Below are 144,179 nucleotides of genomic sequence, written 5' to 3'. Positions count from 1 at the left end.
ACAAATTGTGGTACATGAATTTTGTGGAATATTATTGTTTTGTAAGAAATGACCAGCAGGATTATTTCAGAAAGGCCTGGAGAGACTTACATGAACTGATGTTAAGTGAAATGAGCAGAACCCGGAGATCATTATACACTTTAACAACAATAATATATGCTGATCAATTCTGATAAACGTGTCCCTCTTCAACAATGAGATGATTCAAACCAGGCCAATTGTTAAGTAATGAAGAGAATCAACTACATCCAGAAAGAGAACTAGGGGAAATGATTGTGGACCACAACATAGCATTTCTACTCTTTCTGTTGTTTGCGCGCATTTTTGTTTTCCCTCTCAGTTTTTTTTTTAAACTTTCTTTTTAGATGCATTTTTTCTTGTGCAGCAAGATAAATGTATAAATATGTATACATGTATTGTATTTAATATATACTTTAACATATTTAACATGTATTGGATTACCTGCCATCTAGTAAATGGGGTGGGGGAAAGGAGGGGAAAAGTTGGAACATAAGGTTTGAAAGGGTCAAAGTTGAAAAATTACCCATGCATATGTTTTATAAATAAAAAGCTATAATACATAACAATTAAAAAAAAAAAAGCCTGGTCCCCCACACAGAAAAAAAAAAGAGAGAGAAAAAACAAAAACAAAAAAAGAAAAAAACAATATGTAATATATGGCCACATTGGACTAATAAAACCCCAGGATGAAGAAGGAACCCAGAAAAAGTCCACACTAAGTATTAAGAAAAAATAAGAATAAAAGTCATACAACTCAAAAAAGTAATAGGAATAATTTAAAATAATCATATATTAATGATCATTCTCAGTAAAACAATGATCCAAGATAATTCTGAAAGACTTATAATAAAAATGTTACCTATCTTCAGAGAAAAAATTAATGGTGTTTGAGTACAGATTGAAACACATTTTTAAAACTTTATTTTCCTTGAAAGTTTTTGTTTTATGTTTTATCTCACAACATAATTATAGAAATATTTTGCATGACTACACAGGTATTACCTCTATCAAATTGCTTTCCTTCTATATGACATAAAGTGGGGAGGGAGAAAGGGACAGAATTTGGAAATTCTAAAGATGAATGTTAGAAATTGTTTTTACATGTAATAGTAAAATAAAATGCCAAATAAATTTTTTAAAGCTCAAAACATCATTAATGATCCCCAAAAGCTTTGCTTTATGTGAGCTATATGTAGTGATATTTACTGTAGTAGAAATTAAGATGTCATAGTTATGAAAATATTTTCATGTTAGGAAAATAGTTTTGATTTCATAGACTCTCTGAAACATTCTCAGAGACCCACAATGTTCTTTAGATTATACTTTGAGGATTGCTGCTCTATAAAATGACTATTGCTTTGTAGGAAGATAAACAAGTAGGAAAATAGAGAGGGAACATTCGATTCACAGCTATTCTTTGGATGTCTCCATTCTTGTGGCAATAGTCCCATCTCTTATTAGAGGAGGTGAATGTTTCCTGCTAGAAAATTCATGTCTCAAGTATTTTTCTTAATTGTAACAATGAAGAGTTCAGAAAACCAGTAATTGAAGGAGAATCTTGAAATATTTATAGAGCAAGTTCAAAGATGAAGACCAAAAACTGGTTAGCTGGTTGGGCCTGGGGAGGCTAAGTGGATCTGGTATATCTCTTGTCAGCATCTCACCAATAAATAAATGAGGTCCAGAATCAGAAACCTTTCAGAAGGGGGATATCTAGTTTGATGCTTTGAACATGAAATCTATTCTGAATGGAATCCCCAGGCCAGTAACAACTTGGAGGAGTTAGAAGTTCAATGAAAAGAAAAGATGGAATCTTAGAAAACAATGAGAAGATAGCGGTAGGGGGGACATAGAAAATTCTGAGAGATGCAGAGATCTTGGAGTGCTGGAGCCCAAAGCTTAGAGCACTTATATCACCTAAAACCTCTAGTTTTACTGAAGAAAAAATGGAGACCCATCAAGGCAAATTCACTTGCCCAGTTTTATACCAAAATAACAGCAGTCCACCTGCATTTTTTATTTCCTTCACGGGCTAACTGTACAATATTTCGGAATCTGATTCTTTTTGTACAGAAAAATAATGGTTTGGACATGTATACCTATTTTGTATTTAATTTATAGTCTAATATATTTAACATGTATTGTGATCCTGCCATCGAGGGGAGGAGGTAGGGGGAAGGAGGGGAAAAATTGGAACAAAAGACTTGGCAATTGTCAATGCTGTAAAATTACCCATGCATATAACTTGTAAATAAAAAGCTATTAAAATTAAAAAAAAGAAGAAGAAGAAATAATAGCAGAGAAGATGATAGTGAAAGTCTCTTGACTTCTAGGTTAGTATTCTTTCCATTAGACTACATCATTTGCATAGCATGCACAAATGCCAATTTAAGGCCATAAGGTGAAGAAATTCATCTCTCACATAAAAGTTGGGCTAAGTATAACAATCAGCTAGGATAGTGGTCTCTACATAGGGTATGGGCTATTCAGGTCATTGAAGCCTGACTTTAAGGTATCCTTGCCCCACCTTTAGTTAAAGATTATGTATTTGACTAATCAGAGAATAGAAAGATGAGTCATATACCAGCCTCTCTGTGAAAGTCAGCCATGTGGATTATTTACAAAAATCTCCCCTATCTACATCTTCTTTCTTCTCCAGATTTTTCTTTAAATTGTGCAAGCTCCTAATCTACTCCCTTTTGAGATGGGAATAAGATGCCTGGGATAATTATAACTGAACTATATGGGCCTGGCAATCAGTAGCTTTGGAGTGGGAGGTTACAAATGGCCCCCAAACAAGGATGGGATTGGCCAAGAACTTCATGAGTTCTGCTGGTCCAATCATGGGAAGGGAGATGAGATCCCAAGACTGATAAAGTAAGCCAAAAGTAGATGTGACATCACAGGAAGAGGCTGTGGAGAAAGAAGCAGGAAGTAGATTTACAGACAGAATTAGGATGTATGTTACAGAAGGCAGGAAACAAGGAAGGATTTGGTGTGTTTGATAATCCTCAAAAAAAAAAAAGTGGACCCCATTAAAGTGGAATAAATTTAAGGAATTGAAAGAGGCTGTTAGCACTTATAGGGTTGAATCTCCATATGTTAAGGAGCTGCTGGTTCTTCCAGCCTCCAATAGTATACTAACACCAAATAATTGGAAGATTATTGCTAATGTCTGCCTTATACCTGAAGAGTCTCTGAAATGGATGACTCTGTTTTCAGACTTAGCAAAAGAAACTTTGCAAAGAGGGCCTAGATGAATTTTTCCCTGATTTTGTGGCTCACCTACAGGTGACTGTTGAGAGATTAGTAGGTAAAAGAGAAGTAGCTGGTCTTATCTGGAAATTAGCTAGAGAGAAGACTAATGCCTGTTGCCAGAAAGCCATGTCCTTCTTAGATAAGGACACAAGCCTTGAGGAGATGATAAAAAGATGTGAGAATGTTGGCTTCAGTGTCTTTCAAACTTTAGCCGGCAAGCTCCTGTATCCAGGTGCTCTGTTGAAGAAGAACTACTGCTTGATGAGGCAGTGGCTGCAGATGTCCAAAGGTCTGGGTTTAGGTATCCTGGCAATAAGTAATCTCTGAGGGAGAGGTTCCAAGTAAGGATTGCCAGACCCTATAAGGGAAGGTTCAACAGCCTCATTGAGACAGAAAGGTAGGAATGCATAATGGATCAGGGTATAAGTTTGCCCATGATCATGCCTAGTGACACAGCTGTGCAAGCAGCTCAAATATGTAAGTTAGAGAGACAGACAGGTGGATGTAGATAATGTCTTACAGGACAGAAAACTAGATCCTATGAAAACAGGGCTTCAACCATCAGAGAACATTCAAAAGGTCCTTTGACAGAATGAGGAAGGACATTGGCAAGGGCCAATCTTAATACTCTGGAAAGGACCGGAATATTTATATCTTTTAGATCATTGGGGGAAGGCCATTGGATTTCAGAAGGATTCCAGAAATACCAACCACTTTGTCAACCTGAAATTACCTTACATCTGATCTTGACATTTGATACCAGATACTGCTGCTGCTGCCTACAAGTCACTCATCTCCCCTGTTCAGTCTAGATCCCATTGGGTAGGGGCTTTGTCCCTTTGCCACAGATGAATCTCCAACCTACTTCCCTTCTCATCCCCTTTATCACATCTTTGTACTTTTTTTCTAATAGACATATTTTTAATATCAAACCTGGCTTTATGAGTGTTCCCCAGAAAGGGGGATATGTTAGGGACTTTCCTTCTGAGAATTACCATGTATGCTATGTCAGCTGGTAGGGTGGACCCAGGAGGTAAAAAGGGGGCTTGGGCTCTGAGGCAGGAGGTTGTGTCTTGCAGTTGTTTTCTTGAGAAGGCGAAGGGTGTGTTCTCTTGTTAGATCTTTTCTTAGGATGTAGCACTAACTCCAGGTGTCTCCCTTTTGTGCATCCACATACCCAGGGCTGAGTGGGTTAGGCACAGGGTAATCCCAGAGGAGAATAAATATAAATGACCAGCTTTGAGTTGATAGGCAAAGAGAAGGATGTGGAGAGAAGTAGAAAGAGGGAGAGATGTAAAGAGATTCAGAGAAGCAGAGAGAGAGAAAGACACAGAGGCATACATATACTTACTTTTGCTTCCTACTAACCCTTGCTGAGACTACCAATAAAGAAAGGCTGTTTGGCACCTTAACATCGGCTCATCTTCATGTGTTTGCAGGGAAGATTGGTATGTATGGCTCTGGCAATCAGTAGCCTCGGTGGGAGGTTACACTGAACAATGGCTCAATTAACTGGATACCCAGAGTAGCTATAACATATTGAGGAAATGTCTCTCCTCCTTTCCCTATGAATGTCACCTTCAATCTTTTAGCAAAACAATCCTCTACTGCTGTGACAGCCTTTAGGGAAAAGAGGCCAGTGAATAAGAAACACCTCCCTACTTTCTCATTTTGGGTAGGATAGAATTAATCCCATAAGATAATCACGCATGGTTGTGACCTGCATTGTAGATCCCATTACATTATCTACCTCCTCTTTTCTTTCAAATGTTTTTATTATCATAGAGAATTGCACCATCCTTCTGCTCACCCAAGTTCACAACCTTGATGTCATTATTGACTTCTCATTCTTTCTCATAATTTGTTAAATTCTGTCATTTTTATCTTTAACATACTTTGTACATCTTTCCCCTTTTCTTTAGGTATACAGCTGCACTCTTTATTCAGGTCCTTATCACTCGTTGTTTGACTGTTGGTGGTGTAGAACATATCTGTAAGAAATGACCAACAGGGTGATTTCAGAAAGGCCTGGAGAGACTTACATGAACTGATGCTGAGTGAAATGAGCAGGATCAGGAGATCATTATATACTTGAACAACAATACTATATGATGAACAATTCTGATGGATGTGGCCCTCTTCAACAAAGAGATGAACCAAATCAACTCCAATAGGGCAGTAATGAACTGAACCAGCTATACCCAAGGAAAGAACTCTGGAAAATGACTATGAATCACTACATAGAATTCCCAATCCCTCTATTTTTGTCTGCTTTCATTTTTTATTTCCTTCACAAGCTAGTTGTACACTATTTCAAAGTCCGACTCTTTTTATACAGCAAAATGACTGTTTGGACATGTATACATATATTGTATTTAACTTATACTTTAACATATTTAACATGTACTGATCAACTTGCCATCTGGGGGAGGGAATGGGGGGAAGGAGGGAAGAAGTTGGAACAAAAGAATTTGCAACTGTCAATGCTGAAAAGTTACTTATGCATATATTTGAAAATAAAAAGCTATAATAAAAAATAAATAAAAAAATAAACAGGTTGGTATAGACCAAGAAGCCTGGACTCAGGAAGACCAGAATCCAAATCTGACCTCAGATACTTACTATGTATCATTTAATTGGGCAAGTCATTTAACTCTGCTTTAAGTTTCCTCATCTAGAAGATGAACTGAAGAAGGAAATAGCAAATCACTCTACAATCTTTGCCAAGAAAATCCCAAATAGGTCAGACATAACTAAATAACAATAAGAACCAATTGATCTCTCTACTTCTATGTGGATTGGTTTCCCTTTCTAATCCACCCACCTCTGACAGTGATATTTTTGGCCCAACTGTGTCACTTTCCTAACTCAATAAATTCTGATGACTCCTTATTGAATCCAAAATCAAATAATGTTTCATCTTTATTTCTCTTAAAAATTTTTGTGCTTATGATATACATAATTATTGGCACAACAGTACATGTATGTAATTAATAGATAAATATGCACACTTTTTTTCACTGTAGAAATGTAGGCTCAAAAATTTTGAAAGTCACTAATCTAGGAAACTCTTTCAAGGCATCCAGGTTGACAACCAAAGGAAATATTTCTATTATACCAGAATCCAGGGGGAAAGACTAAAAAGACCAGACCAAAGCCAGAAAGAAGAGAACAGTTCTTTTTCAAGGGCTGTAGAAGAGTTCAGGAAGCATATTCTAGAATTATTGAGATGTCTACAATTTTGTCAAAATGAATTCATTTGGTTTAAGGCAACAAAGTGAGATAACATTCAATGAACTGTCCAAACTGTTGGTCCAAACTGGACCAAAGCTAGAAGTTATAATTGAGCCAAGCTTTTGTTCTATATCTCCCAGTGACATATCCCACATCCTGGTCCTTATTTCTGACCTCTTTATATTGTTATGTGAGGTCTTAAGAATATTAGGTTTTGGTTCACAAAGGGGATCAGAAAAAATTTCATGGAGGAGGGAACCACTTGAATTGAGCTTGAATGTAAAGTATGTGTATGTGTTCAACAGATGAATAAAGGAGAGAGGACATTGAAAAGCCTAGTAAGTAAAGTCATGGAGAAAGAAAATCCTAATGAACATTGAGGGACCAGTTTTTCTGGAGCATGGAACATAAAAAGGGCAGTGGTCTGTTTGTAGAGGGTCATGAATATTATACATAAAAGAGTGAGCTTTTTTTGTAATAGTATTTTATTTTTCTAAATACATGCAAAGATAGTTTTCAGCATTCACCTTTGCAAAACTTTATGTTCCAATTTTTTCTCCTTCTCTTCCCCTTTCCCCCTTCCCCAAGACAGAAAGCAATCTGATATAGGTTAAAAATAGCATTTCTTCTAAATATATTTCCGTATTTGTCATGCTGCACAAAATAAACAAGTAATAAACAAACAAACAAATAAATAAAAAAGAACAAGAGGACAAAAAGATCAAAACAAAAAGCTAGCAAACAACAACAACAAAAGTGAAAATATTATGCTTTGATTCACATTAAGTTTCCATAGTTCTCTCTCTGGATGAGGATGCCTCTTCCCATCCCAACTCTATTAGAATTGTCTTGGATTATGAAAGAGTGAGTTTTCCTGTTAGACAATGAGAAGCCATGGAAGATCTGGTATCACCATACCTATGTCTAAGAGTAGTATGAAGGATGAATTCGAGGAAACAAATGATGAAGGTGAAAAGATTTTTTGTTGAAGGTCACTGTAATACAATTTTTGTTCTTGTTTTTTTTTTTTTTTTTTTTTTGTTTGTTTGTTTGTTTGTTTGTTTTTGCTGAGGCAATTGTGGTTGAGTGACTTGCCCAGGATCACACAGCTAGGAAGTGTTAAGTGTCTGAGGTCACATTTGAACTCAGGTCCTCCTGACTTTAGGACTGGTGCTCCATCCATTGTGCCACCTAGGTACCCAATACAATGTTTTATAGCAGGGAACCAAACTAGAGTGTGAAGCACAATTTTTGAGTTCTGGATTGATTCCTTTATGGGACATTGGAAAAATCTTTTCATACCTCTAGTCCTTGCTCTTTTCAATGAAATGAAGACATTGTGCTACATGATTTCTAAGGTCTCTTTCAGATCAAAAATATTAGAATATTATGCTGTCATAGTCTAGATGAGTAGCAATAAGAACCTTTGATTGTTGTTCTGTCATTTCAGTTGTATCTGACTCTTTGTGATCCTGATTGAGGTTTCTTGGCAGAGACACTAGAGTGATTTGTCATTTCCTTCTCCAGTTCATTTTCCAGATGAGGAAACTGAGATAAACAGGGTTAAGTGACTTGTCTAGGGCTCCACGTCTAGAAAGGGTTTGAGGCCAAATAAGTCAGAAAGATGATTAGCACCTGGCTGCCATACATTAGTTAAATTGAATTTTTAAATGTCCCCTATAGGTATTTGTGCTAGGGTCTAATAGTCTCTGAAAAAGATATGCTTAAGGGAATAGGGAAGAGGAAAAGCAATGAAATGTACACTTTGAAAAGTCAGGAAATATTTCAGATTTATCTTTTTATCTTCAGAATACAACACAGTATTTTTTTTATATAATATTGAGAGACAATGTGGAGAAAGTATTGGGCTTGGGCTCAAGAAGACTTGGTCCAGATCTTATCTGTTATTTTTAAATATTGTATTTTTCTCCTATTGTATATTACAATTTTTTAAAGCTTTTTTTTTTTAAGTTTTGGATTCCAAATTCTCTCTCTCTTTCCCTCTCACACTTACCTTCCCTGAGGTGGCAAGCAATGACCTCTGAACAAACTTTGTGACTTTGGAAAAGTCACTTAACTTGTTTCATCTATAAAAGGAGGGGACAGTGAGATGATATTTTTTATACTCTAAATCTATGGAGTATTAACATTGAAATGTCTGTGTATTTAAGATCTCCTTTTCTACCTTGCATTTGGTTGTCATCTTTTTGAACTTCAATTTTCATCAATTCTATTAATCTCCTACCTCCACTTCACATACTAATGTGATCACAGCTGAGACAAAATCATCTCTTTTTTTATTATAGCTTTTTATTGACAAAATATATGCATGGGTAATTTTTCAACATTGACCCTTGCAAAAACTTTTGTTCCAACTTTTCCCTTTCTTGCCCCCACTCCTTCCCCTAGAAGGCAGGTAGTCCCATACATGTTAAATATGTTAAAGTATATGTTAAATACAATATGTGTATACATATTTATACAGTTGTCTTGCTACACACAAAAAAAATGGATTTAGAAAGAAGGTAAAAATAACCTGGGAAGAAAAATAAAAATTCAAGCAAACAATAACAGAAAGAGTATAAATGCTATGTTGTGGTCCACACTCATTTCCCAGTGTTCTTTCGCTGGGTGTAGCTGGTTCTGTTCATTTCTGATCAATTGGAACTGATTTGGATCCTCTCATTGTTGAAGATAACCACTTCCATCAGAATTGAGACTCATCTAGTATTGTTGTTGAAGATTATAATGATCTCCCGGTTCTGCTCATTTCGCTTAGCATCAGTTCATGTAAATCTCTCCAAGCCTCTCTGTATTCATCCTGCTGGTCATTTCTTACAGAACAATAATATTCAATAACATTCATATACCACAATTTACCCAGCCATTCTCCAATTGATGGGTATCCATTCAATTTCGAGTTTCTAGCCACTATGAAAAGGGCTGCTACAAACATTGACAAAACCTTCTCTTGAATTTTTATATCTCCCAAAATCTGTAATTCTGAGATTCTGTCCACAATTTGCCATCCTTCCTTGTGCCTTATTCCATTCTTGCATGCATGCATGCATTTACATTTACTTCTGATTCCTTGAGCACTTACATTTTAGAAATCAGCAATCTCTACAAATTAGGGCTTGCTTGGTTGTTTTCTTGATTTTTTCTAGATCTTAAAAAGTGTAAATAGGACAAATCAAACTATTTGTACTTTCTTCTTTTCTTTTCCCTAAATGTTAAATTTATCAGCACATTGTAGTATTGTTCTATAAACATTGTTAGAATTTATCAAGAGTACTCAGTAAGAAATCTTAGTTAATGAAGTTGTCACTTCTGAAGGAGTGATGATTTTAGGTTGCTGTTGTGGCTGCTAACAACAATAATAGCAACAAAATCTGTACAAAATATGTGCTCTAAATTTTACAAAATGCTTTTCTTCCATTATCCCATTTCAGCCTCACAACACTTTATGTATTGCTCCATTCCATCTACTTCTCTTTCCCTGATCTCATTGGTCAGCCACTTTCATGTCCAATTAACAACTACTTTTAAATCCCTTGCTTCTTCTGGTATCCCCAGTCCATAACTCTTTACTCCAGAATAGTCCCCCATCATCTGACTTCTCTGTTATTGCCCCATGGTTGCTGAGAAGGGCTGCAAAGGATCTTGAAACTGAATTTATTTAATCTGCAATAACTTCATGACTTAGAACCGTAGCTGAGACTTATTGATCCTTTGACTCCCTCCTTATCAATTTACTGGTTATCCCACTTCTAGTTGAAAACATTTTATTTCTTTGTATCCACAACCCTAGCACAGCTGCTAATACCAACTAGACAATCCAGTCTTCTACTTGTCTTGGGGAATGTTAAGGTCACTTGACTTGGACATCATCAGGTCCTTTCCTCAGAAATTCTCAGCATTATTATTCACTATTCTTTATCGTATTTGCCTCTTAAGAAATTTGCTCCAGTAGATGCTTCTTCTCACAAATATCTTCAAATGTTCTCACTACTAGCTCTTTTGCATTTGTCTACAAATGTATTCAGGGTTTTTTTTTTAATACTAAAAATGTCTTCTCATGATCTTTCTTCCCTATCCTGCTTTCAGGTTACTTTCTTTCTCTGCCCTGTTAAATTTCTTAAAAAAAAAAAAACCTGTTAATACTAACAAATTAATATAGCATTTTAAATTTTGCAAATATTTCATATTCATTATCTCTTTAATCCTTATGACAACCTTGAGAGGGAGGTCCTATTATTGTTCCCATTTTACAGATGAGAGAACTCAGGCTGAGAGAATTTATGTGACTTTCCCAACATTACACAGTGAGCATCTTAGGAAGTGATTTTAATTTAAGTGTTCCTGATGCTAGGTGCAGTCTCTCTCCACTATCTACACTTTACTTTCATCAGTCCCTAAACAGAAACTCCTTTCTCAGAGATCACTAATGATATGCTAGCCATAAAGTCTCCAGGTTTTCTTTAATTCTCATATTTGACCTCCTTGAAACTTTTGACATTATTTACTTCCTCTTATATTCACTGTGTGGGACAGTGAACCTAAATTAAAATCAGAAACTCTCAGAGTAAAAAAAGCAAAAGGGAGGCTATTACAATCTTGCAAGAAAGAGCAACTGCCAATAGATAAGGTGTTGTTCAGTAAAGGAGTGCAAAGCACAAACTATAAAACATAAGATTATATTGATCAAAAGCCCCCACCTTGATCTTTTCTTCCATTGTTTGGGGGAATCCGGGCTTACATTATAAACTCAGAAATCCCAGAAACAAAAGAATAAATCACCTTTAAAAGAAATATTTAAATGCTAATTAAAAGGTGGTGGGAAACACAAGGGAAATATTCATTCAAGACAACTGAACACCTGCAGTTTTTTAGCTATAGCTCAACTTGTTATTGCAAAGTCTCAAGTCACAATTATGAGCCCTCTCAGCACTCCTTCTCACCTCAGGAATAATTACATGATTTCACTTCCACTCTACTCTCCTTCTCTTTATAGAAGTGATATCAATACTTCTAACAATGTTCCAATGATGATGAGACAGTGTATGAGAAGGAACATTCCAAAGCCATCACACCCCCGTAGTCCAAAAAGGCCTACATTACAGCATAATTCTTTTCATCACATCAGAAGGCTTCTTTTTTGTAGGCTTCTTCTGAGCTTTTTACCACTCAAGTTTTTCTCCAGCCTTAGAATTAGGAGACTGCTGATCTCCTGTAGGAATTCACCCCCTTTACCCATTAGAAGTGCCATTATTAAACATAGCTATTCTTCTCGCCTCAGGCATCTCTATCACATGAGCCCACCATAGTTTCATAGAAGGAAACCGCAAACAGACAATTCAAGCCTTAGCAACCACCATTGCCCTAGACCTATACTTCACAACCCTTCAAGCCACAGAATACTATGAAGCACCATTCATTATTTCTGACAGCATTATTCTTAATCGTATGCCTCTTTGGACAGTTCTTTTATCACTTTACATCCACCCATCACTTTGGCTTTGAAGCAGCTGCCTGATACTTAAACTTCTTAGATGTAGTATGACTATTCCTATATATATGTCTATTTACTGATGAGGCTCCTATTTTTCTAGTATAATTAGTACTACTGATTTCCAATCATTAAATTCTGGGTAAAACCAGAGAAAAATAATTAACCTAATCCTGACCCTCCTAATCAACTCTGCTTTAGCAACAGTCATCGTTCTCATCGCCTTCTGACTACCACAACTCTATCTATATGAGAAAAATCTAGCCCTTATGAATGTGGGTTTGACCCCTTAGGCTCTGCCCGTTTTCCATTCTCAATAAAATTCTTCCTAGTTGCCATTACATTCCTCCTGTCCGACCTAGAAATCACCCTCCTCCGACCACTACCCTGAGCCATCCAAATATCAACTACCAATACTATACTTGCCCTGGCATACTCCCACATCATCCTACTCACAGGCAGCCTAGCATATAAATGATTCCAAAAAGGCCTTGAATGAACCAAATAGGCTTTTAATCTAATTAAGATAATTGATTTATACTCAATAAATCATGGTTCTACCCTATGAATACCTTATGCTCTCTATTAACCTAAACTTGACCGTAGCTTTTCTCTTAGCACTTGCAGGAGTCTTAATCTATCGATCCCATCTAATATCTACCCTCTTTGTCTGGAGAGAATAATGTTGTCCCTATTCATCCTCATAATCCTCTTAATTACCCACTTCCACATATTCTCAATATCCATAACCCCCTTAATCCTGTTAGTCTTTTCAGCTTGTGAGACAGGAATTGGCCTCTCATTGCTAGTCAAAATCTCGGCCACTCATGGTAATGACTATGTTCAAAATCTTAACCTGCCACAATGCTAAAAATCCTTACATCAACTTTCATGCTCATCCCACTAACATGATACTCCAAAAAGCCCTCAGTATGAATCAACACCACTACACACAGTTTTCTAATTAGCATCTGAAGCCTAACACTTCTTTATCACAACTCTGACCTAGGCTACAACTGTAATAATTCCTTCTCACTAGACTCCCTATCAGGACCACTCCTAGTTTATCATGCTGACTTCTTTCACTAATAATTATTGCCAGCCAAAACCACCTAGCCCACGAACCCCTAACATAAAAAAAAAAAACTCTACCTAACTATACTTATTATCCTTCAACTGTTCCTAATTATAGCCTTTACCTCATCAGAACTTATTATATTCTACATTTTATTTGAAACTACTCTAATCCCTACTCTGATCATCATTAATAATGAGGAAGCCAAAATGAATGACTCAATGCAGGCCTATACTTCCTCTTCTACACTAACCGGATCCCTTCCCCTTCTAGTAGCACTACTACACCTACATAACAGCCTAGGCTCCCTCCACATACTAACCATATCACTAATCTCACCGACCTTAGACACCTCTATATCAACTTCCCTGCTCTGATATGCCTGATAACAGCATTCATAGTAAAAATACCACTATATGGCCTCCACCTCTGGGGGCTATGGTATCATGCGAATCACAGCTTTTACTGAAGCAGTGACAATAACTTTATGTTACCCATTCATAATTCTATCACTCTGAGGCATAATCATAACAAGCTCTATTTGCCTATAACAAACAGACCTTGAATCACTCATCATTTATTTCTCTGTCAGTCACATAGGTTTAGTAATTATCACCGCCTTCATACAATCCCCTCTTGGCTTTATAGGAGCTACAGTACTAATAATTGCCCACAAACTCACCTCTTCAATACATTTTCCCTAGCCAATACTAACTACAAATGGATCCACAGCCAAACCTTAATTCTGACTTGGGGTCTCTAAATAATTCTTCTACTTATATGCACCTGATGATTATTAGCAAGCCTTGTTAATCTAGCCCAATCCCCTTCCGTCAATCTTTTAGGAGAACTAATAGTAATCATAACTACATTCTCCTGATCTAATTTCTCATTCATCCTCCTAGGTATCAATACAGTAATTACCACCCTCTACTCACTCCATATACTAATCACCTCCCAACAAGTTAAATTTACCCACCATATGTACCCTATCAAACCAACATTCACCCGAGAACACATGCTAATAGCACCACACCTCTTACCCCTCCTCTTTTTGGCTTATTTTTATTAGATATAGGAAGTTACTTTATTGAGGAGGGTGACGGGCAGTGTGTACGCACCCTATTGCCTATTTCAATTAAGCTCTCTATTCTTAATTTACTACTAAATACTCCTTCATATCTTTGTTTCAATAGACATTTTGTTGTGTTCTAATATAGAAAATGTAGCCCATTGCTTCCCCCTCCATATCTACACCTTGACCTAATGTTTTTATGGTTTCATGGTTTTGCTCACTTTGGGACCCTATTGGGGTGAGCTGAGGATGGCGGTATATAGAATGATAAGCAAGAAGGGGTGAGGTGTATCGGGGTTTATCGATTATAGAACGGGCTCCTCTATGAGGGTCTAGGGCACCGCCAAATCCTTTGAGTTTTAAGCAGTGGCTAGTAGTTCTCTGGCAAGTAATTTTGTTATTTAATTACCTCAGTTTACAGCTAAGCATAGTGGGGTCTCTAATCCCAGTTTGTACCTTAGCTTTAGTGTCTTCAGCAGGGGTGTAGCTTAACCCAAAGCAAAGCACTGAAAATGTTTAGATGGACTTTAGTCAGTCTCATAAGCACAAAGGTTTGGTCCTGGCCTTACTGTTATTTTTATTAGACCTACACATGCAAGTTTCCACAACCCGGTGAGTATGCTCTTTTAGCTTATATTGAGTTTAAAGGAGCGGGTATCAGACACACTTCCCAAAGTAGCCCATGACACCTAGTTTAACCACACTTCCATGGGTTACAGCAGTGACTAACATTGAGCTATTAATGAAAGTTTGACTAAATCATAATAAAAAGGGTTGGTAAATCTTGTGCCAGCCACCACGGTCATCCAATTAACCCAAATTAACAGAAGAACAGCGTAAAGTGTTTTTAAGCATTCAACTCACTAAATAAAGTTAAAGCTCAACTGTGCTGTAATACCACCCTAGTTGACATTAAAATACGCAACTTACATGACTTTACCCCTCTCACCCTTCTCAATAAAGTAACTTCCTATACCTAGGCATAGGTCAAAGCCACATCCTTAGGAGAGGTCCTCACTAAGTTTATATTCTATGATCTTTGAAGACCAGTGCTTTTGTGGTCTGGTTGACAGTGGCCTGGAGTCTGATGAGCCTATTCAGACAAGTTGTGGTTCTGTACCCCCAACTCCCATCCAGGGACCATCTATCATCCCAATCACTTGTGTCCCTAGCAAATGGAATAGATAAAATTTCACAAATAAAAATGCTTGTTGTGAAAGTCACCATCAACAAAAATGCCAAAAGAAACAGAAAGATATATGCATCTAGCAACAGATAGATTCCTAGCTCAAAAACTCATTTATTTAGGATATAATAACCACATATTTTCAGATAGGAAACTGCAAGATCTTACATATTTGAATTGTGCTCAAAGTTTCTACTGAACATTTGCCCTAAATATAGAAATTTGATATGAGGAAAAAGCAAGGATGTGATTATAATAAAAAACAGATCCTTCAGACTCAGACTGAGAGCATATACCTGACAGGATAAAGTATCTTTAGTTAATTGTATATAATAGCAATTCCACTTTATAGCCAGACTCAGGAATAATTAGGTAGGTTTTTATTCAGAATACCACTGGGAAAGTGAGTCAGAAGAATCCTACCTTAAACCAAGGCCTAGGTTGTCCCTCAATTCTTGCCCAGATATTAACTGCCACCTGTAACAATTCAGAATCCTATTTCTCTGAGTAGCTTGTGGCATGGTAATCCATCAGAGAATCATACCTGATTCAAAACTCCAAGTATTATCAGCTACAGTCCCAAAACATTTTTATTTCAAATAGCAAGTTTGCTTTAATCAGAGCTTCAGATAAATTTCGTTCTCAAGGATCACATATCCTAAGTAAATATTGACTTTGCTACAATAATAGATTCATCCTTGAAAGTTCACAGCTTATCTTCATGTCTAAGTAGATGGGTTTTAAAATTCAACTCTATGCAAGTCATTTTACTTTAATATGCTCAATAATCAATCTATATCAAAACATGTTTAGGTACTAACATTGTTCAAAGGGACATAGACCACTGTAATCAGAATCTCCTTAAATAATGGGAACAGCTTTAAAACAACTTAATATAATCAATGAAAATTCATAGAATATATTGTCCTAATTTTACATGAAAGACCCCTATCAGAATTAACATTAATAATTTCTCCATTTAAAAAATATTAATTTAACTTCCTCCAATCGAGAAATTCCTATAAACATTTCTGGAAATATAACAGCTACAGTACAAACATTCCCCTCCCACCAAAATATTCCTAATTACAATTCAACTTTAGAGTTTATAAATTGTCTTCAACAGTTCATTCTTGGGACTTCCGGCCAAGATGGCGGAGAGGAAATACACTTCTTGTAACCTCCATGTTTTTCTCTCACTATTCATTTCATTTCATGCCTCTGAATTAATGCTCGACTGAAAAAAAAACCATACAATTACTTACCAAGAGAAACCATCCTTGAGACTCGTCAAGAAAGGTCTGTTTTTGCGCGAGGGCGGGGACGGTATTTGGAAGCAGTCTGCGGGCAGCAGCTGCAACCAGAGCACAGATAGCAGCTCAGAACCGGGTGGAGCGGAGAGGGGGTAGGACGCAATCGCAGCCGTCTCTGCGGGGAGAGCTTTGCTACAGGAGCAAGTCAGCAGCCCAGCAGAGAAGCTAAAAACACCGGGGGTGAAGAATACAACCCCAAACAGCTGGAGTCTCTCGGGACCTGGCCACCCCTCCCCCACAGTGTCTTAGCCCGCTCGGATCTCAGAGCGCTCGGATCTCAGCACGCAGGCGCCATAGCACAGTAGGACCCGTGCCTCACGAATACCCTGCCCCTCCCCCAAAGAAAGCAGCCTCCATTCAAGGGGTTTTTTCCCTTCTGTTTCTTTGATAGTTTGTCTTTGATAAATAGACAGAATGAGCAAGAAACTGAAAAAGAATTTAACCCTGGACAGCTTTTATACAGATAAAGAGCAGACTCCAAACCCTGAGGAGACTAAAAACAAACAGTCCCCAGGTGAATCCCCGAAGGAGGAGACCTCATGTCCCTCAGCACAGATGAATCTCATGGAGGAAATTAAAAAGGCTCTCACAAGGGAGCTAGAAGAAAAATGGGAAAAGGAGAGGGAGGCTCTGCAAAAGGGGAAGGAGGCTTGGCAAAAGGAGAGGGAGACTTGGCAAAAGGAGAGGGAGGCTATACAAAAGGAGAGGGAGGCTTTGCAAAAGGAGAGGGAGGCTCTGAAAAAGGAGAGGGAGGCTTGGCAAAAGAACCTGGAGAAGTCAGTTAAAGAGAGAGTGGATAAAGAAACCAAATCCTTGAAAAATAGGATTGGTGAACTGGAAAACAAAATTGGCGAAATGGAAAAAAATTCCACAGAACAAAAGAATTCAATTGGACAATTAGAAAAAGATCTTTAAAAAGTGAGTGAAGAAAATACCTCACTGAAAATCAGGGTCGAACAATTGGAATTGAATGACTCGAGGAGACAAGAAGAATCAGTCAAGCAAATCCAAAAAAATCAAACAATGGAAAAGGATGTGAAATACCTTCTGGGGAAGACAACAGACCTGGAAAACAGATCCAGGAGAGACAACCTGAGAATCATCGGACTTCCAGAAAAGTATGATGAAAAAAAGAGCCTGGACACTATCTTCCAGGAAATTATCAAAGAGAACTGCCCAGAAGTCATAGAAACAGAAGGTAAAATAGACATTGAAAGAATTCATCGATCCCCTACTGAAAGGGATCCTAAAATCAAAACACCAAGGAATATAGTGGCCAAATGCCAGAACCCTCAGGCAAAGGAAAAAATACTGCAAGCGGCTAGAAAAACCCAATTCAAGTATCAAGGAGCCACAATAAGGATCACCCAGGATCTGGCAGCATCCACATTAAAGGATCGAAGGGCCTGGAATATGATATTCCGAAAGGCTAAGGAACTTGGTATGCAACCAAAAATAACTTACCCAGCTAGATTGAGCATCTTTTTCCAGGGAAGAAGATGGACATTCAACGAAATAAGCGAATTTCATCTATTTCTGATGAAAAAGCCAGAACTTAACAAAAAATTTGATCTACAAGCACAGAACTCAAGAGAAATCTAAAAAGGTAAAGATTAATCTTGGGAACTATATTTCGGTTGTAAAGATGTATAAAGAATACATGTATACCTTGTTCTAGAAACTAGATGTGGAAAGGACATTGTACTAGAAAAAAGGGAAAGTGGGGGTACTACATTTCATGAAGAGGCAAAGAAAACCTAGTATATCTGAGAGAAAGAATGGAGAGGGATGAAAATAGTGAGTATTTTACTGCTTTCAGAATTGGCATTAAGAGAAGAATTTTAGACATATTCAATCTATGGTGAAACTTCTCCCACCTCATTGAAAAGTGAGAAGGGAAAAGTGAAAAAGGAAGGAATAAGCTAAGTGGAAGGGAATACGGTAACTGGGAGGGAAAGGGGCAAGTTGGGAGGGGAACTCTAAGGGGGGGAAGGGATACTGAAAAAGGGAGGGCTGTGAGAAGCAAGGGGAGCTCACAAGCTTAATACTGGGAAGGGGGGTAAGGGAGTAAGAAGGGAGAAAAGCATAAACCGTGGTTAACAAGATGGCAAGTAATACAGAATTGGTCATTTTTACCATAAATGTGAACGGGGTAAACTCCTCTATAAAGAGGAAGCGGTTAGCAGAATGGATTAAAAGCCAGAATCCTACAATATGTTGTATACAGGAAACACACCTGAAGCGGGGTGATACATGCAGGTTAAAGGTAAAAGGTTGGAGCAAAATCTACTATGCTTCAGGTGAAGCCAAAAAAGCAGGGGTAGCCATCCTGATCTCAGATCAAGCTAAAGCAAAAATTGATCTAATCAAAAGAGATAAGGAAGGACACTATATCTTGCTAAAGGGTAGCATGGATAATGAAGCACTATCTATATTAAACATATATGCACCAAGTGGGGTAGCATTTAAATTCTTAAAAGAGAAGCTAAGAGAGCTTCAAGAAGAAATAGACAGTAAAACTATAATAGTGGGAGATCTCAACCTTGCACTCTCAGAATTAGATAAATCAAACCACAAAATAAATAAGAAAGAAGTCAAAGAGATAAATAGAATACTAGAAAAATTAGATATGATAGATCTCTGGAGAAAATGTAATGGGGACAGAAAGGAGTACACCTTCTTTTCAGCAGTTCATGGAACTTATACAAAAATTGATCATATATTAGGACATAAAAACCTCAAACTCAAATGCAGTAAGGCAGAAATAGTGAATGCATCCTTTTCAGACCATGATGCATTGAAAATTACATTCAATAAAAAGCCACAGGAAAGTAGACCAAAAAATAATTGGAAGCTAAATAATCTCATACTAAAGAATGATTGGGTGAAACAGCAAATTATAGACATAATTAATAACTTCATCCAAGAAAACGATAATAATGAGACATCATATTTATGACCAAAGATGAACTAGAGACCATTACTCATCACAAAATAGAAAATTTTGATTATATCAAATTAAAAAGCCTTTGTACAAACAGAACGAATGCAAACAAGATTAGTAGGGAAGTAACAAACTGGGAAAACATCTTTACAACTAAAGGTTCTGATAAAGGCCTCATTTCCAAAATATATAGAGAACTGACTCAAATTTATAAAAAATCAAGCCATTCTCCAATTGATAAATGGTCAAAGGATATGAACAGACAATTTTCAGATGAAGAAATTGAAACTATTACCACTCACATGAAAGAGTGTTCCAAATCACTATTGATCAGAGAAATGCAAATTAAGACAACTCTGAGATATCACTACACACCTGTCAGATTGGCTAAGATGACAGGAAAAAATAATGATGAATGTTGGAGGGGATGCGGGAAAATGGGGACACTGATGCATTGTTGGTGGAGTTGTGAACGAATCCAGCCATTCTGGAGAGCGATCTGGAATTATGCCCAAAAAGTTATCAAACTGTGCATACCCTTTGATCCAGCAGTGTTTCTATTGGGCTTATACCCCAAAGAGATACTAAAAAGGGGAAGGGGACCTGTATGTGCCAAAATGTTTGTAGCAGCCCTGTTTGTAGTGGCTAGAAAATGGAAAATGAATGGATGCCCATCAATTGGAGAATGGCTGGGTAAATTGTGGTATATGAATGTTATGGAATATTATTGCTCTGTAAGGAATGACCAGCAGGATGAATACAGAGAGGCTTGGAGAGACCTACATGGACTGATGCTAAGTGAGATGAGCAGAACCAGGAGATCATTATATACTTTGACAACGATATTGTATGAGGATGTATTGTGATGGAAGTGGATTTCTCTGACAAAGAGATTAACTGAATTTCATTGGAGAAATGATGGACAGAAACAGCTACACCCAAAGAAGGAATACTGGGAAATGAATGTGAACTATTTGCATTTTTTATTTTCTTCCCGAGTTATTTTTACCTTCTGAATCCAATTCTCCCTGTGCAACAAGAGAACTGTTCGGTTCTGCAAATATGTATTGTATCTAGGATATACTGCAACATGTTTAGCATATATAGGACTGCTTGCCATCCTGGGGGGGGGGGGGGAGGAGGGAGGGAGGGGAAAAAACGAAACATAAGTGATTGCAAGGGATAATGTCGTGTAGAAATTATCCTGGCATGGATTCTGTCAATGCGAAGTTATTATTAAATAAAATAAAATTTATATATATATAAAAAAAAAAAAAAAACAGTTCATTCTTGAGGTTCCTCCATAGATCCTTAAAGTCTGGTGTTCTGGGCTGCCAGACTATAGTTTCAGTCAATTGTAACATCTGGAAAGGTCTTTCCTACTCTGCTTCTTTCATGACTTAATAAGCATCCACTCTCCTAGAACCTCAAACTCCTTGTTGTCTGGGTCAACAACCCTAGTTTCCTAAGGGCCAAAAGAATTGAGAATACTGCCAGTATATAATTTCTTAAAAATTTATCCTTTATTTCAAAAGAGGGTCTTTCCCTTTTTCCTCTCAAATGAAATAACCCAATCTCATATTGGGAAACTCCCAGATCACTTCTGGGAACAGTTCTAATTCTTTAACAAAACAATAGACAAACATTTAGTCCAAGACAATTTAGTCTCTAACATCAATTTAGTAATCCATTTCTAAAGATTCATTCTTTCCACTTTCTCTAATAAGAGTTGATGCCCAAATGGAATTACCATTTGATTTACAATTCTTCCCCATTGTTTCTAATAAAACCTTAGAAGTAAGATATTTTTCTTTATCAGAATCATTGGTCTCTACCAAGGCATACTTAGGTACAATTTGTTCTAGTGTTATTCCACCAATCTTTCTTAAAGTGGCATAGCCCCAGGGAAAGCTTCCACCCATCTCCACTGGTGTCATTTCATTAAAACCTAATTTGAATACTTTGGAACCAAGGTCCCTGTATCAGGAGGGACACTTCCTCAATACCTTCTTATATATCTTTACATGTTATCCACCTTTCAGATACAATTTGTTCTACAATTACAGATATTACTATACACCAAATTTTCTTGCTTTTACTTCTTTGTTAAAGTCAGAAAGCAAGATAAATAAACCTTAAGATTCAGAATATCGGTATAATAAGTTTGGACCAAATTTGACAAAATTTATACCATATGTCCAGCAGAGCTGACAAAATTATAAAGCATAGCTCATATAATTTTTTTTTTTTACAAATTACCCAATATACAATTTAGAAAGCAACATAATAGCTTAAATATATTTCATCGAAGTAGGAGTTACAAACTTGTGATCTTGTTAGGTAAGTTACCAAAGAACTAAATTTTTTCCCTTAAAATCAAATTGAATAGAGATTTAAATTTCTAGTAACAATACTATAATATTGGTGCACACAAATTTCTAAAATCTTATACCAGAAACAAATTCACGATTTCAGCAAGTACTTGTTAATAGTAATTTTCTCTTACAAATCAGAATCAGAAATCCAATTTAAACACACACAGCCCCGATTTTTTTCCTTTTTTTATTAAACATTTTTATTTACAAAACATATGCATTGATAATTTTCCAACACTGAACCTTACAAAATCTTGTATTCTAAATTTCCAGCTCTTTCCCCTCACCACTAGATGGCAGATAATGCAATACATGTTAAATATGTTAAAAATATGTTAAATCCAGCACATACATACATATATGTGTATGTGTGTGTGTGTGTATACAATAATCTTGCTGAACAAGAAAAATCAGATCAAGAAAGAAAAAAAAAAACTGAGAAAGAAAAAAAAATGGAAACAGACAACAACAGAAAGAGTGAAAAATTCCCTAATGAATATTGATGCAAAAATCTTTTTTTTTTTTCCCTGTGATTTTTTTAAATTTTATTTTATTTAATAATAACTTTATATTGACAGAATCCATGCCAGGGTAATTTTTTTACAACATTATCCCTTGCACTCATTTCTGTTCCGATTTTTCCCCTCTCTCCCTCCACCCCCTCCCCTAGATGAGACTTCCGGGCAAGATGGCGGAAAGGAGGCACACAGCTGTGTAAGCTCCGCATTTTCTCTCACTATCCATTTCATTACAAGCCTCTGAATTAATGCGTGACTGAAAAAAACCCACAAATAGTTACAAAGAGGAGCCATCCTTGAGATTTGCCAGGAAAAGTCTGTTTTTGCTCGAGGGCTGGGATGGTTTTAGATCGGGCGCAGGTGGCGGGCAGTGGTAGTGAGAGCATGGGAGCAGAGCGGAGAGGGGAAGGGGTGTGATTGCAGCCGTCTCTGCGGGGAGAGCTTTGCTACAGGATTAGATACTTTGCCCTGACAGCAAGCCAGCAGCCCAGCAGAGAAGCTAAAAACACCGGAGGTGAAGAATACAACCCCAAACAGCTGGAGTTTCTCAGGACCTGGCCACCCCTCCCCCACAGTGTCTCAGCACTCTCTCGGAGTCTCAGAGCGCAGGTGCAGCACAGCCATCGCTGTCCTGTTAAGGCCTCACTGCTGCCCCCACAATCTGTAGAGGAAGCTCGGTAACACCACCCAGCCCCTCCCCCAAAGTAAGCAGTCTCCATTTAGGGTTTTTTTTTCTTTTTTTCTTTGCTAGTTTGTCTTTGATTCTTTGACAAAATGAGCAAAAAATTGAAGAGGACTTTAACCCTTGACAGCTTCTATACAGATAGAGAGCAGACTCTAAAGCCTGAGGAGACTAAAAACAGACAGTCTCCAGGTGAATCCCCAAAGGAGGAGATCATCTGTTCCTCAGCACAGATGAATCTCATGGAAGAAATTAAAAAGGCTCTCACAAGAGAGCTAGAAGAAAAATGGGAAAAGGAGAGGGAGGCTTGGCAAGAGAGTCTGGAGAAGTCATCCCACTCATTTAAAGAGAGACTGGATAAAGAAATAAAATCCTTGAAAAATAGGATTAGTGAACTGGAAACAAAAAATAGCTTTCTAAAAAACAAAATTGGTGAAATGGAAAAAAATTCCACAGAACAAAAGAACTCAATTGGACAATTAGAAAAAGATATAAAAAAAGTGAGTGAAGAAAATACTTCATTGAAAATCAGAATTGAACAATTGGAATTGAATGACTCGAGGAGACAAGAAGAATCAGTCAAGCAAATTCAAAAAAGAATCAAACAATGGAAAAGAATGTGAAATACCTTCTGGGGAAGACAACAGACCTGGAAAACAGATCCAGGAGAGACAATCTGAGAATCATTGGATTTCCAGAAAAACATGATGAAAAAAAGAGCCTGGACACTTTATTTTCCAGGAAATTATCAAAGAGAACTGCCCAGAAGTCATAGGAACAGAGGAAAAAATAAACATTGAAAGGATTCATCGATCACCCACTGAAAGGGATCCTAAAATCAAAACACCAAGGAATATAGTGGCCAAATGCCAGAACCCTCAGATGAAGGAAAAAATATTGCAAGCGGCTAGAAAAACCCAATTCAAGTATCAAGGAGCCACAATAAGGATCACCCAGGATCTGGCAGCATCCACATTAAAAGATCGAAGGGCCTGGAATATGATATTCCGAAAGGCTAAGGTACTTGGTATGCAACCAAAAATAATTTACCCAGCGAGAATGAGCATCTTTTTCCAGGGAAGAAGATGGACATTCAACAAAGTAAGCAAATTTCATCTATTTCTGATGAAAAAACCAGAACTTAACAAAAAGTTTGATCTACAAATATAGAACTCAAGAGAAATCTAAAAAGGTAAAGATTAATCTTGGGAACTATATTTTGACTATATAGATGTATAAAGAATACATGTATACCTTGTTCTAGAAATTGATGTGGAAAGGACATTGTATCAGAAAAAGGGTAAAGTGGGGGTAGTACATCTCATGAAGAGGCATAGGAAACCTATTATATCTGAGAGAAAGAATGGAGGGGGATGAATATAGAGGGTATCTTACTGCCTTCAGAATTGGCTTTAAGTGAAAAATCTTAAGACATATTCAATCTATGGTGAAACTTCTCCCACCTCATTGAAAAGTGAGAAGGGAAAAGTGAAAAGGGAAGTAATAAGCTAAGTGGAAGGGAATACGGGAACTGGGAGGGAAAGGGGTAAGATAGGGGGAGGAACTGTAAGGCGGGGGGAGGGATACTAAAAAGGGAAGGCTGTGAGAAGCAAGTGGTGCTCACAAGCTTAATACTGGGAAGGGGGGGAAAGGGGAAAGAAGGGAGAAAAGCATAAACCGGGGTTAACAAGATGGCAAGTAATACAGAATTGGTCATTCTAACCAAAAATGTGAACGGGGTAAACTCCCCCATAAAGAGGAAGCGGTTAGCAGAATGGACTAAAAGCCAGAATCCTACAATATGTTGTTTACAGGAAACACACCTGAAGCGGGGAGATACATGCAGGTTAAAGGTAAAAGGTTGGAGCAAAATCTACTATGCTTCAGGTGAAGTCAAAAAAGCAGGGGTAGCCATCCTGATCTCAGATCAAGCTAAAGCAAAAATTGATCTAATTAAAAGAGATAAGGAAGGGCACTATATCTTGCTAAAGGGTAGCATGGATAATGAAGCACTATCTATATTAAACATATATGCACCAAGTGGGGTAGCATCTAAATTCTTAAAAGAGAAACTAAGAGAGCTGCAAGAAGAAATAGACAGTAAAACTATAACAGTGGGAGATCTTAACCTTGCACTCTCAGAATTAGATAAATCAAACCACAAAATAAATAAGAAAGAAGTCAAAGAGGTAAATAGAATACTAGAAAAGTTAGATATGATAGATCTCTGGAGAAAATGTAATGGAGACAGAAAGGAATACACTTTCTTTTCAGCAGTTCATGGAACCTATACAAAAATTGACCATATATTAGGACATAAAAACCTCAAACTCAAATGCAGTAAGGCAGAAATAGTAAATGCATCCTTTTCAGACCACGATGCAATGAAAATTACATTCAACAAAAAACCAGGGGGAAGTAGACCAAAAAATAATTGGAAACTAAATAATCTCATGCTAAAGAATGATTGGGTGAAACAGCAAATCATAGACATAATGAATAACTTCACCCAAGAAAACGATAATAATGAGACATCATACCAAAATGTATGGGATGCAGCCAAAGCGGTAATAAGGGGAAATTTCGTATCTCTAGAGGCCTATTTGGATAAAATAGAGAAAGAGAAGGTCAATGAATTGGGTTTACAACTAAAAATGCTAGAAAAGGAACAAATTAAAAACCCCCAGTCAAACACTAAACTTGAAATTCTAAAAATAAAAGGTGAGATCAATAAAATTGAAAGTAAAAAAAACTATTGAATTGATTAATAAAACTAAGAGTTGGTTCTATGAAAAAACCAACAAAATAGACAAACCCTTAGTAAATCTGATTTAAAAAAAGGAAAGAGGAAAATCAAATTGTTAGTCCTAAAAATGAAAAGGGAGAACTCACCACTAACGAAGAGGAAATTAGAGCAATAATTAGGAGTTATTTGCCCAACTTTATGCCAATAAATTTGACAACTTAAATGAAATAGAAAAATACCTCCAAAAATATAGCTTGCCCAAACTAACAGAGGAAGAAGTAAATATCCTAAACAGTCCCATCTCAGAAAAAGAAATAGAACAAACTATCAATCAACTCCCTAAGAAAAAATCCCCAGGACCAGATGGATTTACATCTGAATTCTACCAAACATTTAAAGAACAATTAACTCCAATGTTATATAAACTATTTGAAAAAATAGGGATTGAAGGAGTCCTACCAAACTCCTTTTATGACACAGACATGGTACTGATACCTAAACCAGGTAGGCTGAAAACAGAGAAAGAAAATTATAGACCAATCTCCCTAATGAATATTGATGCTAAAATCTTAAATAAAATATTAGCAAAAAGATTACAGAAAATCATCCCCAGGATAATACACTATGACCAAGTAGGATTTATACCAGGAATGCAGGGCTGGTTCAATATTAGGAAAACTATTAGCATAATTGACTATATCAATAAACAAACAAACAAAAACCATATGATCATCTCAATAGATGCAGAAAAAGCATTTGATAAAATCCAACATCCATTCCTAATAAAAACACTTGAGAACATAGGAATAAATGGACTTTTCCTTAAAATAGTCAGGAGCATATATTTAAAACCATCAGTAAGCATCATATGCAATGGGGAAAAACTGGAACCTTTCCCAGTAAGATCTGGAGTGAAGCAAGGTTGCCCACTATCACCATTATTATTTAATATCATATTAGAAACACTAGCCTCGGCAATAAGAGTCGAGAAAGATATTAAAGGAATTGGAGTAGGCAATGAGGAAACCAAACTATCACTCTTTGCAGATGATATGATGGTATACCTAGAGAACCCCAGAGATTCTACTAAAAAGCTATTGGAAATAATTCATAATTTTAGCAAAGTAGCTGGCTACAAAATAAATCCCCATAAATCCTCAGCATTTTTATACATCACCAACAAAACCCAACAGCAAGAGATACAAAGAGAAATTCCATTCAGAATAACTGTTGATACCATAAAATATTTGGGAATCTATCTTACCAAGGGAAAGTCAGGAATTATATGAGCAAAATTATAAAAAAGTCTCCACAAAAATAAAGTCAGACTTAAATAATTGGAAAAATATTAAGTGCTCTTGGATCGGCTGAGCGACCATAATAAAGATGACAATACTCCCTAAACTAATCTATTTATTTAGTGCTATACCAATCAGACTTCCAAGAAAATATTTTATTGATCTAGAAAAAATAACAACAAAATTCATATGGAACAATAAAAAGTCGAGAATCTCAAGGGAATTAATGAAAAAAAAATCAAATGAAGGTGGCCTAGCTGTACCTGATCTAAAATTATAGTATAAAGCAGCAGTCACCAAAACCATTTGGTATTGGCTAAGAAATAGATTAGTGGATCAGTGGAAAAGGCTAGGTTCACAAGACAGAATAGTCAACTATAGCAATCTAGTGTTTGACAAACCCAAAGCCCTTAACTTCTGGGAAAAGAATTCATTATTTGATAAAAACTGCTGGGATAATTGGAAATTAGTACGGCAGAAATTAGGCATGGACCCACACTTAACACCATATACCAAGATAAGATCAAAATGGGTCTATGACCTAGGCATAAAGAACGAGATTATAAATAAATTAGAGGAACATAGAATAGTTTATCTCTCAGACTTGTGGAGGAGAAAGAAATTTGTGACCAAAGATGAACTAGAGACCATTACTGATCACAAAATAGAAAATTTTGATTACATCAAATTAAAAAGCCTTTGTACAAATAAAACTAATGCAAACAAGATTAGAAGGGAAGCAACAAACTGGGAAAACATTTTCACAGTTAAAGGTTCTGATAAAGACCTCATTTCCAAAATATATAGAGAACTGACTCAAATTTATAAGAAATCAAGCCATTCTCCAATTGATAAATGGTCAAAGGATATGAACAGACAATTTTCAGAGGATGAAATTGAAACTATTACCACTCATATGAAAGAGTGTTCCAAATCATTATTGATCAGAGAAATGCAAATTAAGACAACTCTAGATACCACTACACACCTGTCAGATTGGCTAAGATGACAGGAAAAAATAATGATGAATGTTGGAGGGGATGCGGGAAAACTGGGACACTAATGCATTGTTGGTGGAGTTGTGAAAGAATCCAACCATTCTGGAGAGAAATCTGGAATTATGCCCAAAAAATTATCAAATTGTGCATACCCTTTGATCCAGCAGTGTTTCTATTGGGCTTATATCCCAAAGAAATACTAAAGAAGGGAAAGGGACCTGTATGTGCCAAAATGTTTGTAGCAGCCCTGTTTGTAGTGGCTAGAAACTGGAAAATGAATGGATGCCCATCAATTGGAGAATGGCTGGGTAAATTATGGTATATGAATGTTATGGAATATTATTGTTCTGTAAGAAATGACCAGCAGGATGAATACAGAGAGGACTGGCGAGACTTACATGAACTGATGCTAAGTGAAATGAGCAGAACCAGGAGATCATTATACACTTCGACAACGATATTGTATGAGGACATATTTTGATGGAAGTGGATTTCTTTGACAAAGAGACCTGAGTTTCAATTGATAAATGACAGACAAAAGCAGCTACACCCAAAAAAAGAACACTGGGAAACGAATGTGAACTATCTGCATTTTTGTTTTTCTTCCCGGGTTATTTATACCTTCTGAATCCAATTCTCCCTATGCACAAGAGAACTGTTCGGTTCTGCAAACATATATTGTATCTAGGATATACTGCAACATATCCAACATATAAAGGACTGCTTGCCATCTAGGGGAGGGGGTGGAGGGAGGGAGGGAAAAAAATCGGAACAGAAATGAGTGTCAATATAAAGTAATTATTAAATAAAAATTAAATAAAAATAATATAAAAAATGATTATTATTCATATACATTTTGTGGAAGTAACCCAACATACTGCTAGATCATCTTATAAGATGAAGACTGCTTTGACAATACATTTTCAACTTGAATAACATTTTATCTGTGGTTTCAACGAGATCTACAATTTATGAGTGCATTGTTTTTCTAAAATTCCTTTCCCTACCTCTGACCACACATTTAGAGATAATCGTTTTTTAAAAATGGTGATGAAGAATTAAACTCAAACCATGGACTAGTCAAATAATAACTAATGGTAAAGACTGCTTTAAATTTTGCAAAGCATTTATGCCCCAAATCCCATTTGACTCAGAGAATGCTTCTGTGAAATAGGTATCTCTGCTAATATTGTCCTTATTTTGCAGATGAAGAAACAGAGACTTAGAAGCATTAAAAGATTTATCTATGATGACCTTACTAATAACTATCCAAATCAGTATTTGAACCCAGCTTTTCCTGATTCTAAGCATTGTGCCATATAGTGGCATGGAGTGAGCCACACATTTATTGCTTTGTCAGAAACTACTGAGAAAGTTAGTATCAATATTTTTTTTAGTACATTTTAAGTTTATTTAACTTAAAGTAAGATTCATGATGAAATATACCAAATATCTGCAGGACAACATGGTCAAAAGTACCTCATTGATTGATGACAATCTCATATATTGCTATAATCATTCAAAAATAAAATTATCATATCAAAGCAAAACAGCTGGTGTGGAATTTTCTTTATGAAGGCTTAAACTGAGAGAAGAACACATTTTCCCCTTTCCCAAGAGGCCTGTGCTCAGGTACCATTGATTCAAGTTTATTGGTTTTTTTAAATTATTTTATAATATTATTTATTATGTGTTTGTTGGAATCTTTACAAATTGTTAAGTCATTAGAGTTGATAGAGACAATAATTATCTAATTTAGCATGATTCAGTATCATTGATCTGATCTTACAAGGAGATGTTTTGGGCCAGAGCCTGAAACAAGGTACTAAATAGAACTAATTGATACAATGCTTGTGTTCACACCTTTAGAGAGTTCATATAAGCAAGAAATATTTAAGTACTCATTGGAGTTCACAATTATGGGAGATTCACAAAGTAAACTTTGTAACTTTGTGAATTCACACCTCCCTTGAAGCTCTTAGGGCCAGAGAGCATTCTGGGAGAAAAAAAAAAACATAATCCCATTCTCTCAGAAGAGATCATATATAAGCCCAGTAAAGGAAATTCAGCTGAATTAGATTGGAGAGGAGCATTCTGGGACAGACAGAGAGCACTCTGGGAGATTGAGAGCCAGAAGCCCTCTCTCCAAGGCACAACAGATTCAACTTGGTGCTGCCTGGAGGCTGAAGAAAGAAGAGGCAGAAACAAATGACAAAGCTGCAAGAGCTCTTAGAACCAAGCAGAGAGAGAGGTCTCAACTAATCAGGCTATTTTGGAAGGAAAAAATAAATGTTTGTATTTTTACCAGCTGGCTGCATTTTGGGTGATTATTACTCTTCGCTGAAACTAAGGCTGCCTCCAGAAAACCTCCCCAGGAAACTTGCTCCCAGAGAGAACCATTATATTATTTTAAAGAAAAAGAACACCACGTTTTGTGTTTATTATTATTTTATAATAAATAAAATTAAAATATAGGTAAAATTCCACTATGTCTCTCAACACTGATATAACACTGAACAGCTCAATCTTGTTCACTTTTGAAGAATTGTAGATTAAAAAATCTTTATAAATTACAATCCACATGTCATTCTCTCTCTCCCTCCCACCAACTCTCTTTTCTAAGAGATCACTCCAGTGATCTTGCCAAGTTATCTGGAATCATTCAGCTATCTGGCAAGACTGGATTTGCCCATTCACTAACACTGCAGGCAAGTAACCTGTTCCGTTTTCCTCCATCTGCTACATCCATTTCAACTTAAATAGGCAGAGGAGCAGTGACCATCTCTTTGAAAATGAGTGTCACCCCCTTTGATCCGTAGATATCCACTTGAGTCCTATTGTGCAATATTATATTTCTGATAATGCATTTTCCTGTATAACATGGCAGTCACAAAAATTCTAACAGGACTAACAAAATCATAAATTCAGGTAGAGTCACCATGGGCCAGGAAACCATCTACTGACCAGATGGCCCATTAAATGCTTGCCTGTGTCAGTCCAGAAAAAAGTCAGCTTAATCATCTGAGCCCCCAAACTGTAGTGAGTAGGGGAACCCAATCATCATCTTTAGAGGAATATGCTTATTAGCTTTTATATCTGCTCTTGACACCATCTGTATTCTCATCTTTTTTACCATGCCAAAAAATTCTTTCTGAAATGCTTACATTTGGTCACTTCTCTATCTTCAGAATACATTGTTATGTGTGTGAGAGCACACAGTAAGCTTGCATATGCATGTATATTTCTATGTCTGAGCATGCCCTATAGTTAAGAACTCATCCTAGTACTTGTCTCAGTTGAATTAATTGTGATTCAGGGACATATATGGCTCTCACAATGACTCCCTTTCAATCTCTGCATTTATTTTCTTAGTGCTGGAAAGAAAATCTATTCTATTTTTCTCCCTAATGTATGGCTATGATGAAAGATTACTGAGTTCCTGGGTTTGGCTTAATTTTCTAACTGATTGTGAAGAGTAGGATGAGTTTGTAAACAATAGATCTTCCTCTGCAGTGAGGGCTTAGTTTGGATATCATAGATGATTTTGAGGGTTGGCATATTTCACAGAATGTGACTTACAGAAAATGGGGCTATTAGCTTTGCAGGTGTTCCCTGCAGAGACAATTCTGGGAGCAGGTACTTAGCACCATAGATTCTGTCAATGCTACATCTCTGCTTATGAAGTATCAGATGCCTGATGAGACATCTTGGCCCATCCTAACCTCCCAGATTCACTATACATCTCAATTTTTGTTCACTTTTACAGTGGCTGTGATATTGCTTTTGGTTCCTACCCAATTGCTATGGGGTGTCTATAGATTTTTGGCTGAAACTGGATGTCATGTAACTAATTGAAGTCCTCAACGGGTAATCAACAGAAATAGCAAAATTCAAAAAATGGCTACCCTGCAGACACATCTCCAATTAGAAGCCAAGACAAGAATCAGGTAGAAGTATGTATAACTTTTTAATTCATAAATAAGGTAGTTACCCTTCTCTTAACTCTCCTACATTTCATTCCTTATCAGTGAATTTTGGAAAAATGTCTTAGATGTAAAGAATGACTGTGACATTAATTAAAGAGGACTTGCCTAATAAGATGCATATATGGCACAGAACTTAATTTCTACTTTTGTTGGAAGGCTTAACAGACAGTTTGAGAAACACTGCTGTAATGGGCTCTGTAGCCAAGAGGTTTTTTCAGACTTCATTTCCTACTTTTCCCCATTATCTTCCTCTTCCACTAATGGAGGGGAAAAGGGAACTCCCTAAGTTCTCCTGTGTACATTTCTAGCGACCACAAGATGGGAATAGTTTAGTAAAGATTCTAGTTCTATTCAAAATGACTCATTTTATAGTTCAAAGGAAAACCAAGTATTTTGCATTCTAAAGTTGAAAAGTGCAGGAGGTAATCAGATAGAGTAACAAATAGTTTTAGGATCTGAGTTCAAATCTCATATACTTACTACCATGTAATTCTGGAACGTCACATGAGGGCTACTCTTCTCTACTGTGACAGAAAGGTAATTGCTGCCAAATGGTTGCTAAAACAATGATATTTATCTAGGTGAGACTGTCCCTGGGTATTTAGTTTTCATTTCTACTTTGTGTTTGTTTGCCTTAACCTAGGTGACTGAAAATTTATTTGAAGATGGATGAACCAAAGTATGGATTGATTACTTATTTTTGGTCAATGTATTTTTTTTGTCAATGGTCGCATGTGAAAGTTCTTATATTAAGCTATCATTTTGTGAACAGGAAATGAACATCTATTCCAAACTTTATTTACATTTAACATTTAGAATCTTTCTATGTTCTACTTTGATGAAACAGTACAAAACCCTAAATTTAAGCATTAAATAATTTTTCCCTGGAATATTGAGACAAAGGTTTAATGAATCACAGAGTATGAAAATAATGACCTGATAAATTTTTTGCATTTAATAGTATTTCATTTTTTCTAATTATATGTAAAGATAATTTCCCCAACATTCATTTTTGCAAGATTTTGAGTTCCAAATTTCCTTCCCTCCTTCTCTTTCCTCTCTTCTCCCCAGTATAGAAAGTAATCTGATATAGGTTATACATGATCAATCATGTTAAATGTATATCCATCTTAGTCATGTTGTGAAAGAACAACCAAAACAAAACAAAAAGCCAAAAACAATGAGAAAGAAAAAGCAAAAAACAACAAAAAAATTGAAAATAATATTCTTTGATCTGGTTTTGGAATCCATAATTCTTTCTCATATGTAGATGGCATTTTCCATAATGAGTTTTTTGGAATTTTTTTTTTTTTGGATCATTGTATTGCTGATAAGAACTAAGTCTATCATTGCTGTTACTGTTTACAAAGTTCTCCTGGTTCTGCTTATTACACTCAGCATTAGTTCATGTAAGTTATTCCAGGTTTTCCTGAAATCTGCTTGCTCATCATTTCTTTCAAAACAATAGTATTCCGTCATATACAGGCTTAGAGAATGGAAATACTAAGTGATTAGCCCAGGATAATACAGACTGAATGTATCAGAGCCGTCTTTATGCTAAAACAGAGCTTCTTTTTAGCTTAAGAAAATTTTCTAGGACCCAGAGTATGTAGGTATATAAAATAGATATACAGATCAAACTTTTACTGATAATTAATCATAAAGAAAATTTTTTAAAAACAATTCTTTGGTATATATGTAATTTTATCAATTTTTAAAGATGAAAGAAAATTTAAATACTAATGAGGTCTATGTGCTTATTTATTTTTACATAAAGACTTAAATCTTGGCAGAATATTTGATACCTTTACTGTTGCCACATCTTTCATGATGGCCACAATCAATTACATGATCCTATATGGAGTCATTAAGACGCTTCGCTCTACTGCCTTTCTATTGCAGCATATAGTTAACCAAAAGAATTCATTCAAAGAGCAATCTATACATCAAGCATTATTAATAGCACTTTTGGTCATAAAAGGGAAAAGAACATTCATATATAAAAATATTTATAGCAGTTCTTTTTGTGACGACAATTTGGAAAATGAGAGAATGGGCATCAATTGGAGAATGGCTAAATAAGTGTAGTTTATGAATGTAAGACAATACTATTGTAGTATAAGAAATGATGAGCCCGATGATCTCAGAAAAACCTGGAAAGATTTACATTAATTGAGGATGAAGTGAACAGAATCATGAGAACATTGTACACAGTAATAGCAACATTGGGCAATGATCAAATATGATAGATTTAGCTCTTCTCGTTAATGCAGTGATCCAGGACAATTCCAAAAGCCTCATGATGGAAAATACTATCCACATCCAGAGAAAGATTTATGGAGTATGAATGTAGATCCTAGCACAATGTTTTCACTTTTTTATTTATTTTATTTTATTTTTTCCCCCTTTTATTCTGTTTTTTTTTCCCCACAACATAATTAATTGGATATATGTTTAACATGATTGCATGTGCGTAACCAGTATCAGATTGCTTGCCATCTTGGGGAAGAGTGAGGAAAGAGGAGAAAAATTTGGAACTCAACATCTTATTTTAATAATGAATGCTAAGGGCTAACTTCACATGTAACTGGAAAAAATAAAATACTATTTACACACACACACACACACACACACACACAAAATAAAAAAATAAAAATAAATAATAGTATTCTATTACATTCATCTACCACAACTTGTTTTTGTTTGTTTGTTTGTTTGTTTTGTTTTGTTTTGTTTTTTTGCTGAGGCAATTAGGATTAAGAATAAGGACCAGGATCACACAATTAGGAAGTTTTAAGTGTTTGAGGACAGATTTGACCACAAGTCTTCTTGACTTCAGGGCTGGTGCTCTATCCACTGTGCTACCTAGCTGTCCCCCACAACTTGTTTAACCATTCTTCCAATACTCTCCTAATTTGCATAGGATGGGCATAACTTCAATTTCCATTTCTCTGACATCACAAAATGAGCCAATGGAAATGTTTTTATACTTGTGGGTCCTTTTCCTTTTTTTTTATGATATCTTTGGATCATAGTTCTCCAGAATAGTTGCATACGTTCATAATTCCACCAAACAATGCACTGTTATAATTTCCCTAGATCTTCTCCAATATTTATAATTTTCCTTTTCTGTCATATTAACGACTCTGATAGGTATGAGGTGGTAGCTCAGGGCTGGTTTTAATTTGTATTTTTCTAATCAATAGTGATTTAGAACTTTTTTCATATGATTTGAAATAGTTTGATTTTTTCATCTGAAAACTGTCTGTTTATATTCTTTGACCATTTATCAATTGAGTAATAACTTGAAGTCTTAAAAATTTGACTTATTTCTTTATATCTTTGAGTAGTGAGGACTTCATCAGAAATGTTGATTATAAATATCATCTCCAGATTTCTGATTTCCTTTTCATCCTGGCTGCAATAATTTAATTTGTACAAAATATTTTTATTTTAATGTAATAAAAATGATCTATTTTGCATTTTACAATGTTCTTCATCTCTTGTTTGGTTATAAATTCTTCCCTCCCTTATATATCTATCGTTTGCTTTCCTAATTTGCCTATGGTCCCACTGTTTATGTCTAAATCATGTACGCATTTTGACCTTATTTTTGGTATACACTGAGAAATGCTGATCTATGCCTACTTGCTGCCATACAATTTTTCAATGTTCCTATTTTTTGTTAAATAATGAGTTTTTATCTCAGGAGTTAGATTTTTGGGGTTTATCAAATAGTAGATTACTATAGTCATTTATTACTGTGTCTTTTGTACCTAGGTGTTTTACAATATAGTTTTAGATCTGGTATGGCTAAGCCACCTTTTGCAGTAGACTCCCAAATATTTTTATATTGCTACATTTTTTAGTAGAATTTCTTTTTTTCTATCTTTTGCTTCTGGGTCTTATTGGAAATACATGAGAATATTGATATTTTATGTGGTTTTATTTTACATATTTCAATTATGCTAAAGTTGTTAATTATTTCAAGGCATTAAATATGTCATCATATCATCTACAAAGAATGTTTAATTTCTTTCATGTCTTTTTCTCCTCTTACTGCTAAAGCTAACATTTCTAGTGCCAAATTGAATAATTATGATGATAATGGATATCCTTGTTTCACTCCTGATCTTATTGGGAAAGTTTCTAGCTTATGGTAGTTTTAGATAGACACTACTTATACTTTAAAGGAAAATTCCATTACTATTCTCTAGTGTTTTTAGTAGGAATAGGTATTGTATTTTGTAAAAAACTTCTCCTGCATCTATTGAGATGATAATATAATTTCTTTCAGTTTTTTTTTATTGATATGATCAACTGGTAGTTTTCCCAATATTGAATCATTCCTGCATTCCTGGTATAAATCTCAGCTGGTCATAGTACATTATCCTCATGATAAAATTCTGTAATCACTTTCCTAACATTTACTTACTTTTTGTACATCAATATTCATTAAGACAATTGGTTTATAATTTTTTTCTGTTTTGATTCTTCCTGGTTCGAATGTCAGCACCATATTGGTGTCAAAAATTTAGTAGAACTTTCACTTCTTTTTCCAATTAGTTTATATAATATGAAAATTAATTGGTCTTCAAATGTTTGGTAGAATTCATTTGTAAATCTATCTGATCCTGGAGATTTTTTTTTTTCTTTAGGAAATTCATTGATGCCTTGTTTTTCTTTTTCTAAAATAGGACTATTAAGGTATTTTATTTTTTCTTCTGTTATCCTGGACTACATGTTCTGGATGAACATGTGCAAATATATGCATGTGTGTGTGTGTGTGTGTGTGTGTGTGTGTGTGTTTTGATATTTTTCTATTGCCATAGTGGTTATTTCTTAATCATTTCATGACTTTTACAATTGAGCTTTGCTCCTGGGTCACACAGGACACTGTCTCCTGGAGTCAGCAGGCTTTTCATTCATTTTCTACTCACAGACTTCAGATGCTTGTGGCTTTCCCCTTGCACTGGGTTGGCCCAGCCTAGTCAGGCCTTTTGTACTGGGGCCCACAATTTTCCTTCTGCATTGAAACTGGAGATCTTACAACTGACTTGTTGTGCCACTGGCTCACTGATGTAGGATAAAGGAACCTCTGTTTCAGATCTGCATTTTGACTAGGAGCCTCCCATTGGTTTGCTCAGGCATCATCTATGTGATGTTGTGCCATCTTTTGAAATATTATCCAAATGAGACAGATCTTTCCTGATGTACTCCTAAGTTGCCTTTAGCTGGAAATTTTTTTTACTCCTTTTTTTTCTTGTGTTCTGTTGTGCTAAAATCCATGTAGAGAGTTGCTTTAATGTTCTTTCTAAGTGAAACTGGGGAAAGCTCAGTCAACTTCCTAGCTTCTATCTGCTATCTTAGTTCCTCTCCTCCCCTCCTTATTCAAATTTTTAAGACATTGTTTTATTTAGTTAGCTTTTGTACCTCCTTTTCCATTTGGCTAATCCTCTCTTTTAAGTTTTCTTCAGTCAATTCTTGCCCTTCCTTTTGCAATTTATCTTCTAATTTATCTATTTTTAAAATCTTTTTTTGAGTTCTCTCAAGAAAACTTTTTGGGTTTTGCATGTAGGCATTTTGACATTGTTGTCTTCAGATGGATTACAGAAAACAATGCATCTTGTTTCTTTAGTTCAGATCCAAAATTTTAATTGTACATGAGAGCTGTTAAGAGGAAAATGGCTTAGAATTACTAGCTTATAATGATTTGGTGACAGGTATCAAAAAATGATGAAATTGGGATCAGTAGGGTGTTCCCACTGGGGTCAGTTGCAACACAGACAGTTTTTGTAATTTATAGTGGAGTTTATCTCCCAAGTGATTTCCAGACTAATGCTGAGGAACCCAAATGCACTATTACAGAGAAGTTCATTTGTTTAGGGAGCAAGTCAACAGTTCATTGGCATAAATACCAAAGTGGGACAATCCTAGAAGGGTTTGCTGGCCATCTGGTTCTAACCTAGTTCCTTTGGAAGCCAGTTCTCTTAAAATAGAACTTTGTTCAAAAGCATGGTATTTTTTCAGTGAAGTTTGGATGTATATATAGGATAAAATAGAAAGAATAAAGTATCATAAGATGGCCTTAAGTTCTATTTTTTATTGGTGTCTTTTGCTTTCTCACACCACAAGCCATCCAACAGGACTAGGATCTTAGGTCTGACTCTCTAGGCCTTTTCCTTACCATGTGCCTCCCTAGGTGTTTCCCAAGCATGAATTGTACCATATTCCTGATAAGGAGACAATTTCTATCATTGGTCCCAGCTGTTAGACCGGCCTCCTCATTCCATTTCTACCAGAGTCTTCTCCATAAATTTCTGTATCCTGCTCTTTAGACCTTCTGGCCCTGTTAATATTTAGGAATTTTTTGTAAAATTTTCTAAAACTCCAATATTTATTATAGATGGGCAAGTTTAGTAGTGAAAAATGAGTGTGTAATCCTTATGACTTATCTAAGTTGCCCAGAACTACCTTTCCCCATTTTATTCTTATACAATATTCTTACAGTTTCTGACCATTTCTGCCACTTTTATAAGTTTGATTCAGAAAGGAGGAAGAGAAAAATATATATCATATACATAGATAGATAGATAGATAGATAGATGAATAGATAGGTATAGATATAGATAATTTCCTCCCTTTGAGGTTTTCCCACCTCATGGTACTGGCTTAGGTAATGTCCCAAGTGATTTGTTTTAACTCTCCACTTCTGACTGGAGCTGTGAAATCTCTGGGACTTTAGAGCAATAAGGAGTCAAGAACTTAAGCAAAGAACTGTTTGTAGACTTCCGGCCAAGATGGCGGAGAGGAGGCATACAGCTGCATAAGCTCCACATTTTTTCTCAGAATCCATTTCATTACAAACCTCTGAATTAATGCTTGACTGAAAAAAAAACTCACAAATAGTGAGAAGACATCCTCAAAATTCGCCAGGAAAGATCTGTTTTTGCTTGAGGGCAGGGAAGGTTTTAGATCTGGCAGGCTGAGGGCAGGCAGCGGCAGCAAGAGCTACACAGGCAGCTCACAGCTGAGCAGACCGGAGGCGGATGGGGTGTGATCTCAGCCATCTCTGTGGGGAGAGCTTTGCTACAGGATTGCATACTTTGCCTTGGCAGCAAGCCAGCAGAGAAGCAGAGAAACTAAAAACACTGGGGGTAAAGAATACAATCCGGAACAGCTAGAGTCTCTTGGAACCTGGCCCCCTTCCCCACAGTGTCTCAGCATGCTCTCGGAGTCTCAGAGCATAGGCGCAGCACAGCCATCTCTGTCATGTTAGGGCCTCGCTGCTTCCTCTCCGCCTCTTCCCTCCCCTCCTCCCTCACCCCCGGTAGTCTATAGAGGAAGCTCGGTAACACTACCCAGCCCCTCTTCCCCAAAAAACAGATTCCATTTGGTTTTTTTTTTCTTTTTTTCTTTTTGCTAGCTTGTCTTTGATTCTTCTCTGACAAAATGAGCAAAAAATTGAAAAGGACCTTAACCAGTGACAGCTTCTATATGGATAGAGAGAAGACTTTAAATCCTGAGGAGACTAAAAACAGACTGTCTCCATGTGAATCCCCAAAGGAGGAGATCATCTGTTCCTCAGCACAGATGAATCTCATAGAAGAAATTTAAAAGGCTCTCACAAGAGAGCTAGAAGAAAAATGGGAAAAGGAGAGGGAGGCTTGGCAAGAAAGTCTGGAGAAATCATCCCACTCATTTAAAGACAGAGTGGATAAAGAAATCAAATCATTGAAAAATAGGATTAGTGAACTGGAAATAGAAAATAGCTCTCTAAAAAATAAAATTGTCAAAATGGAAAAAAATTCAATAGAACAAAAGAACTCAACTGGACAATTAGAAAAAGATATTTAAAAAGTGAGTGGATAAAATACTTCATTGAAAATCAGAATCAAACAAATGGAATTGAATGACTCGAGGAGACAAGAATCAGTCAAGCAAAACCAAAAAAATGAAACAATGGAAAAAAAATGTCAAATACCTGCTTGGGAAAACAACAGACCTGGAAAATAGATATAGAAGAGACAATCTGAGAATTATTGGACTCCCTGACAAATATGATGAAAAAAAGAACCTGGACACTATTTTCCAGGAAATCATCAAAGAGAACTGCCCAGAAATCATAGAAACAGAGAGTAAAATAGACATTGAAAGAATTCATAGATCACCTACTGAAAGGGATCCTAAAATCAAAACACCAAGAAATATAGTGGCCAAATGCCAGAACCCTCAGATGAAGGAAAAAATACTGCAAGCAGCTAGAAAAACCCAATTCAAATATAGAGGAGCCACAATAAGGATTACCTAGAATCTAGCAGCATCCACATTAAAAGATCGAAGGGCCTGGAATATGGTATTCTGAAAGGCTAAGGAACTTGGTATGCAACCAAAAATAACTTACCCAGCCAGAATGAGCATCTTTTTCCAGGGAAGAATATGGTCATTCAACAAAATAAGAGAATTTCACCTATTTTTGATTGAAAAAAACAGAACTTAACAAAAAGTTTGATCTGCAAATATAGAACTCAAGAGAAACCTAAAAAGGTAAAATGAAATCTTGGAAACTATATTTCTGTTATAAAGATGTATAAAGAATACATGTATACCTTGTTCTAGAAACTAGATGTGGAAAGGACATTGTACCAGAAAAAGGGTAAAGTGGGGGTACTACATCTCATGAAGAGGCAAAGGAAACCTATTATATCTGAGAGAAATGAGGAGAATGAATATAGTGAGTATCTTACTGCCATCAGAATTGACTTTAAGAGAAAAATTTTAGACATATTCAATTTATGGTGAAACTTCTCCATTGAAAAGTGAGAAGGGAAAAGTGAAAAGGGAAAGAATAAGCTAAGCAGAAGGGAATACGGAAGGGGGAGGAACTCTAAGGTGGGGAGAGGGGTACTAAAAAGGGAGGGCTGTGAGAAGCAAGTGGTGCTCACAAGCTTAATACTTGGAAGCGGGGTAAGGAGAAAAGAAAAGCATAAACAGGGGGTTAACAAGATGGCAAGTAATACATAATTGGTCATTTTAACCATAAATGTAAATGGGGTAAACTCCCCCATAAAGAGGAAGCGGTTAGCAGAATGGATTAAAAGCCAGAATCCTACAATATGTTGTTTACAGGAAACACACCTGAAGCAGGGAGATACATGCAGGTTAAAGGTAAAAGGTTGGAGCAAAATCTACTATGCTTCAGGTGAAGTCAAAAAAGCAGGGGTAGCCATCCTGATCTCAGATCAAGCTAAATCAAAAATTGATCTAATTAAAAGAGATAAGGAAGGGCACTATATCTTGCTAAAGGGTAGCATAGATAATGAAGCAATATCAAAATTAAACATATAAGCACCAAGTGGTGTAGCATCTAAATTCTTAAAAGAGAAATTAAGAGAACTGCAAGAAGAAATAGACAGCAAAACTATAATAGTAGGAGATCTCAACCTTGCACTCTCAGAATTAGATAAATCAAACCACAAAATAAATAAGAAAGAAGTCAAAAAAGTAAATAGAATACTAACAAAGTTAGATATGATACATTTCTGGAGAAAACGAAATGGAGACAGACAGGAGTACACTTTCTTTTCAGTAGTTCATGGAACCTATACAAAAATTGACCATATATTAGGACATAAAAACCTCAAACTCAAGTGCAGTAATGCAGCAATAGTAAATGCATCCTTTTCAGACCATGATTCTGTGATGACCGCGTATTTAAAATGAGCCAGAATCAGGAATTCAGGTTAAAGAAAAAATCTTCACTCTTTATTCTTTTTGAGGTGAAGGGGGATTGCAGTAGCAATATGGGCAGCTGTGACAGGAAGCCAGCCAGTAGAGGTGAAGGTGGGATCGCGATAGCAATTGAGCAGCTGTGTCAAGAAATCAGCCAGCAGTCTCTCTTTCCACTTCCCTTTCCACTCCCTTGCCTCCACCCACCAAAAACATCATTTCCTATACAACACATCAGGACTTGCACAAAGAGTGGGTGGGGGCCATTCTTTCTCCAAGCATATGTATTAATAGAGTATGGTCCAATTACTATTTAGCCTCATGTGCTTGGGATCTCAGTGTATCAATTCAAGCCTCAGCCCATTGCATGATGCAATGAAAATTACATTCAACAAAAAGCCAGGGGAAAGTAGACCAAAAAATAATTGGAAACTAAATAATCTCATGCTAAAGGATGATGGGGTGAAACAGCAAATCATAGACATAATTAAAAACTTCATCCAAGAAAATGACAATAATGAGACATCATACCAAAATGTATGGGATGCAGCCAAAGCGGTAATAAGGGGAAATTTCAAATCTCTAGAAGTCTACTTGCATAAAATAGAGAAAGAAAAGGTCAATGAATTGGGCATGCAACTAAAAATGATAGAAAAGGAACAAATTAAAAACAAAAAGCAAATTAGAGTAATAATTGGGAGTTACTTTGCCCAACTTTATGCCAATAAATTCGACAACATAAATGAAATGGATGAATACCTTCAAAAATATAGCTTGCCCATACTAACAGAGAAAGAAGTAAATGACCTAAACAGTCCCATCTCAGAAAAAGAAATAGAACAAGCTATTAACTAACTCCCTAAGAAAAAATCCCCAGGACCAGATGGATTTACATGTGAATTCTACCAAACATTTAAAGAACAATTAACTCAATGCTATATAAACTATTTGAAAAAGTAGGGATTGAAGGAGTCCTACCAAATCCTTTTATGACACAGACATGGTACTGATACCTAAACCAGGTAGGTTGAAAACAGAGAAAGAAAATTATAAACCAATCTCCCTAATGAATATTGATGCTAAAATCTTAAATAAAATATTAGCAAAAAGATTGCAGAAAATCATCTCCGGGGATAATACACTATGACCAAATAGGATTTATACCAGGAATGTAGAGTTGGTTCAATATTAGGAAAACTATTAGCATAATCGACTATATCAATAATCAAACAAACAAAGACCATATGATCACCTCAATAGATGCAGAAAAAGCATTTGATAAAATCCAACATCCATTCCTAATCAAAACACTTGAGAGTATAGGAATAAATGGACTTTTCCTTACAATAGTCAGGAGCATATATTTAAAACTGTCAGTAAGCATCATATGCAATGGGGACAAACTGGAACCTTTCTCAGTAAGATCTGGAGTGAAGCAAGGTTGCCCACTATTATCATTATTATTCAATATTGTATTACAAACACTAGACTCTGCAATAAGAGTCAAGAAAGAGATTAAAGGAATTAGAGTAGGCAATGAGGAAACCAAACTATCACTCTTTGCAGATGATATGATGGTATACCTAGAGAACCCCAGAGATTCTACTAAAAAGCTATTAGAAATAATTCATAACTTTAGCAAAGTAGCAGGATACAAAATAAATCCCCATATATCCTCAGCATTTTTATACATCACCAACAAAATCCAACAGCAAGAAATACAAAGAGAAATTTTATTAAAAATAACTGTTGACAGCATAAAATATTTGGGAATCTATCTACCAAAGGAAAGTCAGGAATTATATGAGCAAAATTACAAAAAAAATTTCCATACAAAATAAAGTCAGACTTATAAGTCTGTAAGACAATAAATAAGTCTATAAGACAATAAAATAATTGGAAAAATATTAAGTGCTCTTGGATAGGCCGAGCAAATATAATAAAGATGACAATACTCCCTAAACTAATCTATTTATTTAGTGCTATACCAATCAGACTTCCAAGAAAATATTTTAATGATCTAGAAAAAAATAACGACAAAATTCATATGGAACAATAAAAGGTTGAGAATTTCAAGGGAATTAATGAAAGAAAAAATCAAATGAAGGTGGCCTAGCTGTACCTGATCTAAAATTATATTATAAAGCAGTAGTCACCAAAACCATTTGGTATTGGCTAAGAAATAGATTAGTTAATCAGTGGAATAGGTTAGGTTCACAAGACAGAATAGTCAACTATAGCAATCTAGTGTTTGACAAACCCAAAGATCCTAACTTTTGGGATAAGAATTCATTATTTGATAAAAACTGCTGGGATAACTGGAAATTAGTATGTCAGAAATTAGACATGGACCCACACTTCCAACACCGTATAACAAGATAAGATCAAAATGAGTCCATGATTTAGGCATAAAGAATGAGATTATAAATAAATTAGAGGAACATAGGATAGTTTATCTCTCAGACTTCTGGAGGAGAAAGAAATTTATGACCAAAGATGAACTAGAGACCATTACTCATCACAAAATAGAAAATTTTGATTATATCAAATTAAAAAGCCTTTGTACAAATAAAACCAATGCAAACAAGATTAGAAAGGAAGCAACAAACTGGGAAAACATCTTCACAGTTAAAGATTCTGATAAAGGCCTCATTTCCAAAATATAGAGAGAATTGACTCTAATTAATAAGAAATCAAGCCATTCTCCAATTGATAAATGGTCAAAGGATATGAACAGACAATTTTCAGATGATGAAATTGAAACTATTTCCACTCATATGAAAGAGTGTTCCAAATCACTATTGATCAGAGAAATGCAAATTAAGACAACTCTGAGATACCATTACACACCTGTCAGATTGGCTAAGATGACAGGAAAAAATAATGATGAATGTTGGAGGGGATGCGGGAAAACTGGGACACTGATGCATTGTTGGTGGAGTTGTGAAGGAATCCAACCATTCTGGAGAGCAATCTGGAATTATGCCCCAAAAAGTTATCAAACCATGCATACCCTTTGATCCAGTAGTGTTACTTCTGGGCTTATACCCTAAAGAGATACTAAAGAAGGGAAAGGGACCTGTATGTGCCAAAATGTTTGTGGCAGCCCTGTTTGTAGTGACTAGAAACTGGAAATTGAACAGATGCTCATCAATTGGAGAATGGTTGGGTAAATTTTGGTATATAAATGTTATGGAATATTATTTTTCTGTAAGAAATGACCAACAGGATGAATATAGAGAGTCTTGCAAAGACTTACATGAACTGATGCTAAGTGAAAGGAGCAGAACCAGGAGATCATTATATATTTCAACAACTATACTGTATGAAGATGTATTCTGATGGAAGTGGATTTCTTTGACAAAGAGACCTAACTCCATTTCAATTGATCAATGTTGGACAGAAGCAGCTACACCCAAAGAAAGAACACTGGGAAATGAATGTAAACTATTTGCATTTTTGTTTTTCTTCTCTGGTTATTTTTACCTTCTGAATCCAATTCTCCCTGTGCAACAAGAGAACTATTTGATTCTGCAAACATATATTGTATCTAGGATATACTGCAACATATTTAACATATATAGGACTGCTTGCCATCTAGGGCAGGAGATGGAGGGAGGGAGGGGAATCAGAATAGAAGTGAGTGCAAGGGATAATGTTGTAAAAAATTATCCTGGCATGGGTTCTGTCAATAAAAAGTTATTATAAAATTAAAAAAAGAACTGTTTGTAGAACATATTCTCTATCTCCCTCTCCGCGCACCCCCCCCCCTCAGCTTTATGTTCCACCTACTTTCCTAGAGGATATTCAGAGGCAGGGCACACACCTGAAGTACCTGGAAGATTTCTTCCCACTTATTGGGAAATAAGAAAATCAAGCAAGTACTTCCTGTATTTAGTACACTTATTTTCCTCCTGGATGACCCTGTATGAAGCTTCAAAGGAAGGAGGAAGGACTATCTAAACAGCATTTTTTCATGGATTATTAGAATAGGTGATCCTTGGCTGTCATTTTGTTTTCCTCTTCCAATAATCATGGGTTGAAAAACTATCCTCTGTTTTACCTTACCATATAGCAGAATTATATCTCAATCTTTTATGGCCTGGTTCATGAGTCTTGGAAAAACTGCCCAGATAAACATAGACATATTACCAAGTTTTTTTTTTTTTTTTGTTTGTTTGTTTTGTTTTGGTTTTTTTTGGTACCTATACCGTGATCATGACAACTTATCTTAATAAATTATGAGTCTTTTCTTTGAAACACACACACACACACACACACACACACACACAGACATACACACACACATAGGCATTGTCTTTGTTGTTGTAAGCATGATTTCTAGAAATATATTTCCTTTTCTTTCCATCTCCCAGCCCATTTGATGAAGCAATAACTTCTTCCTTTTATCTTTAATGATTTGATTTTTTTTTAACCAAACATCATCAATACCCTTTAGGACCTTTTTTGCTTAAAAAAGAAATACTTTCCCAAAAATGACATTTTGTAAGCAAAAAATAGAAGGGAGAGAAAAAGAACAGACTCTACATAAAACATCTAACTATTACTAACAGCTTATCATTTGGCTTCCAATACCTGGGACATGCTTAATTGGGACAGCTGTTTTATTGGGCATTCTCTCTTGAAAGTCCATGCAGTTTTATGAAAATAGAGGTAATAAAAAATAATGCACAACTTCTAATTGTAGGGGATAGGTTTGGCATGGTGAGAGGCAAATTGAGAGTGAGCTTGGTCTATTGAATTAAATACTGGCCTGGGAATTAAGCCATTCTGGGATTCTGGGAGTCTCTTTTTAATGTTTAGTATCTTCATTTCCATGAAAACAAAAGAGGTTCAGCATTAGTCACTTACCTACTTTGACATCAGTTTACCCCCAAACCCAGTTTATGTTTCTGAAATATTTATATGTTTAAATACATGTAGGTATGTGTATACACACATATGGATATATATACCACTACATAGATGTCGATATATGCCTATTTGTATATGAGCTAAACCAGATTGAGGGGAATTGACAGGTCCTTAACTTTGTTGTCTACCCTCAGCATGTAGAGACTTCCTGGCAATATGGGCAGATGAGAACGATTTGTTCCAATGGCCATAAAGGTGGCTGAAACAGTCTATGGAGATGACAAGGTTATCCAATGCGTCCTGGACCATCACCAGTTATCTGGAAAAGTGAATGAAGTTGACAATTTTGTGCAACTCTGGCTCATTTAAATTCAATTCATCCATGAAGCAAGACATCACCTTGTGATGTCATTGCTCCTCTGAAAATGAAGGATAGATAATGACCGCAACTATATATGTGTATAAACACATATGCATGTATGGTTTGTGTGTGTGTATGTATTGTGCATTTACACATAAATAAATATTTGTTGTCTCCTTTGCTTATAATGAAAGTGCTTTGAAGATGGGATTATTTTATTCTTTATATTTCAATATCCAGTACCTAGTTTAGTGTCTGGCACATTATAAGTTCATAATAAATGCTTGTTGATTGATTAGTTGATTTGATAAATCAGTTCATGTCCTGGATCCCTGTTCTTTCATTTTCCCAGTGATTAGCTTTTCATTGTTTTATAACTATAAACCTCTGAACACTCTTCTCTAGGGATGATGGTGATCCAGAAACTAGTTTAGAGGCTAATAAATTCATTGAACTAGGGGAATAGTCTTACCCTAGCTGTTGAAACTGTGTTACCCTTAAATATGTTAAGTTTCCAGGACTCCAGGGATCTTTTAGTCTTGGTATTGATGCCATAGCAGAGCTGAACAGACAAAATTAACAACATCTTACTTTAGAGGAGGAGGGGGAAGTAGTTTTAAACATGAATAATTAGCATCAGCCAAACAGATACAAAGCTGGTGTTGAAAGTAAGAAGACTTGGATTCAAGTTTATCCTTTTCTGTGATACTCTGGGCATGTCACTTAACTTATCCATGTTCCAAGAAACTAAGCTACAAGAATAAAGAGGGTGCTAAATTGCAATGGTAGGAGTTTTCTCACCAGAGATATCTCTATGCAAAAGAAATCATTGATCCAAAAAACTGTTGATCTAGAGAGAGAGAGAGAGAGAGAGAGAGAGAGAGAGAGAGAGAGAGAGAGAAAGAAACATGTAAAATAAGTTTCTATAGCTGAGATTTGTTTCAACTCCAGATCACAAAGCAAGGCAAGAAGACTTATAATCCTGGGACATTGGAACCGAAAGAAGAAAAGTAGTATCAGAGCCATCACAGGTACTTTTTCTCTCCACAACGAACCCAGAGACTGGAGAGCAAATATGGAAGTGGAACTGATAAGTTTTTGCTCTTTTCACAAATAACAAATGGTAGAATTGTAAGAATGAAAAGTAGGTCAAGCATTAAAAATCCAGAAATTCTGAAGACTACTCCTGATCATATTAGACCCTATGCTCAGGCATGTTTGGTCTGATTTCTATCTTCTCTGAGATAATGCATCCCCTATCCAGTATAAAAAAAGTATGAATAGGAATTTGATCACCATTGAGTGAGCAGAAATCCTTCTCCTACCACAAATGTCAAATGATTGAACTATGAGAATCCTGTCCTATCTAAGCTAGCTTCTTTCTATGACCCATTGGGTAACATACTTGTCCTGCTAAAAGAAAAGAAGGAAACAGACATTTATTAAGTGCCTACTATGTACTAAATGCATTATAAGGAAATATCATTTCATTTGATCTTTAAGAAAATCTGGGAGATTTTACTGTTGAACAAACTGAAACAGACAGGAAGTTAAATGATATGCCCAGGATTATATAGCTATTGAATGTGAGACTCAATTTGAATGTAAGTTTAGCTTATACCAGACCTGGAAGATCTATTCTATCACTTAGCTGCCAAGCTAATTAGGCTCTTCTACTGTCCTCATCATCATTCAAAGAAGCAGAAGGTATCAGTTGTTAATCAAGATGTTGCAAAGGCTGGTGGAGGTGGGATACCCTTAAAACAACTGGTACAATTCAGACAAGTTGTGCTAGATTGGATTTGACATCATAGCTTTCCCACTTTGTTTCCCAAAGATATACAATAGCACTAGATACAGGGACTAGAGCACTATGAGCCATGCAAATGGGCTGTTAACAACACCTTATGAGATAGGCAAATTAATGACAATAAGAATAATAAGAATAAGAATTAGAAGAAGTATATAGCACTTCAAGGTTTGTAAAGTGCTTTATAACTACTATCTAATTTTAATTCTCATAGCAACTCTGTTAGATAGGTGCATTCCCATTTTACAATTGAGGAAACTGAGGCAAACAGAAGTTAAGTGACTTTTCCAAGACTACACAGTAAGTAGTAACTATATGAGATCACATTTGAACAGTCTGGTCTTTTTGACTCCAGGCTCAGTACTTTATCCAGTGTATCACCTAGTTGCCTGCAAATGAACTACATGACATCTCTATGCACTAGTGATGCAAAGGAAGTAGCCTCAAGAACAACAATCTGTTCAACTGTTGCACTACACTGTCTCTTTTTGGGGGGCTTTATTTTACATGCATAACACCTATTTTTCTGTTTTAAATTTTAAAAGATATCTTTATTGCAATATTTTGTTTTATATTTTCTACATTCCCACCTGCATTTCTTCCACCCACATGCTAGAGAGCCAATCCTTATAATGACGAAATTTTAAAAGGAGACAAAAAAAAAACAGTAAAAATATCTGGTGATCTATACAATCTCCTAGGTTTTGTTTGACCCCCATCTTTGCCAGGAAGGGAGTAGGGAAAGAAAAAATATCTTTTTAAATTTCTTTTTTGATTGTCTCACTTTCATATTAATATCCATTGATTTTCACCAGGCCCCCCTCATTCCATCATGTTCTCTTTCTTATATTCAAATGCTGTCCAGTTTTTCTCTCTCACCAAACCCCATTCCTGACTGCCTTCTTCCTTCTTGAGAAGATTATTAAGATGCTTTGTAGGGTTATTGGACAGAAGACTGGAGTTTGAATCCAAGAATCAGAACAGTTTGGTATGACAGAACCTACCTCTGTGCAGCCTTGTAGTTCTTTTGGGGTGTAGTTATGGCTCTGGTCAGTTCCCTAATGTCAGAAGGGAAAACATCATTTTTGGTAGGGCTTGGATCAAGTGGTTTTTGAAGTTCCTCCCAAACTTACATTTTAATGGTACTACAATATTTAGTCAGACTGCTTAACCTCTCTGAGCCTAAATTTCCTCTTCTATACAACAAAGGGCTTAGAGTAGATCATCTCTAAGGCCCATCCAAATTCCAGATCTTTGGTCCTATGAATTGCTTTCTAGTCAGTGAGTACCCATAGGAGAAAGGGTTAGGGAAATCTCTGCCATGTTGCAGAAAGTAGACATCTCAGTTTATTCTTCTGCTTTTCCACAATAAGCACACTCCAATTTTGACTCCAAAGGTCAAATAAGATCGTCTATGAACCTATGTTTCAGTTCCATGATTATACGTAACAGATTTTATGATTAATTTTTAAGTACTGTGTGATTTACAGTAGAACATTAAGCTAGAATTGAAAGCTTTCTACCAGAATCTTTACGATAAATGGTTTTCCCCAAAAGCCAAAACTCAAATTCCATCCAGAGAAGTATGAACAAGATTTTCAGCTTGGTGTCATGTGCTAGAACAACAGTCAGGCAATTTGAATCCTATTCTCAGGCATCTTCAAATATTTCAGGGGCTGCTATGTAGAAGAAACTCTTGGCCAGTTAAAACATTCAAATCCACCCTCAAAGGATAAAAATATATTAATGATCTTTGGCAGTATATTTATAAACAACACTGTAATCTTTGGCTACTAGCAAGTTTCAAAAGAGTTGTTCCAAAATTGTTTTCAACAAAGGGAATCTGTGTGTAGCTTCCATAGATGACTATTTGGAAAGGGACAATATATAGCATCATAGATTTAGAATTGGAGAGGCTACAGAGAGGCTGATTCCAACCTTACAGGTTGAAAAGTGAAGAACAGAAAAATTAAAATGATTTGCCCAGAATTACAGGTTTAGTAAATTTTTGAGGCAGAATTTGAATGCAGATCTCCTTGATTCTGGGTCAATGTTTTCACTTGTGTACTTAAATTCCGTTCAAATTAATTTGTTCAGATAGTGATTTTTTTACTCTTATAATCATATTTCACATATCATTAATAGAACACTTAGAAACACTATTATATAATAAAAATTAACATTTATGCCCATCAAGTTTACAAAGCTTTTCCCTGCCATATTTCTGAGAAAGGTAGCACAAGAATTTGCTCTGCTCATTTTATAGTTGAGGAAACTGAGGGATATTGAAAGACATTTGTATCATAAAACTAGTATCAAAGTTAAGATTTGAATTCAAATATCCAATTCTTATTTTTTCCTTTATATTTAGCCTTTCTTTTCTTCTTTGTTCCCCCATCACCACCACCAGCCACCCTTCAAAAAAAAAAAAAAACTTGCTATTGCAGTCTTATTCTTTACTCTTTATTTGGAAGGAATGAAAATCTAATAGAGAAGATTAAACAATATTATTTTGTGACTTTTCCTAGTCTGATCATGATGGGGCCCTCTCAAACTTTTCCTTACCTCTTTTATACAAGGAAAAAGCCTCCTAGCTCATTGCTATGCTATTCAAAAAAGCACTTTGAGCTCTTGAAATGTTTGCAGTCTGATCATAAGGTTAATGCTAGAAATTTTAAGACATAAAAAGGATTAGCAAGAGTTTGCTACAGTGTGATGATGTCATAATCATTATTGAAATTACTGCTGTTAGCTCCATGATTTGCCTCCCAAAAATCTTTGGGGATTGTTCTGCTGAAGGTCACTTTGGGCTGGAGAATTGGCATTTGCTCATAATTTTGTTCATAATGAATTTCTTCTCTGGGAATAGTTTTATGCCATCATTTGTTATTATTCTGATTAATAAAAGCAAGGGAACAATGTAGTATCATAAAGTCTTCAGTTTCATTGCCTATATGTACATCTTGACTTCTCATGAACAAAAGTCAAGGGTCATTGACTTTCTCTTCAATACTACAGACAGGAATTCCATTTGTATGAAAAAAAAAAGTTGGCCTTATGAGGCAAGATTCTCAAATGTTCCTGGTTTAGATTGCTTTGGCTGCTGATTTATAAGCCTGAGAAACTTCAGCTACCTTAGGATCATAGAGTCAAAACTTACAGGGACCTTGTAGATCATTGCACCCAATGATCCAAAAAAATGATCCAAAAGAGAAAACTGAGGCACAAAAGCATTAAGAGATAGTGTGTGAAATAGAATTCAAACTCAGGTCTTCATCAGTCCAGATCCAGCATTCTATCCACTTTAAAATCCTTCTTTTCAGATCATTTCAATTTAAATTCCAAAGAACGAAAATATTTGACCCTATATGGATACCTTTTCTTTTAGATTTGCAAAATGAGAGCAACCTCACCTTTGTGGTTTATTGTCAATGACAGTACAACAATAATATGTTTGTGAAGGAAATCATCACTAGCCATCTACAATAATGACCGAGGTGTGATATAGGAGACATTTATTTTTTATTCTTCCTGCCTAATAGAAATCTTTCCTACAAGAACAGAAAGTAAAGCAGGATATGTGGGCTAGCTACTGGGAACTTGATACTGTTATGCTGGTCATTCTTTCTTCAATCAGCAATTTTGATTATCTATCCCACTCTTGAGAGTTGATTGGTTAATACAAACCATTTTATATTTACATGTAAAAGCATTCTTAAGTTATATCAAATAGTGTAATTTTCTCCTTTATTAACTTTGAGAATCTTGTGTCAAACAGAAATTCAGGGAGAAGAAAGTGGTCCCTCATTTGATTTCTTCCTTTACCCATCTTCTTTCATGGTCTTCCTCTGTGGCAATTAAGGCAATTAGTTTAGATTAGCTTTATCATCTCCCAGAAATATTAGTAGTATTTGGGTTGCCATAATTACTCAGGTAGAAGTTCAAAAAAGTGGAAATGTAAAATTATGCATTTAAGAAATTTTTATATCTTTTGTTTTTACATTAATTTCATTTCTCAATATATTATTCCTCATTCCTCTTTCAGAGATCCATCTCCTATAACAAAGAATAACAAAAGAAGAAAAAAGACATTTCAATAAAGTTAATTCATACATTCACTAGATCCATCCTATATGCTGTGCTCTAAACCACAAGATTCTATCTCTTCAAAGACAAACTGGAACTATGTTTGTATATATTTTCTTTGGAATCAAGCTAAGTCATTATAATATCACAGCATTCAGTTTCAATTTTTAGAGAAGTTTGCAATAATTATGTGTTATTTCATGATTCTGCTAATTCCCCTCTATAATAGTTCACATATCTTCCCATGCTTCTCCATATTCTTCATGATTGTCCTTTATTAAAATATTTTAGTACTATTCCATTACATTGATATGCCATAACTTGTTTAGCCATTTCCCATTCAGTGGTGATCTACTTTGTTTTGAGTTCTTTGCTGTCATGAAAAGTGTTGCTATAAATTCTTTGGTGTATATGGGGTATTCTATCTTTAACTTCCTTGGACTATAGATGCCTAGCAGTCAGATCTCTGGTTCAAAGCTTATGAGTATTTTAGTTACATTTTTTTTAGCATAATTGCAAAGTGCTTTCGAATAGCTAGACTTATTTACAGTTCCATCAGCAGCATATTAAGATTTTTTTTTCTTTTCACAAGTTCTCTACCATTGACTGTTCCAATATTGGCAATAGATTTGCCAATGAAACTACACATTTGTGCTTAGAAGCTGGAATAGAAAAAAAAATGTTCAAAATTAGACTAAGTTTAATGCAACAGGATATAAATTGACTGGGTAAATGGGACATTTAACAAACTTAACCTTCTGTAAGAACTATCAATCATTCATTCTACTCAGGTGCTTATTAATCAAGGATTACTCAGATATCCCCAGCATAGCACGTTCCACGTGCATTTTTTAAAAGACCTTATTACTATGATGGAATAAGGCCATATATTCAAAGCTTCTGAGTTGTGAAAATAAAATTTAAAATGGCCTGACTTCAAGTTTCACTCCTGGGACATGCTGACTATATGACCCTAGGCAAGTCACTTTATTTCTGAGGGCTATAAGGTAACACTAAAAGATGATAGGTTGCAGATATGATGTTGACCTGCAATGGTAGAAGTTTTCTTATACAGGAATTCCCATGCTAATAAAATTAGATGTCCAGTCCCCATGATTATTACTTTAAAAAGGAATAAATTAATAAATTATATAGAAATAAATTAGTGACAGGACTCAAGGAAGCCAATAAAAATATTTTTTCTCATTAAACTTAGAAGTCTATAAGTGATCCTACTCCTAAAGATACAGGTGAATTAGAATTTTAATTTCAGAAGGACAAGTGCTTAGGCCCACAGTGCTGTCAACATGGTTGCAGTCAGAAGGGACACATCTAGTATGTTTTTATCATTAAAGGATCCTAGCTCATAAGGTCATATACTTTATTTGGGTTAAACTGTCATATGCAGAAGTTTTGTGCTTCTCCCTCCATAAGGTTTCTTGACTTTCTCTGAAATAACCTATCCCAAGAATCCTGGGAAATCAGCACACTGAATTTATTTATTTCTGTGAACTTTTTTGTTTGATTTCAGCACATAGCTCTGCCATGGCTTGGATCCTTAAATCTTTTTCTTCTCCTCTCCTCTCCCTTTCTCCTGGTAAACCATCATCTCTCTACAATCCTGTTAATCATCCCTATTCATCATCAGTGTTAAACCCATCTCCAGTGAGCAAAGGTAACTAATAACAAGTCTGATCAGGCATGCCAAAAAAGGGCCACAGGAGAGAATAGGATTGGAAAAACTCCATCTATCATATTTGCTCATTTCAGTTCATCCCTAATTTAGGCTCATTTCACCTTTTCTCTCGACTATTGTAACAGCATCCCAATTGACCTCCTTGCCTTTCTACTCTACTGGGTAGGTCATTGGATTAGGTGTTACCAGAATAGAAGCACTGTGCTACTACCACCTGACTTCAAAAATAATAATTATAATGGATAAGACTATACCTTCATTGGTATGGGAAACTCATGATTAAGAAATTCCTTCTATGAAGACAAACCAGTGTTTTCTCTTCAACTAATAGTCTTAGTTTGCTGGAGTGCTGAAAGGTTAAATGATTGCCTAGGTTGACATAGCCATTATATGTTGGTCAGCATCTGAACTCATATCTCATGGATGCCAAAATCAGCTCTGTTTCTATGTGCTACATTGCCTCCCTTGTAATCATAATCTCTTGCTTTTTCCTCTCTCCCTGCCTTATTTCCTTTCGGAAATTTAAATTAAAATTAATTTATTAATTATAAATTCTTCTGTGTATTAATTTAAAAGCTTTAGCCAAATTTCAGATGATTTAGTTTATAAAATTCAATTTTACTTTTTTACTTTTTATCAATATGAAGGATTTTCTAATTTCTGTCCACAAAGAAAAGACCCATAGTATTGAGATTATGGAACCTTGGAAATAGCTCTCATTGATAAAGAATGGGGTTAATCTCCAGTTAAAAGTATCTCATGTAATAGGACAAGGAGGGAGAAGGTATTCTGGAGGAAGACCTTTTCCTTGACCTCAAGTAATATTAAGTTTCAGAATAATTATAAGGCAAATCTGCTATGGTCATTTTCCAATCTCTATGTCGGAAGAAATATTAAGGTTCTGTGTTATACCTCTTCCTTTCTTAATTTTAATATTTTCTCTTTCATTTCTTCTGCTTAATTTGCCTAGATTCTATGGATCCAGAGCCCATTCTCACTTGTCCTTGATTGTTCCCTGGCTCACTACCAATATTTTGATTTTTCTCCAACTAGAGCTTGGCAGCAGTTCTTTCTTCAACTCATGCAATTCCCAATTTCATAGTCAAGATTTTTCTACCTTCTCAAACCCTCAAGCACCGGCACATAGGACAATTAAAGAGGAAAGAATCAGGGGAAAACTGCCTAAGATAGGTTTGTTTGGGATATAAATGGGTTGGGTATAAATGGATAAGCCATTTAGAACACTCAGCTCTAGTGATGGGATATAGAGAGTGGGAATCCCAGCTGATGGGGAACAAATTCCAGGATATTTGTCTTTTAATATGTGATGATGGTGATGATAATATGGTATATTCTCTCAATTCAGTTCTGTTCAGGTCAATGCATTTCAAAGAATTGGACTCAATTCAATAATCATTTATCAAGTGCCTGCAATGAATAAAGCACTGTTCTAGGAACTGGGAATACAACGACAAGAACTGGAAGACTTTCCTCCCTGAAGGAGAAATGATATGTACTCAGATAAGTAGAATACAATGTAATATGAGTAAAGAGAGCTCTAAAGACAGGTAATTATGTGTGTGTATAGGGAGAAGGGTAAGATCAAGGAAGGCATCAGAGAATATGACACTTGATCTAAGTTCTGAAAGAAGATAAGGATCATATGAAATGGAAATGAGGGGAACAATACCAATCTATGCAATGGAGTGGTTTGACATGAACAGGTTAGAAGGAAGGGGAAAATGGCATCTTGATTTCAGGAAACAGCTAATTAGCCATTTTGGCTGGAAAATAGATTGAATTCTATGGAAAAGCATGAAATACAACTGGGCAAGTAAATTGTCTCTGCTGAGGATTATGCATTTCAACCCAGAAGCAATAGGTAGCAGCTTCTTGTTCTCGTTGTTGTTGTTGTTGTTGTTGTTGTTGTTGTTGTTGTTGTTGTTGTTGTTGTTGTTGTTGTTGTTCTTCTTCTTCTTCTTCTTCTTCTTCTTCTTCTTCTTCTTCTTCTTCTCCTCCTCCTCCTCCTCTTTCTGTTTCTTCTGATTCTGCTACTTATTAATTATTTTGAAGAGAGGAGTAACATGATTAAATCTGTGCCTTAAGAAAGTTTACTTTGAATTATATGGGAAGGATGCATTGGAAAGGGGAAAGATTGTTATGAGGGAGACCAATTCAGAAACTTTTAAGAATTTGAATATTACTGTCATGTAGGTGAAGAGGCATTGCAATTTTGACCAGATCTGTCCCCTATATTCCCCAGTAGTTTTTTTTTTTTTTTTATCACATCCTGGATGAAATACAAAATGTTCAAAATGCATTCAAATCTCTTCAAAATACAGCTCCCTGTTACCTTTTCTAATCTTCTTCATTTCATGTTCTTCTAACCAGTGATACCACCCTCCTGGCTATATCATTGACAAGAAACTCCATCTCTTGGCTTCAGGTTTTTTCTTCGCTATTCTCCATGCCTATAATGCTCTCTCTCTTCATTTTTTTCCTACTGGCTTCCTTGGCTTCCATTCAGTTCCAATTAAAGTTCCATCTTTTACGGGAAACCTGTTTCAACCCTGCTTATTTCCAGTTCTTTCCCTCTGTTAATGATTTCATTCTTTATTCTGTATTTTGCTTGCTCACATATACTTGTTTGTTGACTACTTCATTAGGTTATAAGCTCCTACAGGACAGGAACTACTTTTTGCATTCTTTTTATATCCATAGCACTTAGCACAGTTCCTGGTACATAGTAAACACTTAATAAATATTTATTAAATGATTTGTTAAGTCAGATAAAAGAGATAATGTGGTAAGAAGGTTGAAAAACCTTGGTAAATGGTTTTAGGGAAGGCAATGAGAAGGTTAGGGAAAGCTCCAAGGTTTTAAATCTAAATGATTTGAAGGATTATTGATACTTTTAATAGAGATAAAGAAGTTTAGAGAAGTTTAGGGGAAAATAGTCAGCCTGTACAAAGTCAAACTAAGTCAAGTCAAAAAATATTTATTAACTGCCTCCAATATATCTTAGCCTGATAAAATTTGGGAATATAAAGAAAGCCAAAAATCATCTCTAACCTTAAAGAATTTACATTCTAATGAGGCAGAGAACTTTGCAAACTACTTTGCAAAATCTGGAAACTTTGGATTCCAGGAATCCATGCCAAGTTCCCTTTATTTTAAGTTCAGTAATAGAACCAAATGAGGTGCTTTGTAAGTCAATCAACAGTTTTTTTTAGCCATAATATAAAAAGACTTCTCAATAAGGATATTCTGGAACTTAGTTTGGGTATCCTCTTCTTCAGATGGAAATATCAGCAGGACAAGCATAGATGTGGTCCGGAAACTTCTGCTAAATATGAAAAATCCAACTTTATGTAGATGGACCTTTTTGTGCCCTTAGGTGACTAGGAAGTTCAGCACTATGGCCTGGAACAATTAGGAAATCAAGGAAGCCAAGGTTTGAGCTTCAGTTACCTTAGCCAACTAAATTCCAAGGAAACATTGTTCTTTTCAAGTTAAAACTAATCCTATGGCAGTAGGAGAGAACTTAGTAGATAGTGGTCTTATCATGGTTGACAATCTTGTTCTTTTTCCAAAAGATTTGAAATCTTGATTTGTTCCTTTGACAAAATGATTTTAAGGTCTTTCCTAGATCTAGAATTCTATTAATTTTTATAACAAAAGTAACTTCTGTTTACATTTGTTCTGTCTTCTATTTGTTGCTCTTGTAGCATGCTTATTTCCTCAAAACTTCAATAAAATAGGAGGAGTACTGCTTCTGAGGACTTTCATAGAGATCATGCTCTCTTCTAAATCTCCCAAAAGGAGGGGAATGAGGAATGTCTTAGAAAATAACATATCAAAAAAAAATTAAAAAAAAAAGAAAATAACATATCAAAACAGAGTAATGCTTCCCCTCTACAGGTGGTACCCCTCATTAAAACATTTGCTTATGGGGTCAGTGGATTAGATGAAAAAACAAAAGAGTGACAGTTTTAGGCAGGTAGTCATTCTATAAAGGCTTCATGTAAAAGTTTTAATTTTATATGATGCTTGAAATTTCAAATGCACTTTTTACTCATTATCTCATTTGAATCTTACTACAATCTTACTACTTTTGATCCTTACTACAATCCCGTGAATTAGGTCCAAGGGTCACCAGACTAGGGCATGTCTGAAGTGATTCTTATTCCGAATTCCAAGTCCAAAGTGTCTTCCATTATGTTCATTTCTTCTATGCCCAATTACATAGCCTTAATGTTCAGTGTCTCTATTCTTGAGACATGGCATCTACAACGGAAAGTGCAATAGAAGAAAAAGTTGATCTAAAGAAAGCATAAGAAAATATCTGTGCTCATTAAAAATGCTCTATATTCCTGCCTAGGTTAAGCAGAAAGGATTGGTGTATAGAGTACTATCTGAAAGAACCATTCACTGCAAATTGCATGGAATTTAATTCATCTCTATAAGAAGAAGGAAGTCTGAATCACCCTCTGTTAATGAAAATTCTAATGTGAGGAACAGAAAATGGCTCCACCCATACTCCAGAGGAGAACTTAAGATTTTCACAGTATAATTAAAATCTTTGTTCCTTTCTTTGCCTTTTTCTAAGAATAGATTGAAACATCTAGCTGTGCTTGAAAAGAATATGTTTCTATCATTCTCTCTGTAGCCTTCCAAGCTTTTGACATTTTTCTCCAGGTCAGAGACATTGCATGTGAACACCTGTCTATTCATGTTCTGCCATTCAGGCAGTGAGGCAAAAAATCTGGACTCAACTCTTGTCTTGGAATAATTGCTTTGCAAACAGGATTCTCATAATATATTTTCATTATTAATACTCCATTTAAAAGTCAGGTTCTGTATTTGGTTTCTTATAATGAGTGCTGCCTTACAAAGGATCAGATGAAATTTACAGCTTAGTAAATTTCACCAAAGCTTCAGAATTCCCTTCCATGCTACAGATTTAGATTCATGAAATTGCTAATCCCATGGAAGCAGTGACTAGATAGACACAAGATGGAGATGCAGGGTATGGTTTTTTGTTTTGTAACCCCCTCCAACTGCATGTCATATTTTACACAATGTCCTGCCATGTCTCTAGCTTATTGCATGTCCTGATTCTTAATCTGAACCCTATAGCTCTTTTGACAGTTTCTATACTGTAAGATTGTACAATCAGGGAGCAGGATTGCTGGCATGGATTGAAACAGGGTTCTGAAGTGATTGTCAAGCAGGGTTTAATTCAGATATAGCTAGTGCAGCTGCAGTGCTTGGCTCAGCTACTCAGCAAAAACCTGGTTAGGTTGTAGACACAGTAAAAAAAAAAAAAAACACTCAATCCAGCAATGTTTCCCAAAGAGAGGTACAGAACTTGATGGGGAAGGCTGTTATTATTCCCCTGTAACTTTCATTCAAACTCAGTGGAAAGTATTTTTCTATTAAAAGAAAAGAATCTATTATTACTATAAGCCTTTAGCTACCAGGAGGATGCCTGTAGCTAACTAGCAGAGGTGCCTGATAACTAGTATTTTTTAAATGATCAATTACATGCTGGTTTCTCACTATCATTCAGAAATACACCATAAATTTGCCTCTGGGCAAAAGGACTGGATCTCTTGGAAGGTTTGTGAAATGGTTTGACATAGTTCTTTTTACCTTAGGTGATTGGTTCAAGCCAAGTTTGCGTCTGTAGTGACTGAGTTAGTTATTTCTATTGAGCTCTTTGGTGACAGGTGTTCTTGTGATAGAAACAAATTGGCACTAATTGGCTGTTCTAGTTGTCATCTTGGCAGTAGAGACCAACCCTTGCCCAAGCCACAGAGTCGGGATATTAAAAGGAAAGGGGAGCCAACAGTGACCACAGTCAGTCTGTTCCTTGAGAGATACTAGCTTTCAATGGAACAATTTTCAGCATAAATTAAAAAACTATTCGTGAAGCAGCAATGCAGAAGGTTCTAAGAACAAGTAGTTCTCATATTAAAAGAACCATCCATAAGAACTGCTAACCAATAAGTATGCATATATCATAATGTGTATAATGTATATAACAGATAAATTTATCATTTATAGATAAGGACATCATAAGATGTCCTTATATCTATCTGCCTCTCAGAATGAAACCATAGATTTCCAGGGGATTAAAGAACCTTAGATATCATCTTCTTAGTCAAAACTCATCATTTTAGAGTTGAAGAAAGACACAATGACTTGTCTAAAACTACACATAAAACTAATGATGGAAAAAAAGAGACTAGTACCTAATCTCCAACTCCTTTCTCAGCAATCTTTCTATGATTTAGTAAATACAACTTTTTTTTCCCCAGCATGGCATTATATTCTCCTGAGTAATATTGTGAATTGTGCATTAGAAGACTGGATTACAAGTTTTCATGCAAATTACAATTATGGTGTATCAAGAAAATCATTGAGCTTTTTAAAAAGTATCCTGCTTTCAAATTTGGTTCAATTCTTTTTTTTAACATTTTATTTTATTTTATAATAATTTTATATTGACAGAATCCATGCCAGGGTAATTTTTTTTTACAACATTATCCCTTGCACTCGCTTCTGTTCCGATTTTTCCCCTCCCTCCCTCCACCCCCTCCCCTAGATGGCAAGCAGTCCTATATATGTTAGATATGTTGCAGTATATTCTAGATACAATATATGTTTGCAGAACCGAACAGTTCTCTTGTTGCACAGGGAGAATTGGATTCAGAAGATAGAAATAACCCGGGAAGAAAAACAAAAATGCAAATAGTTCACATTCGTTTCCCAGTGTTCTTTCTTTGAGTGTAGCTGCTTCTGTCCGTCATTTATCATTGAAACTGAGTTAGGTCTCTTTGTCAAAGAAATCCACTTCCATCAAAATATATCCTCATACAATATCGTTGTTGAAGTGTATAATGATCTCCCGGTTCTGCTCATTTCACTTAACATCAGTTCATGCAAGTCTCTCCAAGCCTCTCTGTATTCATCCTGCTGATCATTTCTTACAGAACAATAATATTCCATAACATTCATATACCACAATTTACCCAGCCATTCTCCAATTGATGGGCATCCATTCAATTTCCAGTTTCTAGCTACTACAAACAGGGCTGCCACAAACATTTTGGCACATACAGGTCCCTTTCCCTTCTTTAGTATTTCTTTGGGATATAAGCCCAGTAGAAACACTGCTGGATCAAAGGGTATGCACAGTTTGATAACTTTTTGGGCATAATTCCAGATTGCTCTCCAGAATGGTTGGATTCGTTCACAACTCCACCAACAATGCACCAGTGTCCCAGTTTTCCCGCATCCCCTCTAACATTCATCATTATTTTTCCTGTCATCCTAGCCAATCTGACAGGTGTGTAGTGGTATCTTAGAGTTGTCTTAATTTGCATTTCTCTGATCAATAATGATTTGGAACACTTTCATATGAGTGGTAATAGTTTCAATTTCATCCTCTGAAAATTGTCTGTTCATATCCTTTGACCATTTATCAATTGGAGAATGGCTTGATTTCTTATAAATTTGAGTCAGTTCTCTATATATTTTGGAAATGAGGCCTTTATCAGAACCTTTAGCTGTGAAGATGTTTTCCCAGTTTGTTGCTTCCCTTCTAATCTTGTTTGCATTAGTTTTGTTTGTACAAAGGCTTTTTAATTTGATATAATCAAAATTTTCTATTTTGTGATCAGTAATGGTTTCTAGTTCATCTTTGGTCACAAATTTCTTTCTCCTCCACAAGTCTGAGAGATAAACTATCCGATGTTCCTCTAATTTATTTATAATCTCGTTCTTTATGCCTAGGTCATGGACCCATTTGATCTTATCTTGGTATATGGTGTTAAGTGTGGGTCCATGCCTAATTTCTGCCATACTAATTTCCAGTTATCCCAGCAGTTTTTATCAAATAATAAATTCTTATCCCAAAAGTTAGGATCTTTGGGTTTGTCAAACACTAGATTGCTATAGTTGACTATTCTGTCTTGTGAACCTAGCCTTTTCCACTGATCCACTAATCTATTTCTTAGCCAATACCAAATGGTTTTGGTGACTGCTGCTTTATACTATAATTTTAAATCAGGTACAGCTAGGCCACCTTCATTTGATTTTTTTTTTATTAATTCCCTTGAGATTCTCAACTTTTTATTGTTCCATATGAATTTTGTTGTTATTTTTTCTAGATCATTAAAATATTTTCTTGGAAGTCTGATTGGTATAGCACTAAATAAATAGATGAGTTTAGGGAGTATTGTCATCTTTATTATATTCGCTTGGCCTATCCAAGAGCATTTAATATTTTTCCAATTATTTAAGTCTGACTTTATTTGTGTGGAAACTTTTTTGTAATTTTGCTCATATAATTTCTGACTTTCCTTTGGTAGAAAGATTCCCAAATATTTTATGCTATCAACAGTTATTCTGAATGGAATTTCTCTTTGCATCTCTTGCTGTTGGATTTTGTTGGTGATGTATAAAAATGCTGAGGATTTATGGGGATTTATTTTGTATCCAGCTACTTTGCTAAAATTATGAATTATTTCTAATAGCTTTTTAGTAGAATCTCTGGGGTTCTCTAGGTATACCATCATATCATCTGCAAAGAAAATTTGGTTCAATTCAACAAAAAATGTATTAGGCATCTATTGTGTACAAAGCACTAAACTAAATTTTGCATTTTCAAAGACAAAAACCAAATTAATCCTTGCCTTCAGAGAACTTACCTTTTACTGGAAAGATACCACATATGTATAAGTAAATACAAAGTAATACAAAGGTGATTTAGGAAGCAGATAGTACCAATAACAAGAGAAGGAGGATCAGGAAAGACCTGAGTAGGAGGAGAGAACTGAAGTGTGTTTTAAAGATAATTAAAGATACTGGGAATTGGGGAGGAACTTAGATAAGAATGCACACTAGATATGAAGAATCACTTGTTTCAAGACAAGGAAATAGAAGGTGGCATATCTATGTACTAAGGATAGCTAACAAGGCAGTTTTTTTTGAATGGAATATGTGTTAAGAGTTTTGGAACTGGACTTTTTATTTTGCTGGCATAGGACACTCTCAAACAACAGTACTTCCTTGACTAAAGCAGGTTAACACTTCTGGACCATTCAGAAATGAAGTTATCCAAGGTCATAGTGTCAATACCTAGGAGCAACAAGATTTTGACCCAGGTCCTCTTGGCTTCAAGGCTGACTCTCATCTACTATATCACACTGTCTCTACAAAGGAGACTAATGAAATGTGACTATAAGGGGCATTTGTGATCCAGAATGCAATCTCTCAGAATAAGAAGAAATGACTTGACATATAGTAATGAGTCTAAGTAATTTAGAAGATTAAGTTTAGAAATAAAGATGAAAAAACAACTCATACCATTTTTGGAGGAACTTATTTGTTATTCAGAATGGTCTCTTTGGCTTCTTTCATTGGGCTCATATAGATAGTATAAACTCTTAGTGGCCCTTGGGAAGATTTGTTCTGACTCACCAAACATACAATAATGATCCACCAGGGGGAAGGAGAGATCAACTTGTTCCTAGACTAGTTTGGTAAGGCAATTTGGGTTGTGTAATTAAGGACAGATAATAATGAGTATACAAGACTTATGAAAATGAGAATCTGAAATGCCATGCTCTGGCATGTGGATGAGTATATCTTGGAACAAATTTCATGCAGCCATCTGAGCAGAGTGAAGTGACTCTCCTTTTCTTGCTTTAAGTAGCATCTGGGGAAGTGATTATCAGGATTTAAGCCTTGATGCTCATAGCGGGTAAGAATTTCTAGCCAATAATATTTTTTGGAGGTCATTTTATAGAGACAGAAGGTTGGAGGGAGTATGCTTTTCAGAATCTGCTAGAATAGAGAATAAGCCAATTTTTAATTATCTCTGGAAAGGAGCCACTTATCTAATATGCATAAATGAACCCCTCAGATAATACAAAAAACCCTCTTCCATCTAACCTGAGCAATTAACAAGTAACTTAATAGACATATTTATGTTTCTCTTTCTTTCTCCATTCCACCTGATTTTTGCAATGGAGTAAGAAGTATGTTTATAAATAGTGTTAATGAAATGGCTAACATGAAAAGGAAAGGGTGTAGATTAATTAACTATTTGTACAATTAGCTCCAATTAGCTATAGTCAGAAGTTCACTCTGTAGGCTGGATCTTGCAGAGAGGTAATCCTCTTGGATATCTAGATACTTTCTTAAGCAAATTTTGAGGCAAGTTTTGAATTCTCTGAAATCACTGATAAATCAGTCATTCTAAGTGGAATGGGTAGCAATCAATGCAATACAACCTGAGGTTTAATTTAGGCACTCAAGAGAATAATGAAAGTGGAAAGAAATCTTATTTTGTAATTTGTAATAGTGAGGGAGAAGGGGTTAAAGATGAGGTTGAACTAATGGATTTTAAAGTATGAATGTACTATTTCTTCTTCCAGATACATACTTCCCTGAGAAAAAATAGGAAAACTCAGAGATGCATTTATTCTTCTGAATCTAGGGCTTGCATTCAACATTGACCACTCATTTTCATGGTTTGAGAAGTCCTAACCATTTCCTTCCCTCTAGTCTCCTACATAAGGATTAATGGAATCCTTAATACCAGAGGTTTCTATTCTCTAAACAAAAGTGATAGAAAGGAGAAGCTACCTGCGCCTGATTGAATAGAATTGGGTAGAATTCCACAAAGATAAACTCATATAACTAGCTTTTTCTGACCTGAGAATTATTTTTGTACCTGTGTTTTGCTCTAAGTATTGGTAATTCTCTTAACTGTCAATGATTTCATGGACATGACTTTTGTTGCTTATCTGTGGATTTATTAACTGGAATTACTGTCAATGGAGAGGTAACTAAGATCAAATAGAAAATTAGCAGCAAGTCTACCATCTGTAAGTTGCGTAGTAGACATACTAGTGAAAATCTGGTTTGGCTTGTTGTATGACCAAAAATCTATTGAAAAGATCTTTAATTTTCATGACATTAGAACTTGAATACCGTTAGGTCTTCTTGAATTCTATAGACTACGTATTCCACTATCTGTTTTGATAGCTTATTCTTACCTCCTTTTTGGACTCTCCTGGTTGGACTTTTTCCTTGCTGTCTTCACATAGTCTTGTTTAAATACTGAAGATATATCTTTGCTTAAGTAAAGTAGTCACCAACTACTTATTACCCCAGAATTACTGTTATGACTGTGTTTTGCTCTAAGTGTTGATAATTCCCTTAAATGTCTGTGATTTCATGGGCATGGCTTTTGTTGTTTATCTGTAGATTTATTTACTGGAACTACTATCAATGGAGAGGTGAATTGTCAAGTCTAAAATCACTTAGAAAATTATTAGCACAGCAATTCTTAAAACCTAAGATTCTAGGGCCAGTGCTCTCAGCACTTAATTTTATTTAAACTTAGGAATGTAAATTAACACAACCATTCTATGTGACTTGTTCAAAATCAAATTGGCTAAGGAAGGAGATAGAAAGCCAGAGAGATAGTCCCAGACCACATAATGATTTCCTTCCTTTCTTTTTCTCTCATTAAAGAAACTCACATGGATGCAAAGAAACTGCATTAAAACAAACAAACATCTTTAAGCAAGAGAGTATTAACAAAACCCTAACTTCCTAAACATAAAACAACTGTACTTGCTTCCTGAAAGAGTGTTCCCAAGAAATGGGACAATGAGATTTAGATACCTCCCAAAAGAGAGACTCCTAATTTCTTTCTTTTTTTATCAGCAGCTGTTTAGTAACTCAATCAAACTTCCATATCTAGCCATCCAAGATTTGAATCTAAGGCAAAATCCCTGGAATAAAGATGGCAGAATGTCAGGCCCTTGTTCTTTCTAAGGGAAAGGCTTCTTTCTTCCTTTAAGTGGGGAAAAAACAGTTGTTTCCTTTAATGGAGTGATCCATTCACTGTCCAACTTTTTCATGTCACCCTGGTGAGAAGGCACAACCCCCCTTTTCCAAAGTTTCAAAAACACATTTGCTTGTAGTACAAAGAGATGCAGAACAATGGGATAAAGATGTAACATGAAAAAATGATGATTCTCAAAAAATTTTTCTGCCTCAAACTTCTTTGAATGATCTAGGGTTGAATAAACAAAGCAAGCAAATTCCATGGCAACCAACCACTAGACAGCTTCCTGAAGGTGGTAGGTTGCTACCCTCTTTCAACCTGAAAAAAAGAATGAAAAGATGGAAAATGGCAACCACTTCCCTTATCTATTCCCCTCCAACAGTCACACATATCTAGAAGAAATCTGTTATTGGTCCTTAAGGAATCCAGCTCAATCTGTGTCTATCTGAAATAGACATTATGTAATGAATTGATCTGTTTTCCATGCTTTAAATGCTGTCTCTCCACATGGTCAACTCCTAGCTTCCTTCTTAAATTCTGCCTTCTGCACATCTTTCCCTACTTTGCACCCCACCATCTTTCCCTCTGAAATTACTTTGCATTAATATTTAACAATCTCTTATCCACATAATTATTTACACATTCCTACTTTTGTTGGAATAAAAGCTCCTTGAGGGCAGTGTACCATATTTTTACTCATTTTTGTATCAGCACTACATGCAATATCTGGCACACAGTAAGTATTTAATAAATGCATGTTAACTTGGCTTTTGGAGATGAGATAGGTATTGCCTTATATATGTACAAGTTTAACAGGAATAATAGAAATAATGTAACCAATAGCTTCACTTTTGTCTCTTCTCCTTCCAACAACTGTTGTATAGAGCAGGAATTCACTTTCTTTCCTGAAAAGAAATATCTGGGTCATGTCACTTAACCTCTTTGGATCCTCAGTCTCCTCATTTGTACCATGGGATAATGGACTGGGTAGTTTCTGAGATATCATTTCCCTAGCACAATAGAACTGCCCACAGGCAAGTAGCAAACAAGAGGAGAAACAAGGGCATAGGAGGAATGTGCTGGTAAATGTTAAACAACAGGCTCTTCATTAAAATGTGTTGGATGAGCAACACATTTTTAAGTTTGATCTGCATTTTAACACTTTTTCCATAAGTTTTTTGATATAAACAATCAACAAAATTATATATCAACCCCTGATTTGTAGCAATTTTTAAAATTTCCAAATAGTAAGTGATTGCACTGAAAAATTAATAATCAATGGCAAGCTGATCTGAGCCAGTTTCAGCATGCCAGAGGGTATGGGTAATTTGTAACATGAATAACTACTCTCTGAGTCACAAACTGAAAACTCTGATCATTCTACTCCTTTGCTCAAGTATTTCCATGGCTCCCATCACCCACCAAATAAAATAGAATCTCTGATCAGAGCATTAAAACTTCTTTAAAATATGTCAATTTTTTTTCTTAACAAAGAAAACCAACAAAAAAAGTGAAGCATAAGGAGAAATGACTGCTTTTCATATAAAAAACATTTTGCAAATCTTTTTTTTTTTTGGATCTTTTTTTTTTTCAAGGAGAAACTTGAATCAGGAATCATGAGCCAGTTTCCAAAAGCAATCCAGACTATCCTCTTCTTGCTCTTTAATTCTGAATTCAGCTCATGTCTATCTTTAGTACATTTCCAATATATCTTTACTAATAAATCATCTCTATGATTGTCAATCAAGCTGCTTATTATAGTTTGGACAATAGGCATTCTTCATAAACTTGGGATATTTTTGTGTGGATATTTAGGTCATACATTTTTGTGTGACTGTGAATTTATGTAAAAGTTTGTATAGTGATCAGAGTCTTATATTAATAACAGTATCCTCCACAAACAAACTCAAGAATGCATCACTATCAATAAGGGATCCCTCTTCCACTTAGTTTCTGTGCTGGATGTATTCTGTAATAGTGGCAAACATTGTGTTTTTTTTTTTTTTTGATAATATTTTTTTATTTTCAAAATATATGCAAAGATAGTTTTCAATATTCATTCTTGCAAAACCTTGTGTTCCAAATTTTTCTCTTTTCTTTCCCTCACCCCCTTCCCTAGACAGCAAACCATCCAATATATGTTAAACACATACAATTCTTCTATACATATTTCCACATTTATCATGCTGCACAAGAAAAATAAGATCAAAAAGGAAAAAAAAATGAGAAAAAACAAAAAAGCAAGCAAGCAAAAAGCAACAAAAAAGGTGAAAGTAATATGTTGTGATCCACACTTAGTCCCCACAGTCCTCTTTCTGGGTGCAGATGGCTCTCTAAATCACAAGTCTATAGGAACTGGCCTGAATCATCTAATTATTGAAAAGAGCCATATATTCATTCATTTAACCATAACTTATTCAGTCATTCTCCAACTATTGATTAGATACTCAGTTTCTATTTCCTTAACACTACAAAAAGGGCTGCTAAAAACATTTTTGCACATGTAGGTCCTTTTCCCTTTTTTATGGTCTTAGGGATACATTTGGGAAACATTGTTGATGAGCATACATCCTTTTGTTTCATCCTCCTGATGAACTACCTGAAGTACTTACTTATTAACTACCTGAAGGTTATAAAACAAAATTATCTCTGTTGTCTTTTGAAAAGAATCATATAATTTAGACATATGCATATGAGATTCCTTGTTGGAGAAATCTCACAACTATATCCCCAATATATAGTAAGTGTTTAACAGATGTTTGTTAATTAACAAAAGAATCTTTAAATTGGCATTCTGATCTATTGAATCAAATGTTGATTTGGTTGACAATAAGAGTGTTATTGGGGAATCTTGTATTCTTTGTACTGTACAATGAATAGTATGTTTGAAGAGATGAGGTCTATATAAAATGTAAATTGCAAAAGCCTGCTTGTTCTTTTATTATACCTTTGTGAAAATACCCTCATGATTAAGATATATATATATATTTTTTTTTTTTCTATGCTACCTTACCAAGAAAGTGCACTAGACACAGAAGACATCTGTTTCCTGAAAGGAGCCAATCAGGAATTTGTGGTGAGCCTCAATCTTGCTCACTCCCCGATGCTTTTGCTGGCCTTCAATGGCTGACTTTGCTGAGCTGTGCCTCCTAAAACTGGCTTAAATCAGGCTTGTCAACTATTCCTGCAAAAATCCTGCTTCTGTGTATCTGGGGAAGATTATGCATTCTTTAGTTTAATACCTCTCCTTTATGATTTTTTCAAGCATGTTTCCCCTGCCTCTCTTGGGCTGTGGGCTCCTTTTTTTTAAATTTTGTACTGAAAGATCTTGGCACTAGTGTAGTTTTCCTCCTAAGAAAACTTTTCAGCTTTCAAACCAGCTTGGTTGGATTCTTTACATTTTGAAGGGTGGGGTTTGCCAGGTTGACACCTTCATTGAAGATACCTTTGATGCTTGTGTAGATTTTTCTCATTAAAAACGTTTAAGAGATGGGAAATTTGGAATATGGACTTGAATTTAAAAAATCAAAAAGCATTCATGGCTCTCTCACTTTTCTTTCTCTTTTCTAGCTGGGTGGCCTTGAGCTCTACATCTCTCACCCTCAGTTGCTTCATTTATGATGAGAATAATATTTTATTTGTCTTCCTCATAGAGTTGCTGAAAATAATAAGACAGATAATAAAAAGTGCTTCATAATGTCACACATAAGCATTGGAGGAGAGGAGAATAATGACATTGCTGTTGGCAAAGAATTGAGATGTACTTTCTGCATTTGCCTTAACTAACACTGATATTTAATGCATCTCAAACCCCAAATGAGTTGGATGTTGGATTATTGAATTTAAGAAGAGAAAATTCTTGAATGAAATAAATGTTATCTCTATGTGTCTATCTCTATCTCTGTCTCTATCTCTCTCTAATTCTGTCTCTCTCTTTCTATGCCCTACCTCTATTCCCTATCATCTATTAATTATCCCTACCATTTATCTTTAAATTCAGATATAATAAAGGTTATATATGCATTTATTGTTGTATCTCAATCTTAATCCATCTGTTTTTCTCTGAGATCTCTCTATTTATAAAAGAAATTTTCATGGAGTTTCTCATGATCCCTTCTAGATTGTTCAAAGTCCCTCCTTCCCTACACAGCTAATAGGTTACAGATGCTTTTGTTCCTATTTACCCTATATTTAATACTCAGTGGATGACAAATACCAGTGTTTGGCCTAACTGCATTTCTTCCTCGTCCCATTTGAGTCCATTGCTCTGTATGGTTCTTGGAGTCAAGGGCTTTAAAATATTTTGTCATTGCTGGGAAGGCAATACATGTCAATTGATGATCACTTCAGAGAGCTTACAGTCAAGAGTATCAGCCAATAGACCCAGTCCTATCTAGCAAGCAATAGACTTTTTGAGCTAAAGGAATAGCAGAATTGGGAGAAAGTATGTTTCTGCACACATGGCTCCCAATGGAATCAAGGCATACCGGTGATGAAAGGTGCTTATGAAACAGGATCTCAGGGATTGGCAATACTTCTGATAGTTTCCTGCCTGCTAACAGATTACAGATGAACATCTATTTCTGTATGAGCTTTTTCTTCTCCAGGGACAGCTCGTGCTGAACTTTTGGGTTTTTGTTTTTATGAGGGTTTTTGGTTTATTTTTTGTTGTTCTTTTCTTGGGGGGGGTGGGGGATCAGGTCTACAGCACCAAAGAATTCATTTTGGGCTGCCCGGCATATCTTACAGTCTTAGTTCCTATTATTTTTACTTCTCTTATTTTACAAGCCTACTTCTGAGGACTGCATCTTGTTGGCTTCACTGGATTATAGATTGAGATCTAGAAGGCTTTGTAGTCTAATTCTCCTACAAATGAAGAAATTAAGACTCATGGAGTTGTGCCCAGTATCACACAATCTAATTTAGGATTTGAACCCAGGTTCTCTGACTCCCAATTCATCACTTTCCTTCTGCCCCTGGCTTCATTTTACTGCTGGGGAGAGGACTCATGAGTATGATACATCTTGTTTTGCTAAGTTTCTTCTCTGTCTTGACCCCTGACCTGTTTCCAACTGCCAATTATGCTGAATCATGTCAAATTATACTGTGCTACACATATTCATAAGAGCTGAGTTGAGAGTCACAAATTCATTTTCACATGTGACTTAAGCCAAATTATTTTTCTCAGGTCTTCTGTGATATCAAAAAGAAAAAAAATCTGCTAGAGGTCAAACAGGTATAAAGAAGGCTAAAATATTGTCCCAGAGTTCTGCACTTCTGTGCAAATAATCAATCCTGGCACTATCTACTTCTTCCATAATCCCTGCTCTTAGGATTCACAAATTAAAATAATTTTTGTATGATGAATATTCTCATGTACTCAGGGGACTCCGACTTAAGACTTTGGTTATCAGCAATCACATGTCATGATTAAAAACCCCTTGTATAGTAAAAGCAAAAAGGAAAGAACACTGGATTTGGGAAATGACAAGACTAGGAGTCTAACTTTCCCTCTGTACTATAATATTGGAAAAATCATGTGACATCCCTGAACTTCACCCTTATCTTCTTCCCCTCCTCCTCCTTCTCTTCCCCTCCTCCTCCTCCTCCTCCTCTTCCTCCTCCTCCTCCTCTTTTTCGTCCTCCTCCTCCTCCTCTTCTTCTTCTTCTTCTTCTTCTTCTTCTTCTTCTTCTTCTTCTTCTTCTTCCTTCTTCTTCTTCTTCCTTCTTCTTCTTCTTCTTCTTCCTTCTTCTTCTTCTTCTTCTTCTTCTTCTTCTTCTTCTTCCTTCTTCTTCTTCTTCTTCTTCTTCTTCTTCTTCTTCTTCTTCTTCTTCTTCTTCTTCTTCTTCTTCTTCTTCTTCTTCTTCTCCTTCTCCTTCTCCTTCTCCTTCTCCTTCTCCTTCTCCTTCTCCTCCTCCTCCTCCTCCTCCTCCTCCTCCTCCTCCTCCTCCTTCTTCTTCTTCTTTCTTCTTTTCTTCTCTTCTCTTCTCTTCTCTTCTCTTCTCTTCTCTTCTCTTCTCTTCTCTTCTCTTCTCTTCTCTTTCACTTTTAGAAATAAAACCAAATTATTAAGGAAACAAATTATTTTACCAGCAAATAGGCAATCAGATTCAATTAAAAACATTTATTAAGCCCTTATTATGTGTTGGGCACTCTGTTAAATGTAAAGACACAAAAACACAACAAAATAGTCACAGACCTTGAAGAGTTTCTATTTTGTGGGAGAAAAAGAAAAGGAAACACATGTGCATAGAAAATTTAATTTAAAATCTATTAAAATTAATTTTAGGAATGTGTATGGGGACACAAACCTAATATTAAGAGCAGTTTGTTAATAACCAAAGAGTAGTTACAGAAACAATGGAAGAATAAGACATTGTAGGATAGGGTTGTTCACAGTGACTTCAGTATAAAGGACCAATGGGAGGAATACACTATCCAGAAATTAAAGGCAATTTTAGTCTATGCGTCCATGAAAATATTTGCTGTAAGTTGTGATCATATATTAATATCATCTTTTATTTTTTTGTCATGGAAAGTAGATGAACTGAAGCAAACTGTTCTACTGATACTTTTTAAATGAGGAAAGTATAAAGTTCTTAGGGTTTGTCCTTTTGTTTGACATCTTGCCATATGCTTCTGTGTTCTAGAGAGCAGTGTGGACCCAGGCCACCAAGTCTTCCAAGTTGTGGAATTATAAGGCATTTAGATGAAAAGCTAATCCTAACAGGTTCAGATTTTTGATTGCATCACTCACTTAACTGTAGTTTTTTGCCTATTATTTATTCTTTCTACTTTTTTCTTTTCCTTTTTTTTTTTTTGGCAAGGTAATTGGGATTACATGACTTGCTCAGGGATACATACCTAGAAAGTATTAAGTGTCGGAGGCCAAATTTGAACTCAGGTCCTCCTGATGCTAGAGCCAGTGTTTTATACACTGCATCATCTAGCTGTCTCTCTACTTTGCTTTTCTAGAGGATTTTCAATCTTTTGGGAATTTTGATACTTTTATTTCAGAATCCAATGATTATTTTCATATACTGATATGTATGGTCGATCCTATGTTATTTTGTCTTTGGATCTTCAGAACCTCTCACAAGGCATATTTGTTGTTCAATCATTTTTCAGTTGTGTCTAACTCTTCATGACTGCATTTGGGATTTTTTAGAGATAAGATAGTAAAATGATTTGCCATTCATTTTTCAGCTCATTTTACATATAAGGAAACTAATGCAAAGAGAGTTAAGTGATTTGCCCAGAGACACACAGTTGGTAAGTGCCTGAGGTCAGATTTGAACTCAGGAATATGAATCTTTCTGATTCTAGGCCCAGTACTCTATCTACTATAGCATCTGGCTGAGGCACATAATACATATTTAATATATGGTTGTTGATGGATTATATTAAAATTTATTTATACTTTTCTGTAACCATCTACTAGTCTCTTTAGGGAGCAATGGCTAACATTTGTAAAAAGCTTTCTATATGCCAGGCACTGAATTAAGAACAATATAATATGTCATTTGATACTCACAACAACCTTAAGAATTAGGTGCTATTATTATTTCCATTTTATAGATGAGGAAACTGAAGCAGACATAGGTTAAGTGACTTATTCAGGATCACATAGCTAGTAAGTTTCTGAGACTACATTTAAACTCATCTCTTGATTGCAGGTCCAGTACTCTAGAGATTCCCAATAAGTTCTCTTATAAATTTCAGGATTCTAGTAGATATTATGTTCTTCATTCTATAGGCATGGGGAGTGAACCACCTATTATTTCACTGGTATGCAGAACTCTTGGATTAGAAGAGTCTCATTCATGATGCAGACTGGCCCCTTCTCCACAGCATAAACACTTGAAGGTTACCAGAGCCCTGAGGGGCCTATAGGCTTAAACAGTAGTTTTTGTTGTTGTTGTTGTTGTTGTTTTTTTTTTTAACAGACAGTAGGTGTCAAAGAAAGCATTTTAGTCCAGGTTTGTCTAGTTTTGAGGCTGGCTCTATCTATGCTACCTCTTCATATTCACAACTTTCTGAACTTCAAAATTGGTGTTGTCCAAGATAATGAAACATCCTGATTTAGTTCCTCTGCTGCTAGTTTTATTCTTTGTAAATATTTGTTGTTGTTGTTATCATAAAACATTTTCTCACAACAGCCTTATGAGTTAGATGGTATAAACATTTTACAGATGAGGAAATTGAGTCTAAGAAAGGTCAAAGAACTTGTTCAGGGTCACAAAGCTAGTTGACATCTGATCCACTAAAGCAAAAAATCAGGGCTTAATTTACCCTGGACTTAAGAATGTGATGGAGAAAATGTTAAAAAGGGAGATGAAGCTTAAAAATTTGTCATAGATTGTCATATATATGTTCACACATACATGTATATGTCTCTCTATATATCCACAAATATATGTTATATACATATATACATATACTTATACATGTGCATACAAATACACACAAACACCTAGTAAATACATATACATACATGCATACATTCAGGCGTATTTATGTTACCTAAGAGATAGTTAGATAATGTAGTAGATGAACCATGGGCTTAAAATGAGGAAGACTCATCTTCATCAGAAAAGACTCTGCTTTAATTCTGTTCCTTAACTTGTCTTAATATTACTTAACCTCTCTCCACCCTCATCCTTTGTTTCCCCATCCACGTATCCCTCTCTCCTTATTTCTTTTTAGATTTTGGAGAGTGCTGTACTCTTCATAGTATGTATATATAGGGTTGCCTAATTAACCCATTCCCAATACTTTTGAATGGAAAATTGCAAAATTTTTCCTTCGATCTGGGGGATTCAAAATTTGGCAATACTATTTCTAACATGAAAAGTATGAGTACTCCTCCCTGCTCTAATGCGCTCTGTGGTTTTTCTTTCTGTGCACCTCATTTGTACAGCATAATTACTATTTTTACTTTAGATCTGCTCCAATCTTTCTTTTGAGCTATCTTACTGTTGATGTTAATCTTAAACATATGATATACATTTCCCATGTTAAAAAAAAAAAAACATAAACAATTTGTTTTTGTTAAGTTTCGTGAAATTGATCTTTGATATTGGCTCCTATATGTTAAGTTTTCTAGTAAATACAGAGTTAGTTGATAGAAAGTCCTGAAAATGTGCAAATTCATTGAATGTTCATTTTTTCCCTTTCATTATAACAGATAATTTTGCTAGATATGATGTTTTTGGCCACAGGCCTAGTTCTTTTGATTATTGATCGATATGATTCCAGGACCTATAATCTTTTATTGTGGTTGCTGACAGGTTCTATACAATTCTAATTATAGCTCTGGCATATTTGAATTGGTTTCTTTCTTTGTTTCTTGCAAATTTTTTCCTTTGATCTGGGGGATTCAAAATTTGGCAATACTATTTCTAAGAGTTTTCCACAAAGGATCTCTTTGAGGTGGTGACTGATGGATTTTTTTTTTTTTTTTTTGCTTTCCCTTCATGTTCTATGGCTCCAGGAAAATTTTCTTGGATAATTTGTGTGTTAAGATTTTTGATGTTGTTGTTGTTGTTTTTTGGTCACAAATTTCAGGCAGTCCAATTATTGTTATGTTTTTTCATCTTGACCTGTTCTCCAGATCTGTTGATTCTCTTATAAAGTGTTTTACATTCTATTCTCTCTTTTTTAAATTTTTTATAATGTTTTATTATTTCTTGTTTTCTCATAGCTTCACTGGCTTCCCCTTGTCCAATTCTAATTTTCAAATTCTAATTTTCATCTTTGAGATTTTATATCTCATTTTGTAGTTGGTTAACATTTTTCATAATCTTCTTGTTTTTCTTGGGTGGTTTTTATTTTTATTTTTTCCTTGATGTCTCTCATTTGATTTTTAAATTCTTTTTTGAGTTCTATAAATTCTCTCTGGGTGAGGAGTCATTTCATGCTACTCTTTGGGGTAGAATGTGTGTGTATACTGTCTTCTTATATATTCACATCTATATGATATATACATGTACATGTTTGTAGTAACTCATACTTCCTATATGAGTGTATTTTTTCAGGGAGTCTGTTGTCTGACATTGAATAGGACATCCCTGAACACCGTTCCACTTACCTAGAATATCCCGTCCCTCCAGATTACCTATATAAATTGTATCCAAACCCATCTTTTAAGCTGTGAGGCCACTAGGTATCCCAGATTAGCATTTTTAACCTGTAGCCAAAGGAGACCTGAGTGCAAATATCATCTTTCACACTGCTTTACTCTGTTCATGCAAATCTTTCCAGACCTTTCTAAAACCAGTCTGTTCTTCATTTTTTATAGAACAATAATATTCTATTAATTTCATATAACATAACTTATTCAAATATTACCCAATCAATGTACATTGTTCATGTTCCCATTCTTTGCTACCACAAAAAGCACTGCTAAAATATTTTTAATTAAAAATTATTTTTAAAAAAATATTTGTGAGACTACTGGATCAAATGGTATGTACAGTTTAATAGCTCTCTGGGTATAGTTCCAAATTGCTCTCCAGAATGGTTGAATCATTTCACAACTCTACCAACAAGGCATTAGCGTCCCAGTTTTCCCAAACCCCCTCCAACATTTATCATTATCTTTTCCTGCCATCTTAACCAATCTGAAAGGTGTGAAATGGTATTTCAGAGATATTTTAATTTTAATTTCTCTAATCAATAATGATTTAGAATATTTTTTCATATGACTAAAAGTGGCTTTAATTCCTTCATCTGAAAATTGTCTATTCATATCCTTTGACTTTATCAGCTGGGGAATAACACATATATCTAAGCTGTTTAACTCTGAGCAAGAGACTTAAACAGCTTCAGTTTGTTTTAGTTTCTTATTACACAAAATGAGAATAATAAAGGCATATAATATTGTGAAGATAAAATAAGAAAATTCTTGTAAATTGTTTTACCTCAAATTCTTAAATATTTTAAAACTTTAAATAAATGCCAGCTATGATGGTGATGATGATTATGACAAACCTGCTTTCCTCTATAAAGTCTTTCTTGACCACTTTGTCATATCTAATTTTGCCTTGTTAGTTTTTCATGAGTCTTATTTTTCCAGCTGGATTCTAAATTCTTTGAGAATGGGCATTTAAAGGCAGCTAGATAACTTGGTACACAAATACTAGTCCTAGAGTCAGGAGGACCTGAGTTCAAATGCAGCCTCAGACACTCACTAGCTGTGTGACCCTGGGCAAGTCACTTAACCTCAATTTCCTCTAAAAAATGAAAATAGACATCAAATATTAAACTTCTTACTCTCAAAACACCTAGATTATATGCACATGCATGGTCATTGTTCAGAAAAATTCACTGTAGTTTGAAACACTGAAATGAGAGGAGCTGTGTTCTATTTACTTTTTTATTTGCTGACCATGTTACCTTGGACAATATGACTGTGCTAAGTTTTCACTTCCTCATCTGAAAATTAACAGGTTGACCCTAAGGTCTCTTCCAACTCCAAATCAATGATCTTAGAAATTCTACAAGAACATTTATAGGTTTTTAAATGTAAGAAAGAATAAAAAGAATGGCAGGGTCCCTCCAACAGCCTCACTAAATTCCTTCACCTTGACTCAAACTAGTTTTCATTGTTTTGTCTAAACCTGAATACAACTTATTTCTAGATGTTAGAACAAGTGATTTCTTCTAATTGGGACAATATGGTTTTCTCCACTCCACCTTCCCCAGGCCTTCTATTTGTTAACTTTCCACATCTCACCCTCTCCAGACTCAGGAGGACTGGCAGGCTCAGCTAGGTCCTGATGCCTTTAGAAGCTCTCCTTGTTTGTTTGCTCACTACTGCAGGAGGGGTGCTTTTCCAAAATTGAAACTTCCTACTGTGCCATTCCTTCATCTCATTTCCAAGGCACCCCTGCTGGGTGACTGTGTGACACACAGCCATTCTGTGAGAATTGAGAAGGATATTGGCAGTTTGGGAGCTGTTGTTCCTGCTTATGTATGCAAAGAACATAATTGCTAAGTGCATCATCTGCTGTAATTTACACTTCCACATAGAGCATTGAGTAGGCAGGGCATTTTCTTCATTCAGGGACACTCAGGGCTCAAGTTGTGCATATTCTTTGTCCCAGAAAGAAGCTGGATACTTCCCAAGGCCAGAACCTGACTAGAAGGCCTCCTGTAGAAGGAGACAAATTTCCTGTATTTAAAAAGTGGGACTTAGATGATTTTCTTTTGGATAGTTTGGAATCCCCAAATGAAAGAGGAAAGAGAACTGCAAAGTCATTTCCTTTTCTGAAATTTATGTTTTCATACAAAGTCTGGGGCCCATGGAAAGTCGGTTTTCATTGACCTCAGGGAACTCATTAGCCTGGGGTGTTATCCTTGCTTGGGTGAGAGTAACAAGAAATCTAAAGCTCAGATGGACCCATTTTATTTGTTGTTGTTTTTTAGAGGCAAAGAGTGTGGTCACAAAGAATCTCATCCTTAAAGTTGGAATACCCATATTTAAATGATCATTCAACTACTTATTGACTCCATGTACTTGAGACATTCATTTGAATTCTCTGGGTCTCAATTTTCAAATCTGTAAAATGTTGCAATAGAAAAAAATACTGAATTAGGTTCAAAATCCAGCTTTCCTTTTTTTTAAAATTAAGTCTGTTTGAAATTGGAAAAATCTTAACTTCTCTTTGTCTCAGTTTTCTCAATTATAATGCTGGCATTCCAATAATATCAAACTTCTCTTACTTTTAGAGGAGATTCTTTCCTCTCTCTGTACTTATTAGAAAATCATTTAGAGGACTGGGAAATGGAGAAGAATAAATAAATTTACCACCTATTAATCAACTACAATATGCTAAAGTGTGTTAGGCTGGAAATGCAAAGTCTAAAAATGAAACAGTTTCTGCCTCTAGTAACATTTTATGAGAGGACACAACATACTTATAAAATCAATGCAAGTTAATCTGGTCTGTGTTTTGAGGGGAAGTGGAAAGAAACAGAAAAGGCCTCATCAAAGTGTTTCCTGAACTGAACATTAAAGGAGATTAGAAATTCGAAGAGGTAAAAATGAAGAGGAAGTGAATTCTAGGCTTGGGAGACAGATAGTGCTAAAGCATGAGATAAGAGATACAATGTACCTGTGAAGACCAATAAAAGGGGCAGTTTGGAAGGACCATAGAGTTCTTGATGGGATTCATATCAAAAGGCTATTAAGGAATGTTGGCACCAGTTTATGAAAGTCTTTACTTTACTGGAATTCATTACTTAGATGAATGACATAGTCAGACACATACTTCAGGAAAATTTCTGGTAGTTCTGGGGAGGATTGATTATAGAGAGGAGAATTAAAACTCTCAGGACCTAGCAGAGTACATCTAGCTAGTAGGTGCTCAATAAATGCATACTTAATGAATGAATGTTTGCCTATCCATTGCATGTAATCACTATATTTATTTGGTATGTATTACATGAGAGGCAGCCCATCATGGGAAACAGATAATGAGACTGATTCAAGAAGATCTGGATTCAAGTTCTCTTCTGACTATTCTGGATATTTAAGTAGTCACGCTGATTAACTTCTGCATTCCCCAGTACAAAATTCTGCTACTGATCTATGCTTTTAGAGGGAGTTCCCCACCAGGACCTCCCTGTACTACTGAAAACATAGTATCTCCAGAAATGTTCATTAAACTACAAAAGATCTAATGTCTTTCACAGTCCTGTTATAGAGACAAAACTAACATAATTAACATAGAGAGCCATGAAGGCAATCAAATTCAAATTAGATGTCGGAAAATTCTTTTTATACCTACAAAATCTCATATACCATTCCTTTACTTAATATTTCCTTTGAGTCCCTTTTGTAGGATTGTCTCATGGAACAACACAATTGGCCTCCAATTCTCTGGAAATGGCCATATCAAACCTCTTCCCATCTTTTCTCCACTGGACTGTAAGGCTGTAAATTATAAGCCATGTCTTCACCACACAAGATTCTAATGATTGTGAGAGGGTTTTGCAAGGAGAGAGGAGCTGGCCAGGAGCTACTTAGCATGCACCTGGCATCCTTCAAATGAAACTTTTCAAAGAATAACTTACCTATTCATTTAGAGCCCCAGTGTGCCAAGTACTCTTTACAAGAGAAGGAAAGCAGGGTCCATGCAGACCTTCAACCACTAGAGGGCATTTGAAGGATACAAGATCAATAGACAGCAGACCTCCTGTGGTCAACTGAAGGCAATACACTCTCTGTGACCCACTGTGATAAACTAGGGAGTAAACTATTTCAACTAGGTAATATGTTATTTATTTTCTTTTGCCACTTGTGGCTAGTTTGGTCTTGTTAGACATTCAGAATAGGTAGTGTAAACATGCTCTGTGTGAATCCTATTCTGCATTGCAGATGGTGATGGCGTTTTTTCCAGCTATGGAAAAAAAATATCCTTAGAATCAACTCTGGAAGAATTTACTTTTCTGGAAATTATTTTAAATAAATGGCAATAAACAATGAGATATTTCAATTCAATCTTAAACAATTCATTAACACTAAATCTAGCTTTTTCAAATGAAAAACTGAGGCTCTGAAACCAGATTTTTACAAGAAGAGTTTGGACTAGACAATATTAAAGGTTCAAAGTTCTATTTTGTTCTATTCTATTTTATTCTATTCCTAGGATTGAGCTCATAGCTAAAACACTTGGAGAGAGCTCAAGTCTCAGAGCTTCCATTAGAATTGAATCTTAACTCCCTGCAATGCAAAACACCACAAGGGAATAGTAGGATAAATGGGGAACTCTCAAATTCTCAGAGACAGGGAGCAGAATTAGAGATGCAATTCTCACTTAGGCTCAGCCAGTCTCTAGGTAACCTTGAGCAACTTACTTAACCTCTTATGGCTGTTATTTCCAAAAGTACAAGGTAGAGATAATATTTGTGAACAAACCAGTTTTCTAGAATTATTTTTCATATCCTCTAATGAAAGGCACATTGCAAACACAGACCTAAATTGTAAAAATGCCTTATTTTGAGGAAGCCACAGGGCTTTACTATCTCTAACAAATATATAAGGCTGTAACTTTCCCAATTAAACTTTTACAGTGTGTGTTTTTTATGTTGTTGTTTTCCAGAAATGGATCAGACTTTGTTCTTAACAAGAAGATGGAAACTAGGAACAAGTACAAGCCAACTTTGCCAAGAACCATTGACTTCAGTTTTTAGTACCCTTTACAATTCTATCCTTTTTTTCTATTACATCTCCTTTGTCTATATTCCTTTAAAAATTTAGCATCTAAATATAAACCCAGTCATGCTGATATAGGCACAGAATATACAGTTGGACCAACATGCTCTTTGTTCTGACCCTGGGGCAACTATCTTTAACTCTTTGGAACACTTATAGAATGAGGGGAGTTGGACAAGATGATCCCTAAAGTCTTTATAGTTATAAGATTCTATTAAAGGAAATCAATCTGAACTTAAAGATAATCAATATAAAAGCAACTGAGAATTTTAATAAAATTTGAAACTCTCATAGCACAAGAATTCCATTTCTCTTAGATGGCAATGCTTTCTGTCTTGAAATGAATTAATACTTCTATTAGTAAGTAGGGAATAGACTGGTAACTGGAAATCTGGGAAGAGATTTTTCTTCCTGATAGTTTTTTTTTTCTTTAAACTTTTTAGTAAAACAGGAGTAAATGAGCTGGTGAAAATATGTTGAATAATATTATTTTTCAAAATAGTGACTTAAGATATGGCACTCTAGGGAGAAAGGGAATTTACTTCAGGAAGACAGGATTTCTTTTTACTCCAGCTCAGAATTTTATGCAAAGTCAGGCTAATGCTTAGGATGAAAATTACATTTAAGTAAAGATATTTCATTGTTTTTTTTTTTTGTTTGTTTTGTTTTGTTTTGTTTTTTTTTTTTACCACATGGAAGATGCTAATCAGTAACTTTATAGAATTAAGCCAGCTCTGTTTTAGGCTGGTGATTTTGATTATTCATAGCTTGAGACTGGACAACAGGCAAATGATTTGAGCAAGGGAGCAGAATGGAAAATATGGACAGCTGTCTAGTAGATAAAGTATCACAGTAGATAAAGCATCATAGAATTTTAGGGCAGGAAAGAAACTCAAAAGCCATCTAGCTCAACTCATTCTTTACCAAAAAAAGGAACCCAAATAAAACAAGTGGTCACCTTGTTTCTTCTTCATAATGCCTAATTAAGTGGGAAACTATTGTTCCTAAGGCAGTACATTTTATTTTATTTTTGGTGATAGTTATTAGGATTTTTTTCTTCTCATTTTAAATCTAAATGGACTTGTTGGAATATTTATTTTTGAAGAATTCACCTTATACAGTCTAATAGAATAAAGTTATTCCACCTTCTATATTATAAGCCCTCAAACTCTTGAACCTACTGTTATCATCCTCCTGAGTCTTTCCTCCTCCTCAGCCATCCCTAGTTCCTTCAATAGATTTCCACAGATTTAATTCTAGATCCTTTTATCAACCTGGCTGCTTTCCTCTGATATTCTTTAATTTATTAGTATCCTTCTAAACTGTAGTACCCAGAATAGAATACAGTATTACAGATGTGTTCTGAACAGGGCAGTACACAAAGAAGTCATTTGCTTCTCATTCCTTAAAACTATGTAGCCTAAGATCATCTTAACTTAAATCTGCTGATTCACACTAAGCATGTAATCTACTAAAAACCTAATGTTCCTCCCCACATTACTATCTAATCCTATGTCCCTCTTTTTATGCTTAAAATTAAGTGTTTTAACCCAAATATCAGACTTCATAATTATTTCTATGAAATTCCATCTTATTAGGGTCAGCTTAATGCTTGAGCCTATAGGGATCTTTAATCTAATTCAATATATTATCTCTCCTATCTTTGTGTTATGTATAAATTTGATGCACATGTTGTCTATGATTTGTTGTTTCACCCAATCATTCTTTAGGATAAGATTATTTAGCTTCCAATTGCTTTTTGGTCTACTTAACCCTAACTTTTTGTTGAATGTAGTTTTTATTGCATTGTGATCTGAAAAGGATGCATTTACAATTTCTGCCTTTGTGCATTTAATTTTGAGGTCTTTATGTCCTAATACATGGTCTATTTTTGTATAGGTTCCATGACCTACTGATTTCTGTCTCCAGTTTTCTCCAAACATCTATCATACCTAACTTTGCTAATATTCTATTTGCCTCTTTAAGTACTTTCTTACTTGTTTTGTGGTTTGATTTATCTAATTCTGAGGGTGCAAGGTTGAGATCTCCCACTATTATAGTTTTGCTTTCTATTTCTTCTTGCAACTCTCTTAATTTATCCTTTAGGAAGTTAGATGCTATACCAGTTGGTGCATACATGTTTAATATTGATATTGCTTCATTGTCTATCCTACCCTTTAGCAAGATATAGTTTTCTTCCTTATCTCTTTTAATTAGATCAATTTTTGCTTTTGTTTGATCTGAGATAAGGATGGCTATCCCTGATTTTTTTTACTTCACCTGAAGCATAATACATTCTGCTCCAGCCTTTTACTTTTACTCTGTATGTATCTCCCTGGTTTAAATGTGTTTCCTATAAACAACATATTTTAGGATTCTGATTTTTGATCCAGTCTGCTATCCATCTCCTCTTTATGGGAGAGTTCACATTTATGGTTAAATTACTAATTCTGTATTTCCTGCCATCTTATGATCCCCAGATTATGCTTTTCTTTTTCTTAGCCCTCCTTATCCCCATCCCCAGTATTAAACTTATGGGCACCACTTGCCTCACACAGCTCTTCCTTTTTAGAATCCCTCCTACCCCCTTTGAATCCCTTCCCCTTTTTTATAGCTTTCCCTTATTACTCTTTTCCTTTTCCCTTCTCCTCTCCCACTTTTTAATGAGGTGAGAGAAGTTTCTCTGTAAACCAAATATGTCTAATATTTTCTCTTAGAGCCAAATCTCATGAGAGTAAGATTCACACAATGTTCCTCCCCCTTTCTAAATTCCCACAGATATATTAGGTTTCCTTATGTTATGTAGTTTCCCTCTTTTTATCTCCCCTTTTCCCTTTTCCTGATATTCTCCACTTTCCATTTCTACTTCTATCTTTTACATTATATCAGTAAAATCAAAGTATTCATGCAGTCTTTATGTATGTCGATAACAGAAATACAATTCTCAAGAGTTCTTTTTACCTTTTTTCTGCTTCTCTTGAGACCTATAGTTGGAGCTCAAATTTTTTGCTTAGCTCTGGTCTTTTTATTAGAAACAAATGGAATTCACTTGTTTCATTAAAAGTCCATCTTCTTCCTTGGAGGAAAATGCTCTGCTTAGCTGGGTAGTTTATTCTTGGCTGCATCCCAAGTTCTTTTGCCTTTTGGAATGTCATATTCCAGACCCTTTGATCCTTTAATGTGGAAGCAATTAGATCCTGAGTGATTCTTATTGTGCCTCCTCGGTATTTGAATTATTTTTTTCTGGTTGCTTGTAATATTTTTTCCTTGTTATGTTAGTTCTGAAATTTAGCCACAATATTCCTTAGAGCTTTTATTTTAGGACCTTTTCCAGAAGATGTTAGATGAATTCTTTCAATGTCTATTTTACCTTCTGATTCTATTACACCTAGGCAGTTCTTTTTGATGATTTTCTGTAAAATAATATCTAGGCTCTTTTTTTCATCATAATTTTCAGCAAGTCCAATAATCCTAAAATTATCTCTTCTAGATCTGTTTTCCAGGTCTGTTGTTTTTCCCAGTAGATATTTAACAATTTTTTCCATTTTTTTCTTTTCTTTCTTTTTTTTTTTTTTTTTTTTTTTTGGTTTTGCTTGACTGATTCTTGATGTCTGAACAAATCATTCATTTCTATTTGTTCAGTTCGATTTTTAATGTTATTTTCTTTATTCCCCCCCTTTTTTTTTTAACTTCTTTTTTATATGTCCAATTGAGTTTTTAAATAAGTTGTTTTGCTCTATGGAATTTTTTTTTCCATTTCACTAATTTTTCTTTCTTTCTTTCTTTCTTTTTTACTGAGTTATTTACTTTTTTCCAAGTCACAAATCCTACTTTACTGGGAGTTCTTTATCTTTTCCAATTCACATTTCAATAATTTGTTTTTTTATTCCACTTTGTCAAATATTTCTTTAACTGAGTTATATGCCTTTTCTGTACGCTCTTGCATAGCTTCTCTTTCCTTTCCCCATTTTTATTCTAGCTCTCTTTTAAGATTTTTTAATCATTTCTTCTAGAAGAGCCTTATGTGATGGGGACCAGATTACATCCTACTTTGGAGTTTTGTCAGGAGACTGTCTGCTATTAGTCTCCTTGGGGTTGAAAACTTGCTCTTTCTGTATAGAAGCTATCTATGGTTAGCATGTGTTTGACCTTTTTACTCATTTTTTTTAAAGCCCTCAGTGTCTGCCTTCAGTGCAAGGGAGTTACCAGCTTCCTCTTCAGAGCAGATATATGTACAGTATATGTACAGTAGCTCTCCTGCAAACAAGCTGCTAAGAGCAACAGAGCTGCAGAAGTACCCTGGGAAAAGCCCTTCACTGGAAGTGTCTGTATTCTGGGAAGCATGGCCGAGCTGGGGAAATGCCTTGGGAAGAGCCCTGCACTGGAAGTGTCTCTGCCATAGGAAGCACACGGCACTTCAGACGTTCTATTGCCTCAGGCAGAGCCCTCCTGCTGTGCAGATTTGTGGCTGCCCTGGACAAAAGCCCTGTGCTGCAGAATGCAGCTGCACAGCTGTGCTGTGGTCTGTGCTGAGTCAATTCTGGTGCTGGGTGGGTATAGTCAGATCCTGTTTGATTCTGGCGGTTTTGGGAGTACACTCTACCTTTGGCTTTTTTGTAACTTCTCTGCTGATCTACTGCTCTGCAACCAAAGCAGAGCAGGTAACCTGTGGTACAGCCCTCCCTGCAAAATCTCCACCTGCATGGAGACCACCCCTGCCCTTGTCCACTCAGTGTGCTAGCCTCTGGATCTGCCTCCCTGCCTTCCCTGGCCTGCTCCTGCAGATCAGGACAAACCTTTTCTGGTGATCTTCCAGATTATCTTTGCCTGGTAATTTGTTGTATTCCTAGTATTTGTGGATTTTCCCAGGCAAGCACTATTTCTGAGGTGGAATTTGGTAATTAATAGTGAGGGTAAAAGAGGAGCTTAGAATGAAGTGTGTTTCTTCTCTGCCATCTTGGCTCAACAGGTGGAGCCCTTGCTTCCATCATTGTACTATTTTTCATAAAAATCTAAGTATGTATATGAGTTCCTTATGCATCCATATCCATTTCTTCTGATGGTTTTTGTTTTTCTGCCTCTGGAACTTTTCTGTTTATAGTCCCAGAATTTCTGCATTGATATTTTCTTACCACTCCTGGTCTGATATCCTGTAAAATATTAATCTTTTGGACCTCCCCTAATCTTTTTTCTTAACCCTCTGTAATCCATTCCCCAAATCTGTGGTACATGTTAGACTATGCCTGATTTTTCTGTCTTCTGTCACAAACTCTAGGAAGGAGCTCTTTCCATTCTCATTTTCTCTATAATTTCCAAAATGTTATTGAGAATTAGATCTAGTATATAATTTCCCTTTTTTGCTTTTTCCATCTTATGAAGGATGTGTTGATTATCAAAAAAAAGTCAAGATGTTATTAGGTTTTATTCTCTGGAGAGAGATAGAGACAGAGTAGCAGTTTGAATAATTATTATTTCTCATATTTAATATATTATGAAGTCTCTGTGCCAGGTTTGTGATATCTTTCCTAAACACTTGTTTCCTTTTTCTATTCATGTGATTTATAGAATACTCTGATGACTAAAATGCTCCTATTTCCCTCTTTGTTAACCCAAATATTCCCTATCATGTTTAAACCATTCTGATTGCTGAATTTCTTTAATTGAGTAAATTGTTTTATTATGCAGTGCTACTACCTGTCCCTTCTCACCATCATGTATTTGTGTATGTGTGTGTGTGTATATATATATATATATATATATATATATATATGTGTGTGTGTGTGTGTGTGTGTGTATGTATGTATATATATCTTACTTTTTTGCTTCTTTTTAACAAGATGTTGAGATCTAGTTCAGAATAATGAGTTTGTACCATCTCAGTGATAATCTCCCAAATTAAGTTTGCCTCTTTGTATTGATATCCCTGGTTTCTCTTTATTTTTGCCTAACTGCTAGAATTTGAGGCCAAGAGTTCAACTATTGACCCACCATGTTCCTGGATTTTTCTGTTATGAGATAACTGGGTGTCTCTATCATAAGTTTTCTTCCATATTATCTAGCTTGGTGTTCATTAATAGGCAATTTCCATATCTTCCATTTGAAAAAAAAAGTTAAAACATTGTTGACTAAATTTGCAAGACACTTAGACAAATGCATTCATATTAGTTTTTGTTATACTTAATGGGTGGCCAAAAGCCTATAATTCCATTTTAATCCATATTTCAAAACTCAAAATCTAAATCTCAGAAATCTTTTTACTCATTAGTTCACTTTCTAAGTCCCTATTCCTTTTTTGAATCCCTTGTTTCAATAAATAGGAGAAGAAAACAAAACATACCATAGTTTTTTCAGTTTCTTGCCCAAGGCTTCATAATCAATGGTAAAATTTTCCTAGTTTTCTTCTAGAAGTATCATGTGCACCTTTGTGAGTTATTAGAGATGGTAAATAGTCATCTATTTTGATAAGTTTTGGGAAGTTATTTATTGAACCTTTAATATGAGACCATTTTCCAATTTTTTCCTATTATTTTTATATTGAAATAGTTGCCTCGGTTTCTATAATTAGGGAGTCATCAATCACAATTTCACTCTTCTTTTTCCTTTGACCTTTAATGCTTGATCTCATCTTTTTTCTCCCTTTAGGTTTAATCCACTTTTAGATGGAACCTTTCTCCTTTAACTCAAACTTTTCTCTTCCAAATTTTCCTTCCTGAAATTCAATTTATGGCATTCTTTTTACTTGTATATTTTATATTTACACTTTAAATATTATTTATTTTATATAAATTTATTTGTTAATTTATTCTCTACACACGTAAACATTATCTTCACAATTCTCTCCCTTTTATTCTAGGAACACGGTGGAATAGATTGGTAAATTCCATGCTCTCCTGATAGAACAAATTTGTTCCTCAGGGTGAACTTAGACTGGTGAAAAATCAAGAAGACTTGGAGCAGAATGGGGAACCCAAGAAGATCTGAAGATCTATGAAGAATTATGATTAATCTGTCTGATGTAGGAACATTTCTGGGCTAGCTCCTCAGCAAGACCAAGTAGTAAGCCCTGGAGTTAACGGGATATGACTGGACCCTCAGTAGAAACCATAGAGATTTTCACCTCTCAGACTGTTTGTGAAGACAGGATTGAGTCTGGGAAGATTATGTGAACTTCAGCTAATTGGGAATGCCAGGCCCAGAAGTGCTTCTCAGACTTGCCCCTGGGCAAGAAGTAACCAACACTCGGTGAGTGCAGAGGAAGTGGGTCAGGGATGCTACTGGCTGGGGGCACTTTCAGGAAGGTGGAGCTCTTGGCTTGGGGTTCTTGGTCAGAGTGGAAAGCTGAAGGGAAGTTTCAGGCACCATCCCTTCACCTCACAACTAAAGGAGTTTATGCTAATGTCTTTTATTTTTAAAAAATGAACCTGAAAAAGAGAAAGAACCCCACCATTGGAACATATTATGGGAACAGGGAAGATTGTGGTTCATCTTCAATAGAGGACACTTTAGAAAAAAAAAAAGCTTCTACCCCAAAGAGTAACATGAAATGGTGCCCTGCCCAGAGAGAATTTATAGAACTCAAAAAAAAAAAAAAAAGAATTTTAAAATCAAATGAAAGACATTGAGGAAAAAGTAAAAATAAAAATAAAAACCATCCAAGAAGAGCAAGAAGATTATGAAAAAAGTTAAATAACTAGAAAAGGAGTTACAAAGTCTTGAAAATGAAAATAATTCTTTGAAAATTAGAATTGAGCAAGGGGAAGCCACTGAATCTATGAGAGACCAAGAAATAACAAAACAGATTATAAAGAATGTAAAAATAAAACAAAATGTAAAACATCTTTTAAGAAAAATGACATATCTGTAGAACAAATCAAGAAGAGAAAATATAAGAATATTTGGACTACCAGAAAGTTGTGACCAAAAAGAGAATCTTGACACAATAATGCAGAAATAATCCAAGAAATCTATAGTGATAGAATAATAGGGGAAAGCAGAAATAGAAAAAAAAAATAACAGATCACCATCTCAAAGAGATTCTTTGTGGAAAATAGATAGGAATATTATTGCCAAATTTTGAAACTCCAAATCAAAGAGAAATTTTTGCAAGAAACAGTAAAAAACCCATTTAAATATGCTAGAGCTACAATTAGAATTGTACAAAATTTATCAGCAGCTACAATAAAAGACCACAGATGCTGGAATCATATATACCAATAATCAAAAGAACTAGATCTGCAACCAAAAATATCACATCCAGTAAAATTATCTATAATTTTATTATAATTAGAATATATTTTACTATATAAGAATATATAGTTAGAATAATAAGAAAAAGTGGATGTTCATCAAACTTGCAGATTTTCAGGACTTTCTGCCAGCCAAACCCAAATTTAACAGAACATATGAGAGCCAATATGAAAGATCAATTTTAAAGAACTCAACATGTCCAAACTATTTAAACAAGGACAAATTATTTATGTTTTTATATGCATATATTATACTATATGTTTAAGGTTCACGTCAATAATAGGGTAACTCAAAAGAAAGATTGGCAGCATTAAGTAAAAATAGCAATCATGGTATGCAAATGAGGTGCAGAAAAATAAATACAGAGGCATTAGAGAGGGAAGGAGGGCTTGTACTTCTAAAAGCTTACTCACATTAGGAATGGGTTCAATAGACAACACTACATATATATCATAAAGGGTATAGCTCCCTCCAGAATCTATAAAGAAATAAGGAAGGAAGGTTGAGTGTTTGGGGAAGCAAAGGGTAAAGGAAGAAGACAAAGGAGGACCCTTAGGTGGGGAGAGGTTAAGTAATAGGAAGGCAAGTTATTGAGCAGAATTTAATTAAAGAAGCAGCATGGATGTATAGTGTGTGTGTGTGTGTGTGTGTGTATACATAGATATATCTTTTCTTAACTGTAGCTTGCTTGGGATGTAGGGGGAATGAAAGAGGGGAAAAGAAAAAAATAAACACAACAGAGAACCAAAGAACAATTTATAAGGAAGTAAAGAAAGTATGATCATTCATGAATATAATTTCTTCAACTAATATCTATATCTATAAATACATTCTTGATCTGGTAATTAATTGTTATATATTTTTAATCTTCCCTGATTTTCTGCTAGTTACATGACAATGTTCTCTTTTGTTTTGTATTGCTTTTGTTTTTTCAAATAAAATAAATTAAACATCAAAAAGAAATATAGGTAAGCCCCCCACAATTTTCTCCCTTTTCAACTTAAATTCTTGTTTCTTCTTTCCTATTTTTCTCACACATTTTTTTCCCATTGCACTTCAAAGTAGCCAAAATAACCTCTTTTCCACTTAACTCCAATCATTACCTTGTAAATTCATGATTTTGTTTGACTAAAATAATAGATTCATGCATGACTATTGCACTATTTTTTCATCTACATGTACATGTGAATGTGTGTGTGTGTGTGTGTGTGTGTGTGTGTACTTATGCATTTATATTGCAAGGGAGAGTTTATATTTAGGGAGAAGATTAGGGGAATGGTAGACATATTTTTTAAAAAACAAAAGATTATCAATAACAATAACAAGCCACATTAAAACAAGAAGATGTTTAGAAGGGAATACAAATAGTGCAATTTTGTAACTATTGTATTAAATTAAATATATTTTTAAAAAAAACAAACTATATATTGAATTCCAGTTACATGTATAATGCTCTTTTAAGTTCTTTTTATGTGTAAAGATTCTCATTTATATCTGATGATTATTAAAAATTACAATGAAAATAGAATTGAAAAAGATATTACAACATACAATCTAAATAATCTGAAGATTGTAAATAATACTGATTTCTTCCTTTACTATAATATGTCTTTGAAGTCTTTCTGACTTGTGAGTTGTTTTGATATTCCTGGAAAATCATAGATATATTTTGAATCACAGAATCTAAGAAGTGAAAACAATCTCGGAAGCATCTAGTAAAACCTCTATATGAACAAGATTTTTCTCTTTATTACATCCTTGATAAATGGCCATTCAATGTTCATGTGAAAACCTCAATTACTTATTACCTCCAAAGTCATTCCATTCTACTTTGGAATAGCTCTAATTATTAGGAATATTTTCCAAGTCAAAATTTTGCCTTTGCGACTTCTCCTCAGTGTTTGTGGTTCTATCCTCTGGGGTCAGAGAAAACAAGTCTAATCTCTTTTCTCCTTGCCCAAGATCACTCACTGTATTATTAGTTTTACTTGATTTATTTAATTGTTTTATTTTGTTACAAGAGCTCTCTTGGGAGTGGGGGCAATCTATAAATGTTTGTATATTGCATAATTCTAATTAGTGTGAATAATGAATTCTATGAAGTGATCACATTGTTTGGATTCCATTGGGCTTAGAACCAAGAACCATATTTTAGATAATTTAAACTTTAAATAATGGAAATTAAAATACCTGTGATGACTTCACAGGAACTAGATGGAAAAGCAAAACACAACTATAGAACTCTTAACAAAAAGACAACCAACAAGACCTTTATATTCTCCCACCCTCAACTCAAAACTGAATATTCTTAATTCTTTTAACTGATCTGTTTATGTAATGGCTTTATTTCCTCATCATTTTTTGTACAATCTGTGAATATTTGTCTAATAATGTGATGTTGAGAACTATATGTTGGGATTCTTACAAGGTACTAAGACAGTGGAATTGATAGAGACAATAATTATCTAATTTAGCATGGTTCAGTATGATTGATATGATTCTATAAGGAGATGTTATGGCCCAGAACTTGAAATAAGTTACTAAGTGGAATTGATGAATTGATATGTACTTAGTACTTAATATATTACCACAAGATTCACACCTTTAAGAGAGCATATAAAAGGAGGGGCTCTCAGGGCCAAAAAGGACAAGCTCACTAGAGGACAAGCCCACTAGAGGACAAGTCCACTAGAGGACAAACCCACTAGAACCTCATTCAGAACCTCAGGCTGTATAGTCCAGGATATTCACAAGCCAGAGAAGGCAGCTTAAGCTCTTGGAATCAAAACTATAGAAGGCCTACAGAAAAACTAGCCAAGCCCCAAGTGAAGGAGATAAGACTTTGAAGGATACAATAAAGGATTTGGACTTTAACTCCTGGCTGCATTACACTGAACTGAAAGGAAGGTTGCTTCCAGAACCCCCCCAAGATATCTGCTCCCAGAGAATATTATATTTTAAAGAAGAATATTACAACTATACATAACACTTCAGGTGTGGGCAAGTCAGGAAAGTATACTACATGGTTATTACTCACTTATTTCTGAATACTTTGCTTTTGTTAATAAAAATTAAGAGCAAAAGGTGGCTGGTAAGTCATACTGTTTTTTAATACCAATAGTCTGTTAAATTTCACATGACTCATTGTTCATACACACTTTCTAATTCTCCTGCTCATTCTTATTCTCATGACACTCAATTTTACTTTATATTTACAAAGCTATGTGAATGCCAAACAATGGTATTTGGAACATTATATAGTAGAGATAGAAGAGTGATACAAGGAAGAGTCATTTCAAATCTTTAGTATTCTAAAATGGTTTTAGTCCTGATTTTAGAGATAAGGTTGGGAGGAAAAGTTGAGTGATGGGAAATTAAAAGATCATGTACTTGTTTGCAGTTGTTTATTTTTAACCCAAAAATAGGGATTTGAATTTATAATCATTGAAATGATTTGCTTTTGTTTTCATAGACTTGGACCATTGTTCTAATTTGTTGAGATTTCTGAGAGCCAAATTTTGCTATATAGAATTTTAGTACAACGATATTATATGATGATCAGTTATGATAGACATGGATTTCTTTAAGAACGAGATGATCCAAACAGTTCCAGTTGTTCAGTAATGAAAAGAATCAACTAAACATAGAGAGAGAACTATGGGGAATGAGTGTGGATCACAACATAGCATTTTCACTCTTTCTGTTACTGTTTGCTTGCATTTTTGTTTTTCTTCTCAGGTTTGTTTTTTTTTTAACCTTCTTTCTAGATCCAATCTTTCTTGAGCAGCAAGATAACTGTATAAATATGTATACAGATATTGTATTTAACATATACTTTAACATATTTAATATGTATTGGACTATCTGCCATCTGGTGGGGGGATTGGGGGAAGGAGGGGAAAATTGGAACAGAAGATTTTGCAAGGGTCAGTGTTGAAAACTTACCCATGCGTATGTTTTGTAAATAAAAAGCTATAATAAAAAAAGAATTTTAGTTATTCCTCCCAGCTTTGTATCATCTGCATATTTAATAAACATGGAATGTTAATGCAGATCTTTGTTAAAATTTTTGAACAATAGACAAACAAGGAACATACTTAGGATATTGTTTTTAAGATAATATTTTAATAAATTCATGTCTATAATTCTATACTGTGGACTATAATCAATTTAAATAGATTAATTAGTTCCTTTGTTTTCATTTTCTCTCCTTATGACCACTTTTTGGAGATTTCATTATTCTCTAATATTAGAGGATGACCAGGGCAAAGAATGAAGTAAGACTCAAATCTGTCAAATTTTCTGTTATCTCTTCCTCATCCAAGATAGGGGGGATAAGAAGCAATGAGAAGGCAATGAGAAGACAAAAAATTATAATAGACCATTATTAATCTGAATCGCAATTTTAGTTTATTTTTTATAAACAATATGACCACTAAAAAATGGCCTGAAACAAAGAAGGGTTCTTTGGAATTTTCAGTATTCAAAAGTGGCTTTAGACCTAGAAAATGTATGTGAAGAAGCTGGAAGAAGTGTCTAGAAAGATCTCTGACCTATCTTAGATATATTTAATTGTTGTTGGGTTCTTAAAAATTATTTCTTTCCTATGGAAAGACATAAAAATTAACACTTAAGATGATTGGCCACCTTGTCTGGAAGAAAAAAAGGTACACTTTGGATCATTATTCAAAGAAAATGAAGATAATTCAAGGCAGGATTCTGGAGAAGGAAACAGATATTGCCTCCTGAGAGAGTTGTGGCATGTGTATGGAAGTGGGGAAATAGTATTTAGGGAATGTGGATAAAAAAAGCAGAATTGTTGTGCTTGTGGCAAATCAGTGGTTCAAAGTTAGCCTGTGTGGTGATTGTTAGAGTGTGAAAGGAAAGACAATCATTGTAATATGCCTTGAGTGTACAATTAAACATGAGTTAAAATGAATATTAAGGCTGGTAGCACATATCAGTGCATTTGAGGAGTTCATTTCCATGTCAGAAAATCTAAGTGTAATGTCCAAAGGGCAACCAACCAACAATATTACTATTATATCTATATGCAAAGAGATCATAAAAAAGGAAAAGTAACTACATGTACAAAAATATTTAGGGAATCTTTTTTGTAGGTAGAAAAAAAGGAAATTCAGGGGATACCCATCATTTAAGGAATGTCTGACTAATGTGTGGTATGTGAATGCAATGGAATAATATTGTGCAATAAAAAATAATAAGCAGGTCAATTTCAGAAAAACCTGGAAAGACTAATGTAAAATGAAATAAGCAGAACCAGGGAAACATTGTTCACAGAAACATTAAGTGATAATAAACTATAAATGACTTAGTTCTTCTCAGAAATATAATGATCCAAGATAATTACAAAGGACTCATAATAGAAATTGCTATTTACATTAAGAAAAGAACTGGTGGACTCTGAATGTAGATCAAAGGATACTACTTTTACTTTATTTTTTTTTTCATTTTGGTCTGTTTTCTTCTTTTACAACTATCACTAATATGGAAATGTGTTTTACAAGATTGCACATATATCAAATTGTTTACTATTTTAGCAAGAGAGTGGAGGGAGATGGAGGGAGAAAACTGTGGAACTTAACATTTTATAAAAATTAATGTTAGAAATTATTCTTACATATAATTGGAAAAAAGTAAAATAAAATCCTATTTTAAAAAAAGAAGTCTGACTGCTGATGAATAGAAAAGGGAGCATTGTATAGGACTATGAGCTTTTCATTAATTGTTTATTATATCCATTATGGTTAGTGCTAAAGATATAAATTGAAAAATCAAAATGCTGCCTCCTCTCAGGAACTCACATTTTAATGGGGAAAACATCAGCCACTAGAAATTCTGCATTTTTAGTAAGAGCTAAGAACATCAAGCAAGGGACCTGTATGACTACTATAACCTGTGAGTTTGTGGATGTATGTGGGTATTTATCTTGATCTATAATTATGAATGCATGACATTGGTTGTTAGTTGATTGCTCTCCCCATCTCAGCACATATATCAATCTAAAGCAAGCAATGGTGAAAACTATTAGATTAGAGTTTATCAAGTGCATTTTAAATGAATTATGGACACAGATGAACTTACTTTCAAATTTTTCTTTTAGGAGAGTGCCTAGGAGATAGTGAAAAAACTATTCATTAGTATTGTAAATACTAAGAATATAGCTCCACCTACCTATTTCCTTTGGAAAACAATTTTTATTGGTTGCTTGCCTTTAAGTATTGGCCCAATAATATCACTCAGGTCAGGTCACTATTTCACATGTTCTAGGCTGTTCCTCAAAAAGATTATTTCTCTTTCCATTTTTTCAAAAGAAGATAGAAGAAGTTTAAAATTTTCTAGTTAATACTACCTTGATGTTATTACCTTTCTGGTGTGATTATTCTTCATGAACAAAAGGTAATGTGAGTTGCACTTCCCTGTGTAGTTAACAATCAAGGAAAGTGTGAGAAGACCATTGACATGCAAGAATCATAATTTTGAGGCTGAATTCATACTTGGCATTTAGTTATTCTTGTAGGATATATAGATTGTTGAAACTTTTATGTGCTAGGATGCAAAATCCTTGCTTGTTTTATAAGACTATCTTACATTAGATTAGTGTGGAATAAGAAGAATTAGTCTAGGAGCCTATCTTTAATGAGTGATTGAGTGAGAAACTCCATGGACTTTTAGCAAGATGACCTTGCTCCATATAACCTGGAAGGTTCTATTCAAAAGGCACATCCTTCTTAATAAATGATAGGAATAGCACAAAAGTGAGGTGGGAAAAATGTGGAACTCAAATGACTGATGTGAACAAATGGACATTTAATACATTCTTTAAACCTATGAGGTCCCAAAAGTATTCTTGAATTTCAGTTCAAAATCCTATTCACTACACCACAGGAAAGGAGGGAATGACTGATCTCAATGACTGATTCATAGTTGTTGTTTGTCCTTCATTTTTAAAGAGGACCAGTGGTATTATGGATTAGTATCTTGACTCATGCATGAATTGAATTAAGTGAGGCAGTGTTGCATCATCATCACCTTTACTTTCTCTTCCAGCATCATCAAAGCCCAGAGACAAAAAGTCCAAGACAAAATCAGGACCATTGGTGATAACCTAGGAAGTAATAGGTGATACTGGCATGTTGGATGTCTGACCAAATTCTGATTCTTCCACAGCATCTGCTTCAACTGACTTCATAGGCATTAGGTCAAATTAGTCTCATATAACTGAATGGAAAAGTCTTGAGCTAAATAGCCTTACTAACTCACTAATATGTTGTTGGCCTACTCATGACCTTCAGCCTGGTTTTGGAAGATGGAAGCCCATCTTCCAAAATGGTTTCCTGAATTGTGGTCACTGTACATGCTATAACTTCTTGGTGAGAGTTGAGTGCCAAATGTGGATGAGCATTTCCAAAAAGGACTCAGCAAGCTCTCACATCAGAGTTCCTGGTCTTCCCTGAATATACCATACAATCCATTCATAGTTAGCAGTTGGTGTTGGGAGAGGACACAAAAAAATCTAAAACTTTGTAGATTAAATGAGTCAATTAGTGTATTTTGTATGCATATGGATATAATATTATAGTGTTCTCCATGGGTTTTCTGGAGGTCTTTGGAGTAACCTTCGTTTCAGTAGAGTAATCACCACAAGTCCAAAAGTCTTTATTGTCTCCTTCAAAGTCTTGTCTCCTTCCCTGGGGCTTCAGCTAGCTTTCTTAGAGGCCTTCCGGAGTCTTGGATTCAGTGGAGAAATGCAGGAGGCCTGACAGAAGATGAAATTGAATCTTTCTCTCCTTCCTCTGAGAACTTGAGCTCCCAGATTATATGCTCTATTCGAAGTATAAACCAATCATTATATCAGTAGGAAACCATTATTTGTTGTAAAATTAAATCAATCATACTGAACTTAAAGAAATATTAAGCACCATGCTAAACTAGATAACCATTGTCTCATCAATTCCACTGTCTTAGCATCTTGTAAGAATATTTAGCAGAAGCTGACAACATATTAATCTGGGTAATGTCCAAGACAAATGTGTCCCATTGCTCCCTAGAAAATTATCTGATTATGCCCAAAGGGCTATCAAACTAGTGCAAATACCCTTTAGTCCAACAATGTCTCTTTTGGGCTTGTATCTCAAAGAGACCATAAAGGAGGGAAAGGGATCCACATGTGCAAAGGTGTTTGTAGCAGACCTTTTTGTAGTGACAAGAAACTGGAAACTGAGTGGATGTCCATCAGGTGGAGAATGGCTATTTAAGTTATGGTATATGAATGTTATGGAATATTACTCTTCTATAAGATATGATAAGCACGATGGTTTCAAAGAGGCTTGAAGAGACTTACATAAACTTATGCTAAGTGAAGTGAATAGAACCAAGAGATCATTGTACACAGAAACAACAAGATTATGTGATGATTGATTTTGAAGACACAGCTCTTTTCAACAATGAGGTAGCTTCAGGCCAATTCCAATAGTCTTATGATGGAGTACCATCTGCATCCAGAGAGAGGACTGTGGGGACTGAATGTGGATCTAACCATAGCATTTTCACCATTTTTGTTGTTGTTTGCTTGTTTTTTGTTTACTTTCTCATTTTTTTTTTCATTTTTGATCTGACTTTTATTGTGCAGCATGATAAATGTGGAAATATGCTTAGAAGAATTGCACATGTTTTTAACATATTGGATTACTTGCTCTTTAAGGGACTGGGTAGGATGAAAGGAAGGAGAAAAAATTTGAAACACAAGATTTTATAAGGGTGAATGTTAAAAATGATATATACATATATTTTGAAAATAAAAAGCTAAAAACATTAAAAAGGAAAATTATCTTAACTTATGCTTTGTTAAAAATAATAAGTCATAATTAAAAAGGTATGACCTAACCCAACTCAGAAAAAATGTAGATTATTAAAGCTTCTATGGTGATAAGTATTAGGAGGAGGACTAAGAGTGGTTTATGTACCTCTAGCTGAAACAAGATATGAAAATAAAATCTTGGTAAGATAAAATAAAAATATTGAATTTTCTTGGGGAGATAATTTAAGAAGTAGACTAATAAAGTTGAAGGGGACCAATAGAATACTGATATTGTCAGTTGAAAGTAGAATGGAAAAGAATTCAGACACTTCAAAAAGAAAATAAATATTCATCTTTTTTTTTTTTTTTTTTTGGTCAGGGTTTGTTTTCCTCTTGACATCCTGACAGTGTCACTTATTTTATTAGCATTTGTTACAATATTTGTTTTCTTAGAAGGCAAATTGAATCTGGATTAGCTTTTCTGAATTGGCTCTTCCTGACAATAACTTGGAGAAATTGGGGGAAGGCTAAAAGGATTAACAGGAAAAAAAATTAAATGCCTTAAACCGGATTGTGTATTGAATTATCAGCCTCCTAGAATATGAAATTAAAATGCTATTTTCTGAATAACAGAGGTCAAATCCAGGGTATCTGTTAATGTAATCCCATTGGACATAAATTTACACAGACAGAATTAATGATAGATTTATTCAGACACCCAATTTACCACTTGCCTATACGCCCAAGGCCAAAAAGTAAATTAAAATCAGACAATTGGTCTTAGGAATTGAATTAACTCAGCTCTTCTTCTACTTTTGTTCAGTTTCTACATGTGTATATAAGTAGGATCCAAATGTGATTTATATGTAACCAGGAGCTCAAAGTATGGAGTGATCAGTGTCAACCAATGAGGAAAGTCTTATCCTGAAATACTTTGAACCCCTATTCCAAACATAATGTTTGAAAAAAGTTTTCAGGCTCTCAGCTTATAAAGTCTAAGAGAACTTAAACCTTTATGGTGCCAAGAAAATGTGGAGAATTTTACCTTGGAGGAGGGAGAATGAAGATTTTTTTTTTTTTGGCCACAGCAATTCATGAGGTTATTTTCTAAAGAGTGAAAACTGCGATGTGCCTTGATGGATGAAACTGTGGAGCTGATAGACAGAACATTAGATAAACCAGAATAACTGGGCTGAGATTGTAGTGCTGTAACTTGGTGGCTATGTGACTTTGGGAAAGACACTTTACCTCTGGAATCTATTTAGTAATTGTTTTTGTATATAAAATGAGGCAATTATATAGATGGCCTCATTTAGTATTAAAACCTTCTTTCCAATAAAGTATTATTAGTGGATCTGTGAATTGTATCAACTATTCTAAAAACAATTTGTAATTATACTTTTTTTTAAAAAAGTAGCTAAAGTTTACTTAACTACTGTTGTATACCCTAAGGAAGTCAAAGATAGAATGAGAGGTCATATATATGCCAAAATACTTTTTGTAACATTTTTAAATGACAAGAAATAGAAACAAAACAATTGGCCACAGAATGGATAATCACTAAGAAATTGTGGTTTGTAAATGTAATGGTAAATATTTTATTGTACTATAGGAAATAATAGACAGAAAATTTAGAAAAATATGGAATTACAAATTAAGTGGTGCTGAGTAAAATCATCAGGAGTACAAAAACAACATAAAAAATTACCCCAACAATGTAAATCCAAAGAACAAGCCAGAGACTCTGTGCTTTGAGATTTTGGGGGAAGCAAGGTTTAATGGAAGCAAAGTTTAAAAAAAAAGTGAGAGTAAAAAAGACACATGTATGCAAAAATTTTGTAGCAGCTCTTTTTCTCATGACAAGAAACTGGAAAGTGAGTGGATGCCCATCAATTGAGGAATTGCTGAATAATTGTATGAGTGCATATGAGTGTAATGGGATGTTATTGTTCTATAAGAAATGATGAACAGTCTGATTTCAGAAAAAATCTGGAAAAACGTTATGTGAACTGATGATGAGTGAAGTGAGCAGAACCAATAGAATATCATACACAGTTTTATTAATATTATGTGCTTTGATCTTTTTAGCAATGCAGGATTCTAATTCCAATAGATCTTGGATGGAAAATTCCAGAGAGAGAACTATGGAAACTGGATGTGAATTGAAGCATAGTATTTTCATCATTTTGTTTGCTTATTTAATTTTTCTAGCTCATGGTTTTCTTTCTTTTGGTCTGATTTTTCTTGCACAACATGACAATTATTGAAATATATTTTAAAGGATTGTACATATTGAACCTATATCAGAGTGCTTCCTGTCCTGGGGAGAGAGATGTAAGAGAGGGAAGAAGAAAAATTGGAAACACCAAATCTTGCAAAAATTAATGTTGAAAATAATCTTTGCATGTTTTTTTGAAAAATAAACTATTATTGAGAAAAAATCCATCCCCCTCCTTTCATTGAAGATGAGAGTGGGGATGAAGGGTGCAGAAGATTGCACATACTATCAAATAAGATGAATCTTTTACTTAATTTTGTTATAATTTTTTCCTTTAAAAATCTTTATCACTAGTAAAGCCATCTGGGTAGGGGAGGGTGAGAAAAGCATAATCTGAAATTATTATTACAGATGAAGAAACTAAGGCTGAGAAAGTATCAGTATTTTGCTCTGAGTCACAGCTAGTAAATGTTCTAAGGCAGTATATAAACCCAGGTTTTGCTGGTTCCAGAGAAAGTGAGAAGGAAATGGCAAGCTACTTCAGTATCTCTGTCAAGAAAATCCTAAATGGGGTCATGAAGAGTTGGACACGATTGTACAACAACTTTCTGGCTCCATCTCTATCACTTCTTGCTGCCCCATTGTCCCCCTCAGGTTAAAATGAAAAGACATCAATTCAAAAAGAGACTATAGAGGCACTGAAGAATTTAGAGTGATAGCATTAGTGTGGATACAGTATCTGAACACTGTAGGTTACTAGATTTTTGGCATACATTCAGTGATTGTTTATTAATTAATTTTTATATTCAAGGCACTGTGCAATATTCAGATAAGACAATATGGACCTAAATATGTGTCCTCTACGTGTGTCCTCTATGTATCTTCAACATGTGCAATGTATTCTGTGTTGTGTCCAGTTTATATATAATGAGTTTGAAAGACTGTCTCTATCCTCAAGAAGTTCACAGTATGATGGAGGAAGACAGTACAGAAAAGGAAACTGAAAGACAGAGGAATGGGAGAAGATATTAAGAGAGAAAATGAGTCATGATCTCCTGTGGGAATAATGTCCTAGTTTCCACCCATCACACTCTCCCTAGTGTAAGTTCCTCCAACTTTTCCTTGAAAGAAATTGAAGCTGAACTTCAGATTTAATTGGTTCTGGTAAGCCTTCCTTGTCAGTTAGGTACAAAACATCTAGAACTCAATAGGATTGGATCCTTATCTTATGATCTTATGGTCTTCTGGCCATAGATTAGCAGCATCATGTGTTTTGATTTTACTGGTGACAAAGATCATTTGTGACTATGACAATGAGGAAGGAGATGACATTTAAAATGAGCCTTGAGATAAACCAACAATGAAGTAATGTCCAAGTTTTCACAAATCCCCTCCAATATTTATCATTTTCTTTTCCTGTCCTTTTAGCCAATCTAAGAGGTGTGAGATGGTACCAGAGTTATTTTAATTTGCCTTTCTCTAATCAACAGTGACTTGGAGAATTTTTTTTTTCAAATGTTTTGATGACTACTTTTTTATTTTAGGTTTGGTACTGCTAAATCACCTTCCTTTTTATTTTTTCATTAATTTCTTTGATATTCTTGACCTTTTGTTCTCATAGATTAATTTTATCATTTTTCTAGTTCTATAAAATAATGTTTTTGCAATTTGATTGATATGACAATGAATAAGTAGACCAATTTAGGCAGAATTGTCATTTTTATTATATTTGCTGAACCTACCCATGAGCAATTCATATTTTTCAATTGTTGAGATCTGCCTTTATTTGTGTGAGAATAGGAATTCTATTGATCCTGTGATTGAAAGTAATAATAATTTTTTAATGTTAAGTTCTAAAATGATATGGCCATGAAAAAAATAGATATATAAGAACCAATTTCTCAGTTCTACTCCGCATCATAAATTAATTAGGGTTTATTCTTTTGAATATTATCTTAGAGGTATTAATGGAATAGGAGATAGAGAGTTGGCTATGGAGTCAGGAAGACCTGAATTCAAATGTGATCTTCCAGGCATGCTGGGCATGTGACACGGGAAAATCACTTAATCTCTGAGTGCCTCAAAGTAACTATAAATTTACAAATACCAGAATAGATATTTATCTGTATTGGAAGTTTCTCTCCAGGAGTTCTCTTGTTCAATTAAATCATACATCTATTCTGTTATTTTAAATGACTGGGAATCATTCTCAAGCTGCTCCCAGTCACTTTGGCCCTCTTCTTCTTCCTCCCAAGAGAACTTGAAGCCCCACTACCAGGGAACTGTGAGGTAAACTTTCATCTTACTTTCACCAGATACAATTCACCAAGACACTTTCTCACTTTCTTTGAACCATGCCATGCAAGTATGCTCAGGGACCACCTCCCCTTCTAACTCTGGCTTCTCTATATGTGATGTCTTCCCCTATTTGAATGCAAGTTCCCTAAAGGCAAGGCTTTTCTTATTTGTTTTTGTTTGTATTCTCATCTGGCCCATCTCCAGTTGTCCTAATGTATATCTTGCCACTAGGCCTAAGAGGTTTTGGAGGGGAAAGTGAGGCAGATGACCTTGCTCAATCCTCCCTCACTTAAATCATTTACTTGCATGTCATGGCATCACCTCCCTGAGGTCATAGTCCTCTTCCAGAATGATGAACAAACAATATCTTTTAGCGTACTGGCTATATAAGACTAGGGTTGATACTACTCCATCTGTCTATGGTACTTTGAATAGGAGAAAATATTTTTTAAATTAAATTAAATAATCAGAACAGAGTGTGATAAGAGCTGAATACTTTCTTGAATCATGAAAATCATTGAAATTGGGATTAAATTATACTTTAAGCCGTTTATGTAAGTGGGAAAAACCATTTCAGAATTGAGTAGAAGAGTTTCTAAATCTCAGATTTCAAGAGATTGGAGCAAGCATGGTAAAAAAAGGTCTGAATATGTGACAGAGAAGAAACATATTGAAGAGAGTCATTGGTCCTATGGGAATATTTAGAAAGGAGGATTCAGTGAGAGAACTCTGAGGTTGGAATCCCCAATCTGATATTTACTCCTGTGTGATCTTGAGCAAGTTATTTTATCTCAGTGAACCTTAGTTTCTTAATACATAGATCTGCGTGGTTGAACAGTTAGACTCTGATGATTCTATATGCTCTTGATCCTCCTGTTAGTCTACTTACCTACCAATGTATTCATTTACCTATTTATTTATAAACTTTTCCATCCAACCATCTATCAACTATCTTTTTTTTTAACCTTGCTTTTTCCAAATCCAGAAGACATAGGAACTTAGAATCCTCTGCAGTTCCTTAGCACTGTGCATACACCTAACTTGAATAACATTCACTTGTGATGCCATTTTCTAAAAGTATTACTTTTTCTTCCTTTTTTTCCCCTTTCCCCATCTAGTCTATTTTTAAGTTCAGTGTTCTATTAATGGGTGCTACTCCTATAATTCTTTCCAAATATTCATTTGAATATCTCCCTTTTGTTGAAGCTCTTATGTTTTTTTCTTGTTGTTGCTGTTGCTGATGATGACAATATGTAGCCTTATAGTATATTTTCTATTTGCATATATCCCAATTTTATTTGCTTTTTGAAACACATTACAATTTCTTTTGAAGTGTGTTTTCTTTTTTTAATAGCTTTTTATTGACAGTACATATGCATGGGTAATTGTTTACATTATTCCTTGCACTTGCTTCTGTTCCAACTTTTCCCTTCCTTCCCTCCACCCCCTCTCCTAGATGGCAAGCAGTCTTGTACATGTTAAATATGTTATAGTATATCCTAGATACAATATGTGTACAATATAACAGTTCTCTTGTTGCACAGGAAGATTTGGATTCAGAAAGTAAAAATAATCTGAGAAGAAAAACAAAAATGTAAATAGTTCACACTCATTTCCCAGTGTTCCTTCTCTGGGTGTAGCTGATTGTCCATCATTGATCAATTGGAACTAAATTAGATCTTCTCTTTGTTGAAGATATCCACTTCCATCAGAATACATCCTCACACAGTATAGTTGTTGAAGTGTATAATGATCTGTTCTGCTTATCTCACTCAGCATCAATTCATGTAAGTCTTTCCAAGTCTCTCTGTATTCATCCTGATGGTCATTTTTATAGAACAATAATATTCCATAACATTCATATACCACAATTTACCCAACTATTGTCCAATTGATGGGCATCCATTCATTTTCCAGTTTCTAGCCACCACAAAAAGGGCTGCCACAAACATTTTGGCACATACAGGTCCCTTTCCCTCTTTTAGTATCTCTTTGGGGTATAAGCCCAGAAGTAGCACTGCTGGATCAAAGGGTATGCACAGTTTGATAACTTTTTAGGCATAATTCCAGATTGCTCTCCAGAAATGGTTGAATTCATTCACAACTCCACCAACAATGCATCAGTGTCCCAGTTTTCTCGCATCCCCTCCAATATTCATCATTATTTTTTCCTGATATCTTAGCCAATCTGACAGGTGTATTGTAGTATCTCAGAGTTGTATTAATTTGCATTTCTGTGATCAATAGTGATTTGGAACACTCTTTCATATGAGTGGAAAGTTTCCATTTCATCATCTGAAAATTGTCTGTTCATATCCTTTGACCATTTATCATTTGGAGAATGGCTTGCTTTCTTATAGATTAGAGTCAATTCTCTATATATTTTGGAAATGAGGCCTTTATTAGAACCTTTAACTGTAAAAATGTTTTCCCAGTTTGTTGCTTCATTTCTAATCTTGTTTGCATTAGTTTTGTTTGTACAGAGGCTTTTTAATTTGATATAATCAAAATTTTCTATTTTGTGATCAATAATGATCTCTAGTTCATCTTTAGTCATAAACTCCTTCCTCTTCCACAAGTCTGGAGTTTTTTATTTATAATCTCACTCTTTACGCCTAAATCATGGACCCATTTTGACCTTATCTTGGTGTACAGTGTTAAGTGTGGGTCCATGCCTAATTTTTGTAATACTAATTTCCAGTTTTTTCAACAGTTTTTGTCAAATTCTAGTAATCTATTTACCTCTTTGACCTCATTTTGTTTATTTTACAATTTATCTAATTCTGAGAGTGCAGTGTTGAGATCTCCTACTATTACAATTTTGCTGTCTATTTCTTCTTACAGCTCTCTTAATTTCTCTTTTAAGAATTTAGTTGCTACACCACTTGGTGCATATATGTTTAATATTAATATTGCTTCATTATCTATGTGTACCCTTCAGTAAGATATAGTGCCCTTCCTTATCTCTTTTAATTAGATCAATTTTCACTTTTGCTTGATCTGAGATCAGGATGGCTACCCCTGCTTTTTTGACTCCACCTGAAGCATAGTGGGTTCTGCTCCAGCTTTTACTTTTACTCTATATGTATCTCCCTGCTTTAAGTGTGTTTCCTATAAACATTGTAGGATTCTGGCTTTTAATCCATTCTGCTAACCGCTTCCTCTTTATGGGGGAATTTACCCCATTCACATTTATGGTTAAAATTACCAATTTTGTATTATTTGCCATCTTGTTAATCCCTGCTTATGCTTTTCTCCTTTTCTTCCACCTTACCCTCCTCCCCAGTATTAAACTTGTGAGCACCATTTGCTTCTCACAGCCCTCCTTTTTAGTATCCCTCACCCCCACCTTGGAGTTCCTCCCCCTATCTTACCCCTTTTCCTCATAATTTCTGTATTCCCTTCTGCTTAGCTTATTCCTTCCCTTTTCACTTTTCCCCTCCCACTTTTCAATGAGGTGGGAGAAGTTTCGCCATAAATCAAATATGTCTAATATTTTTCTCTTTAAGCCAATTCTGATGGCAGTAAAACTGCACACTATGTTCATTTCCCCTCCATTCTTTCTCTCAGATATAATAGGTTTCCTTTACCTCTTCATGAGATGTAGTGCCCCCACTTTATCCTTTTTGCAGTACAATTTCCTTTCCACCTTTAGTTTCTAGAACAAAGTAAACACGTGTTCTTTATATGTCTTTATAGCAGAAATATAGTTCCCAACATTTCTTTTTACCTTTTTAGGTTTCTCTTGAGTTCTCTATTTGTAGATCAAACTTTTTCTTTAGTTCTGGTTTTTTCCCATCAAAAATAGATGAAATTCACTTATTTCATTGAATGTCCATCTTCTTCCCTGGAAAAAGAAGCTCATTTTGGCTGGGTAAGTTATTTTTGGCTGCATACCAAGTTCCTCAGTCTTTCGGAATATCATATTCCAGGCCCTTTGATCCTTTAATGTGGACGCTGCTAGATCTGAGTAATCCTTATTGTGGCTCCTCTATATTTAAATTGATTACTTCTTGCAGTATTTTTTCCTTCATCTGATAGTTCTGGCATATGGCCACTATATTTCTTGGGATTTTGATTTTAGGATCTCTTTCAGTAGATGATCGATGAATTCTTTCAATGTCTATTTTACCCTCTGTTTATATAACATCTGGGCAGTTCTCTTTGATAATTTCCTGGAAAATAGTGTCCAGGCTCTTTTTTCATTATATTTTTCAGGAAGTCCAATAATTCTCAGATTGTCTCTGCTAGATCTATTTTCCAGGTCTATTGTTTTTCCAAGAAGATATTTGATTTTTTTTCCCATTCTTTCATTTTTTTGGTTTTGCTTGACTGATTCTTGATGTCTCCTCAAATCATTCATTTCTATTTGTTTGATTCTGATTTTTAATGAGTTCTTTTCTTCACTCACTTTTTAATATCTTTTTCTAGTTGTCAAATTGAGTTTTTAAGTGAGTTGTTTTGTTCTGTGGAATTTTTTTTTCCCATTTCACCAATTTTATTTTTTAAAGAGCTATTTTCTTTTTCTAACTCACTAATTCTGTTTTTCAAGGATTTGATTTCTTTATCCACTCTATTTTTAAATGAGTTGGATGACTTATCCAGACTCTCTTGCCAAGCTTCCCTTTCCTGTTCCGTTTTTCTTCTAGCTCTCTTGTGAGAGCCATTTTAATTTTTTCTATGATAGTCTTGTGTGTTGAGGACCAGATTATATCCCCCTTTGGGGATCATCTGGAAACAGTCTGTTTTTAGTCTCCTCAAAATTTAAAGTCTGTTCTCTATCCATAAAGAAGCTATTAATAGTTTGCGTTCATTTAAATTTTTTGCTCATTTTGTCAAAGAAGAATCTAAGAAAACAAACTAGCAAGAAAAACAAATGCATTTTGCTTTTTTTGGGGGGGTGGGGTGGGGTGGGCTGGATGATATTACCAAGCTTCCTCTACAGACTGCAGGGGGCAGCAGTGAGGCACTATCAGGACAGCAATGGCTGTCCTGGATCTGTACTTGAGAGCATGTTGAATCACTCCAGGTAGGTGTGGTTAGGTCCACAGAGACTCTAGCATTTTGGGGTTATAGTCTTTACCCCCTGTGTTTATAGCTTCTCTAGTGATCTACTGGATTGCTGCCAGGGCAAAGTAGCCAATACTGTCTTAAAGCTCTCCCCTCAGAAATGGCTGAGATCACACCCAACCCTTTTATCTGCTCAGCTGTGAGCTGCCTGCCTTACTTTGTCTGCTGTACTGCTACTGCCTGCTTTCAGTTTGTGCCTGATCTAACTGTCCCCATCCTCGAGCAAAAATAGACCGTTTCTGGCTATTTTGAAGATATTTTCTCTTGGTAATTATTTGTGTTTTTTTTTTTTTCAGTCAACCACTAGTTCTGAGGCTTGTCATGAAATAAATTATTCTGAGAGAAAACATAGAGCTTAAGTAGATGTGTGCATTCTCTGCACCATCTTGGCTGGAAGTCCCTGGAGTATATTTTCTTAATGAAAATTATTTCTGGGTTATTAAATTTAATTTTCCCTGAAAGTCAATGATCTTTCTCTTTACTTCTTGCAAAATATAATTTTTCACACCAACATCTAACAGAGTTCCTTGATGATCGAAGCTTGGAAATTTAATTGACTATCTTTGAGTTTGTCAAATTTTATTATGTCCTCTGATTTTAATATTTTTGGGGGGATTTTTGTATTATTTATTGTATTATTTAGACTTAATTTCATATTTTTTTTCCTTGAGAGAGCTATTTTCCTTAAATTACTTCTATACAATCTGTCCTTGAGGTCAGTAATTTTTGTGTTTTTAGAACACATGTTAAAGTTCTTTAAGTCTATTTTACCAGGTTGTTGTTTTTTTACAGACTATGTATTTTTGATATTCATATCTATCACTTCCTTTTTCTGTTTTTGCTATTATGGAAAGACTACCTTTCATATTTTCTAAATTATTTATATTCTTTATTTGTCTTACTAAGTTTTAGCTCTAATTTGTTTTATTTCTATCCTTTAAAAACATATATATTTTTCTTGCCAATTATCCTATTGTTCTTGCTATTGATCCATTATTTTGCTATATTGATCCATATTCATAGAATATACTGACTTGCTTTCTTTTACATTAGACATTTTCAGTCCCATTACATGTTAATAATTTTTTCATTGTGTTGCCTTTCCTATTCCACTTGATCTTTTTCTGCCAGAGAGCTCAACTTATTCCAAACACTTTGTTGACATTCTTACTTTCATTCCTTTGCCTTCTGATAAAGTAGCATTATATCAGATAACCATATTAATTGGTCCATTTCCCAAATACTATGTCCACATTTCCTCCTATTTAGATTATGAAGACTGACTAATTTAATAAAACTGAGCTTTGGTGGTGACTTCATTGTCAGCTACAGCTATATTTGAATGCATGTCTTCTCTTTGTACATATAGATGCTTTGTTGTTAGGTTTCTTATCTCAATAGAGTTGATTATTCTCTTCAACAGTACTGTTGTTGTTCAGTCGTTTCAGTATGTTGGGCTGTGTGCGACATTGTTAGGGTTTTATTGGCAAAGATACTGAAATGGTTTACCATTTCTTTCCCCAGCTCAGTTTTTAGATAAGGAAACTGAGACCAACAGGATAAAGTGACTTGCTGAAGATCACACAGATGGTGTCTTAGGCCACATTTGAACTCAGGAAAAGAAATCTTCCTGACTTCAGACTTAACATGCCATCCACTGTGCTACTTAGCTGCCCTTTAACGGCATTTTATTTCATAATGTAAAAATCATTTGATTTGAAAAAGATGTGGGTTCAAATTCTGGCTAGACTACACAAGAGACCTTGATAAAATCACATAAACCTTGCACCTCAGTTTCCTCCACAATCAAATGAAAAAGCTGGATGGTATAGTGAATAGAGTGCTAGGTGTGAAGTCAGGAAGATTCATCTTGCTGAGTTCAAATATAACCTCACACTTACTAGTTATGTGATCCTGCGCAACTCACTTAACCCTCTTTTCCTCAGTTTCCTCACCTTTAAAATGAACTAGAGGGGAAAAATGGCAAAAAAAATTCCAATTTCTTCACCAAGAAAACCTCAGATGGGGTCATGAAGTCATATTCAATTGAAAATGATTGAATAAAAGCAACAGTAGTTAATATAAAGGGTTATTGTGAGGTCTATATAAGATAATACATGTAAGATGTTTTGTAAATATCAATAAGCTATTTAAATACATAGTTATTATTTTTCTTTGATTTCTAGCATACTGTATGTCATAGTCTCAGCATAACTCACAGAACACACCAATAGAAATCAATAAATAATAATAATATAATAAAATCTCAGCAAAAAGAAATGGGGTGGGGGAATGAAACAGCAAGATGAAGTGAATAGAGCATTTGATTTGAAATTAGAAAGAACTTGGTTTTACTCCCATGCATTAAATCCCAACTCCTACCTCTGTCACTAACCATAGGCAAGTCATAAAACTACTCTCTAAAATATGGGGGTTGGACTTATTGAATTATAAAGTTCCTTCCAGGTCTAATCCAGGATCCTATGATTTAAACAATAATAGAATTTAAAACTCATGCCACTATTTCTGCCCCAAATCACTCCCTTCTTCCCCACCCTGCCATCACTAGTGCTACTGGCCAGATGAGTCCAATTCTGACTTTTTGGAACTTCTACTGAGGTGGACGCTAAGACCAATTCCTTGGTAATGATCTAACTCATTAATAGAAAAGGGCAGAAAATTGTACTAGACTAGTGCTACTCATGCTTCAGTTTTCTCCCTAATTATATTCATAAATACCAGCACAGTGAAGATTGGTAAATCTTCCTCTTAAGAATTAAACTAGAAAAAAAAAAAGGAAAAGAAAAAGAAACATGGCAAGGGGATTAATGACTCCCTCACACTGTCGTTATCATACAAAGAAGGCATTCTTAGAAAAAATAATTCATGAAGGATGCCTTTCTCTGCCAGAGAGAAAGAGATGTGACTCTCTTAGAGATGAATTACAGATAACTAAGTAGCAAGTTAGTTTACATAAATAATGATAAGGAAATCTAGTCACTTTTCCAATGTTTTCTCTTGTTGAGAGGTCTTGGGGCATAGTCAATAGAGATTGCAGTTCTATATTATGGTCTCACTTAACTTGAGAGAGCATTCTGAGCTCAGACTTGCTGTTCCTAGAAAGAAATTTGGGAGAATTATGGGTATGCATATTGCAGAGGCCATTGAAGATATACTTGGATGGGCATTATTCTTTGTCAGTAAGAATCCAGATCATTTAACTAGTTTTATTTAGTGCCTGATGGGAGAGATACTAGAGAACAATTGAGTTATATACCTTAGTTAATTAGAAGTAAGGTTTTGAATGAAGAGTTATAGGCCCAAAGCTGGAAGCCATTGCAGAAGCTGCATAATCCAATTTATTCATTTTATAGATAAATAAGTAAGGCTTAAAGATACTTGTCCAAAAGTCAGACAAGAAATATTTGGAAAGGGTAGGATTTTAAGTCAGGTCCTTTGACTCCAAAGTTAGTGTTCTTTCCATTCTGTTACTCTGCCTCCAACACATTATGTAAATGTAAAGTATTTTGGGAGTAATTTGTGAGTTGGGCTGAATTTCTATTGCTAAGTGATGGCAAATTTTTAATTTACCAGTTTGTAGTTTCTTCTTACTCACATAGTTGGAAGCTGATGAAATTAGATAGAGCCTTTTGCAAATCTTAAAGTGGTAAATGTTAGCTTTAATTAATGGTGATACCATATAAAGATAGACCATTATAAAATTATAATCATGCTTCATAAGACTTCTTAATTGCTTGAGGTAACTGAAGTTCACTCAAGGACAGTGAGTTCTCTTAAGAAAGCATAGGAGATTGATACCAAATTCCAGTTGCATGTGTTCTGAAGAAAGCAAAGATGATTCTCGTCTGGGGCTATGATGAAAGCAAATGTATTAGACTGATAATATATAATAGTATGGGCAACTAGGTAGCTCCATAGTGCATACAGTACTGGGCTTAAAGTAAGAATTCAAATCTATCTTTAGACATGTCCTAGCTATGTTGTCCTTGGCCTCAGTTTCTTTATCTGTAAAATGAGGTGGAAAAGGAAATAGCAAACACTCTTTGTCATGGAAACCTCAAATGAGGTCATTAAGAGTTAGACATGATTGAAAATGACTGAACTGGGAGTGGAGCCAAAATGACAGTGAAACTAGGAAGCTGCTTGAGCTCTACCAATTTCCCTTGAAAATCATATGAAACCAAAATTCTGAACAGAGTCTGATGGAGTTACTCTCCAGCTCAAGATAGATAGGAAGGACTTCAAGAAAGGTCAGTGTCACTGGGGTGAAAAGGGAATTCAGACCAGTTCAGGCAGATTCTGGGAAAGCCAGTGAGAGGGTCTTAATTACAGCAAATCAACAACTGAAACCTTTGGTCCTGCCTCAGCAGAGGAACAAATCAGTGGGGCAGCTTCCAGTCCCAGATCAGAAAGCAAACTCTGGGAAACCAGGCTGTTTCCTGGAAAAAGCAGGCAAAGTTACCCCCTGCAAACACAAGGAGGTGTTGTACTCAAAGCCAAGGCTCAGAACTGCACAGGAAGCTTGTGACAGCACCCCTTTACCCCAGGAGCTGAGCTCAACCATAAAAGTAAAAAAAAAAAAAAAAAACAAAGAAGAAATACCAAAAGAAAAGGAAAAAGAATGAGAGAGAAACAGGAAAGAACTTTGACCATAGAAAGCTATTATGGTGATAGGAAAGACCAAAATACCAACTCAGAAAAGGACAAAATGTTCACAGAAGAAATCTCAGAGAGTGATATGAATTGGTCTCAAGTCCAAAGAGCCTTCTTGGAAGTGCTTATAAATGACTTTAAAAGGGAAATAAAAAAGTTAAGAGAATAAAAAATGAGAAAAAGAGAGGTATGCAAGAGAAAGTCAACAACTTGGAAAGGGAAGACAATTGCTTTAAAAAATACAATTGGCCAAATGCAAAACAAAACAAAACAAAAAACAAACAAACAAACAACAACAACAACAACAAAAAAAAAAACACCTTGAAGAAAACACAATCTTTAAAGGTAGAATTAACCAAATGAAAAAAGAGATACAAAAGCTAAATGAAGAAAATCACACATGAAAAACTAGAATGGGTAAATAGAAGCTAATGAATCAATGAGACATAAAGAATCAAACTTTAAAAAATGAAAAAAAATGGAAGAAAATGTGAAATGCCTTTTTAAAAACCAGGCAAGCTGGAAAATAGATACAGAAGAGACAATTTTAAGAATTATTGAGTTACCTAAAAGTTATGACCAAAAAAACACAAAACAAACAAACAAACAAACAAACAAACAAACAAGCCTGGTTTCTTCAAAACATTATCAAGGAAAGCTGCTTTGATACTCTAGAAACATATGGGTAAATAGTCATTGAAAAAATGCATTGATCGCCTTTGAAAATGGAAAGGAAACCCCAAGGCACATTGTTGCAAACTTCAAAACTACAGCCTTAAGAAAAAAATTTGACTTCCGGCCAAGATGGCAGAGAGGACACACACATCTATCTAAGCTCCTTCTTGCTCTCAGAATACTTTATTACATGACAAGGCCTCAAAATAAGTGCTTAATTGAAAAAAAACCCAAATAATTACCAACTATTTTGCCCCAAAATTTGCCAGAAAAGGTCTGATTTTGCTCATGGGTGGGGATCATTAGATCAGACGTAGACTGCAGGCAGGCAGGAAGAGCACAGCAGGAAGGGAGAGCAGGAGAGGCAGCTCACACTGAGCAGACATGAAGGAAGTGAGGGTGTGATTTCAGCCAATTCTGCAGGGAGAATTTTATCACAGTGTGGCTACATTGCCCTGGCAGCAAGCCAGTAGATCAGTAGAGAAGGTATAAACACAGGGGATAAAGACTATAATCTCAAAACGATAGGGTCTCTGTGGTCATGGCCACACCCACCTGGAGTGACTCAGGACACTCTCAGAGTTTCAGAGTACAGACCCAGGGCAGCCATTGCTGTCCTGCTAGTACCTCACTGCTGCCTCCTGCAGTCTGTAGAGGAAGCTTGGTAATACCATCCAGCCCCCCTGCGCACCCTCCATCCCCCCCCAAAAAATAAACAGACTGCATTTGTTTTGTTTTGTTTTGTTTTGTTTTTTGCTACTTTGTTTTCTTTGATTCTTCTTTGACAAAATGAGCAAAAAATTAAAGCGAGCTCTAACAATAGAGAGCTCTTATATGGATAGAGAAAAGACTTAAAGACTTTAAACCCTGTGGAGACTAAAAACAGACTGTCTCCAGATAAATCCACAAAGAGGGATATGATCTGGTCCTCAACACACAAGACATTCATAGAAAAAAATTTAAAAGATCCTTACAAGAGAACTAGAAGAAAAAATAGGCAAAGGAAAGGGAAGCTTGGCAAGAGAGTCTGGCAAAGTCATCCAACTCATTTAAAGATAGAGTGGATAAAGAAATCAAATCCTTGAAAAATAGAATTAGTGGATTGGAAAAGGTAAACAATTCCAAGGAAAACAGAATTAATAAATTGGAAAAAGAAAATAACTTTCTAAAAAATAAAATTGCTGAAATGGAAAAACATTCCATAGAACAAAACAACTGGCTTAAAAACTCAATTGGACTAGAAAAAGATATTAAAAAGTGAGTGAAGAAAATAACTCATTAAAAATCATAATTGAACAAATGAAATTGAATGACTTGAGGAGATACCAACAGTCAGTCAAGCAAAAAAAAAAAAAAAGAAAAAAAGAAAGAAAGAAACAATGGAAAAAAATGTCAAATAATGTCTTTGGAAAACAACAGACCTGGAAAATAGATCTAGGAGAGACAATCTGAGAATTATTGGACTTCCTAAAAAAGATGATCAAAAAAAGAGCCTGGACACAATTTCCCAGGAAATTATCAAAGAGAACTGCCCAGATGTTATAGAAACAGAGGGTAAAATAGACAATGAAAGAATTCATCAATCACCTACTGAAAAGGACCCTAAAATCAAAACCCCAAGAAATATAGTGGCCAAATGCCAGAACTATCAGATGAAAGAAAAAAATACTGCAAGCTATTAGAAAAAGTCAATTTAAATATAGAGAAGCCACAATAAGGATTACTCAGGATCTAGCAGCGTCCACATTAAAGGATCGAAGGGCTTGGAATGTGATATTCCAAAAGGCTGAGGAACTTGGTATGCAACCAAAAATAACTTACCCAGCGAGAATGAGCATCTTTTTCCAGGGAAGAAGATGGACATTCAAACAAAATAAGTGAATTTCATCTATTTTTGATGAAAAAACCAGAACTAAACAAAAAGTTTGATCTACAAATAGAGAACTCAAGAGAAACTAAAAAGGTAAAAAAGAAATGTTGGGAACTATATTTCTGCTATAAAGATATATAAAGAACACATGTAATTTGTTCTACAAACTAGAGGTGGAAAGGAAATTGTACTCCAAAAAGGGTAAAGTGGGGTTACTACATCTCACAAAAAAAAAAAAGGAAACTTCTTATATCTGAGAAAATGAAGGGAGGGCGATGAACATAGTATGTATCTTACTCTCATCAGAATTGGCTTAAAAAGAAAAATATTAAACATATTCGATTTACAGAGAAACTTCCCCCATTCATGGAAAGTGTGAGGAGAAAAGTAAAAAGGGAAGGAGTAAGCTAAGTGGAAGGAAATACAGAAATTGTGAGGAAAGGGGGTAAGAAAGGGGGAGGAGCTCTAAGGTGAGGGGAGGAATCCTAAAAAGGGAGGATTGTGAAAAGTAAGTGGTGCTCACAAGTTTAATACTGGGGAGGGGGATAAAGGAGAAGGAAAGGAGAAAAGCATAAGCAGAGATTAACAAGATGGAAAGAAATACAGAATTAGTAATCTTAATCATAAATGTGAATGGGGTAAACTCCTCCATAAAGAGGAAGCTGATAGCAGAGTAGATTAAAAGCCAGAATCCTACAATATGTTGTTTACAGGAAACACACTTGAAGCAGGGTAATACATACAGAGTAAAGGTAAAAGGCTGGAGCAGAATCTACTATGTGTCAGGTGAAGTCAAAAAAGCAGAGGTATCCATCCTGATCTCAGATCAAGCAAAAGCAAAAATTTATCTAATTAAAAGAGATAAGGAAGGGCACTATATCTTGCTAAAGGATAGCAAAAATAATAAAGCAACATCAATATTAAACATATGCACCAAGTGGTGTAGCATCTAAATTCTTAAAGCAGAAATTAAGAGAGCTATAAAAAGAAATAGACAGCAAAAACTATAATAGTGGGATATCTCAACCTTGCACTCTCAGAATTAGGTAAATCAAACCACAAAATAAATAAGAAAGAAATCAAAGAGGTAAAAAGAATACTAGAAAAGTTAGGTATGATAGACTTTGTAAGAAAATTAAATGGAGACAGAAAGGACTATACTTTCTTCACAGGAGTTCATGGAACCTATACAAAAATTGACCATATATGAGGATATAGAAACCTCAAAGGCAGAAGGGCAGAAATAGTAAATGCATCTTTTTCAAATCACAATGCGATGGAAATTAGATTCAATAAAAAGCCAGGGGAAAATAGACCAAAAAAAATTGGAAACCAAAGAATCTCATATTTAAGAATGATTGGGTGGTATCTTCATGGGAGGTGGAGCCAAGATGGCAGAAAAGACACACAGCACTTTCTAAGCTCCTCTCATACCTTCGCAAATAATTATTAAATTCATCCTCAAAAATAGCACTTGACTGGTAAAACTCACAAAGACTAGAAGTATAACAACTTACCACCCAAAGATAATCTGGAAGTTCATCAGAAAAGGTTTGTCCTGAGGGGCTGGAGCAGATCAACACAAACAGGGAAATAGGAGATCCTAGCAAATGGAGCAGACTGGGGGAGGGGTGGGCTCTGTGGCCAGAAAAATTACAGAGACAACTCTGGCATAGGCAGATTGCTCTGTCTTGGTTGCAAAACAGCAGATCAGCAGAGAAATTAAAGCCAAAGGCAGAGGGTATTCTGAAAAATGCCAGAACCTAACAGGATCTGGCTATACCTACCAAAACCAGAAGTGACTCAACACAGATCACAGCATAGCTGTGCAGTCTCATTCTGCAGTGCAGGGATTTTCCTTGAGGCAGTTATAAATCTGCATAGCAGGAGGGCACAGCCCGGGGCACCCTGTAATCTGCAGAGTGTGGGGCTCGGCCTGGAGCAATGGAACTTCTGCAGAGCAACTGTGCTTCCCTGGGCAGAGATAATTATGGTCCATGGAAGGCTATTTGCTGGTCAGCTGCTAATATTCACAGCCCCATGGTGGGCTTTGGCCTGGGTAGTGACACTTTCACTGCTCAGCTTCTAGCCCTAGGGCAGTCTTTAACTCCATAGCAGGGTTCTTTGCAGGGCACTTCCACAGCTCCACAGTGCAGGCCTGAGTTATTTCCGGGTGAGGAACTCTTTCTCAGAGTACTCCAGTATCTCATTGCTCTTTGTAGCCAGTTGGAAGGACAGCTACCTGTTCATACACCTATCCTTCAGAGGATAGCTGGTAACTTCCTGGCCCTGAAGGCAGACCCTACAGGCTTTAACAAAATGAATAAAAAAAATCAAAAGAACAATCGATAGCTTCTATACAGAAAGAGAACAGGTTTTCAACCCCAAGGAGACTAATAGCAGACAGACTCCAGACAATAGTTGGTCGCCAACACAAAAGGCTCTCCTAGAAGAGACTATTAAAAATCTTAATTGAGAACTAGAAGAAAAATGGGGAAAGGAAAGAGAAGCTATGCAAGAGAGCAACAACTTCCTGAAATGTGAATTGGAAAAGGTCAAAAAAAAAAAAAAAAACTCCCAAGAATTACAGGGAAACAGAATTTATGAGCTGAAAAAGGTAAAGAACTCCTAGGAAAGTAAGATTTGTAAATTGGAAAAAGAAAATAAATCACTGAAAAAAAAATTAGTGAAATTGAAAAAAATTCCATAGAACAAAACAACTCATTTAAAAACTCAATCGGACATATAGAAAAAGAAGTAAAAACAAACTAACGAAGAAAATAATTCACTAAAAATCAGAACTGAACAAATAGAAATGACTGATTCATTGAGATATCAAGAATCAGTCAAGCAAAACCAAAAAAAAAAAAAAAAAAAAAAAGAAAGAAAGATTAGAAAAAAATGTCAAATATTTACTTGGAAAAACAACACACCTGGAAAATAGATCTAGGAGAGATAACCTGAAGATCATTAGACTACCCCAAAATTATGATGATAAATCTGTTGATTTTGTTAATGAGATCAATTATAAAAATAGTTTTCTTGATATTAAACCAACCCTGCATTCCTAGTATAAATCCCATTTGGTCAAAGTGAATTATCCTGCAGGTAAGTTTTTGCATCAATATTCATTAGGCAGATAATAGGTCTGCAATTTTCTTTCTCTGTTCTGACTCTTTTTGGTTTAGGTATCAGGACTATATTTGTGTCACAGAAGGAATTTGGCAAGACTCATTACCTATTTTTCCAAATAGTTTACATAATATTGGAATTAATTGTTCTTTAAATATTTGGTAGAGTTCACTTGCGAATCCATCCAGCCCTGGAGATATTTTTTTTTTTTAGAGAGTTCATTAATGGCTTGTTCAATTCCTTTTCCTAAATGGGACTACTTAATTTATTTTCTCTTCTGTTAATCTGGGCAATTTATATTTTATAAATATCCATACATTTCAGTTAGATTGTCAGATTTTTCTATCATACAGTTGGGTAAAATAGCTCCTAGATATTGATTTAATTTCTTTCTTCATTGGTGGTGAGTTCATCCTTTTCATTTTTGATGCTGGTTTTTTTTTTTTTTTTCCCCCGCTTTCCTTTTTCTAATCAGATTAATCAAATGTTTATCTTTTTTTTTCATAAATCCAATTCTTAGTTTCATTAATTAGCTTAATAGTTTTATTAGTTTCATTTTTATTAATCTCTTCTTTGATTTTCAGAATTACTAATTTGGTATTTAATTGAGGTGATTAATTTGTTCTTTTTCTAGCTTTTTAAATTGCATGCCCAATTCATTGATCTCCTCTTTCTTATTTTATTCGTGAAGCTATTTAGAGATGAAAAATGTCCCCTAAGAACTGTTTTGGTTGCATCTCATAGGTTTTGGTATGCTGTCTTATCATTGTTACTCTCTTGGATGAAATTATGGATTGTTTCTGTGATTTGTTGTTTGACCCACTCATTTTTTACAATTAAATTATTTAATTTTCAATTCAATTTTAGTTTATCTTTCCCTGGCTCTTTATTGAATATATATTTTTATTGCATTTTTGTCTGAAAAGGAAGCATTTGCCATTTCTGACTTTTTGCAGTTGATTGTGATATTTTTTATGCCCTAATACATGGCTAATTTTTTGTAAGTGCCATATGCTACTGAGAAAAAGTTGCATTCCTTTCTGTCTCTATTCAGTTTTCTCCAGAAGTCTTTCATAACTAGGTTTTCTAGGATCCTCTTAACCTCCCTAGTTTCCTAATTCTAATCCTAGTTCTGAAATTTGGCCATAATATTCCTTGGAATTTTTATTTTAGGGTCTTTTTCAAAAGGTGTTTGATGAATTCTTTAATTACCTATTTTACTTTCTGATTCTGTTAGATCTGGGCAGTTCTCTTTGATGATTTCCTGTAAAATAGTGTCTAGGCTCTTTTTTCATCATAGTTTTCAGGAAGTCCAATAATCCTCAGATTATCTCCCCTAGGTCTATTTTGTAGGTCTGTTGTTTTCTCAAGTAGATATTTAACATTTTTTCTAATTTTAATTTTATTTTATTTTTATTTTTTTGATCTCGCTTTACTGATTCTTGATGTCTCAATGAAACATTCATTTCTATTTGTTCAGATCTGATTTTAATGAGTTATTTTCTTTTTTTATAATAACTTTTTATTTTTCAAAATATATGCAAAGATAGTTTTCAGCATTGATCCTTGAAAAATCTTTTGTACCATATTTTTCTTCCTCCTTCTCCACCTCTTCTTTCCCCTAGTTAGCCAGTAATTCAATAGAAATTAAATATGTGCAATTCTTCTAAACATATTTCTACATTTTTATGCTGTATAAGAAAAATAACAAAAAAAGAGAGAAAAAAACAAGCAAGTAAACAACAATAAAGTAAAAATATTATGTTGTGATCCACATTCAGTTCCCATGGTTCTCTCTCTAGATGTAGTGTTTTCTCTTTCTTTCTTTCTTTTTAATTTTAATTTTTTAATTTTTTTGAACTTTTTATTGACAAAACCCATGTCAGGGTAATTTTTTACAGTATTATCCCTTGCACTCACTTCTGTTCTGATTTTTCCCCTCCCTTCCTCTACCCCCTCCCCCAGATGGCAAGCAGTCCATTATATGTTAAATAGGTTACAATATATCCTAGATACAATATATGTGTGCAGAACCAAACAGTTCTCTTGTTGCACAGGGAGAATTGAATTCAGAAGGTATAAATAACCTGAGAAGAAAAACAGAAATGCAAGCAGTTTATATTCAATTCCCAGTGTTCTTTCTTTGAGTGTAGCTGCTTCTGTCCATCCTTGAGCAATTGAAACTGAATTAGCGCTCTTTATCAAAGAGATCCACTTCCATCAGAATACATCCTCAAACAGTATCGTTGTTGAGGTATATAATGATCTCCTGGTTCTGCTTATTTCACTTAGCATCAGTTCATGTAAGTCTCACCAGTCCTCTCTGTATTCATCCTGCTGGTCATTTATTACAGAACAATAATATTCCATAACATTCATATACCACAATTTACTCAACCATTCTCCAATTGATGGGCATCCATTCACTTTCCAGCTTCTAGCCACTACAAACAGGGCTGCCACAAACATTTTGGCACATACAGGTCCCTTTCCCTTCTTTAGTATCTCTTTGTGGTATAAGCCCAGTAGAAACACTGCTGGATCAAAGGGTATACACAGTTTGATAACTTTTTGAGCATAGTTCCAAATTGCTCTCGAGAATGGCTGGATGTGTTCACAATTCCACCAACAATGTATCAGTGTCCCTGTTTTCCCACATCCCCTCCAACATTCCACATTATCTTTCCCTGTCATTCTAGCCAATCTGACAGGTGTGTAGTGGTATCTCAGAGTTGCCTTAATTTGCATTCCTCTGATTAATAATGATTTGGAGCATATTTTCATATGGCTATACATAGTTTTAATTTCTTCATCTGAGAATTGTCTGTTCATATTCTTTGACTATTTATCAATTGGAGAATGGCTTGATTTCTTATAAATTAGAGTCAGTTCTCTATATATTTTGGAAAAGAGGCATTTATCAGAACCTTTGACTGTAAAAATGTTTTCCCAGTTTATTGTTTCCCTTCTAATCTTGTCTGCATTTGTTTTGATTGTACAAAAACTTTTCAATTTGATATAATCAAAATTTTCTATGTTTTGGTCAATAGTGATCTCTAGTTCTTCTTTGGTCATAAATTCCTTCCTCTTCCACAGGTCTGAGAGGTAAACTATCCTATGCTCTTCCAATTTATTTATAGTCTCATTCTTTATGCCTAGGTCATGAACCCATTTTGACCTTATCTTGTTGTACAGTGATAAGTGTGGATCAATGCCTAGTTTCTGCCATAATAATTTCCAATTTTCCCAGCAATTTTTGTCAAATACTGTGTTCTTATCCCAAAAACTGGTGTCTTTGGGTTTGTCAAACACTAGATTATTAAAGTTATTGGCTGTTTTGTCCTTTGAACCTAACCTATTCCATTGATCAACTAGTCTATTTCTTAGCCAATACCAGATGGTTTTAGTAACTGCTGCTTTACAATATAATTTTAGATCTGGTACAGCTAGGCCACCTTCTTTGATTTTTTTTCCCATTAATTCCCTTGAAATTCTTGACCTTTTGTTTTTCCATATGAACTTTGTTGTTATTTTTTCTAGGTCATCAAAATAGTTTTTTGGGAGTCTGATTGTTATAGTGCTAAATAAATAGATTAGTTTAGGTAGTGTGGCCATCTTTATTATATTTGCTCGCCCAATTCAAGAGCATTTAATATTTTTCCAGTTGGTTAGATCAGATTTAATTTGTGTGGAAAGTGTTTTGTAGTTTTGCTTATAAAGTTTCTGATTTTCCCTTGACAAATAGATTACTAAATATTTTATAAAATCAGAAATTACTTTAAATGGAATTTCTCTTTGTAACTCTAATTGTTGGGCTTTGTTAGTGATGTATAAGAATGCTGATGAGTTATGTGGGTTTATTTTGTATCCTGCAACTTTGCTAAAGGTGTGGATTGTTTCTAATAATTTTTTAGTAGAGTCTCTAGGGTTCTCTAAGTATACCATCATATCATCAGCAAAGAGTGACAATTTGATTTCCTCATTGCCTATTCTTATTCCTTTAATCTCTTTCTCAACTCTTATTGCCAAAGCTAGCATTTCTAATACAATTTTAAATAGTAACAGTGATAGTGGGCAACCTTGTTTCACTCCTGATCTTATTGCGAATGGTTGCAGTTTGTCCCCATTACATATGATGCTTACTGTTGGTTTTAAATAGATGCTCCTGATTATTTTAAGGAAAAGTCCCTTTATTCCTATACTCTCAAGAGTTTTTAATAGGAATGGATGTTGGATTTTATCAAATGCTTTTTCTGCATCTATTGAGATGATCATATGGTTTTTGTTAATTTGATTATTAATATGGCCAATTATACTGATAGTTTTCCTAATATTGAACCAGCCCTGCATTCCTGGTATAAATCCTACTTGATCGTGGTGTATAATCCTGGGGATGATTTTCTGGAGTCTTTTTGCTAATATCTTATTTAAGATTTTAGCATCAATATTCATTAGGGAGATTGGTCTATAATTTTCTTTCTCTGTTTTCAACCTATCTGGTTTAGGTATCAGTACCATATCTGTGTCATAAAAGGAATTTGGTAGGACTCCTTCATTCCCTATTTTTTCAAATAGTTTATAAATCACTGGGGCTAATTGTTCTTTGAATGTTTGGTAGAATTCACATGTAAATCCATCTGGTCCCGGGAATTTTTTTTTAGGGAGTTGATTAATAGCTTCTTCTATTTCTTTTTCTGAAATGGGACTGTATAACCAATTTACTTCCTCCTTTGATAATCTGGGAAGCCTATATTTTTGGAGGTAGTCATCCATTTCACTTAGGTCATCAAATTTATTGGCATAAAGTTGGGCAAAGTAACTCCTTATTATTTCTTTAATTTCCTCTTCATTGGTGGAAAGTTCTCCCTTTTCATTTTTAAGCCTACTAATGTGATTTCCCTCTCTCCTTTTTCTAATCAGATGCACCAAAGGTTTGTCAATTTTATTGTTTTTTTTCATAAAACCAACTCTTAGTTTTATTTATTAGTTCTATAGGTTTTTTTTACTTTCTATATTATTAATTTCTCCTTTTAATTTCAGAATTTCAAGTTTAGTAATTGATTGGGGGTTTTTAATTTGGTCTTTTCTAACTTTTTAAGTTGCAGGCCCAATTCATTGATCTTCTCTTTCTCTATTTTATTCAAGTAAGCCTCTAAGGATATAAAATTTCCCATTATTACTGCTTTGGCTGCATCTCATAAATTTGGGTATGATGTCTCACCATTGTCATTATCTTGAGTGAAATGATTAATTGTGTCTATAATTTGTTGTTTCACCCAATCATTCTTTAAGATGAGATTATTTAGTTTCCAATTACTTTTTGGTCTATTTACACCTAACTTTTTGTTGAATGTAGTTTTTATTGCATTGGGATCTGAAAAGAAAGCATTTACTATTTCTGCCTTCCTGCTTTTAATTTTGAGGTCTTTATGTCCTAATATATGGTCACTTTTTGTATAGGTTCCATGAACTGCTGAGAAGAAAGTATACTCCTTTCTGTCACCATTCAGTTTTCTCCAGAGATCTATTATACCTAATTTTTCTAATATGCTATTTACCTCTTTACTTTCTTTCTTATTTGTTTTGTGATTTGATTTATCTAAATCTGAGAGTACAAGATTGAGACCTCCCACTATTATAGTTTTGCTGTCTATTTCTTCTCGCAACTCTCTTAACTTCTCCTTTGGGAAGTTAGATGCTATACCACTTGGTGCATATATGTTTAATACTGATATTGCTTCATTGTCTATAGTATCCTTTAGCAAGATATAGCTTCCTTCCTTATCTCTTTTAATTAGATTAATTTTTGCTTTTGCTTGGTCTGAGATAAGGATGGCTAACCTGCTTTTTTTGACTTCGCCTAATGCATAATAGATTCTGCTCCAGCATTTTATCTTTATTCTATATGTATCTCCCTGTTTTAAATGTGTTTCCTGTAGACAACATATTGTAGGGTTCTGACTTTTGATCCAGTCTGCTATCTGTCTCCTCTTTATGGGAGAGTTCATCCCATTCACATTTACAGTTAAAATTACTAATTCTGTATTTCCTGTCATCCTAATATCCCCAAATTATACTTTTCTTTTTCTTCCCCTCCTTCCCTTCTTCCCTAGTATTAAACTTATTGGTCCCACTTGCATCATGCAGCTCTCCCTCTTTAGTAATCCCTCCCTCCTCCCTTTGAATCCCTTTCCCTTTCTTGTACCCTTCCTTCATTACTCTTTTTCCTTTTCCCTTTTTCTCTCCCAATTTTTAATGAAGTGACAGAAGAATCTCTGTAAAATAAATATGTCAATTATTTCCTCTTTGAGCCAACTCTGATGAGAGTAGGATTCACACAGTGTTTTTTCCCCCCTCTAAGTTCTCTCAGATATGATCTGTTTCCTTTGCCTCATCGTCACATATAATTTCCCTCTTTTTATTTCCCTTCTTCCCTTTTTCTGACACTATCCACTTTCCATTTCTACTTCACTTTTTTATGTTATATTGGTAAAATCAAATTATACATATGATTTTTATGTATATCCACAACAGAAATACAGTTCTCAAGAGTTCCTTTTCCCTTTTTCTACTTCTCTTGAATCCTGTTGTTGGAGATCAGATTTTTTGTTTAAGTCTGTTTTTTTCCTTAGAAACAAATGGAATTCCTCTGTTTGATTAAATGTCCATCTCCTTCCATGGGAAAAAAAATACTCATCTTAGCTGGATAGTTTATTCTTGGCTGCATCCAAACTCTTTTGCGTTTCGGAATATCTGATTCCAGACCCTTCGATCTTTTAATGTTGAGGCAGCCAGATCTTGTGTGACCCTTATTGTGGCATCTCAGTATCTGAACTGTTTTTTCCTGGCTGCTTGTAATTTTTTTTTTTAGTCTGAAAATTCTGAAGTTTGGCTACAATATTCCTCGGAGTCTTTATTTTAGGGTCTTTTTCCAAAGGTGTTTGATGAATTCTTTCAACGCCTATTTTCCCTTCCAGTTCTATTACTTCTGGGCAGTTCTCTTTGATGATTTCCTATAAAATAGTATCTAGCCTCTCCTTTTCATCATAATTTTCGGGTAATCCAATGATCCTCAGGTTATCTCTCCTAGATCTATTTTCCAGGTCCGTTGTTTTTCCAAGTAAATATTTGACATTTTTTTTCCAGTCTTCCATTTTTTTGGTTTTGCTTGACTGATTTCTTGATGTCTCAATGAATCACTCATTTCTATTTCTTCAGTTCTGATTTTTAGTGAGTTATTTTCTTCATTAGCTTTTTTTTTTTTTTTTTTTTTTTTACTTCTTTTTGTTTATGTCTAATTGAATTTTTAAACGAGTTATTTTGCTCTATGGAATTTTTTTCCATTTCACTATTTTTTTTAACTGAGTTATTTTCTTTTTCCAATTCATAAATCCTACTTTCTTGGGAGTTCTTTATCTTTTCTAATTCACAAATCCCACTTTTCAGGAGTTCTTTACCTTTTCCCATTCACATTTCAAGAAGTTTCTTTTTCCATTTTGTCAAATTTTTCTGTAAGTGAATTATATGCCTTTTCCATACTCTCCTGCAGAGCTTTTCTTTTTTTCCCTCCATTTTTCTTCTAGCTCTCTTTTAACATCTTTTATAATTTCTGGGTTTTGTCTGGAGACTGTTTGCTATTAGTCTCCTCGGGCTTGAAAACCTGCTCTCTTTCTGTATAGAAGCTATTGATGGTTAGTGTAAGTTTGGCTTTTTTACTCATTGTTTTACTTTAGGGTCTCTCTTCAGGGTAAGGAGGTTACTAGCTTCCTCTACAGAGCAAGGATAGATATGTGAACAGTACTTTTCCTGCAAATGGGTTGCTAAATGCAGCCAAGCTGTGGAGGTGCCCTGGGAAAAGCCCCACTGCACTGATCAGCAGCTGCTGTGGGACTAGCGGCTAAGCAGCAAATGTGTCACTACCCCAGGAAGAAACCCAATGTGTGGATTCGTGATTGTCCTGGGAAGAGTTCCACAATGGAAGTGTTTCTGCCCTGGGAAGGGCAGCCACTCTGCAGAAGTTCTATTGCCCTGGGCAGAGCCCTCCTGCTGTGCAGGTTTGTGACTGCCCCAGGCAGAGCCCTCCCCCCCACCTTTTGCCCCGTGCATATTTATAACTGCCCCAGGCAGAGCCCCCCTGCCAAGCAGAAGTGTGGTTGCCCCAGGCAAAAGCCCCATGCAGCTGTGTTTTCGTCTGTGCTGAGTCACTTCTCGGGCTGGGTGGGTGTAATCAGATCCTGTTAGATTCTGATGTTTTTTTGGAGTACACTCTGCCTTTGGCCTTTTTGTAACTTCTCTGCTGATCTACTCCTTTGCAACCAAAGCAGAGCAGCCAACCTGTGGTAGAGTCCTCGCTGCAAAATCTTCACCAGTGGAGACTGTCCCCATCCCCATCTGCTCAGTGTGCTAGCCTCTGTGTTTTACCTCTCTGCCTGCACTGGTCTGCTTTTACTGATCAGGACAAACCTTTTCTAGCTATCTTCCAGATTATCTTTGATTGGTAATTTGTTGTACTCCTAATATTCATGGATTTTAGCAGTCAAACACTATTCTGAGGCTGAACTTGGTAATTAATAATGAGGGTAGAATGACACGTGTATCTTCTCCACTATCTTTGAGCCTTTCTTTATTAGATACCAGAGGGTGTATGCAATTGAAACCACAGACTTATGACATCCTATCTCCTTGATCATGACTTTCCTGAGTGGCCAGAACATCATGTTATCTTTTCTTGATTTTGGCTCCTGTTGGGCCAAAATACATACATATACAAAATGTATACATACAAATACATACAAAATACATATATACATATATATATATATGTGTGTATATATATATATATATGAGATACCTGGATGTGGTTTTTGTGAACAGTGTGGACTCCCTTGTGAACAGCAACTTTGGTTACAATGAGATCACATCATCAACAGCAGACATCTTCCCTTTTTGGCTGTATGTGAGAATTCATAGACCCTATATAAGTACTAGCACCAGGAAGCAGGTGGAGTTCAATAGAAGTTCACCAGGAGTCAGTGGGAGGTCAGTAAGAGTGCAGAGGAGGGCAGGATGTGAACACATGGAATAAAGATCTTAGCTTGTGAGCAGCTGTGTCTTTGGATGCTCTGTTGGATGTGAGAACCATGGCTCTAAGAGGCAATGGCCAGAGATCTCTGAAGACCTCTGATTGAGATAAGATTGGTAAAAACCATTGCATGAGACAGTGTCCAAGAATTTTCTGAAGGCCTGAGAATTAAGCATAACTGATAACCAGTAAACTCTGGGTGGGAGGTTACAACTATTGATTAGAGAAATGCAAATTAAGACAATTCTGAAATATCACCTCACACCTATCAGATTGGTTAAGATAACAGAAAAAGATAATGATAAATGTTGGAGGGGATGTGGGAAAACTGAAGCACTAATGAATTGTTGGTGTTGTGAAATGATCCAACCATTTTGGAGAGTTATATAAAACTTTGTCCAAAGGGCAATAAAACTGTGCATACTCTTTGATCCAGTAGTGCCATTACTAGGTCAATATCCCCAAGAAATCATAATGGAGAGAAAAGGACCCACATGTGCAAAAATGTTTGTAGCAGCTCTTTTTGTGGTAATAAAGAATTGGAAAATGAGTAGATATCATTACTTGGTGAATAGTGGAACAAGTTGTGGTATATGAAGCTAAATGAATATTACTCTTGTATAAAAATAATGAACAAGCTGAATTTAGAAAGACCTGGAAAGATTTACATGAACTAATGCTGAGTGAGACAAGCAGAACCAGAAATACACAATAACAGCAAGAATGTGTAATAACCAACTATGAAAGAGTTGGTTCTTCTCAGTGCTTCAGTGATCCAAAGCAATCCCAATAGGCAGAAAATGGATAGACAATTTCCTTGGACAGAAAATGCCATCTATTTCCAGAAAAATAACTATGAATACTAAATGTAAATAGACACATGTTATGTTAATTTCTTTTTTCTGTTTTATTATCATTTTTTCCCTTTTGTCCTATTTTTGTTTCTTAATCAAAATAATCCATGCAAATATATATATATTTAAATTAATTAATTAATTAAAAAAATTAAACCAGAAAAAAGATATTTATAGGACACATGTGGGGATAAGTGTTTTGTTGTTTTCATAAAAACCATGGCAAAGTTGTTTTCTTTTCCAAAAAAAAGGGAGAAAAGAATAAAAAGATTTTGGATGGGATCTAAAAAAAAAAAAAGAAAGAAAAAAGAAAATAACTGAATGAAAGCAACAGGTAATAGCACAGCAAACATCTAGGTAGTTCAATGAATATAGCACTGGACCTGAAATCAGGAAGATCTGAATTCCGATCCTGTGTCAGACTCTTAGTAGCTATGTGACAATAGGCAAGACACTTAGCCTCTATATGCCTTAATCTAGAGAAGAAAATGGAAAATCACACCAATATCTCTGCCAAACAAATCCCATCGGTCATACTGGCTTGCTATGGTCATGAAGAGTCAGACACAAGTGAACAACAGTAACATATAATAGTATAAGTTAGAAATCATAGAACCACCTAGATCTCTTTTTATTATTATCATTTAATATTATTTAAAAAACACTTATTTTTCTTTCTCTCCCCCCTCACCATTCACTTTACTTTGTCCTATTCTCTTCTTGTTTACAAAAACAACTTAGAAAATATGCTTTTATACACTGGGATATATATGGAAATAAGGGTGTGCAGGAAAAACAAAGATATTGGGAAGTCACAGAATCATAAAGTTGTAATTAGAAAGGATCTTAAAGACCATCCAGTTCAATTTCCCCATTTTTCCATTTAAAGATATTGAATATGAGAGGTTAAGTTACTCTCCCTTTAGTCATACAGCTAATAAGTATTAGGTGTGAGACGGAAATTCAGGTCTTCCTGATTACAAGGCCAACACTATGCATTTCAACATGGTGGCAGTGGCAGAAAAGGTGGGGCATTGTTTAGATATATCCAACACAGATTTCTGTTATGAATTGACAAGCCAACTAAGGGAGGCAATTTGACTCAGAATCCAGGAGGCTCCAAGAGAATAAGGAATGTACAATGAAAGAGCCTTGGGGCTGATGCCAAGTTTAGATTGGTTCCTAGAGGAGCTGGCACTCTCTCGGGAACTAGAATTTAAGGAAATATTTCTTTTTTATGTTAAATCCAATATATGTATACATATTTATACAATTATTGTGCTGCACAAGAAAAATCAGATCAAAAAGGAAAAAAGAGAAAGAAAACAAAATGGAAGCAAACAACAAAAAAGATGAAAATACTATATCATGATCCACACTCAGTTCCCACACTCTTCTCTCTGGGTATAGATAGCTCTCTTCATTATAAGATCATTAAGATAATGTTTCAGTCACCATATCAGCAAACATAGTACTGCTGTGTACTTTGTAGTCCAGGGAATAAATAGGTTTCTGAAACAGAAAATGGGAAAGGTTCCTAGCCTGAGTAAAGACACATTTACTCCACTGCTAGATGATGTGCTGTATAATGGGAAGGGCAGATAAATTGCAAACTTAGGGGATGAGTTGCAATCAGAAGTTCTAACCTGTAACCTCATTAAGTGGGGCTGTGAGATTTGTAGGTTATAGCCTAACCTGCTGAAATATATGCATGCCCTTTGCCTGCAACATACTCTCCAATCTCACACATTCTAATTTACTTGTCTTCTTCAAGGCCTAGTTCAGGTACTACTCTTTCCATAAAACCTTCCCTCATTTACCCATATGAAAGTAATATGGGAGGTAACATGGATGAACTTTTATCAGGAAGCCTGAGTCTCAGACCCTGCCTCAGATACTTAATAGTCATATCACTTTAGGGACATTACATACCCTCTTTGTATTTTACTTTACTCATCTGTAAAATAAAGCCTTTAAGCCTCTAGGGCCTCTAAGGTCCCTGAAGAATTTTATAATACTAATAAAAATGCTTATACATCTCTCTTTTGGGATAGAATTATTAGTAATGTTCTTAAACAAGGGAAATATAAATGCCAGAAATAATGCTAAGTAAGCATATTACATATATTTCCTCATTTGTTCCTTTCAACAGCCCTGAGAGATAGTTGTGTTTTATGATTCTCATTTTACAGATGAGAAAATAGAGGCCAATGGAATTAAGTGACTTGTCCAGAGTAACCTGCTTGAGGCCAGATTTCAACTCAGGAAGATAAGTCTTTCTGATTCCAGATTTGACACTCCATTCACTGAACTTCTATGTGCTTAATAAATATTGATTACTTGAGTAATTGCTAGTATCTTAAGAGATTTTTAATGACCTTTTTTCAGAAAAATATAATTTGGCCTAACCTTTCTGAAGGTTTTTTGTTTTTGTTTTCGTTTTTTTGTTTTTTTTAGGTAATTGGTGTCAAGTGATTTGCCCAGGGCCCCACCACATCAAATAACTGTTAAATATATGAGACTAGATTTGAACTCAGGTTCTTCTGACTTTAGGGTCAGTTCACTATCTATTGTGCCATATAGTTGTTCCATGGCCTGACTTTTTAGCAAGTTCTCCTTTACTTTCACTGATGTTTTTCTTATGCTCCCAAAACACTAGGCCAGGAAGAACAGAAGTCACACATCTGGCTCTTTACTGACATTCTCAGGTTATCACTTGGCTACCATCACAGGGCAAATGTTACTCCTTTGAAGTTCATTTTGTAAGTCTATATAGTTTCAGTTCAAATCCTTGTTTGTTATGAACTATCAGCTTCCAGGTCATATTCATTCCCTTGTGTCTTTCCCTAAGGAAAAAAAATATATTTTTTATATCTTTGCTTTTTACTTTGCTTTGCTATATTTCTTAATGTATCCCTCCTCTCTTCCAGAGAACCATTCCTTCTAACAAAGAATTTTTTTTAAAAAAAAAGAAGGGAAATAAAGCAATAAAGGAAAACTAATCAATGCATTGAAAAAGTTTGACATTTTCTATACCAGAGCTTCTTAAACTTTTACCACTTGAGATCCCTTTTTGTTCAAGAAATTTTTATATAACTCCATGTTTATAGATTTATAAAATAGGTATACAAAGTAAATATTTACTGATATTAATTCATAATTTCATGACCCTGATATTCAGTTACAAGACCTCATATAAGTTTATGACCCACAACTTAAAAAGGTGGATCTACATAAAAAGGGGAAAAGAACACATATGTGCAAAATGTTTATAGCAACCCTTTGTGTAGTGGCAAGGAACTGGAAACTAAAGGTATGCCCATCAGTTGGAGAATGGCTGAATAAGTTATGGTAAATGAATGTAATGGGACTTCCGGTTAAGATGGCGGAGAGGAGGCTCACATCTGCATAAGCTCCACGCTTTCTCTCACTATCCATTTCATTACAAGCCTCTGAATTAATGCTTGACTGAAAAAAAACCCACAAATAGTTACCAAGAGAAGCCATCCTTGAGATTCGCCAAGAAAGGTCTGTCTTTACTGGAGGGCTGGGACGGTTTTAGATCGGGCGCAGGCTGAGGGCAGCGGCAGTGAGAGCACGGGAGCAGACTGGAGAGGGGGTGGGGAGTGATCGCAGCCGTCTCTGCTGGGAGAGCTTCGCTACAGGTTTGGATACTTTGCTCCGGCAGCAAGTCAGCAGCCCAGCAGAGAAGCTAAAAACACCGGGGCTGAAGAATACAACCCCAAACAGCTGGAGTCTCTCGGGACCTGGCCACCCCCCCCCCCCCACAGTGACTCAGCACGCTCTGGGATCTCAGAGCCCACGCGCACACAGTACTGCTAGTGCCTCACTGCTGCCCCCTGCAGTCTGTAGAGGAAGCTCGATAACATACCCAGCCCCTCCCCCAAAGAAAGACTCCAGTTTTTTCTGTTTTTCTTTGGTAGTTTGTCTTTGACTATTAGACAGAATGAGCAAGAAGCTGAAGAGGACTTTAACCCTTGACAGCTTCTATACAGATAGAGAGCAGACTCTAAATCCTGAGGAAACTAAAAACAGACTGTCTCCAGGTGAATCCCCAAAGGAGGAGATCATCTGTTCCTCAGCACAGATGAACCTCATAGAAGTAATTAAAAAGGCTCTCACAAGGGAGCTAGAAGAAAAATGGGGAAAGCAGAGTGAGGCTTGGCAAAAGGAGAGGGAAGCTTGGGAAAAGGAGAGGGAGGCTTGGCAAAAGAGCCTGGAGAAGTCAGTTAAAGAGAGAGTGGATAAAGAAGTAAAATCCTTGAAAAATAGGATTAGTGAACTGGAAACAGAAAACAGCTCTCTAAAAAACAAAATTGGCGAAATGGAAAAAAATTCCACAGAACAAAAGAACTCAATTGGACAATTAGAAAAAGATTTTTAAAAAGTGAGTGAAGAAAATACTTCACTGAAAATCAGAATTGAACAAGTGGAATTGAATGACTCGAGGAGACAAGAAGAATCAGTCAAGCAAATCCAAAAAAATCAAACAATGGAGAAAAATGTGAAATACCTTCTGGGGAAGACAACAGACCTGGAAAACAGATGCAGGAGAGACAATCTGAGAATCATTGGACTTCCAGAAAAACATGATGAAAAAAAGAGCCTGGACACTATTTTCCAGGAAATTATCAAAGAGAACTGCCCAGAAGTCATAGGAACAGAGGAAAAAATAAACATTGAAAGGATTCATTGATCACCCACTGAAAGGGATCCTAAAATCAAAACACTAAGGAATATAGTGGCCAAATGCCAGAACCCTCAGATGAAGGAAAAAATATTGCAAGCGGCTAGAAAAACCCAATTCAAGTATCAAGGAGCCACAATAAGGATCACCCAGGATCTGGCAGCATCCACATTAAAAGATCGAAGAGCCTGGAATATGATATTCCGAAAGGCTAAGGAACTTGGTATGCAACCAAAAATAACTTACCCAGCGAGAATGAGCATCTTTTTCCAGGGAAGAAGATGGACATTCAACGAAGTAAGCGAATTTCATCTATTTCTAATGAAAAAACCAGAACTTAACAAAAAGTTTGATCTACAAATATAGAACTCAAGAGAAATCTAAAAAGGTAAAGATTAATCTTGGGAACTATATTTTGACTATATAGATGTATAAAGAATACATGTATACCTTGTTCTAGAAACTGATGTGGAAAGGACATTGTATCAGAAAAAGGGTAAAGTGGGGGTATTACATTTCATGAAGAGGCATAGGAAACCTATTATATCTGAGAGAAAGAATGGAGGGGGATGAATATAGTGGGTATCTTACTGCCTTCAGAATTGGCTTTAAGTGAAAAATCTTAAGACATATTCAATCTATGGTGAAACTTCTCCCACCTCATTGAAAAGTGAGAAGGGAAAAGTGAAAAGGGAAGGAATAAGCTAAGCGGAAGGGAATACGGGAACTGGGAGGGAAATGGGTAAGATAGGGGGAGGAACTCTAAGGTGGGGGGAGGGATACTAAAAAGGGAGGGTTGTGAGAAGCAAGTGGTGCTCACAAGCTTAATACTGGGAAGGGGGGGAAAGGGGAAAGAAGGGAGAAAAGCATAAACCGGGGTTAACAAGATGGCAAGTAATACAGAATTGGTCATTCTAACCATAAACGTGAACGGGGTAAACTCCCCCATAAAGAGGAAGCGGTTAGCAGAATGGATTAAAAGCCAGAATCCTACAATATGTTGTTTACAGGAAACACACCTGAAGCGGGGAGATACATGCAGGTTAAAGGTAAAAGGTTGGAGCAAAATCTACTATGCTTCAGGTGAAGTCAAAAAAGCAGGGGTAGCCATCCTGATCTCAGATCAAGCTAAAGCAAAAATTGATCTAATTAAAAGAGATAAGGAAGGGCACTATATCTTGCTAAAGGGTAGCATGGATAATGAAGCACTATCTATATTAAACATATATGCACCAAGTGGGGTAGCATCTAAATTCTTAAAAGAGAAACTAAGAGAGCTGCAAGAAGAAATAGACAGTAAAACTATAATAGTGGGAGATCTTAACCTTGCACTCTCAGAATTAGATAAATCAAACCACAAAATAAATAAGAAAGAAGTCAAAGAGGTAAATAGAATACTAGAAAAGTTAGATATGATAGATCTCTGGAGAAAATGTAATGGAGACAGAAAGGAATACACTTTCTTTTCAGCAGTTCATGGAACCTATACAAAAATTGACCATATATTAGGACATAAAAACCTCAAACTCAAATGCAGTAAGGCAGAAATAGTAAATGCATCCTTTTCAGACCACGATGCAATGAAAATTACATTCAACAAAAAACCAGGGGGAAGTAGACCAAAAAATAATTGGAAACTAAATAATCTCATACTAAAGAATGATTGGGTGAAACAGCAAATCATAGACATAATGAATAACTTCACCCAAGAAAACGATAATAATGAGACATCATACCAAAATGTATGGGATGCAGCCAAAGCGGTAATAAGGGGAAATTTCATATCTCTAGAGGCCTATTTGTATAAAATAGAGAAAGAGAAGGTCAATGAATTGGGCTTGCAACTAAAAATGCTAGAAAAGGAACAAATTAAAAACCCCCAGTCAAACATTAAACTTGAAATTCTAAAAATAAAAGGTGAGATCAATAAAATTGAAAGTAAAAAAACTATTGAATTGATTAATAAAACTAAGAGTTGGTTCTATGAAAAAACCAACAAAATAGACAAACCCTTAGTAAATATGATTTAAAAAAAGGAAAGAGGAAAATCAAATTGTTAGTCTTAAAAATGAAAAGGGAGAACTCACCACTAACGAAGAGGAAATTAGAGCAATAATTAGGAGTTACTTTGCCCAACTTTATGCCAATAAATTTGACAACTTAAATGAAATAGAAAAATACCTCCAAAAATATAGCTTGCCCAAACTAACAGAGGAAGAAGTAAATATCCTAAACAGTCCCATCTCAGAAAAAGAAATAGAACAAACTATCAATCAACTCCCTAAGAAAAAATCCCCAGGACCAGATGGATTTACATGTGAATTCTACCAAACATTTAAAGAACAATTAACTCCAATGTTATATAAACTATTTGAAAAAATAGGGATGGAAGGAGTCCTACTAAACTCCTTTTATGACACAGATATGGTACTGATACCTAAACCAGGTAGGCTGAAAACAGAGAAAGAAAATTATAGACCAATCTCCCTAATGAATATTGATGCTAAAATCTTAAATAAAATATTAGCAAAAAGATTACAGAAAATCGTCACCAGGATAATACACTATGACCAAGTAGGATTTATACCAGGAATGCAGGGCTGGTTCAATATTAGGAAAACTATTAGCATAATTGACTATATCAATAACCAAACAAACAAAAACCATATGATCATCTCAATAGATGCAGAGAAAGCATTTGATAAAATCCAACATCCATTCCTAATAAAAACACTTGAGAGCATAGGAATAAATGGACTTTTCCTTAAAATAGTCAGGAGCATATATTTAAAACCATCAGTAAGCATCATATGCAATGAGGAAAAACTGGAACCTTTCCAGTAAGATCTGGAGTGAAACAAGGTTGCCCACTATCACCATTATTTTTTAATATCGTATTAGAAACACTAGCCTCGGCAATAAGAGTTGAGAAAGATATTAAAGGAATTAGAGTAGGCAAGGAGGAAACCAAACTATCACTCTTTGCAGATGATATGATGGTATACCTAGAGAACCCCAAAGATTCTACTAAAAAGCTATTGGAAATAATTCATAATTTTAGCAAAGTAGCTGGCTACAAAATAAATCCCCATAAATCTTCAGCATTTTTATAAATCACCAACAAAACCCAACAGCAAGAGATACAAAGAGAAATTCCATTCAGAATAACTGTTGATACCATAAAATATTTGGGAATCTATCTACCAAAGGAAAGTCAGGAATTATATGAGCAAAATTATAAAAAAGTCTCCACACAAATAAAGTCAGACTTAAATAATTGGAAAAATATTAAGTGCTCTTGGATCGGCCGAGCGAACATAATAAAGATGACAATACTCCCTAAACTAATCTATTTATTTAGTGCTATACCAATCAGACTTCCAAGAAAATATTTTATTGATCTAGAAAAAATAACAACAAAATTCATATGGAACAATAAAATGTCGAGAATCTCAAGGGAATTAATAAAAAAAAAAAAAAAAAAACAAATGAAGGTGGCCTAGCTGTACCTGATCTAAAATTATATTATAAAGCAGCAGTCACCAAAACCATTTGGTATTGGCTAAGAAATAGATTAGTGGATCAGTGGAAAAGGCTAGGTTCACAAGACAGAATAGTCAACTATAGCAATCTAGTGTTTGACAAACCCAAAGCCCATAACTTCTGGGAAAAGAATTCATTATTTGATAAAAATTGCTGGGATAATTGGAAATTAGTATGGCAGAAATTAGGCATGGACCCACACTTAACACCATATACCAAGATAAGATCAAAATGGGTCTATGACCTAGGCATAAAGAACGAGATTATAAATAAATTAGAGGAACATAGAATAGTTTATCTCTCAGACTTGTGGAGGAGAAAGAAATTTGTGACCAAAGATGAACTAGAGACCATTACTGATCACAAAATAGAAAATTTTGATTACATCAAATTAAAAAGCCTTTGTACAAATAAAACTAATGCAAACAAAATTAGAAGGGAAGCAACAAACTGGGAAAACATTTTCACAGTTAAAGGTTCTGATAAAGACCTCATTTCCAAAATATATAGAGAACTGACTCAAATTTATAAGAAATCAAGCCATTCTCCAATTGATAAATGGTCAAAGGATATGAACAGACAATTTTCAGAGGATGAAATTGAAACTATTACCACTCATATGAAAGAGTGTTCCAAATCATTATTGATCAGAGAAATGCAAATTAAGACAACTCTGAGATACCACTACACACCTGTCAGATTGGCTAAGATGACAGGAAAAAATAATGATGAATGTTGGAGGGGATGTGGGAAAACTGGGACACTAATGCATTGTTGGTGGAGTTGTGAACGAATCCAACCATTCTGGAGAGCAATCTGGAATTATGCCCAAAAAATTATCAAATTGTGCATACCCTTTGATCCAGCAGTGTTTCTATTGGGCTTATATGCCAAAGAAATACTAAAGAAGGGAAAGGGACCTGTATGTGCCAAAATGTTTGTAGCAGCCCTGTTTGTAGTGGCTAGAAACTGGAAAATGAATGGATGCCCATCAATTGGAGAATGGCTGGGTAAATTGTGGTATATGAATGTTATGGAATATTATTGTTCTGTAAGAAATGACCAGCAGGATGAATACAGAGAGGACTGGCGAGACTTACATGAACTGATGCTAAGTGAAATGAGCAGAACCAGGAGATCATTATACACTTCGACAACGATATTGTATGAGGACATATTTTGATGGAAATGGATTTCTTTGACAAAGAGACCTGAGTTTCAATTGATAAATGACGGACAAAAGCAGCTACACCCAAAGAAAGAACACTGGGAAACGAATGTGAACTATCTGCATTTTTTTTTTCTTCCCGGGTTATTTATACCTTCTGAATCCAATTCTCCCTATGCAACAAGAGAACTGTTCAGTTCTGCAAACATATATTGTATCTAGGATATACTGCAACATATCCAACATATAAAGGACTGCTTGCCATCTACGGGAGGGGGTGGAGGGAGGGAGGGAAAAAAAATCGGAACAGAAACGAGTGTCAATATAAAGTAATTATTAAATAAAAATTAAAAAAAAAAGAAAAAAAGAAAAATAAATGAATGTAACAGAAGATTAGTGTTCTAAAATAAACAATCAGCAGGATGATTTCAGAAAAGCTTAGAGCGACTTAGATGGACTAATGCTAAGTGAAGTGAATAGAACCAAGAGAACCTTGTCCATAGCAAAAATAAAGTTATATGATGATCAACAATTATGGACTTGGTTATTTTCAATAATGAAGTGATTCAGGCCAATTCCAGTAGACTTGTGGAGGACTATGGGAACTGATCACAACACAGTGTTTTCACATTTGTTGCTGTTTTCTTGCTTTTTTTCTAATTTTTTTCCCTTATGGATCTGATTTTTCTTGTGCAGCATGATAAAGATAGAAATTTGTTTAGGAGAATTGCACATGTTTAACTTGCTATCTAGAGAAGGAGGGAGGTAAGGAGAGCACAAGGAGCTCTTCAATCACAGGATATGCATTTATAAAATTAGATATATCTTGTCCTTCATTTTTTGCCTTACTTAATTCCTTTTCTAACCTTGCCATATTCTGCTTCACAAGAGATGTTGATTGTGTTTCTGCCTCTCTCCCTCCTCCTTCTCCCTCTATCCATGAAGGATTAATTGAGGGGGGAGGGGAGGGTCATGAGATGTGAAATGATCTAATTTCTCTTGCTGTGAAGTATCACACTCAAAATTGTACTTAACTCCATTCTTATCTGATTCTTCCTCCTTTTCACCTAGTTTAGTTGGCACTTACCCCTCCTGCTCTTTTTTCTTTTTCCTTATTCTAACACTTATATAATTTCCTAAAGCCAGTTGTATTAAATTATATGTATTTAGTGTGTCTTTGGAAATTGAGTCAGGTCCATTTTTATTGTAGATTTGACAAAGATTCTCTCCTACTAATTTCCACTCATCTAGATCCAATTCTTTTTCCATAGATAAACAAGGACATATGTGCTTTACAGTTTCTAAAAGTTCAGTGATCTGCTCCAAAATTATAATCAAACCTTGGCTTTTCATAACCTTGACAATGCTCTCTAAACATTTTCTTTGAATAGAAACAGAAGGCTGTTTTCTAAACATCTGTCCCATCTTAGCTGAAATTCTAAACTCTTTTAACAAAATTTCTTTTTGTACTCACCCTAATTTCTGGGTTGAGGAGACTTTTCCATTGGATCAGGATCAGAGGCTTTTCCACTGAGATCAGGGTTCTGCCAGTCCCTGTTTGGGTGCCAAAATGTAGTGTTCTCTTCTTTTTTATATTATATGATGGGTCTTTGTGGGAGAGCAGGTTTCTTGGGGAGGTTTTCTGGAGACAGGCTTAGTTTCAGTTCTGAGTAATAATCACCCCAAATACAGCCAGCTGATAAAATCCAAATGTTTATTTTCTTCCTCCAAGTCTTCCAAATCCTTCATTCTGCCCAGCTACAGTCTCTAGCTTGTCAATCTTCCGAACTTAACTCACTTGAGCTTACTCTGGTTCCAAGAGCTCTTGTTGCTAATATTTTGCCTCTAGCAGCTTCTGCTTCTAGCTCAACTCCGACTCTTGGCAATCTTCAGAAGTGAACTAAATTCACTGATTCAGCTCCTTTTTATGCTCTCTCAAAGGTTGACTCCTCCTCTGAGAGTGGGATTATGGGAGGTGTGAATTCACAAAGTTACAAAGCTAACTTTGTGTATCTCCCATACTTGTGAACACTTGTGAATCTTCCAAACTTGTGAACTAATGTGTGTGAGCTCATGTTTGAACTCTCAAAGGTGTTAACTTAGATACACAAGCATTGCTTCTATCAATTCCACTGAGTTATCACTATGATTCTAACAGGAGGGGAATAGAGAGAGGGAGGGGAAAAGTCGGAACAGAAGTGAGTGCAAGGCATAATGTTGTAAAAATTACCCAGCCATGGGTTCAGTCAATAAAAAGGTATAATTATTAAAAAAAAAGTAAATAAAATAAAATCTGGCATCAAAAAAAAAAAGTTGCTCACCGAACACAGGATAGTTCACCTCTCAGACCTGTGGAAGAGGAAGGAATTTATGACCAAAGAAGAACTAGAGATCATTACTGATCACAAAATAGAAAATTTTGATTATATCAAATTGAAAAGTTTTTGTACAAACAAAACTAATGCAGGCAAGATTAGAAGGGAAGCAATAAAGTGGAAAAACATTTTTACTGTCAAAGGTTCTGATAAAGGCCTCATTTCCAAAAGATATCGAGAATTGACTCTAATTTATAAGAAATCAAGTCCTTCTCTAAGTGATAAATGGTCAAAGGATATGAACAGACAATTCTCAGACAAAGAAATTGAAACTATTTTTAGCCATATGAAAAGATGCTCCAAGTCATTATTAATCAGAGAAAGGCAAATTAAGACAACTCTGAGATACCACTACACACCTGTCAGATTGGCTAGAATGACAGGGAAAGATAATGCAGAATGTTGGAGGAGATGTGGGAAAACAGGGACACTAATACATTGTTGGTGGAATTGTGAATACATTCAACCATTCTGGAAAGCAATCTGGAACTATTCTCCAAAAGTTATCAAACTGTGCATACCCTTTGATCCAGCAGTATTACTACTGGGCTTATATCCCAAAGAGATCTTAAAGAAGGGGAAGGGATCTGTATGTGCAAGAATGTTTGTGGCAGCTCCCTTTGTAGTGGCCAGAAACCGGTAACTGTGTAGATGACCATCAATTGGAGAATGGGTGAATAAATTGTGATATATGATATTATGGAATATTATTGTTTGGTAAGAAATGACCAACAGGATAATTTCAGAAAGGCCTGGAGAGACTTACACAAACTGATGCTGAGTGAAACGAGCTGGGCCAGGAGATCATTATATAGTTCAACAACAATACTATATGATGACCAATTCTGATGGACCTGGCCATCCCCAGCAATGAGATGAACCAAATCAGTAATGGAGCAGTAATGAACTGAACCAGCTACACCCAGCAAAACAACTCTGGAAGATGACTAAGAACCATTACACTGAACTCCCAATCCCTATATTTTTGCCCACCTGCATTTTGTATTTCCTTCACAAGTTAATTGTACAATATTTCAGAGTCTGATTCTTTTTGTACAGCAAAATAACAGTTTGGTCATGTATACTTATTGTGTATCTAATTTATACTTTAATATATTTAGCATCTACTGGTCATCCTGCCATCTGGGGGAGGGGGTGGGAGAAAGGAGGGGAAAAATTGGAACAAGAGGTTTGGCAATTGTCAATGCTGTAAAATTACCCATGCATATAACTTGTAAATAAAAAGCTATTAAAAAAATAAATAATAAATAAAAAGTTCCTCATCTAGGTAGGATGCTGGATGGTAATTTATAGGATGTATTATCATAGAATTCCAAGATAAATACAGTCACTTGGGGTTATAAAATGGTTATTTTCTTTAGAGAATTTGTTTTCCATGATGAAGGCCTGAGAGATAGAGGAAATGCGGTATCTGGGCCTACAGAAGCACCACAAGTTATTGGACTAATTCTTAAATGTCTGAACTCATTGCTCTTGTTTTTGGGAGGTAGAGTCTCTGATGTCTCAGTTTCACTACAAGATCAACAACAATAACAATTATTTTTATGTTAAGCTTTTTTTACAAAATAATATACATGTACATACACACACAAACACATATATGTAAACTTACCTACCTATCTACATACATATGTGTGTGTGTACATATGTATATACTTCATTTGATCTTAGCAACAACTGTATGAAGTTGGTGCTATTATCATCCCCATTTTACAGATAAAGAAATATTACACAGCAATATCTGTGTTAGTATTTGATCTCAAGCCTTCCTAACTCCCATGTTCCACATTCCATCCACTATATCATTTAGAATTTTATATTCTCTGTCAGAATACTGAACTTGTGATCAGGAAGATCTGAATTCAGTAGTTATAATTATATTGGATTATATTATAATCCTATCTATCTTACTCCTACCCTTCCAGAAATGTTATTTCCCCCTGCCATTCCATTGTTTCTCCCAGAACCCCTGATATATTGTTTCCAGATTTCACTTTGTCCAATACTTTTTCTCATCTCTTTTCTCATATTTCTATATTCTATCTTCTAATACTAATGAAACCCACTTTCCTTCTAACCTTTCTAATATTGTAAACAGCTTCTCTTGAACTACTTCATATGCCCAGCAAAAAAGAGGCAACATAATCCTTATTCCTCACTGCCATTTCAAGATCATCCCTCTACCTTCATTCAAAATCATTTTATAATATCTAGATAAAATTCAAGCTCCATAAAATTGAATATTTAACTTATTATTTAACTATGGTCTACTTTTCTGATCCAACTCCTGTTCTTAGGGCTTGGGAACAATAGTTATGTTTTTTCCACTCAAATACACTGGCTTCACTCTGAAGTATACTTTATCAAGTTCCCTGCTTCTAAAATTCACTGAAGCTATGTCGGAGCTATGATGTCCAAACACTAGTCTCTTAGACTGTCATCTGAATCAGAGTCTCAGATGCCCTACCCAGTTATTGTTATATATTAAAATCTTTCTTCAGATATTCAACTGCTTAAGTTCTTGAGGCAGTTTCCTAATCTATAAAATTGGGATAGTAATTCTTAGAATACTTGCCTTTGACACTCAAATGAAGAAATTTATGTAAAATATTTTGTAAACTTAATAATTGTATAAATAAGTTGTCATTCCCATCATCTCCATTATTGCTGTAACTTCCCAATATTCCTAAATAGTTGCCTATGAATAAATTGGAGAATAGCTAATGATTTGCATTGGCATAGGACCTTTATCTTCCAAGATTCCCCTATACAATGAAATCTTGAGTACAAAATTGAGGATATAGAGATATGTGTGTGCCAAAATATATTTCCCTTTTCTTCACTTCCCCCACAATAAAATTCCCTCACAAAAAAAAAATGAAATATAATTCCTTAAGAGAGAAGAATTACAGCAATGACGTGAACCAAATCAGTTCCAATGGAGCAGTAATGAACTGAACCAGCTATGCGCAGCGAAAGAACTCTGGGAGATGACTAAGAACCATTACATTGAACTCCCAATCCCTATATTTTTGCTCATCTGCATTTTTGATTTCCTTCACAGGCTAATTGTACAGTGTTTCAGAGTCTGATTCTTTTTGTACAGCAAAATAATGGTTTGGTCATGTATACTTATTGTGTATCTAATTTATACTTTAATATATTTAACATCTACTGGTCATCCTGCCATGTAGGGAAGGGGGTGGAGGGAATGAGGGGAAAAATTGGAGCAAAAGGTTTGGCAATTGTCAGTGCTTTAAAATTACCCATACATATAACTTGTAAATAAAAAGCTATTTTAAAAAATACATAAAAATCCCTTCCGTCAAAGCATTTGCATTTTAGTAGGGGGAAGACAACACATAAAGGAAGGCTGGAAAGGGATAGAGTACATGTGTGGAAGCATGTTTGGAAATGGATAGGAAGTAGTGTGGTGACTTGGTTCCAGGTAAGATAAACAAAAGACTCATTCATTAGAAGCCATTATTTTGGTGGAAGAAGGAATGAAGAAATTGAAGATGATGGCCAGAGTATAAGTATAAGCTCCAGTGGCTG

Source organism: Antechinus flavipes, chromosome 1 (assembly GCF_016432865.1).
Source record: "Antechinus flavipes isolate AdamAnt ecotype Samford, QLD, Australia chromosome 1, AdamAnt_v2, whole genome shotgun sequence".
Taxonomy (NCBI): Eukaryota; Metazoa; Chordata; class Mammalia; order Dasyuromorphia; family Dasyuridae; genus Antechinus; species Antechinus flavipes.
Note: the sequence above shows the minus strand (reverse complement) of the source record.